Source organism: Amblyomma americanum, chromosome 3 (assembly GCF_052857255.1).
Source record: "Amblyomma americanum isolate KBUSLIRL-KWMA chromosome 3, ASM5285725v1, whole genome shotgun sequence".
Lineage (NCBI taxonomy): Eukaryota > Metazoa > Arthropoda > Arachnida > Ixodida > Ixodidae > Amblyomma > Amblyomma americanum.
Window position 1 is genome coordinate 189,984,708 of NC_135499.1, and position 134,525 is coordinate 190,119,232.

A 134,525-nucleotide genomic window follows, 5' to 3' on the forward strand; every position below is an offset into this window, starting at 1 on the left:
CGAAGAAAGTTTGCTGGGTCCGTTGACTGTTTTACTGCTTAAAACCCTTTCCACTGCGCTTCTTTATATGGGGACAAATGCAAATGTTTCGTCACCGCAGAGGCGCAGGCCATGCAAGGACACTGAAGTTTCTCTGCAAAGTCAGACTGCATTTGCAGCGCCCCCGCTTAACGATGTGCGGACAGAATTAATCACGAGAAAAAGCACGGTTTCCCGTTCCGCGGCAACCTTGCCTTCCAGCCGCTCCACTCGCGGGGAAATGTGGCCGAGCTAACGTAATGTACGATCCGTCACGCTAAATTACACGTAAGCAATGCCCAATTAATCTTATTCTGCTGAGGCCCCTGATGACCAGAGGCTTCCCTGGCATGCATCGCGGTGTCTCGCGTTTAATGTACCGCTGCTAGACATTCTCCCTGCTGTGAAATTCGAGCACTTGCACGCCCCTGCTTCCGTCGGCGAAATGCAAATGGCCGCTCACATCCGCCCGAAACGAACGCGTTTAGCAACACTGGTGCAGAATTCCTGGGCTTTGTAAGTTGAGAAATGTTAAGTAGCTGAACACCGCGAAGAGCGAGTTGCCGGGCTAGTTGGTGCTTTTGCATGGTGGTGAAACAGCGCAAGGGACGAAACACAGGAAGAAACAAAGAAATGCACACACGGGAGCTGACTATCAGCTGAATTTTTATTTCGAAGTACAGAGAATATAAAGCGATGGAATGAGGGCGGTACATCGATAAGAGGGCCACCGGAAACCAGAGGACAGTCACGTCACTGGATAAAACATGTATTACTCAATGAGGGGGTGGGGGGGGTGGGGGGGGGGGGGGGGTGAAAGGCCATAATAAAGGGGGTGTAGAGGGCCATCGCACGAAACAACAGAAGAACGTTTATGAAAGGTGAAGTTGAAGTTGCCCGAAAAGAGGCTAAAAACAATAAACAATAAAAACAATAAAGATATTAGCAATAAAACAATAAAAACGGAAATCTGCGAGAGATAAAGGGTCTCCAAGCATAGAACATTCAAATCTAATGGAGGGTGAAGTCAAAGAGGCCCAAAAGAGGCTAAAAACTTCAAAACCGAAAAAGCTGTGAGGTGAGGAGGGCCTACAGGGGATAAAGAATAAAACCAGTCTGACAAATAAAAGACTAAATAGCCAGGATTTAAACAATAAACACAATAAGAGAGCAATGGAATATTCGAGCCGAGTGAACAGTCACAACACATGCCCGGCTGTGCTTAGGAACTTCAATTCTTTCTCGGATGAACAGCTCGACGGTGTATTAACACAGTCGTCCTCAGCACGACGGATATTGGCAGCTTCAATTAGTTCTCTATACGTACGGTCTCGTCCTTTGCCGATAATCACACATTCATCGAATACTGGGGTGCAAGTTTCGATTTCACTTTTTTTTTTTTGCAGTGTTTGGCCAGATTCCCGGTTATTGCCATCTTACCCACATTGTTGTCATGTTCTTGCAGCCTGGCATTTATAAATGCCCTTTATAAATAAGTCATTTATAAAGGAAGGCCCTTTACCGCTCGCAGCTATCCGTTTTTTATTGTTTTATTGTTAATATTTTTATTGTATTATTGTTTATCGTTTTTAGCCTCTTTTTGGGCAACTTCAATTTCACCTTTCATAAAAGTTCTTCTGTTGTTTCGCGCGATGGCCCTCTACCCCCACCTCATTCACTAATACATGTTTTATCCACTAATGTGACTATCCTCTGGTTTCCGGTGAACGAGCAGCCCTCTTATCGATGTACCGCCCTCATTCCATCGCTTTATATTCTCTGTACTTCGAAAAGATAGTCAGCGCCCGTGTGCGTCTTTCTTTGTTTCTTCCTGTGTTTCGTCCCTTGCGCTGTTCCACGTCCATGAACACTGGAAAGCTGCCTCCAGCCTGTTGTCATGAAGAGACAAAAGGGCCCGGGCCAAATTGTGGTCAAGCACGTCTTTTTTATTCAGATTATCGATGCATTTTTGGCACGTACCGCGGTATTGCCAGTCATACATATCCTTTTAAGGAAGTTAAACAATTGCAGAAAAGAAGCAAGGAGGTACAACTCCGAAACTAAGAGAGCACGATGCCAAAAGGAATATAACTCCTATCTATTCATTTACCACTTATATCATGGGCCGAGGTTTGGGAGGGGTATGTGTGAGTGGGGTGGACGCATTTTCTGCAGAAAAATTCAGTATCCAATGTGCAAACACAATACTTCATTATAGTTCCAAATAGACTAAAAGGACCCAGCGTTTAAGGCAGGACACATGCACGTATATCACGGACAGGACATGTAGTACAAGTAATGACACCTTCTAGAGACAGCTAACGAAGCCGTTCTGCTTTCGCGTGAAGAGGTCGTGTGGCTGTGGTCGTCACTAAAATGAGGTTTGGAACCGCCGCGGTGGCTCAGTGGTTAGGGCGCTCGACTACTGATCCGGAGTTCCTGGGTTCGAACCCGACCGCGGCGGCTGAGTTTTTGTGGAGGAAAAACGCTAAGGCGCCCGTGTGCTGTGCGATGTCAGTGCACGTTAAAGATCCCCAGGTGGTCGAAATTATTCCGGAGCCCTCCACTACGGCACCTATTTCTTCCTTTCTGCTTTCACTCTCTCCTTTATCCCTTACCTTACGGCGTGGTTCAGGTGTCCAACGACATATGAGACAGATACTGCGCCATTTCCTTTCCCCCAAAACCTATTATTATTATTATTATTATTATTATTATTATTATTATTATTATTATTATTATTATTATTATTATTATTATTATTATTATTATTATTATTATTATTATTATTATTATTATTATTAAATGTGAGGACAAACTGACTGAATCTCTTAGGTTTTCAGTTCGTACAGCCAGGTACTGAGCAGCACAAGGAAGAAACCTGTGCTTTTCAATACCTTTTCTCGAAACCTCCTAGCATGAACAAGGACTACAGAAACGCAGTGACATCGCGAACCAAGGATAGCAATGCCTTTAACTGCATAGGACGAACGAAATTCTTTGACACTTAAGTCTGCATCCCATTAGCGCTCGTAAAGTCTTCGAGCCAGTTTTTAACTCCTTAGTGCTCATTCCATAGCCGAAGCGAGCAGCCTTCTCATCTTCTGACCCCGCATTTGCGTTTTTGTATCCGGTATTGACGTAAATGAGCAATTTGAACTAACTACAGCATCAAGCATAAGACTCCTTTGCAATGGTATGAAAGTCAGTTAAAGCATCAAATAACTGGGAAAAATTGATTGTCCTTACTGTCAGCCTTCAGGTCGTATCAGCTGCACAATGCTCGTGATGAAATCACTTCGCTTAATGCACTGATGCACTGGTTGCAGAAGCCGTTTTTGGTTCTAGAGGAAACCCATCCACTCTGTGAGCACTGTATCTGGAGAAAGTACAAAACATGTGCAGGGTGCGATTTGAGGAAACGATACGACCCTACATTCATTGCACTTGGGACAGAAAAGAAGGCATGCGAGCTGCAGCATATTCCATCAGTGAATCCGAAAGGCAGAAGATAACAGAGTTCCGTTGGTGCAGATAGGCGCCACGGTTAAGCCTAAGCATTCTGCCTGGGCTCAAAGAGCAATCTGGGGTCGAACTAAGATCCGATCTGGAAGAAGCAAAGAAAGAATCCAATAGGGCTCCAGGGGCACAGCCCTGAGAAGCCAGCCTCACTGCGGGTCACTTAGAAGTGGGAGACGTTGACGTATCGTTGGTCTTATAAGGGTCACTCCGCAGACTCCTCTGTTCTCTGCGGAGGCCGGCGTCACCGATCCGTCACGTTGGCAGCTCAGCGTGAAGCGCCACTAAATGTGGGGGTTTGGGGAAAGAGACTGTTTTTGTTAAGCTGGCCCTAAATATCCTTTTGCAGTTGCTGCAGTTCTAGCGGGTCCATCTGTCCGTGCACTCTATTACTACGAATAGTAAACGGTCTACTTCAGTGGCCTTAAAGGGTCTTACGCTGGTGACAGTCGAAAAATCTTCCGCATACCCAAATAGAGGCTTTCCAATGCTTGATGGAAGACTCCTGTGCTCATTCTCGATCCAGCAAATAAGCATTCGCGCTCTTCGCAAAAAAAAAAAAAAAGATACAAGCGAGAAATAAGTGCCGTGGGACCCATTTGCTTGCTAGGTGCAGTTGCAGGAAACTGCTGAAGCGCAAGAATACGTCACGTCACGTCCTTGAGTAACATCGATGGTCCGTTGGTGGCATATTTTTTCCCGCTCGTCGTCTGTAAAATGCAAACTGTTTATTTTTCACTGCAGCGACGAAAAGTGAGTCTTCAAGAGGTCTGTCAGATAACTTGCAAGTTCTTTGCCGAAATTTCCAAACGTCATAAAGAAAAGTCCGCCCAGGCGGAAGCCTGTTATTCGAGCGGGCTGTTTGCGTTGCAGTGTACTACAGATTCGCTGGAATCAAGATTGGATCCCAAGGTGGTAAACTTACCAAGCCATACCGTACGCTACGTCTTACCTTACCTTACCGTATTATATCCTTGTTTCTGGGCGGTCACGTAGCAAGCAGTGGATGGCTCTGATTCTATAGGCTCTAATGGCCCCCTAATAACCCTCAGGCAATAGGACGGCAGATGCACTGAGACGCACTCCACGTCCTCGCTGGTCCCATAGAAGTATGAAGAGGGTACATCATCTGAGGCTGGAGCCGCCGCGGTGGCTCAGTGGTTATGGTGCTCGGCTGCTTACCCGAACGACGCGGGTTCGATCCCGGCCGCGGCGGTTGCATTTCGGTGGAGGCGAAATGCCAGATGCCTGTTTACTGTGCGATGTCAGTGCACGTTAAGGGACCCCAGGTGGTCGAAATTATCCTGAGATTTCCAATACGTCGCCCGTCATAGCCTGAGTCGCTTTGGGACGTTAAACCTTCACAAACCGATCATCTGAGACTGTCAGCAATATTTAAAAATAGGCTGTAGAGTTTAAACAGCGCTTTTTTTTTCGGCCTAGCGTTGTCAGCGCTGTAGTGCATCATAACTAGGGGTTGAACTTTTCGGTAACACACTGTGAGTAATACCTCTATCAGCTTTTGGATTTTCGAAAATGCCGTTCTCGTCGCCGCTGCAGCGGAAGCAATGTTTGGGAGCCGCACATGACCGAAACGGCAACCCCGCGACCAGAAAGCAAAGCGCGCCAGCCACGCGCCTACGTGCCAGCGTCACGCAGCGGTGCGGGTGTGGTCTGTGCTCCTTTCGCAGCGCCCTGCTGGGAGCGGCGAGCGGGCAGAGAGCACGTGACAGGTGCGCCGATGTGCGACGAGCAATATGCGACAAGCCCCACAATAAATGAGGAGCCTAACAGAGACAGCTCATAAGTGAACTGTTCAGTATTAGTTAACCAGCCTGCTAGTTAGCAAGTCTTAGCTTTACTCTGAGGCACTTCAGCGCTGACAATGCTATGCCGGAAAAGCGTTCTTCGAACCCAAAAAGCCTATTTTATAAACCTGCGGACAGGGTTAGGTGAAACACACTGTAGTGGTAACGAGGGAACGCCTACAGCCAGTAATGACGCATCACTGATAACACCAATGAAATGCAATGTGCCTTTTGGCAGCCTTTCTTCACCATGTCTCTCTCAAGCTTCTAATCTGCTGGAAAATCTTCTAGGACACAGTGGCGGGAGAGCATTTTTACGTGTCAAATGGTTCATTGCAGTGCAGCTGAACGGACCCTTTAGTGTAAAGAAGAGAGAGAGAGTTAGAGGACTTAGAGGAGAGTAAATCGTATTGCTGAAACATATTCGAGTTTAGCGCAAATGTATGTTTCGTATGCTAGTTGTCTGATTGGTGGACTGTAGGGTACATAGCAAGTGATCTCCTGATAAAACCAAGTGTTCTGAAAGTGCTAACACAAAGTTTGGTGACGTGTTCCACTCAGTTTAATTTGTTCGTTATCTCGACACCGAGGTGTCTGTATAACTTTCTTTGTAACAGAGCCATGGAGATCAGGCAGTACAGGAAATGAAAACTGGAACGTTTGCGTGAGATGTGCATGTATTTACGGATCTAAATATTAAGCTGCATGAACCAGTCGGAACACCATTTCTAGATTTGGTTTAGGCCCTCTTTTAATGTTTTCTGGTCGGTATTATTGGAGATGCGGCGATAAATGACGCAATTGCCTGCAAAAAGACGGACAGATTAGACTTTTCGTTGATAAAAATAAAAAGTTTACCGGAGCTACATAATGGGTCCCTGAAGTACTCCAGATATTACTCTAGTGGTTTCAGGTGCATAACTGGCGATTACGGTGAACTGTGAGCGCTTAGTTAAATAAAGCATTGGATCTAGGATAAGATCAGAATGTCAAGTGACAGGCGTGTAAGTGTAGACATGAGACGTCGGTGAGGGACGCAATCCAAAGCCTTTCAAAAATTCAAGTATATGACTGAAATAAAATAGTATGGATTGAAGTGAAGACCGGTTGTAAACACAACGTTGTGTTTCGCACGAGAAACCTTCCCTGACGCCATGCTTATTGGGAAAGAAGAAAAAGTTACGACCGAGGTGTGTCGCAATATGGGGGTAGTAGAGAATACGGTGTAGCGCATCAAAACAAGGAGGGTACAGAAGGTCGAAGGCATACAGTGATATTTCCAGATTTCGACTAAAAACACTGTTGCACAAGAGCATTGTTTAGCATAGTATCGTGACGGAGGGGACATATAGAAGAAGTCATTGTACCCTTTAACGCCAGAGCTTAAGTACCGCCATGTCGGAAAAAATTGTACTGCCTCGGCGTCGGCGACCGTTTGAACCCGGCAACGTGGGGGAAGGGGGGGGGGGGGGGGGGGGGGGTACTTTAGGTCCCGTCACCTTGTAGTGTCATCACAACCTCCCCACCGGATTGTGAGCAAACTAAACACAGCGGCAGGAGAGGTAGGAGGACTCCCAGGGATATATGAATGTAAAGTGGAGAATTACTAACTCCGCATGTATGGGCATTAATCCATTAACGCTGTCACGTCATACCCTTGAGGCTGAGCTGAGGTGTCCGCTCTAGTTTTTTCGGTGTATGTCAAAAGAAAATCTATAAGGTGACTACAGTTAATACTACCTTGTAACCATCGAGACAGCGGTCCTAGGAAGTTTTGAGAACATTCGAATAAAGGTGGAAAAGTCCTACTTTCATGAGCCCCATTATTTGCGGTTATTACTTTTTTAAACAGCGCTCGACTACCTATATTCGAGAATGCGGTCCTAGGAAGTTTGGAAAACATTCGAATAAAGGTGGAAAAGTCCTACGTTCATGAGCCCCATTATTTGCGGTTATTACTTTTTTACACGGCGCTCGACTACCTAAGGCAACAGCACAACGCGCATTTTCAAACAAGCAGTCACCGATCAATCATTCAGTCATTGTGACCACATGATCAGGCAAGTTTTGCAGACGCTCCCTAATATTACTGTTCATTCCGCGCAGACTGCACAACTGTCGAGCAAAGAGAGAAGATTCGGGCTCATCGTGTGACCGAGGTCACGATGAACGTCCACGAAGTGTGGTCGAAACAAGGATTCCATTACGGCCAGAGGAGCCCCAAAGCAGAGTAGTGTCGGATATAAATATCAGTGCCACGACGAGGCAGGCGAGGGGAGCGAAGCACTTTCACGGTCGGGTTCTGCGGCGGTGAAAGAGGATACGGTATCGACAAGGAAGGCGATAAATAACAGACGCCGCTTCTATAGCTTTCACTCGCGACCTCTCAGTCGGAAGTGCAGCACGAAATATGTCATCTGATAGCATGAGAGTCCGGCAAGGGCATGTATTAATGGGCTCGCTCTCAGAACTAAAGAAATGGTTTCAGGTGGCTCTATGTGACATATAATATTTCGGGTGGCTTACAGTGTAGAACAATGAAGGATGTGGCGTGTACGCGATAGTCACGCAACAGAACGCAACGTAAAAAATGGTTCGTACGGGGCGATCACAATGGTGCTCCAGCACGGCTTGGTCAAGCACTGTGTTATCATTTCATGTTTGCGCGCAATTCTTAAAGATTATTATTTTCAAGCACGGGAGATAAACCAAAGTCTCCAAATTGAACTTTGTCTAGTAAATTGTCCTGTAAACTATGTCCTGACAGGTATTTAAGAAAAACTCTTGAAATATTTGGCCATTGCAATGTCACACGTTATCCGGTATAGGTTATCACACTTCAACGGGCGATGCAGCGGAGAGAAAAGATGTCAGTCAATGAATGCTCAATCCTATGCGTACGCATATTTTAATTGTACCCAAAGCCGTCGCACCAATAATATTGCGTTGATCTATCATCAGTGTCCAGCTGCGGGCTGACCTCAACTGACACGATTGGCCTTTCATCCACTTGGCCCTGAACTTGCCATCTCCTTCCGTACTCTGCAGATAGCCCCATGGTTCAAAGCTGAAAATCAGTAGCTAGTTAAGAAGCGTCAGATTAAAGCAACAATGCCGGCAGGAGGTGCGCCCAAGCCTATATTTTTACTTGAAATAATCAGTCTACAAGATTTCTTACATATGTCCCTCGTGAAGCATCATTTGGAAAATTTATATTGGTCGCAAGTATGCTTCAAATATTTATCGGGGTAATTTCAAATAGAGATTTTCACAAGAGTTGCGTTCTTTAGTAAAAAGGCGTGCAAGTCTCTGCCGGCACATAAAGGGTCATGAGAAGAAGCCAGGCGTCGCTACCGTGGTATTACATTACTTTCCATTAGTTCACACCGGTTTGCTTTCTTTATCAGCATTCATTTCAGAATTAATCGAAAGAATAACCAAGGCGGCGTCTGAAAAACGATTTAAAACGGCGCTGTTTGTAAGGACTGTGTCATATGACCAAACTAAATTCTTGTGGAGACAATGGTCGCGTTTCTGGCTGCTGGTGAAGTTCAGTCGCTGTGAGCAACGCTCACATTCCCGCTAGCCAGCCGTTGGAAAAAAAACTTCCACGATGGAGCAGCTGTTTTGAGCACCGCCGTTTAGCCTGAGCTCAAACGATAGTAGCTGACGCGGGGTGACCTTTGCCACCGCCTATTCGAGAAGCCTTCATTTCCCATGCGGCACTAGGAATAAAAAATGACAACTCATTAAAGGTTTAGGAGGAGCTCGCATTTAACGCGAACATGTTGTCTCGGAGCAACTCTAAAAACTGAAGGAAGCTTCACGCACAGACACAGCATCGCGCAGAAAATCGAACTGCAGTTCTGAAGGTGCCGCCGACCATTTCTGAGCTTAAAAGATTAATTGCCTTTAAGCGGATTAGTTCTTGCGTAGCTCGAGGATTACAAGCTTCGAAGCAGATGCTGCTAAGTCAGGTTACGACAGGCAGGTGCGCTTAGGTGACCGTATTCGTTTCGCATCACGGTTTGCAGCACACTCTCCGTCCAGGAGCGTGCTACCACAGAAGGAAACAAAATAGCGAGAATGAAATTAAACCGCTCGATGTCCTGCGTGTCTGCAGCACGCGCTTGCAAAGCATGTGTAACGACGCTCCATGCATCGGCATTCCGCTGGGCGCTGGCCCCGCATGAGTGTTACGCTTAAAGACTAACTGGGCTTCAAAGAGTAACGCCGAGCGCTGTTTGAACCGTTATAGAAAAACTGCTATCAAGAGAACAAGTGGATAAGATCTAAAACGGCAGTCTTTAAACAGTTAATATATTCTATGAAATCGACGAATGTGGTCCTCCTGTAACAAGGTAACCATGTGGGCTAGTTGTTGTATTTCAGACATAACTGCACCAGCGAAAGCACGAGACACCAAGAGAAAAACACAGGACAACGCTCCAGCCTTGTCCTGTGTTTTTTTCGTGGTGTCTCGTACTTTTGCTGGTGATGTTATGTGTGGTTCTCCTATGGAGAAAGGGGAAAAAATGGCTGGCGGTTTAGCACTGCTAAGCACGAAATATTGTGCGAAAGCGCGTTTTTTTTTTTTTTTTGCAGGTGGACACCACCTCCACGTATCTGAAAGCGCAGTTGAGGTATCCACTGACCCAGGGAGCCAGTTATGCGCGTCTTGAAGTTTTTGATCGTCAATGACAATTTACCCAAAGTACACCTGCGGCCTATGCTCCAGTGACGCGTTTCTACAGCAACGTTGTCAGTGCCAACGCGTATTGCTCTAGTGCCGTGTTTCTGCCATTGTTCACGCCAACGCACGTAGCGCACATTTATTTATTTATTTATTTATTTATTTATTTATTTATTTATTTATTTATTTATTACAGATACCTCAAGGGCCCTTGTGTGTGGTCTTTATATTAGGGTGACATCTCTCTGTCACTACAGCCACATAGCCCAAAGCGCGAATATTAGTTTGATAGTAGTAGTAGTAGTTCATGAAGAATACGATGTGCAATGCACAGCACTAGAGTGTGTTGCAGTTTAATACGAGGTATGTCCGGCTGCGGTGATACCCTAGTGCTCTTGCGCAGTGGACAGCGCAGCGAAGCTGACCTTTTCGCGCCGCCGCGGGCTCGAATCCTAGTCGGGGAAATATTTATCTTATTTATTTTTATTTATTTAACTTGGCACAAACCCACAAACACCACAAGCATACAAACATCGAAACATCTTGTATGCTTGAGACGTTAAAACCAGGCTATCTTTGGGCGTGGTTGGACACCAAGGCTGCAGAAATGAGCTTCGATTTCCAACCAGCTTTTTTATATTTCAGAACACTTAATTTACAGATGTACCGCTTCATGTAAAAAAAAAACAGAATCGTGCCAGGCAAATTGGTACTTGGCCGGAATTTTGGCGCAACAGTCGAGGAGGAGGAGGAGGAAAAAATTTATTAAAGTGAAGGGGAGTTCGTTGAGCTTATGGATGGGACCCTCATTCCAGGGCTCCACTGGCTTGAGCTGCCCTGCGGACCCGTTGTATGAGGGCCTGTTGGTCCTCCAGGCTATGACTGGTCAGCAGCGCCTCCCACCGCTGAAAAGACGTCTTTTCCGTCTGTAGAGTGTTTGGTTTGGCCCACATCCCCACGAAATGTGGAAGTGTAGGGCGGGCCTGGAACCAGGGACAGGTGTAATGTTGGGTGTCTGAGATATTGTCTATGGAGGTTTGGAAATGTGTTCGTCTCTATCTGCCGCCAAGAGACGTCATCTGGGGCGTCTGATTTCCTATGAGGTGGAGGTGTCTCCTTTGAAGACGCCGAAACTCGAGGCATTCGTTATGTCTCGAAGGTAGAGGGGCAAAAGCGGGCACGGTTTGTGGCCCCGCTTGGTTGATGATGCCTCGAGCTAGAGCATGTGCCCTCTCATTTCCCTCCAGTCCCTCGTGGCCTGGGGTCCAGGTTATTTGGTGGTGCTTGGTGAGGGGTGTAGTGCCCATGAGCCGAGTGACGTGCTTGGGAACTCGGCCTCTCAGGAATATACACGGCCATTTCCACGTACCCTGCTAAGCTTTCGTTGGCAGCTCGTTTACTTCTTTCAAGCGTTCGCCAACCTTCGATGCACATATAGGCGTCAACACGACCAGTGTGAATTGTTGAATATAGAATGCAACCGTTAACTGGCTCCGTCTTAATGAAACATAGGAAAGCGTGCTCTCTCCCGTACATTACTGATAACTTTGAGAACTTTCCTCGTAGCAAGAATATTTATTTTTACTTTTTCGAATATCATGTTCTGTGCAAGTACATTTTCTGTGACCTCAAGTGAAGAGGAACTCAAGAGCCTCTTGATGAGAGTGTTAGGGGAAAGGCCGAAAGCTGCGTTGAAACTCAGCATTAAAAAGATGAAGTTCATGACATCTGGCCCCATCACATCATGGCAAATAGAAGGGGAAGAAATGGAAGCTGTAATATGCTTTTTTGGGGGCTTCAAGATTATCGCATACGGTGACTGCAGCATGAGGTTGAAAGACGCTTGCTACTTGGTAGGAAAGCGACGGGAAACTTCAACAGCGTATTAAAAAGCAGAGACATCACCTCTCCAACACAGATTCGTTTAATTCAAGATTCAATCTATGGTTTTTTTTTTCAGTGGTTACGTATAGCTGCGAGAGTTGGACCATAAAGAAGGCTGAGTGGCGAAGGATTAGTGCTTTTGAAATGCAGTGCTGGAGAACACTCTTTAGAGTGCCTTGGACTGCAAGAAGGTCATATAAGTTAGTACTAGCGCTAATCAACCATGACTGCTGGTTAGAAGGCCAAATCCTGAAGTCAAAGCTCAAATACTTTGACCTCCTAATGCGAAGAGAGGAATCGCTGGAAGAGACCCTGATGCTGGGACAGATTGAGGGCACGAGGAGAAGGCGATGGCAGAGGATGGGATGGCATCATCGATGCAGTGATGATGAAATTGTGTGAACTCCGGGAGACAGTGGAGGGCCGGAAGCCCTGGCATGCTGTGATGCGTATGGTCACGAAGCGTCGAACGCGACTTTGAACGGTGACGATTATGAATGCGTGGCTCCATATAGCTTTTGTGTTGTAAAGTAGTATACATGCTTTTTTATTTACTATTACAGCGTATTGTGTGTCGAGTTGTCACCTGTATGCTGCTGCTTCTTTATAAGAAAAGTGGGCTACTAGGCTGCTGCAGCTTCTGGCTTCACCGCCGCCAGAGTTAAAGAAAAATGAATGAAAGAAATTGGAGGAGACACTTAAGTTCTACCTTATGGGTATGACGCGCTAGCATAATGAGTTAATTCCAATATATGCAGAAGGTCATTCTCAAGTTTGCATGCATAGATTCCTGGGAGTCCTCAGACCCCTCCTGGTGCACTGGTGCAGCGGTAAGCGATGCGCCTCTGCCCTGCAATGGCAGGTGCTCCCAGCGGCAAGCCTTGTGCGACCCAGGTTGCCCTTCCAGAGCGCCCAATCATTACTTTAACTGCCACCTGCCACGGTGGGCAGTTTGCTCACTATCCGGTGGGCAGGTTGTGATGACGCCATAAGGTCACTTCACCTAGTAGCCCACCTGCCTCCTAGGTTGCTCTCTGGGGACCACCTGCCAGAGTCATGTCCATGATTTTTCGGTCACAACGCCGACGCCGAACACGACAACACCAGATTTTCTAGTGAACGGGGCCTTAAACGCTGTCGTGTTAATAAAGGGCAAATGAGCGGCATCGGTACGCGGTAGGTAGGATGCTTTTGATGAAAGAAAAGGCGCAGCAAATGTCTCTTTTTTTTTCGCTCGAAGATGAAATGGCATGGGCCAAACGAAAACTCTGGTTCTTGCGAAAGGCAAGTAAGTGTAGTCAGGGCAGCCAGGTCACGATGCTATCGAGCGACCCTAGGAAAAATGGTGGAGCCACTCTGTGCCGACAACCGCAAGCCTCGAGAGGCAAAGAACGAGCGCCACAGCTTCACTGTAAGCGAGGCAACAGAAGCCTGTTCTCTCGCAGGCGTGAAAGAAGAGAAAATGCAGAGCGCTTCTTCCAAAAGGAAAAGGGAAAGCCACCCAAGTTGGCGCAGCTACTTAGGACACACCGCGCCGAGAAATATGTCTCACGGCTTCTGTTCACGTAGGCCAGCTGCATTGCAGGAGCGCAGAGGCCATATTTTGTGCTTCTGTCAACCTCGTGTAGCCCTGTTGATCTTACCATCGGACATGCGGCGAGGCAAGCCCTGACGTTTGGTACCTGCAGCACGTTCAGCGCGACATCAGCCTTCTCCGGAGGGATGTTGAGATGCGGTGGGCATATACATATCCGACGACCAACCATCGCCAACACGACACTGTCATAAAGACACGCGCTGTATGCACGCGGAGCTGTCTTTTGGCTTCGCTGAGAATATTCGTCGTATAAAAAGAACATGCTTTGTTGGCAGACGTAGGAGTGAAATACGTTTATTTTCAAAGTTAATTCACGACGGAGACATAGAGTTGATGCTCGCACCGTGACCGCAATTTTCTCAACGAAGGCAAAATAAAGGAAATCGTGATAACATTGGAGACATCGTCGATTTATATCACTCGTCGCGAAAAGTACAACAACGAGAAGAAGACTGAGAGTATGGCTTAGTTTGGTTTAGTTCGATTTGGTGGGCTTAACGAACAAAAGCTTTACATGGACGATGAGAGGCGCCAAAGTGTAGGGCTCCGGATTGATTTCGACCACTTGGAGTTATTTCACATGCACTGACATCGCACAGCCCACGAGGGCTTTTGCACTTGGTCACCGACGAAAAGCGGCTACGACGGCCGGGGGCACGATTCCGCAACCTTGGTATCAGCAACCGAATGCCAAATCCATCGACAGGTGGTCTGATGGCGTCAGAGGCTTCATTTCACTACTGAACGTACACTGGGGTCTTTTGGAAAGTAACTTGTTCGTGGCCAACACCCGCTTGACGAAAATCAGCGGAGTAATCCATTTACCTATCAGACGTTACGAAGGACAATGCGAATGGGGTTTAATCTCACATTGCATTCATAACTGCAGCGCGTAATAATTTTAGTGGTTAAATGTCCAACTTCCAGCGTTAAAACATAAAAAGCGCCCAGGTGGGTTGTCTCTCAGTTTAACTCAATGTTGTTTTTTCTTGTTTTTTTCGGAGCTGGAACCCGTCACAGAAGTAGCCTCTCAGGAGCATTCAGTGACCTCAGAAATCAGCTTCATTCCAGGAGCTAATTTCGCTTTTATTTACTCGAGCAACGTTTTCATTTTCTCTTTTACGCTTTCATCCAGCTGCTTATATGCGCTGAAAAAAAACTATTCATAAATAATGCCACAACTAAAACTCTATTCTCCAGACATTACTTCGTTTGATACAACGGGCGAAAATCTCGCAGGCTATTTTCTTAAATCTGTGTGGAAGTGAGTAGGTGCAAACCACTGAGCCCATTCACTGACCTACTGATAATGTAAATATATGGTAATAAGTCTGCAGCGCAACACATGAAATGAAGAAAAACGCAATAAAATCTCGAGTACTTTGAAAGTTTAGTCAGTGCGTGCTTATTTTGTATTTCTAAATGAAGCGCATGCCTTCTAGCTATGTCCTTCAAAAGCTTGCTTTCGTTATCTGTCACACTTTATGGAATGCCGATTAGTTGAATACCTCGCATGGCCTCCTCAAGCACAGTTGTCAGAACGTGCGAGCTAGCATTATTTTTAATTTTTCCTTCAGGGAGTGTGATGAATACTCTCAGTTTCCTCCTTGGTGGCGGGAAAAAGAATGGAATTTCTAAAACTCCTGCGGGGTTCGCAAGGCTCGGTGATTGACCTGGCGCATTGGACATTGCTTTTGCAAGGCACGAAATGCATGACAAAACGCAAATTAGCTGCCGTGGAGTGATTTTACGCTACCCTAGAGGCACGGAGCGGACTTTAATAAAGCATTAAAGGCTGTAACCTTTCTTTTGGGTTTCAAAATATCCTGAAGCAAATGATGCTGCCAGTTGACTCAGGAATTTAACGTTACGTTTCGTGGCTTGAAGGCAGCTGTCATTGCCGAAGGCCGTAGAGAGAAAGAACACGAAAGGAAAGGCAGGGAAATGGAAGAAAGAGAGGGACAGAGAGAAGGAAACGAGGAGAGGCGCAAGATGAGTCTGGCGCTGTCTCATGCTGTCGCGCAAAAGAGCGACGCACTCAACGAGAGAATCATTAAATGGCACGTCTTCAAGACTGGCCTCCCGGCGTTTCCCCACTCGACATCAGTGAAAGTGGAATGCTGGAAGGCTGATGACATACTTACGTTAGGGTTGACGAATTAGAGGGAGGGACGGATGGGGAAGTTGAGCAGAAAAATTGCGCTCTTTTTTTTTTCACTTTTCAAACACGCTCACTGTACTAAAGCGTTTCAATCAGTGATTGTCGACATGAATTTAAGTCTCAGGGCATATTTTGTTCTGTTCTATTTCATCTTTGTTTTCTCCCTCTCGGCCTCTTTCCTCCCACATCCCCTACGGGATCACATAGTCTTGGAAGGAAACCTACAGGACTCGAAATATATTAAAGCTTTATGCTTTGCAAAGCTACGCTTAAACTCTGTAATAACTGCTATACGGGCAGAAACCAAGCTGAGATTCACACTGTAAGTGTACTTAATAACATCTTAAACGAAGCTAAAAGTATGTGCTGCGCACTTAAAGCAGGTTTAAAGCAGGCGTCCTGAATCTGCTTAAAGCGTGTTAGCGTATCAGTACGCGGACGTCTTTCACTGGCATTAAAACGCGGCCGCCGACGCCATTAGACGCTTAGCCACCGCCGTCGTCATCATCATCATTACTGCCACAGCCAAGTTCAGCCTAGTGCAGGGTAAAAGCGTCCACTGCGCTTGTGTGCGGCAAGGCGAAGCAAGTATGCAGAAACCTGGGTGGCGACATCGGAAGGTATTTGTAAAACAGCTGTATTCCAAGACACCAGAATTCTCGTCGAAGGTTTGTCCAAATTTTGCCACAGCATCTTTGAGCCTTTCTGTGGGGTGCGGCATGCTTGCCGCACTGCAAAAGCAGGTGCGTAATTTCTTCCCCGGACTCTCGACAGAAAAATGAATTGCTATCAGCTCGACCTATTACGTACAAAAAGCTTTTGCGAAATCTAGGCGGAGATGTCCTACAGTGATAGGAGTGCGACATAGTGTATAGGCATTTTGCACAGTGCGTAAGCGTGTCAGCCTGAGCAAGTCGAATGAAAAAACCTGACTAGCGCTTTCGACGCGTCTTATAAGGAAAGACAACAAGCCCCTAGCTACTGAAAAAAAAAAAAGCGCACACGTGTCCACAAGCAGCGCATACATCGAAACTTTTCTCGATGCCCAGTAGCGCATGGAATTAGCTTGGTCCGGTAAATGGAAGTGCCTGGAAGCTACTAAAACATACGCTCTTCTTCTCTCTCAGCCCCCCGCACCCTCTCTCTACCTAAGACGTCCCCAGGGTGTCTGGCAATACCGTGGGACTCCAGAGAAGTGTCCGTCGCTAGAAAACAGCTGCTCCCGGAAAAACGGGAGACTCTAGAGAACTGTCTCTAGCTGGAAGCCGGGGACTACTGCGAGACGAATGTAGCCCCTGGAGAAAATCCCCTGAGAGACCAGTTCCGGGTCGGTCTCCCTCGCCGAGTTCCCAGCTGCCATTAGTGCACCTTTGACAAAGTAACAGAAGCTAGCGCATCAGAGGACGCGCGGGCAACTCCTTCCCGCGCATCTGCGCGAAGCAACGGTTTACAGATAAAGAATTCGTTCTCTCGCCACCTACCCTCGATCCTTTGCGGTTGCGTAAGGATTCTTCGCGCACATACCATGTACTTGGAATAGTTGTTAAAAAAGAAAATCTAAGCTTGCTGTCGCTGTGGCAGGGAACGATTAATGACCGCAGTTCGCCTCAATCCCCGCGCCAGCTGTGAGAACCACATTTCAGGGCGCAATTAAGTGCCCTCTCTTTTCGTTGAAGTTCGCTCTTTCAGCATTCGCAGCTAGTGCGAAAGTCTATCTTTGAGTGCTGCGGCAGAGAAAACTATTGGACGCGGATTACGTCAGGAATGTTTCCCTTCAGCCGCTTGTGCACTTTGCAATGCGAGTTCGTGGGTGCCGCACATACAACTCACGGGAACTGCTGCCATCTCAAAACTGGTCGCCGTCTTTAACGATGTGCGCCCGCAACAGCAGCAGGTGGAAAGCGCCTTGCTGCATTCAAGGGCATGCAGGATGATTGCTTTGAGTATGCGTATTGAAAATGTATAGCCCGAGCAGCCAACTTGTGAACGACGGAGTAGCGAACGAAAGTTTCGCTTTCTGATTTGACGATTTTGTCCCTCTTTAAACCGATGCTGTTTTATTCGCATCTGTAATAAGTGCAATAACAGTTGTTTAAAACAAAAACCGAATTAGTTGCGAACATTACGCGAATTACGCCATCCGTCCTTCTCAGTGAAATCTCCAGTTAAATCATGCCTTTTCAAAGATTACCTCGCAGGAAATACATTGCTTATTATGGAGTACAACAGGCACGGAAATTCGAGAGAGGTGGCAAAAGGCAAGAGAAAGTACAACGCGCTTCTTCTTGCAGCACCCTTCTTAGGCGAGGCGTTGCGACTTCAAGCATGTGGCCACACATAACTTCAGTAGTTAGGAAGCTGTGACAGTTAATAACCTAATGCAGTGAGACCACAGTAATAAAAGCTGATTTCCAACATATACGTAATCTGACAGATAAGCAAATAAAAATAGCGATAGACAATTTCAAAAAAATGCAAAGGTGAATAATATCTTGACAGACAGATATGGAAAAGGGAAAGAGCACTTCGTCCGGTCCTTGCGTATGACATTCCAAGTATATAGCATTAGACACGTGAAGGGGAGGGAGATCTCGAGGCTCCTTACTAACAACGAGGTGGGGCCACTGGGACCGTGCCAGTTGGCCACATCTTGCCAGCAGCAAGCGTGCCGGTGCAGACTTTGTTCATTTCGGATCCTATCAGCTCGACTGAAAAGGAGAGTCGCGTATTTTCCTCGTCGCAAGTTTGACGCAGGGATTATAGACCTCGAAGAGGGGGCTCTGTTACAGAACTTCCATTAGCGAAGTACAGAATCCGGAAATAATGGTCTGATAATCCATAGTCCCGCACCGCATGATGACGCGTGAATTTAAAGTATGTGAACAATACAACGAACATAGCTCTTCGGCTCGTTTGAGAGAGATAATAATAATTGGCTTTTTTGGGGAAAGGAAATGGCGCAGTATCTGCCTCATATATCGTTCGACACCTGAGCCGCGCCGTACGGGAGGGATAAAAGAGGGAGTGAAAGAAGAAAGAGGTGCCGTAGTGGAGGGCTCCGGAATAATTTCGACCACCTGGGGATCTTTAACATGCACTGACATCGCACAGCACACGGGCGCCTTAGCGTTTTGCCTCCATAAAAACGCAGCCGCCGCGGTCGGGTTCGAACCCGGGTGCTCCGGATCAGTATAATTTGAAAGAGAAGAGTACATTTTCAGAGTCAGCACAGTTGCGAGGTATCGTGAAAGAGATGAGTTGTGCAATGTATCCAATTGTGAAATTAATTCAGCGGGGTTAACAGCACGAACTGAAAATGGTAATTTCTATAGCTAGGTGTTGTATAATAAATGATAAGACTTTTTAAATGGCTCGAAGGTACCTTGAAAGCAACAGGTTGTTCTTACAACGCACTGGATGTGCTAGGGAAGCTATAGGTACAATTCTATTCAGAAGCATAAGCAATGCTGAAAAGCAATTCTATAAATTCCTATTTCTTTTGCATCGACATATGTCATTTGAACACCACAAGCCTTTTACGGTACACGACGGGGTTACTGGTCGCCGTGTCCACATCTGCTTAAAGGAGTACAGACACCTAATTTTTGGGCGCGCATTTTCTTCTTTGTAATGGGTAAGGCATTAGTCTGCATCACATTCGGAGGACCAGCTTTCGTTGATGAACCGGACAAAAGCGGCGGCAAAAGCCAATGGGCTCCTGGAATGAGGGCACACCCAAACTTTCTATGCATTAAACGTTCTCTCTCTCTCTCTCTCTCTCTCTCTCTCTCTCTCTCTCTCTCTCTCTCTCTCTGCATGAATTAGCACGCGGTGCTCGAATACGACAGCTAAATAATTTATAATCGAATTTCTTTCTCATCCTGTTACAGATTCGATTTCAACAGCCCAGCGGTGGCTGTGACGTCATAGTTGCGTATAGGTCGCGGGAGGCTTAAAAAAAACTGCGATATAATCGCCGCTTCCTTTCTTTAATTCACTATAACGCTAAATCCAGCCTGCCTCAATTCCGGGAATGAGAACGAATGAAGAAACAGGTATTATGTTGAAGTATTTGCATGCCGCACGTGACCTAAACGCAACTTTGACGTCAAAGAGCTGTTGAAATCGAAACAGTAAGAGAGAAAAATTGGACAACATAAATTACTAAACAGTCGTAGGCAAATAATGCGTGGCGACCCTTGTATAATAATATCTTACGCATTACTGCAAATAAAAAAACATGCAACCAAAACAAGGTGCCTATACTAGTTTAAGTTCGTCTGTAGCAACATGGGGAGGTATAGGTGCATTCTGTGCTCGACACAGTTGTCAAGTGAGGACAAAAGGTAACCAACCTGGACCGCTAGATCTAAATTTGCGAGCATTACTTTCATGGCGAGAAACTGCACACGTCACACCCCTTTTTCAGCTCTTAGGTTTAACTAAGATTATGCACGCTCGTGTTGAGAACGTACGCTTTCAACATTTTGTGATTTGTTTCTGAACGTGGTTCACAACCACTGCAGATTAATGTCGTCATCACTTGAAAGCCGGCGTCCCTCCATCGGGATCATACAAGACGTTTGGTGCCGTCCACTCTGACAAGCCGGAGAGGAGAAGGGGAGGATGAGATCAACTTCACTGTCGAGAGATATCTCGATCGCGATGGGGTGCTCGGACGCGGCTGCGAGTAAGAGCTCCTAAATTTCGCCTACCCCCTGTAAACTGTTTTGCTGCGAAGTTTGCAGCGAAGGGGGGCCAACGAGGCGGAGAGAATCTACAACAGCAAAAAGTGCGAGCCCGGTGGCATGCATGACCATGGAGTAAGAAGCAACAGCATTGAAGCTCGTCGTTCGCTTTACAATCCGCGGCTAGAATTGGGACGACGACGAACTGCTGACGTCGGAGACTCTCGGGAACAGCTGTGGACCGCGTTCTTAACGAGTTGTGCTGTGGACTCAGCGTTCTCTTTTCGGCTAAAAATCGTTAAGGGCGCCCTAAGTAAAATACAGCGCACTTTCCGTTTCCGCCTCGCGTTCGCTGCAGTGCACTAAGCGTTAGAAGAGAACTGTAGAACAATGTCCTGGGCTGGACTTGCCGAGTCTTTCTTAAATCAAACTGCTCGCAGTAGGTGTTACGAGAGGCGTGTTGGACGTGGTGCTGCCGACATCGGCCTTCACTGTGTTACTGCGTCATACTGGAAGAGTTTGCTTAAATAATAACTGATGAAAAGAACGGGGCTATCACTAAATTATTTTCTCTTAATAAAGAACTAATACGCAGACCGAAATGAGTAAGCAGTCTGGTGCATTATTTTCTGGCTGCAAAAACACTTAAATATGATGCGCAACATATTTTTTGCCTTCTGACGGAACAAGAAGGTTCACACCTTCGCTTATTGCCGCTTATTGCCGGTCTTGATACGAATGCTAATGGAGCAAGGGCAACCTCCGTATGCGAAATAAAAGAACAATATCAGCTAATAGGCAAAACGAAGAACGGAACTATAGCGCTCGTGAGACGAGTCCGCAAATATGGACGGAAAGCAGTCTTTTTTATTCAACAGCTGCATGTCTCGTTTACTGCCATGGAGAGAGCAAAAACCAACATGAAGCAAGGGCACCCACATGGCCTGATGAAAAAGATAGGAAAGTAAAAAGAAAATAAATAAATCGGGAATATGAGGAACATGAATAATAATTATTTATCAGGACGTCACTCCTAGAGACAAGTATTCACATATATTCCTTTCTTTTTTACGCTTCTCTCTACCGCGAAGACTCATGAGCGTGGAAGTTCAGGACTCGCAAGCGCTTCTCTTTAGCGGACCATATTTGACTAAACAGCTGGAACAGTATGCGCCCATGGAAATGAGCATCCAAGTTTTTTTACTTATGAAGCGCAGCTTAGTTCTTTACGGGCTGTTTTGCCGAACTCGACACAGGCTCTTGATCGGCCTTGAAGTAGTCGCATGCGGTGGGCATGCCATTGGCCCCCGCTTTCAAAGGGCCAGCGAGAGATAGTCCACAGCCATTATTCGAGGCTACATTGACAAGCGATAGCAGTAAGCAGAAAAGATCGTCTAGTTCTGGCCGTTCTTTCAAATTGAGAGTAGGCGCCATTGTTCCGCATCCGCTAGGCTGCGCCTTCACCTCAGCGTTTATGTGGCAGCGTCGTATCGTAGCCCGGCGTTCCGCTTGGTCTTTGAGCGCGTAATGGCACTTTCGCGAATGGGGAGGTGGGCGATGCGCTACGTCGAGTACGCTTCGTCGTCTCGACTTGGCCGACTTCGTGAGCTATAGTTACAGGCCACGTTGTCTCGTAAACGCATACATGCATATTATGAGCCCCTCCTCCAGCTCCTTAACGAAGCCTCGTGGTGTTCTTGTGTCGAAAGAAGTGCACGTTGTCTCCCAGCCCTCTGGAAAGTGTGAGCGTCGTAGTCCGATTTGGTAGTCCGTAGGAGTGGTTAGCTTTTAGGCATAGCTGGGCAACTCGCGCAGTGGGTCACCTGAAGGGTGGTTTGCCTCTGGAAACAGCCCTGTATTGAGTTTCCGATAATGTATCATTCCATTTACTTCTCTCAGCCTGGCTTCCACCACAGATCGATGACAGACTGAAGCGAACAGCGGCAGAGCACTTTGTTGTCACGCCTTACGGCGGATATGTCGGGATACAGCCAGCTCGTGACAAACTACCAGTTTTCGGAGTCTAGCTTCAAAGAACTCCTGCCGAGTGCTTCATAGGTCCACACCGACTCGCACAAATTTCCACCCTTTTATTTCATAGTTCTTCAATCACAGCTGAGCCAGCGCAGCCTTTATATACGTATACCGCCACATGCCATCGAGTGCTGCGCTCAAGTCATGAATACCGAAGGATACTTTGGCGCCTGGGACTACAGCATCTTCTTCGCCATGTTGATAGCCTCGTCGGCGATAGGGATTTACTATGCGTTCGCTGCTGCCAAGAAGCCGCTGGTGCCCAGGTCAATGGGAGTGGTTCCGGTCGCCATGTCGCTGATAAGCACGTCCATATCGCCCGTGGCCATGCTGGGCATTCCGGCTGAGATGTACTTCTACGGAGCGCAGTTTGTAATGATTCAGTTGGGTCTGCTTTTCACTGTGCTTCTCACAAACTACATCTACATGCCAATGTTTCATACCCTTGACGTCGCCAGCGCATTCCAGGTAAGTCGTCCTTTCATTGTCAGGAATCACGTTTTTTTACAAATTGGTGGTGTACTGGTAATGTACTGCTTAATAGGGTTCCAATTGTCGTTGTTTAACAGATGAAGCAAAGGGTATGTTGTGAGTGTTTTGGTGTAAATGTCTACGCTATAGAGAGGGGGCAATAAAATGGGATTCTTGACAACACAAAACAATCTGAACAAGGGTTGAGGGGAGGACCTGTCAGCTAGTGAACGTTTCAACAAGAGGACTTGGCTTTGTCTGCGCACCAACATATATGGTTATTTTGCATCAAGATGAGATAAACAGTACGCTGTTAATAAAAAAATAGGGGACATTTCTCAACAAAGCATTTCTGTTTTATTTCTTCTCTTTCGTGTTCCAGTACCTCGAGCTTAGATTCAATCGGACGCTTCGGACCATTTGCTCGGTGTCATCGGCTTTGCAGATGGTAAGGCGCTTTGTACATTTTGCGTGTGATGCGCAATAAAACTTCACTGTAATGTAGAGCTAGGGTTCTGCGATTCCAAACATCCCAGTTATATTTCAACCGCAGTCACCGGATAAAACATTAAATTGAAGTATTTCCGAAAATTTTTAAATTCTGTTATTACAATTCGCAAACAGCACCTGGCCGGTGTTTAGTTTTTTACCCGAAAGCATCGGACCATGAATACCGAAACGGAAAAAAAAATTATTTGCTTTCCTGAGTACAGAAGGCAAAAAAAGGTTTTATGGTTAAGAGGAGACGTATGAAAAATAAGCTCTAAAAACGCAAAATCCTGGATATAACAAGATAGATGTGCTCACAACACTTTAATTTTATGATAAAACGGCATGTCTACAAATCCGCCGGGTTTAGTGCACAATACTTATGAGCATTGTTTGCTCATTCACGCGCTTAGTTTTAGCACCCCAGCGTTTCTAGGCATTTTGTTCACATTTTATTGAGTAGTGGAGACAGCATATGTCGAGAAACCACATCAAATGTAATCTTGCTGGTTCAGCATATTTGCGAAGTTTTGCATAGCGCAAGAGTCTTCTCATAACTGTACTTGGGATCTCAGTAATAAGCAAAGTTAATTTTTTTGTGAAATACATGTTTATCTAGCCATGTAGATACACTAATACAGAGGTTGATGAACCTGACCATATAGTTTCGTTCTGTAACACTGAGGGAACGTTAACATGCTAAATACTAGGAAACATAAAAAATTAAAATTGGTTGTTGAGGAAAGGACATGCCGCACTAATTGTCTCGCATATATATCGGTGACCAACGGAACCGCGCCATAAGGAAAGGTTCTCCGGAATAATTTCGACCACATCGGGATCTTTAACGCGCACTGACATCGCACTGCACACGGCCGCCTTTTGTGTTTTGCCTCCATCGAAACGCGGCCGCCGCGGTCGGGTTCGAACCAGGGTACTCCGGCTCAGTAAAAAAAAAAAAAACATAGCCGCGAAACTGTTGTTGTTGTTTTGTTTTTTTTGTCATAAGCAGTCAACTATTCGCTTAAGCTTTACAGCTTCTGAAGCTTCTTTGAAACTTGGAAATAATACACCTTGGCGCAAGTAAAACCACACAAACAAAGGAAAGACAAGGAGACAACGGACAGGCGCCAACTTCCAACTGTTTATTCCTCAAGAAAACCACACAGATAAATAGCAGGATACGCCCACTTTTTTTCCACTCCATGTGCCTATCACAGCCATAATCTATCACCCTGCATTATCAGTTTTTGCACAGAAAATTGTACTCCGCCGCATACAAATTCACTGACTGTCACTCACACACAAAGCCGCCTTTTTCTTTATGTGAAACGCTTCCAATAAAAGCCTCGCCTCTTTTAATCTTGCTCCTGCCAAGAATCCTCGCCTTTTCCAGTCGAGGTTCGCACTTGCACATATTAACATGGTTGACCAAGTTGGCATATTTATCTTTCTTACTTTCTACCTTTTTGCAATGTTCCCCAAGGCGTTTGTTGATGCACCTCCCGTTTGCCCTATATAGGACATTCCACAGGTCAGGGGTATTTCGTACACCACTCCTTCCATACAGCGGGTGAAGACACGCTGATGTTTTATGCTGCATCCAGGGCGCTCAGTGCCACAAATCCGGGGTATAAGTTTGTTCAGCTTGTTTGGTGCTGAAAATACTAGCGGTACTTCGTGTCTGTTAGCCATCTTCTTCAGATTATGTGACACTTTGTGCACATAAGGCATAACTTCAGGTTTTACCGCAGGGCTCCTTTCTTCCGGATTCTTTGGCCTGGTACAGCGTTTTGTTTTTGTTTTTTTGCGCCAAGGTGGATTCTTTCCAAGTTTCAAAGATGCTTAACCAATTTGCCCAGCAACATGCCTTACTGAGCTTCTGAAGCTGTAAAGCTTAAGCGAATAGTGGACTGCTTGTGACGAAAGAATCTGCTTGAATGAGGTACTTATGTCGGATTTTTTTTCAACAAAAACACGTTTTAGCGATCATAATTTACGTCGACGTAATGGCAAAATTAGTTGCTGAAGAAAACTTTTCTTTTTCAGATTGTGTACATGTCTATAGTGCTTTATGGCCCTGCACTTGCCTTGCAACAAGGTATAAGTCGTTCCGGAAGGATTCTTTTCTGACAACTTTGTGTTAGTCATGGCTGATATCATCGCTTTACAATTACAGTGACTGGTGTGAACCTTTGGCTTTCGGTGATATCCATTGGCGTCGTCTGCACCTTCTACACAACAATAGTAAGATACTGGTCCTTGTTCAGTTAAAAAAAAATACTTGCGGCCTTTGATGATTTTCTTGTCCTGCGTATGTGAAAAAAACCATGGTATTTGTTACTTTTATGAAGGCACCCGGTAGCGAGCGAAGTTCTAGTGCGAATTATTCTCCACATCTAACATTCAGATAATTTCCACTACTTGTGCTTAGATGCAAGCGAATACTTTTACATGGGTAACCAGCGCACATAACAACCAACTATATATTCTTGATACAAGTATAGCTTGCGATTGCTGATTACATTGTATTTGGACATCCTCCGTGCATATGTGTGCCTCTATGTTTTTATAAAACTAAAGTAAATCAAGATGAATTACGTTAATGAATACTGTAAGTTATGAGAAATCCATGTTGACCGTAACGAAAGAAAGTCGCGTAATATTCTGCGCAGAATTAAGTATAGAAAGTAGTACCGAATCTCGTAGTTGTGCTAAACTTATAAAATGTCATAAGGTCATATTTACGCTTAGTCAGTTGACGAGGGTGGCACTATAGAAAAGCTTTAGAGTGCTGTTCAGATTACTCCCGCCTGAAGTGCCCGTTAAACTTACGAGGTATTTTGAATTTGCCAGACCTCGTACTGGACCGTGCAAACTATTTTTCCATCGTGAAACAACGCATAAAAAAAAACACCAAGACACTAAGAAAGAACGACACGCCCAAGAGCGCTGTCAAAAAAGCGTTCTTGTCCTGGTGTTTTCTGAGCGCTGTTTGAAGATGGAAAAAATGAAGTACCAACTGGCCTAACGTTCTACTTTCTAACGTGCATATTAGTGCCGTTTCTTGATATAAAATTACGGACCAGTTTTGCGAGTGCCACCAATCGCTCTCCAACGACCAACTTCCGCAGGGTGGAATCAAGGCGATCGTCATGGCCGACGTGTTTATGAGCTTCATAAAGTACGCGTCCATCATACTGCTCGCAGTGAAGGGAACCGTAGACGTGGGCGGTTGGCACAACGTCTTCGAAAAGAACCTCGACACTGAACGGCTGCAGGTGTTCGAGTAAGTCCACGCTTGCAAGTTGGGTGATGGCTGCACGCCTCGATTTCGAACATACATGTTCCATACGACTTCTAAACAAATGGTTCGCGTTATACAGCCGTTGTATGTTAATGAGCTCTGTGGTTGAAGCTATCACCATGCGTGGCCGCGCTTAGCGTAAAAAATTGCGGAGCTTGGCAACGCGACGGGTTTTAGAAAAAAAAGCTATTGACTGGAGTGAAAAAGTGATAATTCACTAAGTTCTTCTACAAAACTTTCCCGACACCGGCGTCTTTCTTTTAGACCCATAAAGTTATTACAAGAACACAAGTTTCATGATTCAGACGGTAGTATCAGCGGAAAACATATTTTGTAGTGAAAAAATTCACCGGGCGTTTACAGTTGTGGCAACGCGAATTGCAGCGACACCTAGGGTGGTGCGAAACACTGACGTCAGTAAGAGTGTTTAGTAGCCGTTGTAAGGGTGTTGTATGTCTACTGTGTACCCGCTGCCTCACTCAAATTGGCGCCACGAATAAGCTATGTCCCTTTTGCGGAAAGTGTTAGAGAAGCCGGGTGCAGTTTGGTGTGGGCGGACGCAGAAATGCTGCTTACGACGACGCCGTGATTTCGCCGAATATGCCTATACAGCTCTCGCTGTAAAACAGTGCCCTGGAAAAAAAAGAGACTGTCAGCCAGAAAATTAAAAGCAAATTTACAAACCAGAACCAAGGACGTGTATTAGTGCACGCTTGTCTTTGTGCTTGACTGTTATTTCATGATGGACTCATGTCCTGCGCAGCTTTCGTCCTGACCCGGCGATCCGTCACTCAGTGTGGTCCCTGGTGGTCGGGGGCACGTTCCTGTGGCTCACCATGTACGCCGTGAACCAAGGCTGGGTCCAGCGCTACCTAAGCATGCCCAGCGTGGCCGCTGTGCGGAAGTGAGCCGTGGATCGCACATTCGCGTACACGCGACGGAGAGCGAAGCCACATGTGACGTCCGAGCCCCGCGCGTTGCGGGCGAGCGCCAGAGAACGAACAGCCAACACAGAGTCCGGTGAACGACTGGCTTTATTCATGTTCGCGCGCTCCGCGAACTGTGCAGTTAAGCACAGCAATGGGGCGGTGCCGCCAAGACAATGCCAAGCCAAGGTTTTTCAAGCCTCGATCTGTACCGTTCGCGATGATCGATCGTGTTAACGAGGAGCTGCTCCGTATGGAACGCGCTGGAGTGCTGCAACCGGTAAGATCATCAGAATGGGCTGCACCCATTGTGCCTATTCTCAAGCGCAACGGACAGATTCGAATCTGTGGTGACTTCAAGGTCACGGTGAATCCTGTGACTGTGCCGGAGAACTATCCGATACCGCGTGTTGAGGATCTATTCGCCAGACTGAGTGGGGGTGAGAAGTTCTCCAAGCTCGACCTCAAGGATGCCAGAGGGATTTTCCAGAGGGAGATGGACAACTTGATGCGCGGTCTACCACACGTGGTCGTGTACTTCGATGACATCCTGGTGACTGGGCACAATGATAAGGATCACCTTCAGAACTTGTGCCGAATACTGCATCGCTTGAAGGAAGCCGGTCTGAAGCTGAAGCTTGACAAGTGCACCTTCATGGGTCCAAAAGTGGAATACCTGGGCCACGTTGTCACGTCGGCTGGTTTCCATCCTAACCCTGAAAAGACTGAGGCTGTGCTGAAGGCCCCCAAGCCTAGCGATGTGAAGTCACTGCAAAGTTATTTGGGACTGGTAAATTTCTACCGGCGATTCCTGCCAAATCTGTCTGCTGTTCTTCATCCACTGAATCAATTACTTGGAGCCAAGACACCGTGGATGTGGGGTGCTGACCAGGAACGCGCGTTTAGGGAAAGCAAGGAGTTGCTGGTGTCTGCTGCGGTTTTGGCACACTACGACCCTAGGAAAACATTGGTGCTGATTTGCGATGCATCACCGTATGGAGTGGGGGCTGTGCTGGCTCACCGTGAGGACACGGGCGCTGAGCGTCCGATCGCTTTTGCATCAAGAAGTCTCACATCAGCTGAGCGCAACTATAGTCACTTGGATAAAGAGGCACTTGCCCTGGTGTTTGGAGTGACCAAGTTTCGGCAATATGTCTGGGGCAGAGAGTTTGAGGCGGTCACCGACCACAAGCCTTTGCTAGGCCTGCTCTCCGCTGACAAACCCGTGCCAGAGATGTGCTCTCCTCGAGTGCTGCGCTGGTCACTGATGCTGGCCGCTTATAACTACAAGCTTAAGTACAGACCCGGAGCCAGCATCGCCAGCGCTGACTGCGTGAGTCGGCTGCCGCTGCCTACTTTGGAACACACTGTTGAGCGGCCAGCTGAAGTATTCATGCTTGAGGCTGTTTACCCCAGGGTTTTGGTGGCGTCTGTTGTGGCGGAAGCCACTTCCAAAGACCCTGTGTTAGCAAAGGTTCGCGAGGCACTGTGGGCTGGAACAGAGCTGCGGGATCCTGTGCTAAAGCCATATGCCAATCGCACAACGCAAATGAGCGTCCAAGAAAATTGCATCCTGCTGGGTTCGCGAGTGGTTATTCCTAGTACACTGCAACCTCAAGTGCTGCGTCTACTCCATGAAGGCCACCCTGGAATTTCAAAAATGAAGGCAGTTGCTCGAAGCCATGTGTGGTGGTCGACCCTGGATGAAGACATTACGAATACGGTGCGTGGATGCCGTGTGTGTCAGGAGAACCAGAGAACTGCGCGGCCAGTAGCTATGACGCCATGGCCGTATCCCGAGAAGCCGTGGTCACGAATTCACATCGACTTTGCTGGACCTCTCAAGAATCGCTACTTGCTGATCGTGACGGATGCTTTTTCAAAATGGATAGAAGTTGTTCCTGTGACCACACCATCAGCAGATGCCACGATTCCATGCCTACGGACTATGTTTGCTGCCCATGGTTTGCCAGACGTGATTGTGTCGGATAATGGGCCAGCATTCGTGAGTGCCTCGTTCAGGGAATTCCTTCAGCGCAATGGCATAAAGCATGTGCTGACGCCACCGTATCACCCGGCATCAAATGGTGCTGCGGAGCGTGCAGTGCAAACTATCAAGGCAAAGCTGAAGAAAGCAGTGGGTGGAAGCTTCGACTGTCAGCTAGCCCGCGTCCTGCTGAACTACAGGTCAACGCCGCACGAGACTACTGGGTGCTCCCCGGCTGAGTTGATGATGGGGCGCAAGCTGAAGACAGCTTTGACCCTACTGCGGCCTGACATGAGGTCCACAGTTCTTACAAGGCAGCTAAAGCAGAAAGTTGCGCACGAGCAGCATGCCCATCGGACGCCGCTTGTGCAGCCAGGGGATTCTGTATATGCACGAAACTTTCGAGATGGTCCACCCTGGTTTCCTGCAATGGTGACTGCTACATCGGGCGACCACATCGCCGATGTCACGTTGCCTGATGGTCGGTCCTGGAGGCGACATCAAGAACATCTGCGACACGATTTCTCCGCAACCGAAGTGTCTCCGCCGGCTGCAGCAAAACATCAAGTCGGTACTCGTGATGTGAGTGCAGATGACCAACAGACCTCTGCCATGCAATCACACCTGAATGCCGGCAGCGAGGACGGATCTGTACAGCACGAGGCTCCACCAAGGGATAATTCAGCACTGGGTGTGCCGGTTGATCCAGAGCTTCCCAAGTGTGAGCCGCAAACACCACCGTTGCGAAGAAGCTCAAGAGCAAGACGGCCCAATGTACGCTATTCGCCGTGAGGCCTGTTCACGTTACCTTCTTTGTGTGGGTGGGGAGGGGTGTCGTATTTGGCCAAGAGTCCAACAGATGGCGGCACCGCCCCATTGCTGTGCTTAACTGCACAGTTCGCGGAGCGCGCGAACATGAATAAAGCCAGTCGTTCACCGGACTCTGTGTTGGCTGTTCGTTCTCTGGCGCTCGCCCGCAACGCGCGGGGCTCGGACATCACACCACATTCTCTGTGTCTTCCTGTTGCAGTTTTGTTGACCCCCTCAGAACAAGAACTTGATTCGAGGAACATTCTATTGAAAGTAGTTGACGAATGATTGCAAATTGGCCATTCATAACCTAGCTAGGTTCTCAAAGTCTTGATTTTGTTGAGTCTGTCAACAGTGGCGCTAACAGAAAAATGAAATTTTTGCACGCTTTCACGCAGAGTAATTGCACTTATTAGCCATTGTTTTTACGCAAATTGTTTGCCTCATCTTGCTTTGCACACCTCAGGGCCATGTGGGTGAACCTAGCGGGCGTGGTTGTGCTCCAGACGGTGCTGTGCTACGTGGGGTTGGTGATATTCGCTCGGTACAGCGACTGCGATCCCATCAGCGTCAAAGAGATCACAGCGGCAGACCAGGTAACGCATCTGTACGCGTGAACTTTGCAAATGAGTCGCACGTGTGGGGCTAAACATTCAGTACACTCATACACACGCACGTTGGGGACTCAAACACCGTTCATTTCAATATCCATGAATGATATCCAAAGGATTCAAAGAAGTGTTGAATCACTGTAAATGAAGAATGAAGGGACGGCGTCGACATCCACTTGCTGTGTGAAGCACGTCTGGCTGCCGGAAAAAAAGAAAAAAAAGCTTCTGTCTTCATTCAATCTCGAGGTAAACACAGGAGACAAAAAGATTATTAAGAAATTTAATTTTGCCATTTTTTATCGCGATTTTAACGCATTTCACCTCTCGTCATTGACAATTGCGATGGTAACGAGTGTGTTTTTTAACTATGCTAACCGTATCAGTAAAACTCGATATGCCTGAGTGATGACAGTTGCCTGAAAATATGGACAAGAGACAAAATATGGACAAAATATGGTTTCTGTAAATCTAACATGCAGCGTCGCATTTCTAAGAATTCGTGATTGCCACGTGGGCCCTTTGCTTATACGTTATTAACGTACGCAGATGAATCCATTTTTCGTCATGGACATACTGGGTGGTTACCCTGGCGTACCTGGACTTATCGTGTCGGGGATCTTCAGCGGCGGTCTGAGGTCTGCACTAGTTTTCTCTGAATGCCTACTTTTTACGTGCGAAGCATTTGTCCAGGGTTGGTGACAGGGCTTTCTGGCTGCCTTTTCGCCTTCGAAATGATGAACTGTGCCACCACTCTTTTAGCGCCGAATTTCAGCTTTCCTTTTTTTTTGTCGACGATGGCAAATGCTTTTGACCCCCGCACTGAGGTAACGCTGAAAGCGTGTATCAGTATCTCGCACTAATTAAAGCTGGATGTTACCGCGGGTGACCCTTGATCATTTCCGGAAAAGTCTACAACCCAGATATCACTTACAAGGTGGCCTGAGTTCGAGAAATAACGCTGTAGGATGTGTTTAGGTTGTTTTTTTTTTCTGTTTCACTTAATCTCCACGTTTTCGTGCACACTAGGATGTCAACGCGCCCATTTTTTTTATTTCCTTGAGTGCTGTCGAATGAGAAAGCTGCAACCAAACGGCCGTGCCGGACTCCGTGTTAAAGATCAAAAAAGCCCTGAAAAGTGCAGCTCGATGATCTAGCTGGCGATGTTATAAGCGGCAGCGTTACAATTAACATTTTATTTCGTAACAAGACTACATTATTATAGCTCTGTCTAGCGTTAAACAGCTGGATACAGTGTAGTCTCGATTATATGAACTCGCTTGATCCGAGCTTCTGGTTCATTCGAACTGATGCTTCCGTCCTGCTGTTACCATGTGATAAAAGTTCCGATCGGGCACCCCATAATTCGAACTTTGCATCCTTCAAGCAAGTTTTCGGTCGCCTTCGAAATCGAATTATCGAGGTTCGATTGCGTAAACATACCACTGTTTTTCTCTAGCGCAGCTTAGAGACGCACCACTGTACAAACTAATGCGGTTTTTGCGTTTCGTTCTTTTTCTTCCAGCGGCGTATCTGCAAGTCTGAGCTCCCTTGCAACCACAACGCTTCAAGACATCATAAAAACGTACATCAAGCCTGACCTGGGGGACAGGGCTGCAGGAATCATTCTCAAAGTCCTCAGTAAGTTTGCGGAACGTGTACGTCTTTCAAGCGGGGAGCTTCGAGAACGAGAGCTGCTGCGTCAACCGCCACCTGATTACACTTTATATAACTCGAATAATGTTGGGAAAACAAGTCATTCTAACGCTTAATGGAAACTAGTAATAATCTAACTTACGTGTAACAGCCTTTTCTCTCTCTCTCCGTCCGTCCGTGTGTGCGTGTGCGTGTGTGCGTGTGTGCGTGTGCGTGTGCGTGTGTGTGTGTGTGTGTGTGTGTGTGTGTGTGTGTGTGTGTGTGTGTGTGTGTGTGTGTGTGTGTGTGTGTGTGTGTGTGTGTCAGGGGGACGGTGGCGTTGCGTGGTTACTTCCGTGCTTCAAATAACGCTGGCCATGCCGTGAGCTCTACTAGAGGCGAAACCTGGCAAGCAGTCACCAAACCTGCTCTTTTCACCACCTGAAAAAAATCACTTTATAACCCCCGAGCTTGACTCGAATACCTAAACGGGCTGGCCCGTCTTTGTAGCATGAGTTGCTTTTCTTTCGAAGTGCATGAAATGCTAGCTGGTGTGTGAGATATCTCGAGACTTTATCTCGCCAAAAAATGTGTCTGCACTGAGGCAATTTTTGCCGGTGATGATTGTTATAAAATTTACGTTTACTTTGTGGCACAAGTTTTTTTTCTTCGCCAGATGGTGGAAGCCAGGGAGGGTGGAGGCCAGAGCTGTCCATTTTTTTGTATTATGCTGGGGCCACGCGTACGGGACGGCAACGCCGACTATAACGTGGAACCGGGGACCTGGCCAATACAGATAGCGCCGGGAAATATGGAAGAGTGCCTAATGGTATCGCGACCGGTCACGTACACAGCATGAGCATGGATGCTATCGCGGAGAGGCCAGTTTTTGGAGCGTTAACTCTTATAAGTTCGTTCCTCAGTTTCGCGCCACCGTAGTCGGCGTCCGCAGTGCCACCTGTCACCTTCCACTTGCCTCAATTGGCAGATGGTAGAGTGGAGAGAGGGAATTCCCCCTCTCCACTTTTAGAACAAATTAAGGAAAGGAAAAGTAGCAACGGGGGAAAATGGGGAGAAGGTGGGAGGCGACGGGTGGCCTTGTGGCTTGGGCTTCCGCCTCAACTGCGAGAGTTCGTTGGTTCGAAACCCACCGCCGGACAAGGATATAGGTGCAAGCGTCCCTCGAATCGAATCGGCACCCGGCTTTCCTAGGGGCGTGCGCCAAGGGTAGAAAACTTCCTATACATACACCATTACACAACCAACTCAGACGTCAGCGCCAATTCACCCCATAGCGGCTGGAGGAAAGACAACTCGAGAGTCGTATCGTTGTCCAGCATCTGTGTGTACTGTAGTAGTAGTAGTAGTAGTAAGTGTTTAATCAAAAATATAATAAAAAGGAAGTTAAAAGATTTTTGCTCACCCCGGCATCTGCCAACACTGTATCCTGAGCTGGGGCAGCGGAAATAAAGGATAGAAGGCAGTATGAAGAAGGGAAATGAAAGAGGTGAGGGGACAGCAAGAAAGGACATAGGGAGATGTCATATATACACTATTTACAAAGAGTAAAAATAAAGTTGTCCAGATGTGTACCGCAGGAATTATTCATTTTTTAAACATCAGTTCTCCTTCAGCCAGCAGGTGCATTGAAGTAGTTGCAACCGAAACTAACCGGAGTTTCCTACCCCTGTGCGCACTTGGAAGGGGCTCCGAAAACCATGCTGCGCTCTTTCGGGGGCAAACCCAGTTTCGAACTCTGCAGTCCGCACAGGTGTTTGTGTTACCGTGTACACACTGGGGTTCAAGTTCCTGCACTCTAATCAACGTGCCTAAACTGATGTACAGGTTAAAGCGATCTTTCGATAGAAGTGCACTACAGAGTATAACTGCAGTCCTGGGCAAGTCACCCTAGGCTGTCTGACTTCGGGGAAAAATAAAACGAAATGCGGTGTGAAATTTGCTGCCACACCAAAAGCAATCCTCAAGCATTCGCGTTACACACCCGTAACCGTCCTGTGTGTAAGTTTTTTTAACGACCTCTGTGTGTTACTGGTAAATTGTACTTCGCTCCTTTGTATCCTTGCTTATTTGTCTTCTACGCAGCGGTCCTGTTCGGCGTCATCGTCGTGGCGATGGTGTACGTGGCACAGCAAATGGGTGACGTGCTACAGGTACATGCTCAAGCCATGTTTTGCACGTAGCTCGGTAAGGATGATAATTTGGCAACGTAGCAAAGTGCATTCAGCATTCCCTTTGCCGCATAAAGATGGCCTCACGCTGGAAGTTGCGCCAACGATCGAAATAAATACTTGGCATGATAGCAGCCGAAGAAAAGTAACCGCAGTGCAAAGTTGGCTTTAAAGGGGCTCTGAAAGGGGCTATTATAAAGTTGCGGTCTGGCTGGAATGTTAAATCACGCTTCTTCACGAATACTGTCCAGCAAGAAATTTTCTAATGCGCTTTGTAGAAGCTGAGTAATCTGCAGTCAAAATTTGAAATTCAGCGTCTTCGCGCTTTTCCCTCTCCTCTCGTCACTTTTTGCACGCTGGAAGGTCGGCGCTCCTCCGCCTGCCCCACCTCCGGGGGAAAGCTTCCTGGCCCGCCGGAGCTACGCGGCTTATTGGCTGCGGCCTTGGTAGCTGCTTGACGTCTGAAAGAATCTAACCAGTGGCCACTTCTCACCTTGTATACGTAGATGCGAGCGACGGAGGAGGGTGCGAGCATAAAAAAATCGCCGGGAAGGGCTCGTCAACTTTCGCACGTGATTGTGGATCCTCTGCTTCGTGTAGAAGTGTATTATTTGGCTCAGGTTTTCATGACAACACAATGCAGTGATTAAGCGAGTTGATGCGCTTTCCTCGGAAGGGAGGAGGTCGAGGCGACCGTCCCACCCTAAACAAGAAATTTTCTGCTGAATATTTATGCTCGTTAACCGCTCCCCCTTTTCTTTAGAACAAGCCCCAACATATACGTGCTGCATGTGGACCTTATAACGCTAATGATGATGACACTACAGTCAACTCGAGTGAAGAGGAAAGGGGGTGCTAAAAGAAAGAACTTTGATAAGCCTTAAAAAGTATTGTGCCATACGTAACCCCCGAAACCACATAAAACCGGACAACTAAAAAAAAGGTTCATCCGCACCTATCTTGGGCTCACTGTGTACACAATTGTGCTTTCTCCCGTCGCTTCGTGTGTCCTCACAAAAAAAAAACTGCATCGAGAACCTTTTATTTCAGACAAAGGGCCGCATGTGGGTAACTTGTTTTGTTTAGCAAACATGCCTGACGAGACCCCACTGCTTTTTGTTACATAAGATCAGAAAGTACAGCCTTTGTAAAACGTATAAATTTGCGCCCATGAATTTGCTTCTGGGCTGTGCGGTTCTTTATGTATCGCCAGCATTCCAAATCCATTGAAGGTAGGAGGGACTCTCTTCCTCATTCCTCCGAATGTTAGGACTTCCACGGACGTTACAAAAGCCCCACTACGAAGCTTAGAAAGAATTCCTTCAAGTCCCGCACTTTCGACAAAGGTTGTGCCTCATAAACTACGCCATTTCAGTGACTGTGTGCGCACGTCAGGCGCAAGTCATGCCTTAAGTGTTTCAATAAAAATACCCTTTTTCTAATACTACATTCACACGACCACTTGCAAAGAGCTTGCCTGTATCAGGCAGCCTCATCGTTTTTTCTGTCGCGTCTCGCCTGAACGTTTCGCAGTCTGCACTCTCCATACTCGGCATCGTGGGAGGCCCCCTTGTCGGCGTCTACAGCCTGGGCATGTTCATCGCCTTCGCCAACTCCATTGTGAGCACCAGCTCTAGCAACAGAGGTAGAACATTTGTCGTGCATTTAGGTACAGGGAAAACCGTGGCAACGTGAGCAGCTCATGCTAACATGATGAAGGTAACCTCACCGCCTGAACTGTCTTAACCCTTGCCCACCTTGCTGATCATAAAGAAACCGAGCAGTGTGTTCGGTCAATAATCGCTAAAATGTAACACAACAGGAAGCCCCTGAAGCAATTAAGACACGCACTTAATTAAGATGTCTCACAACCGTTATCTGAGCTTCTTTGACTTGTGCTTCCGCTTGTACCAGAAGCTGCAGTATTCTCGTGCAGAGTTAAGAGAACGGTTCTCTTTCAATCTAATTCATCGGTTTGGATGATGCACTTGGATGATTTGAGCTTTTAAAAGACAGGAGAGCCCTTATATACTTCGAGGGCTCCATTGAATTAGGCTTTAGGTGACCCAGCTCCTGTAAATTATCAGTCATCCAAACCTTACATGCATGGCAGTATACTGTCCTGGCCGCTACAATATTAAAAAATGTAGCGACTAATGCCCATTCACTTACGCTAGCATGGCGGCCTCTTTCGTCTCGACAGGGGGCCATCGTGGGCCTGGTGGCCGGCGTAGTGACCCTGTCCTGGATCACCGTAGGCGCCTATATTCGGAGACCACTACACTGGAGGCCGCAAGTCTCGGTGGACGGATGCATCGAGTTGTACCTGAACGCAACGGGGCTTGAGCAGCCAGCGCTGCCCTCTGTCGACACTGACGCACACAAGTAAGCAGCAACTCTGAATGTTGCGAAGCTGAGTCAACTTTTCTGGCTTCATCCAAACTGATTTGGCTCACTCATGGGCCGTTTGTGCTAATATTCAAGTACGAAATAGGTAGCGACTAGTGTGCTTGTGGGTGTAGGACTGAACGCGCAAGATTTACTTAGGTGCATTGCGTAGAGGTGCATATCAGGACGAATCTTTAACTGACTCGAGTGTTGCATTGCTAAATGCACTTTGTAAAAGGTTTCTCTCGGCTAACCGTTGGCAGATTCATGCTGTAAATTGACGCGTGAGGTGGCATTTGTGGGCCCCGGTTTTCAAATAATGTTTGAGGGGATTACTTGTCTGATTGAGGCAAAATTATTATAAATCCGCATCATCTGCAGCAACCAAGAGCCACAACAAGCTTCATACGCAGCAATGTTTCTGGCCAATCTCGCTTCGTCCTCTAGGTAAGGTATCTTTCCTTCCAAGGTAGACAAGTCGTTTAGCCACAGTAAGCGCGATTATGCCACCAGAACCACTGCTGCCTATCCCGCTTGTTGTGGCTCTTCTTAGCTGCAAACGACGATTTCTAATAATTTTGATCAAACCAGGCAAGTACTCCACTCAGGCGTTATCTACACAAAAAAGAACGGCTGGTTGCCACCTTTCGCATCAAATTGCACATGAGTATGCCAGTGGTTCGACCGAGAGAAACCCTTTTTACAAAGGGTAGGAAACTGGTTTCATCTACCGTTAACCTCCCCGCCTTTCCTGTTCCTCTTCTTCTTCGTCCTAGTGGTAGGAAAGGGGAACCGCGTTCTCCCAAGTATCATGTGAAGTTGTCTATGGGAAAGCCGCTCTGGTCCCCATGTTTTCGACGAATAAAACTGAATATAAATGCATTGTCCAAATAGACACCCTCTCAAGTGTTGCTGATAGATACGCCACTGTATAAGCATATATGCAAGTATAGGGTGCTGTATAGGGTGCTGACAGAGCACCGAGACCAGTGGTTCACAGCACGCCTTGCTTTGTTTCTCGCTTGCAGTTCCCAGATCGAATACATCTACAGGCTGTCCTATCTGTGGTACAGCTTCCTCGGAACACTCATCGTCCTTGTCCTGGGGTCTTTGGTGAGCCTTCTTACAGGTGCGCAAGGAAACTCTTCTTTAGCCTAGCTGACGCCTGACAGCAGCTATCGTGATTACTCGAATCTATGGCGGCTGCGTTTTTATGGAGGCAAAACACTAAGGCGCCCGTGTGCTGTGGGATGTCAGTGCATGTTAAAGATTCCCAGGTGGTCGAAATTATTCCGGAGCCCTCCACTACGGCACCTCTTTCTTTTCTTCTTTCACTCCCTCCTTTATCATGAGACAGATACTGCGTCACACCCTTGTCGTTATTTGAGCACGTAACTTTGCAGAAAGCACGAAGCAAGCACTTTGAATGTTTTGTGTACAAATGTCTAGCTTTCTAGGTCTTATACACTCAGTTGAAATCAAAGAAGCTCTTGTTTGCTGTGCACCATTTAAAAAGGAGGCGGGTTATTTTGCCGTAGCAGTTAGCTAACGAGAAAAACAAATCCCCAGAAGTGTCCATCGCATCTGCATTTTCAAATGTTCCGTTGTTTGCCGAGCACTAAATTTGCGATCACTGTTCTTGCGTGTTACTAAATATCCAGCTCGATGGTCCAAGCCGGTTGATGAACGCCTTCTAATTAGGGTCGGCTGCACTTGGTTGTCGCGAAGGAATGCCAGCCGGAATGCCAAGCCGCCATCAGTGAAGATCGACGTAAGTTCCCCACCCCCTTTTTCTTTTCCTTATCCCCCAACTTTTGTTTCTGTGGCTCCACTCAAACGCAACCGAAAGCCAGTTCAGCCTATGCAACAGGTTTCAAACTAGGCAACAGGTTTCAAAAATGGCATGTACTAACAATGCGTAGGTTAACCTGTACCGAAAAAAGATATTAGTTGTTATTACAACAAAAGCAAGATTGATCAGTTAACCTTCCAGTTAATCTATTATTTATTCAATCGCAATTATTGCTCTCTCACCTATTAAATCAAGTCACGAAGCCCAAATGAGCCGAGTCTTCTAGGCGAAAATTATGTGTACACATGCCTGGGGACATTATCCCTGCACGATATCAAGACATTGTCCACTGGCGGCCCATGATATAAGATGTAACGATGAAATGTGCAAACCTGGCAGTGCTAACGAGGAAAGGCAAGATGGTAGCTGCATTGTATGTGACGACACAGTTGGTTTGCACACTCGTTGTTATTCACTCTGCGTTTGCGAAAGGACAAAATTTTGAGCATGTTTTGTGGTCATATCCAACATATAATGATCCAAGCTGTGACTTACAGCCACCACTTTAGGCAGCCAACCCATACACAACAGGTTTTGTGACGCCTTGACATCAATTTTGTCTGTCATGAGATCATAGTTATGTCTAAACCAGGTTTTTATTTCGCTTTTCTGGTTTTGCAGTTTGAAGATACCTGTACTCGGTATTTTGCTGTTCCCTTGCTAGTTGTTGAACATTACTTTGGTTTTCTGCATGTTCATTTTTGGACCCACCGTTCTGCTCTGCCTCATTGATCATGCTTTGCAATTCATCTCCTAAGTGACTCAGCAAGGAAATGTCATCAGCGAATAGCAGATTATTTAGGTATTCTCCATTAACTCTTATCCATAACTGTTCCCAATTCAGACCTTGGAATACCTCCTGTGAACAGGCGGTGAATAGCATTGGCGAAATCGTGTCTCCTCACCTGATGCCCTTCCCTATTGGAATTTTATTGCTGTCTTTGTGGGACGTACTCGGTAGTCCTTAAATCGACTCCCCCAGTGAAGACGTGGTCGATGACACTGCGCCATCTCGTATTATTGACACCAAGTCTGTTGCGTTTATTGTCACAATATAGGCCTTCTAGGACTTACTGCTGGGCGCTTGGCCGCAACGTTGGCAAGCAGTCCTAGCAGTGCGGGCGTTCTCGCGTTTTTTGAGTGACACTGGGCCTCGACTTGCGGTTGTAGCGAGCGCACGCCGGCACTCCCACTGTCGCCCGCTCGGGGTGCGCGCGCACTGGAAACGGATACATTGCGAAATCTTGTTGAGATAGCTAAACAATGCTTCGCATTCAAGATTATCTGCCATCGCCGAAATCATTGATGACTGAAAGAAAAAAGTATCAAATCCCGACACTGTCTCTATTCATGACTTGATCCGCCTATCAAATGCTTTCGCGCTTCTTCAGGTTCCTCACGATGGCAGTCCATTCTTCCTGGAGCCCACTATCCCAGAGATACCTCATGAAAGCGCGGTAAGAACTACACTGTGTGCACACATTAGCATCGCTGTTATCCTGTAGTACATGCTAGAATGCACCACTGAACGCGATTTACCCGGTCGCGAGGAAGCATCGATATGCCGTGCTCTAGAGAGAGAGAGAGAGAGAGAAAACACTTTATTTGCACCCGTCAAAGAGTATGGGTGATCGGGTGAGACGCAGCTCCCCCTTTCACCGTCTGCTTCCCCCCTAGACGTCAGCCGGAATCGGTTGACTTCCGGCGGCGGCCTGGGCTTGACCGATGACTTGTTCTTGGACTTGTTCTTCCTGGCTATTAAGGAAGGATTCCCATGACTCTGTTTCCATGTAGACCATTTAGTGCTGAGCAAGCCCACAGCATGTGATTTAGGGTCGCTATGCCTTCACAGTTTTTGCATTTGGGAGAGTGCACCTCAGGATGCCATTTGTGTACGATATACGGGTTTGGGAAGGAACCCGTCTGCAGTTTTTGCCAGATTACTTCTTCCTTCTTTGTGAGAGATGTATGGGGGGGGAGGCAGGGGTGCTGTGCTCTATATATATTCAGCGCGACAGTATTGCCGGCATGAAAGTGTGGCGACTATTCCCTCGCAACTCTTGCGCATTACGGAAATTGCGCCGATTACAGAAACTTGCAGCATCCGAAGGCATTATTGCAGGGGGGGAAACACAATAACTTCTGCTCGTTTGGCTGAAAGTACCACAAGATAACAAAAATACAATGACACAAGTAATAATGGATGAGGAAAAGCATGCACTGAAGGAGGACAACCGTGCTCTGTAAATACAGTGACACTAATGAAATAAAAGACACACTCAAGAAAACTGCGCGGCACGTCACATATCAGATAAGAATGCGCGGAATTGATCTTCCGTGCAGCAGTCAGTGAGCCGGCTGGCAGCCTGTTCCACTCATTGATCGTACGTGGAAAGAACGAGGTTTCGTAAATATCTGTCCTACATTTAGTCTCTCGGATCTTCCACTGATGATCAAGTTGTCTAGAAAAAAAGTGAGGTTGAAGCAGGTACCGGTCTTTGTCAATGCTCAGTGTTTCAACATAGATGCGATACATGATTTGCAACCTCAAATGTTTCCTACGGTTAGCTAAAGATCCCCAACCAAGGTGGTTTTTAATAGATGTGACACTAGTTGAGAAGCTGTAATTATTGGACACAAATCTCGCAGCATTATTCTGTATGCGCTCTAGCATGTCAGATAAGTAAGCTAACTGGGGGTCCCATACACAGCAGGCATATTAAAAAATCGGTCATATGTAAGTGAAATACAAAAGTTGTTTGACATTAGACTGTGCTTTATTGAAATTTCGTTTTAAGAAATTAAGCATTCTGCAGGCTCTGGATGTAGTATACTCAACTTCCCTCATCCACGGTAGGTTACATGTAAAATAAATCCGAATATACTTATACATATTCAAGTACTTTTTGCAGAGGAACAATAATGTAGTGAGTAACTTGTTTGTAATGGAGAACGCTTTCAATTGAGAGATAAGTTGGCATTTTGTAGCGTTCAAAGACATTTGCCATTTTGAGCACCAGCACTGGATGGAATCCTAGTTTCACTGAAGTTTTAACGCATCAGAGGAACTTTCCACAACATGGTAAATGACACAGTCGTCAGCATATAGCCGAACTTTGCAGGTAATATCCAAAACAATATCATTGATATAAACCAGAAAAAGAATGGGTCCCAAAAACAGACCCCTGCGGTACACCTGAGCTAACGTTTACATTTACATAATCTGAGTGCGAACCATTACTCAAAAAGCGCTGCATGCTGCCCTGAAGATACGAATAATGCCAGTCGAGGACAGTGGTATGCAGATCAAGACAACTTAACTTATGTCATAATATTAAATGAGGTACAGAGTCAAAGGATTTCTTAAAATCTAGAGATACGCAATCTATTTGAGAGCCACAGTCAAAGGAAGAAAACAGATCATTACTAAACTCAAGCAACTGAGTAGTACAGAAAAAACCTGACCTAAAGCCATGCTGAACTTCTGTAAAATACTCATGAGAGTCAAGGTGTTTTATGACTGCGCTATATATTATGTGCTCCAATGTTTTACAGCACACACAAGTTAAAGAAATCGGTCGATAATTAACAACAGAGCTTTATGAACCACTTTTATGCACTGGTAAAACATTAGCATTTTTCCAGAGACGCTGAGTTGAGAGATGCTCGGAACAAGATGACTAAGTAATGAGATTTCATTCGCATATGACTAAGATAAAGTTAGGAACACCATCAGGACCACCAGCACAAGATGAATTGATATTACTAAGCAATTTTAACACACCTTGGTGAGTAAAAACCAATTCAGACATGGTTTCAGCGGCAGATGCACGAGTTAACGGAAGTTCTACGATGTACCTTGGCGCAAAAGCAGACTGAAAAAAAGCATGAAAGCAGCATGCCTTACCGCCATCATTAGTAATAACTTCACCATCAAGGTCTAAATTCGGGATTCCGACTGGTTCACATCACATCTAGCCTCACTTAAAAAAATTTTGCGCCACTGCTGACCCCACCTCACTTTGTGAAGCTGAGGTCAGCCTCGCGAGGTTGAAAACTTGTGAGGTTGCCCATGTCTACGTGAGAAGTTTCCGTATCATAGGGAAGCGGAAGGGCGCTAAAGTTCATTCTGCGTTTCCCTGCGACGCACAAACACAAAGCACAAGCTGCAGAACGCTGCATGCATTCTCAACAAGCCTTAGCACATTTAACCCCAACGTCTCGATTTCGCCAATACTGTAATAGGTCCCGCACAGAGTCCATTACTCCCCATCACATTACAGTTGGACTCATATGCGCAAATTTCATAGCGCATACATAGACAAGGAAGCGAAATGCCATTACTAGGACTCGTGGCTCCCAACGAGCTCTTGCTTATAACTTTTTGTACGAAGCGATGCAGACTGATTGCCAATACCAGTTCCAATTTCGGTGCTGTTTGTTTGTTTGTTTCAGGATGGCGGCATGTACCGCAGCTCACAAGTGGCGGATGGTGCGGCATTTTCAGAGGATGCCTACAGCAAGACCAACAGCCATGGGCCTACATTCATTCCACCGCTTGCATAGAGATTTGTGAACCTCCAATGAACTCTAGGTTCACGGTATTCACGCAAGCGCCAAATTTTCTCAGACATTCAGACAGTCCGTACATACAAATGATGATACTGATGTGAGCAACTAACACGTTCACTGCGTTGTGGGCACAGTGTAAGAATATTTATTGTAGAATATATAAAGATATTCTGTTATATTCGGTGTAGAATATATAAATATATTCTTACACCATGGCCGTGGGTCACCGGGAGGTCACGTCATGCAGTACTACTGTGGGGCACGATTACTCAGTGCCGCTATGCCGTGGAACAGCTTACGGTTTTCAAAGAGCCTGCAAAAACACACATGCCAGGTTGCTTTCCCATCTATTGTCGGTTCCAATAAGTTGACTTCGCCAGAGGCTCACTGGTAGGTCACGCTGCACCCAAGAAAATCTAATGGTAGCCCACCAGTGGGCCATGAGGCAGAGGGATTAGGGCCCTGAAAATCACTGCCACAGTGAACGTGTTAACCATGCTCCCCTTGTATCCGCAGAGTGCAAGGATCCTGAAGGGGCAGCAATCGAACAAACTTTACTTTATGCTCACAGTTGCAAGAGAGAATCTGCGTGAGTGAGAACTGAACATACAAGCGAGAGTGGGTTGTGTGCAACACTAGACAACTGGTTACAGTCATGAAGCCTCCAAGAAGTCACTTTCAATATCGATCACAATCATACTGCGACGACTAAAGGATCACCATTTTTGAAAAAAACATGGTTGCAAGAGCAGGAGAGGTGTACGGAATTCTTGCTACTGTCGTGCTGTCCAAGAACATAATGATAAGAACATTTTCTCTAAGGTTTAAAAGATACAAAGTAGCTGGTGGCGATCTGGACCCTTCCCTGAAATAGCGATTCAATTCCCAAAGCCAATGGGTTATTCTTTTTAAAGCACGTCGGATGGCATCATTTTGTCGTCCTATTGCCTTTTGAGCCGTACATAAAACGTCATGTGCCTTTGATCAATGTAAAGTGTGAAAAGTTCCCATTAAAGCATTCTCAGTCTTGCAGCCATAATCACCCAGCACAGCACATCAGCCCACATAGTCATGTGCACACTGCTGGAACAAAGTGGGCTGCATAACAAGTGATGTCACTTCAGCACACTACACAAATGCACGCACAACAGCCAAGGGTGGATTACATGCTAGGGTCTTTGTCTGCACGTGAAGTAGAAGAAGCTAGGAATGATAATGACAACTTTTTTGCAGGACAATGAAAGGGGGTTGGAAGTAGCAAATTATATTGACGGTCTGGTAAAGTAAACTCTCATTAACTTGCATATCTCAAAATATTCGTTAAGACGACAGTTTTCCATGTCATGCAAGAGCTCCGATAGGTGTTGTGTGCTTGTCGAAATTCATAGCGCCCTTTTACTTTAATGCCCCCTAGATGGGCCTTAGAAATTTGGATATCTCAAAATCTGGCCAGTAAAAACTAAACTAAAACATGAAAAAAGAACCACCAGCCAGCTGTTCACCCAATGCACAGGTCACGACACGAACCAATGAACAAGTTTGTGCTGAAATACGCCACCCTCATAACACTTCGTACGTCGCGCGATTGTACTGCTGGAAACTACGCATGCCACCTACGTCCCCAGCCTGTTTTGAGAACAGGGCGAAAACGCAAGGCAAGGACAGAGCCAGTTTACCAAGGGCAATGACAGCTGAGAAGACAGAGAGGCAATAGGAGGGAAAGTGCAGTAGGCTGCCTCTAGTATCACACCCGCTCCCTCCTTCGCCCCTTTCTTTTCTGGCCGCTGCCACCGTGAGTGCTCTTTGTAGGTCACACTTCCTCTGGTGTTGTGCTAGGACAAGGGACTCTGTTTCTCTCTGGTCTTCTGGTCCTTCCTGGTTCCGTGACAATATACAGATAAGTGCTCACTTTGCGTATTCCAGTTGTCATTTTAAAAAAAACCTCGACAGACGTTTTAGTAATTTTTTTCAACACAATATCAGTGCAGCAAAAAATATAAGTACTTCGTTTATATCACGTTTCTGTTTTACTACATAGAGTGAACCTTTATTGCAACTCTCTAGAGCTGCCACTGAGAATAAGTGGTGTACACTGCATCAACCATGAAAGTGAAGCCATGCTGTCAAAAACTGGAAATTAATGTAATAAGCAAATAGTAGTGTATGAAAAGTCTAACGTTAACCTCAATGAGGATAGAGTTGTGCATTGTACCAGAGTTCACTACTAGAACAAATGGTAGAGGTTGTTAAAACACTGCATCCATATAATATTACCATCCATTATGAACTACCATCCAACAAGAATGCTATGGATAACTCTTCCAGAAAAAAACTCTACTGGCATGCCCATCACCAGCTTTTCACATTCATGTCGTGAATTGTAAAATAGCGCAGAGGCGTAAGGCAGAAACTTTTCTAAAACAAAATTGATAATTTATTACAAACACTTTTTAGGAGCAAAGCTTGCCTGCTCTTTCAAACAAGGCACACATCATCGATAGTCTGAAAAATGTCGTCAGCATCATCTGAAAAATACAGAAAGAGAAAGCAACAGACATTTTAACTGTCAGCATTTCTATGAGAACTGCATGCCAGAATGCTCAAATGCTTATATGTACAATAAAATCTCAATTATACGAACACAGCTGATACGAATTTTGGGATGATACGAATTCGTAAAATTCCACACGCAGAGTGCACTGCATACAATATGAAGAATTTCAGATATTTCGAACTCTCTCCCATGCCACTACAGACAATAGGAATGCACGAGCCGCGACCTCCTCCTGGAGCACTAAGCGTTGCCCGTAAATTACGTTGCCCGTAAATTACCACCACCATGGTCACTAGTTGTGTGGTATGCACCACGAACATTGAGCATGGGCACGAGGACTGCACATCGCCGACATCGCGATCACCAGTCGCACTCAATGTACGCACCAGAAGTTGTGAGCTGTGGCTTCGCAGCTGTAAATAAATCCCATCAATTGTAAACATACCTGCGTAACTGCATTTCCCGTACTTCTGCATGTGGATTTCGTTCGTTTTGAATGATAAGAAATTGCAGATATAAATTTTTTCGACCCCATGAGATTTATATCATCGAGCATCTACTGTAATGACAAGTAGTATTCATTGTTAGACTGCAACAATTGTAACTTATGCATGCTGAACCCATAGGTGGCTCAATGACCAATAAGTTTTTTTTTTTGTACAGGCCTATTTAAAAGCAATTCCGATTACCTAGTTGAGTGCATGCAAGTACTAGGTGTTGGCAAGAAAGCCAAAAAGTAACAGTGTGACAACAATATCTAGCTCTTGAAATTGTCCAAGATGCTGTATATCTAAAGAGGTAAAACAATCACATCATGCATAGTAATATGCTATTGTGCTGAATTTAGATTAAGGCCTTGCAGACCTGCTACTGCTGTAATTTCTGTTATAGATGCACTACATTTGCAAAAAAAAAAAATGTCAATGACACTGTTATATGTACCTTCCAGCCACTGAAGTTCTTCTGCACTTGCACTAGAGTCATTTGGCAGCACAGAAGACGATAAGGATGTGGTGGCTACTGCTGAATCCACAGTGGAAGAACTGGTATTTTTCACACACCTACTGCCGATTCTGTTGTCCCCAGCCAAACAATGAGAAGCAATCTGTGGCCTATTTGCAGCAGAAGACTTGAGGAGGTCGATTGCAGATGACACTTCACATGCTGGCTTAACACCAGAGTCTTTAGCAGAGGGAAGTGCTGGTGGCTTGTATGCTGGCACTTTTGACATGCTTGGAGAGGCCCTGTGACCTTCAGGGTTGATGGTATTCTCTTTGAATCCTTCACTGGGCCTCTTCACTCCAGCCCCTTGGGGCCTTGAAGGTCTTGCACCCATGTTGGAACTGTGCGTGTGTCTCGAGACAGGTACGGCACCTCGTGATGCCATCCATGGTTGTCTTGGGCTTGCACCACCTGTCCTGGGTTGCAACGCAGTGCTGCCAGTTCCCGTGTTAGAAAAGAGACCGGGACTCACATTGCCTCTGCCTTGTACCAACTGTGCGTTTCCATTTCTTGAGTTATTAAGTACTGGTGAAAAGTGTCCTGCACGAGGTTTTATAACGGGAGGTGCACAAGTGTTCAGCACCGAGCTCTGACATTCCAAACCTCGGGTGTCACGCTTGGCTGCATCTTCGAGAGCTTCACGCTGCAGCAGAGCACAAACGCCTTCCAACTCTTGCAACGTCATGGGATTGACGTCGGCTCTGACAACATCATGACTGCCATCCTCAGTACAGCTGTAGATTTGCACAATGTTCTGCTTTGTGAGGACGAGGCAATGCTGGCCTTGGTCGTTTACGTAGACACTTGCCTTGCAAAAAGAGCAAACAACGTGCGCTGGCATCTTTCATTTCCTAAGAGTGAAAGCATCACACAGACATACTGGCTGGTGCAGGTGTTAAAAACAGACACAAAGTCCTCTATAGTAGCAGTGCAACATTGTTTGAGAAGTGCTAGATGCCACTACGTGTGCTGATTGCATCCTCTAACAATCTGCATAGGAGGGTGCCAGACCTTGGTGCCACATTTAATGTGCACCCAACTATAGTTAACATTCGTAGTTGCACAGCAGATTTCAACAGCTTCACTATCAATCACACAGAACATTAAAGGGACACTGAGGAGGAGAAATTGAAGTTGGCTTGTATCAATAGAATACCAGCTCCTGATCACAAAAATGCCACTCTTACTGAAAACAAACCTCTTGTAAGGTAGAAAATAGCAAGAACCAAAATACAGGTATCGCCGCCACAGGCCAATCTCGCAAATACAAGCGTAATGATATCATAGGACAAGAGACGCCACCTCGGAGGAATTTTCCTTCCTCCATGGCCGCCACGAATTTCTGAGGCTGACAAAGGAAGGTTGCGCGGTTCGATATTGAAGTAAGTTTTGTTTTGAAACCGATAGTGCAGTTTTATCACACAAGGAAGACAGGCAAAAGACAACCTGAATGTTGGAAGCAAAGAAAATCGCTGCTTGGCGGCACCACAGGTGGCCAGGAGAGTTTCTGTTTGTTATGGCGCTTCACGTCTATGAGCTATGCGTGCCCCGTGGTTTTGTTTTACAAGCCTCGATTTACAAGCGCCGAACAGCAGAGGAACTCCAAATGCCACTTCAAGTGCTAGTTAACCTTTGAAGGACCTGTTAAGGCTGGTCAGATGATCGCCACGGTCGATGAGAAACTATGATGGCACGATGGTCAGTGATCGTACAAGGCAGTTAGCAGTATAAAGAGCACTTGTGTCTTTGTATGCAAGCCCAGCGAAACGTTTTCGGCTGTGCCAGTCAACATCAAACTACTTAACTGAAATCGTTTATTAGGGACGGGAGACAAGATACAAGGCAGTTAAGAAAAAGAGATTTGGGACCTGCAGAGACCGTGACTCCGCTCTCCTCCAACTCGTTTGTTTGCAGCTCCATTCAATAGGTTCGGCAGTTGGGCGGGGCTGTTCTATTCTAGCTCTCGGCTAATTTAATCCATTCACAGTACACATCTGAAGGTACATGCAAGTGGGAGAGAGAGCCCAATCCACTGGACCCCATACCTCCAGAAACGCGCGGAACCCATTGAAGCATCGTGCGTCGGCTTTACTTTCAAGCCGCCAACTTTAAACGCGAGCACCCTTGAGCACCTATCCGTTTTTTGTGGCAAAAAAATAAATAACCTGGCCCTTGCAACCGTGGGAAACCTCCTTGACGCCGCCTGCTGCACCGTGCAAGAGCGCCATTCAAGGAATCGCAATTTATTGGCCCCAAAGCCCCAGCCAGCCTCCGATGGGCGCGACGCGCCGACCTTGTCCTCGCCCCTCGTGACTCCCCGCACTGTGTTTACGATATTTATTTAGCAACGGCTGCTCACGGCGGAAGAGGGAAACGACCCGCCGGCGCCTAACCTAACCGTGCTCCCTCAAAAGCATCGCACGCTCTGTGGGGCTGAGGTCGCTGAAATGCAGGCCGGAGTTTTTGCAAGAACTTCGTCGTCGGGCTCGGGAACGGGATCCATCGTAACGCTGGAAAGACGCCGCTGCAAACGTAAACTAAGAGACCGTAGCGACCCCCGATAAATGCGTTCAACATGTGGCGGCGGTAACTTTCATTTCAGCTGCTGCTAGACCACACCACTAGCTGCCAGATATCACGGAGTCTGCGTTTACGTCACGTTTCACGTCACTTCGTCCTATAACATTATAAGAGGGCGCCTTGGCGTCATAAGAGTGCCCCGAGTTTGAATCGGAGCGGCGGGAAAAACTTTTTCAACTTCGAATCCAAATTTCTTTGAAATAAATGCATCTTTCGCTCCCAGATAAGTGGCAACAAAGCCATGAAATGCCGAACTATCAGATTTTGATAACAAAAAAAATTTGATAGAGTTCTCCTCACTGTCCCTTTAAAACCGAGACAAAAGAATGTGTAATGAAGTAATGCAAACAGCCTAAGAGGCATGCAAAGAGGCTTCCAAGCATACTGCAGTAATTTAGAGCACATAAAGTAATGAGAAATCGTCTTTTAGTGAGCATACTTCAACTTGCGCGAGTAGTGAAGATCTGCCCCTAACAAATTCAGTAGACGTAGTAAAAAAGAAAACAGACATGAAGCTCGCAACTAAAGGTCCATAGAGCACCACATCACCCATAATCAAGTACAGTACAACCTCGTTAATTCGACGTCACTGGGACCACGAAAAACATTCAAATTAACTGACCACAGCAAAACTGCGAAATTAACTGACCCAGACAAAAAATTCCATTGTGGGAATGCACTACCTTTACTTCAGCTCGTAGCCATTGCTGGCCAAAAAGAAAGTTGACTCTAAATATAAGTTGACGCATACCTCTATCCCCCACCCCGTGTTTTTCGTCCCATTGCCGCATTTTGTTTTGTAGTTTCCCGTGGGATGGCGATGCGGTGCATGTGAACTAAAAGCAACAAATGTGTAACGATGCAATCACAAAGACAGCAGTCCGAAGCCAGTGGAGACAAAAGCGAAAAGGCGCTGTTCCACCCTGCCTCCACATTTGCATGTGGCCCAACTGACTAGCAGCAAATTGAATTGCAAACTGTCCTGTAGTTTCAGATTCTGCCGCGAGATTATTGGTATCGGAAGTCTGTCCTCACGCTACCTACCGCTCATCCGAGGAAATGACTGCCAGCACAAACGAGCCGGGTAAAAGGCAAAAAATTCAAATTTTCTTCAGCAGAACCGATTTGCATATGAATTAACAACTTTTTTTGATGCAAGGAGCCCCATGCCTCCTGCTGGGAACACACATCACCACAGGACACGCATTATCTGGCACTCATCCAAAACTACCCAAGACCCCGCAATAGGTCGGCTCTGCATACAGGTCAACCCCAAACTTTAGGATTGCCGTTTTCTGAAGAAAGGTTGACCTAGCCCCCTAACCAGGGCACACTACTCTAAGAAATGGCACAGTCCGGCATTGTGCACAGTCAAGCCATCGCGGGCATGTAGCAATGGTCGCATCGCGGGACATGCACTGACGCTCTTAGGGGTGGGAGGTGCTTCAATGCCAATGCCTCTGCCAGGCGCTGACTTAACCATGGCCATGCTGGAGAGAAGTGACGAGTGCACGCATCACTGCCTGCAGTCCGGCCGTGCCTTGACTAAGCACTGAGAGCATGTTACTTTGAAAATGGTGTCCCTGCCTGCATTGCAGTGAAGCACGTCTCCTCTGCAGGCACGTGCTTCAGGAGTCCGCAAGCCGTGCCAGATTGGTTTTTGCGGCGAGAGTACTGAGGGCTGGGCCGCTTCGCATATCGAGCATAGGCATTACTAATCAGCATCGCTCTGCACCTAAGCCTTGCGGCTCCGAGGGGCCGTTGCTTTGTCAGTCTGCGGCAAATTCTGGATCGGACATCTTCGCATAACACCTCAGATCTTCAAATTAACCAGCCTGATACATGCCAACATTACGAATTATCCGGTCAAATTTACATTAGAAATTACGGGACCACAGAAATTCTTCTAATTTTCCGGAATTTCGAATTACCCGAGTTCGAATTATTGAGGTTTCACCGTATTATTTCAAGGATACATGCTGACTTCACAACTCTTCAAAAACACGCAAAAAAAAAAACAAGAATTGAAAAGTGTCCTCACCTTCATTAGAACAATCGCTGAACCGGCCTTCAGGCAGGGTTTGTAGTCTTGACAGTCCTTGTCAACAGTCGCCAGAATCTCACCTATAACCATAAAATAATGTCAAAGATGGCTAGGTGATGTCTTGCACCATGTAACATTATTTTATTAAACACCAATTTCTTTCTTTGGAGGTTTTATATTTCAGATTATACAAATCAAAATATGAAATGTAAAACCCAAGGATTTTAACTACCATATTAAAACCAGCATCTAAAACATCTGAAAAGAAAAGCTGCCCCTGAAATGATGTCTGAATTTCTTCTCCCTTCCAAAATTTTCAGCCAGCCCAGTTGGCCTGTACTCTACCTGGAGCCAAGTTTTAACTGGGCCCACTTTTGTTCGCCAATCCTCCATACCACCAAAGCAGTTAATGTAAAATGGCCTTGTGGCATCCTCAGAATTACAGCTGAGTATTGCACAGCACTGAAGTACCAGTTGAAGAAAAAAAAAGGGGGCCAAATTGGTCAGAATTTTCCATTCACTTTATTTTCGTCGTAATTCTCAGGTCCTTGTCTGCCTTGTGATGACAAATTATAGCAAAATATGAAGTAGAAATTTAGGAAATTACATTTTTTTATGTGTGCTCATCGAAAATTTTGAGTGCATCACACTTCTGATGGTCCCGGTGCATCACAAATACCCCAGGTTTGCAACGACGGAGGCATCAACATCTTAGTATCACCATGAAGAGGAGAGATCAGAAGGTCAGATCTTTCATTAGTTGCAAAGCCACATTTCTCTGATTAAAGCCAAAAGCATATCAGGCGATAAACGAGGCAACACAGGGAATAAACTTTAAGGTTGAATTTCCCAGCATAAGCTTTTTCTTCAAACACTGAGCCATTCGGCATTTCGCAACGGATGACAGTAGGATGATTCTGTATTTTGCGCATGAATCCTGACATGTTAGTGAGTGCAATAAAGCTCTTGATTTTTCTGTATACATGTGCTATAGTTTTTTAGAGTTATTTTTGTAATAAACATTTTCAGGCTAATATGCAAGCTGAAGTTTTAACTTCAGCTTGCATATTTGCATGACTGTTGGTGATCTAAAAGTGAGTTAATAGCTTCATTGCACAGAACCAAAATTTGTGAACATGCTGACATAAAAGCCTGTGCATTTTTGCCTTAATTATTTAATGACCCAGGGATGACTTTATGAAGGTGTTCGCTGTCGTTGCTCAACTATACCATAAAGCTGAAAGTAAAATGCAGTTCTGAAATCACCATAAAAGGTTACATATCTGTACCAAATCTGATTACATTTCATGCATAAAAGAAAAAAAAGAGGAAGCACTCCACTCTCTCACGGTCTCTAAAGCAAGAAGTGTTGGCTTCAGGCTCACAGATTTGGAATTGATACAGCTGCAAACATCTAGTATACTCTCTTTCACACTTGGTGTGCAACACAGTGGAAGTTATGCAAGTAGTGTGCACGCAAAACCGAATCCCCCCAATGTGTATCACTTGCACTTCTCGACTGCTCGGCGGGCGATTTGACAAATGCATAGAGCAGTATAAAACGGCATGCTTGGCATTGCAAATCATGGGCAAGCCAGTCAGGTGTTCAGTTACTGAACAATCTGATTCCAGTTTTCGCTGATGTGAACTACTTGGCCACAGACATAGCCAGAACAAAAAGGTGCAATAGCTTTGGCACTGTTGCCTGCTGTGTATGAAATGAGGTGTAGCTTGTCGTCTGACCTGTTCCATCACGAAGCGTGAGGATATCCTTGGAGACGTTCTTGACAGCAACACAGAGAACAGGCACTTTCCCACGAGGGAGTTGTTGCAGCCGTTTCTGAAGAAAATGAACGTATAAAAGGATGGGTTTATGGTTTTATAACCACTGAGCCACCGCGGCGATGTTTTGCGCTGTTTCAATTATGAGACTCTTCACATTGTCGGCTATGCTCACCAAGCTGCTTTCCTTGTACTTCGACTGTAATTGCCCATCAAGATAGTGAAATAGCGTCCCCTTATGACTACGTACCTAGCCACTACTGCACGAAACTGCAACTGGCGGCGCCATGCACACCTCGCTTTTATGCAATTTTCTGGCTTACAAAAGCATTGTTTTCAGTAAGAATTACACATCTGCTATTAGGTGATGCTAACCTACCAATCTAGCCTGCCTGAGTATTCCCCTTTAGTGTCCTTTTAAGCAAGTAAATTTGACAGGTTTTCAACTCGTGGTCTTTTTTAGAGCGCTAGCACTAAAACCCTCACTCTCAGATTTCGCCGTTACTTGTCTGTCCAAAGCCTTTCTCTGTGACCTTGAGGTTGGTTGGGTTGGTTGGGGTAAAGTAAAGCAACAAGTGAGCAACACTGAACGCTGGAAAAAGTACACCTGCTTGCTTCGAATGCAGTGTAACTGATGAAACATTAACCAGGTCTCATTCCTAATAACATCATCGTTGCTTTCCTGCACCTTCGAGGTACTGTATATCCACTTCGAATGCAAGTTAATCCCCAAACTTGCACCCCTCGTAGGCAAAAAAAATTACTCCGAATATAAGTCGATGCACCTATTCAACTAGTAGCTAGCCAAACACTAAATATGTATGTCTAAGAACACTGTTTCATAGTTTCCCGTGGTATAGCATCATGGCACGCGCATAGCTCAAAGCAACAGACATGCAACGACAAAATCACACTGCCAGCAAGGATCAAAGGCAATTAACGGTGCATCTTTCGCCTCCCATACTCACGTGCACCCCATCTAACTAGTATGTGGCAAGCCGAACTGTCATCAACCATATAGTTTCGGATTACAGCGGAACACGCTATCGAAGATTACTGTGACTGCTCTATGCTATTTACTGCTTGGTCAGGAACAGGATAATCAGCGCGAGCGAACGAAGTAAACGATATGCAGTTCAAATTTTCGTCAGCTGAACTGATTTGCACAAAATTTTTTTCTTTCCTTTTCACATGTGGACGTCCATGCATCCTGCAAGGAACGGACACCAGCACAGGGTACAAACTATATGCGCCCACCACAACTCGGCTGAAGCTACTCAGGCTCCGTTAATAGGTCGGCTCCACAACTGCCCACTTTCGGATGGTCACCTTTGCAAACAAAAAGTCGACTTACATGCAGCAATATACAGTAAACTGCATTGATTAAGGTAACTAAATGGTGCCTATTTCTCGCCATTTTGTCATGATTCCTGGCATGTCTTTTTGAGCCGCAACAGCTGTCGCCGGTCATGGAAATTCCTCCATGGCGCCTGTCGCATGATACTACGCATCCATTGGTATTGCGCAGCTATGGTAAAACATAGAAACAGCTTCAGTCAAGCCGTAGCCAGCAAAAGCCAAAACCAAAAAGCAGGCCAAAGCTTTCAGTGCTATGTTTGCTGCGGGGTGCGGTGTGGCGCCAGTCATTATTTAAGGCGCAATTTTCCACCTACAGCGTGTGGTGGTGCCAGGAAATTTTACGCCGCAAATAGCGCAGCAGTTCCACCACTGCTTGTCAAATGAATCAATGGGGGCTCCAAATCATCTAGACTCAGTATTTTTGCACTGTGGGAGCGAAATGAGAGAACAGAGTCATAAAATGGTCTTGCATCTGCCTACCATCTTCAGGACCCAGGTGATTGTGTAGCCGTTGAGGCCACCACTCTTGATATTCTCCATTCCTAAGTCCCGTCTTAAGTACTGCCAAGGAGAAAGCGGGTCATCTGCTTCAGCACTCCATGGTGTGCAAAGCAAATCCTGAAAAAGTACAAAACCAAACTTCTAAATAACAGGTGACCTGTTAAAAAGGCAAACACCTTGTATAAATTCTGCAATAGTGGTTTTTCTCATTCCAATTCCTTCTGTATGGATAAAAAAGCAGCATTATGATTATCCAGCAGCTACTAGTGTGAACTGCAAGGATGACAGCAATGAGCTTGAAGAAAAAAAAATAGGGGTGATCAATTGGACTGATGCGGAGGAAAAGCAATAGCATTTTTCTTTTACTCACCAATCTATTCCTATTCTATTCTTATTACATTTCTTTTTGTAATCACTTTTTATTCATTTCTACTCAGTCATTCTTACTCCGGCGTCTCTCTCCTCTCCCCCTTGTACACTTGTAGGGGAGGCGACAGTTTTCAGCTTCATTGCCCTCCTAATGCTATCACAATAAAAAAAATCCATGAATCAAGTAAGAATCCTTAAGGCTGTGATGCTACCAGCAAAATAAAAACTAGGAGCACTTTCAAACACTGAAATATCAATTTAGGACCACTCTGAGCATGTACAGTACTCACGGATTGAAATAGGACATTCGGAGCGCGTGGCCGTCGCTTCATGGAGCGCCGCCCGTAGACGCTCATGGAACCAAGGTGGTGCATTGTGGTATGGCGCGAGAGGGAGAACATCTACAAAGCAGAATTGTTCCTTCCAGTAGCCAATGAGCCGGCCTGTGGCTTACCACATGCCTGCGTGGCACTGCAAGGCTAGCGCTCCGAATGTCCTATTTCAATCCGTGAGTACTGTACCTATTGGTTGCCTGAGCTCCCCGCATCTCAACAATAAATACAGAATGTTCAGTTTAGCTTTCAACTTCAAGTTGGCAAATGATACTTGATACGTTTGAGCATAATATCAAGACATGTGCCACCATTATTTTTGTCCCCAATGGCAGAAAGAATTGAAGATATATCAGGAGGTGTATATATCTTGTGCTGCGTCAGTTAAGCTGAGACACCTGCAAGAAATATTTTACACATTTTTTGTCTTAACAGCCTACAATTTGCAACTATGTCCACAAGCACAGCAGTTGAAACATACTATGCTGTGATTGTGCACCTCTCTTCACAAAGTAGCAAGTATTTCCTTAAACCTTGCGCAATTTTCAGTTTATGCCTGAAAGCTTCATCAAATCGAATAACAGACTTGTCTGCTTCAGTTCACTAACCAGGCTCTACCAGTTTCATATCCTTGTGAGGCATGTTGCTCTTAAAGGTGGCTGTAGCATCATCTTAATAATCCTTCCCCAGGTGAGCACAATGCCTGCTTGAAGCATGTGCAATATGCATCAAAACGTTTTTTTTTTTTTTTGCAGCATGTTTCAGCCACGAAATATTCAAAAGCCATAGTGAAGTGCACTTGACTTACGAGACTGTCCTTGTTGAATAGAACACAAACTCGTAGTTCCCACATTAACCAGAAAGCTTCCTAGTATGCTGTCATGCTCCACAGCATGGAGTAAAGGCTATGTGCGCTCACTCATTTATAGCATGCAAATGTGACCACAATCTTACTTAACTTTTAGAAATGTTCCAGTTAAGCGCATATTGAAAGCTCTGCACTAATAAAAAAAAATAAGGCTTTTTTCATTGTAAGGTTTCAAAAACTTACATCAGGTGGTTCCATTTTCCTGGACGCAGCTTTATCAGCGGCTTCGCCAACACCAGAGAATGAGAGCGATGATCGCTGAAAGCAAAGCGATGTCTGATTATTTTTAGTAACTCCAAGTTGACGCTTCAGTGGTTTAGCTTAAAAGTATTCGATTGCCTAACAAATGTCTGCCTATGATGCCAAAGGCAATTCATTACAACTGCAGGCTGAGTAGAGTACTGGGCTGAGTACTGTAGCGACCATCATTGGAGAGTTAACAGTACGACCAAATAAAATAATAAATAAATAAATAAAACACGCATGCAGCGTACTCACAGACTTGGGAAGAATTCCAGCGGGGCCTGGAAACTTTCGCTTTCTTGGAACAAGCTCAGGTTCGTCCGCTAGCCAACCCATTGAATCGTCGTTAAACATATCCGGTAGAATCTCGGGTATGTTGGCGCTAGAATCTGAACACGAGTGTTGCTTTTGCGCACCCTTCTTCGACTCACTGTCGTTTGCATGTTCATCAAAGTCATCTTCAAAACAGTTTTCAAGGTCTTCAGCGCACAGGCCAGTGGCTACAAACAAGCTGTCGTCGCTGTTGTTTTCGGTTTTATCTACGGATTTTTCACCATGACCGGTAGCTACTGTCATATGACGCGCCTCCGTCCTTGCGGGCGTCGCGGTTCCCTTGGCTTCGACATCGTTTGAGATGCTATTTGCCTCACTCGTGTCAAGAAGAGCCGAGTCATCGTCGAATTCGTCCCAAAAATTCTGCAATAGACAAGTTGCAACCATCACAGTACGAAGACCACGAAGATGTGACGAAACACGGGGCGCTAAAAAGTTGCGCCGCTGGCAATGAAAAATGAACATGTTGTTGAATGCAGTACTTACATCATCGAATGTATTCAATTCATTGGTATCTGCAGGAAGGGACATGGTAAAAGGTTCAGTTGACAGCGACAAAGTAGCGAAAGATGACAGGCTGGGTTACTACAAAACGTTGGTTACTACGATGTTTTCATTAGCGCCACTTGCGCGCTCAAACACTGCGCCATACTTCGCGCGGCGACGCGCGCTCATAGTGATCCAAAACAATCCAACATAGTACCAAACTTGTCGACTTGTCTTCACGTGCCGTCAGCTTGCGCTCGCGGCTCGCTTCATATAATAACTCACTACATTAAACATAAAATCAAAATAATAAATAATGAATTGAGAATTTATTAAAGATGTTTTATGTTTTATTAGACTTGTAGGTTAGTTCACGGTTTAGTCAATGTTCAGTTCGGCCGTAACATGGAGTAACATTCGTATCTGTCATGGCGGGAATGTGATATTTCAAAGTTTAATTTTGTCTGCTCGCTTTCCGCTGTAGTTCATCGAAATGTGTTCGCTCTCGTCGTTCCCTCCACCGCCAGGAAAAAGACAAACTACTCTATACGAAAAAGACGGCAAATTGCTCGCCGGAACAGAGACTGACTGGAAAGACTTCGCAGAACGAGTGAGTTCCGAGCTGGGACGTCTTGAGCACATTCGCGTGTTGTCCTCGTCCCTGTCCTTTGAAACCGCGAAGTGTCGACGCGCTTTGTCTTTCCTTCTTTTCTCTTTATATATATGCGCTTGATTTTTGAATTCTTGCGACCGTGTCAGAATGGGTAATATTTTCTTTTTTCATGAGCAGTGTGCTCATATTTCTCTCATTTCGCTGTACTCGCTCTACTCATGACAGCGTAGTCGCTTTCTGCTTCGCTTACCGTACTGCCTTCGCGCAGAGCTAGCGCAGGAGCTGAATTGGTACAAATTATAGGTGCTAAAAGAGCTTTTTTAAAATAACATGATCACAGAGCAGATTAATTATTCTCTGTGTACCACAACCCTGCCACTCATGTTCGTTCTTCTTTCTTGTTGCCTTCCCATGCCAACTGCGTAAATGTACTACAGGCGAATAGCAGTCTGTGCCTCCCGAATCTTGGCCGATCCCCCAGTGTGGGCATGCGCCATCTTTTGTAAAGCCAACAACTGCCTCCCATCATAGGCAACAGTCATGAATACTTAGCCACACTGGCTACAAAAGCAGCTGCAATTCATTTCTGCACGTCAGCAAAGTAACAGTCCACATGCTGAAATGAATTTTTTCTCTGCTCAGTATTTTTGTGTTGTTAGAGCGATTAAAACAAGAAGGTGTTTTCGACCAGTACCGCATTCTGCTTCTCTTTTGGTTTCTAGGACTGGCCCTTAGAACCGAAAGGCTCATCTTTTGCTAATGTCGAATTGGTTTGCTTAGTTTTCAGCATACCCTCGTGTGTCCGTGGTCCGTGAATCTGCAAGACACCCAGGTTTTGCCGAGGGTGCTGCCAATGCTTTTCTTCAACAGCCTGAGTCTATTTGGAACCAAGCATTTGTGTCATGGCAAGGCTCTCTACTACCGCTTGGCATGGCAGTGCACTTCTGGCAGTGTGCTAATGGCAAATGTTTGTATTCCAGGCAGGAGAGAGGATTTATTGGCTTCTTAGAGCAACTATCAGAGTACAGTGATTCATCCATTGGTAAGCACTTTGCAGTGTTTTTCAGTGAGATTAGCTAGGTCGTGCTTTGAAGTCACTATACATGTCCTTGCACAGGACCCAAACCTTATGTAGGATGATTGTGCTTTAATGAGTTTTAGCACACTTGCCTAGTTAAAATATTGGCTCCCTTCCTTTTTTTTCAGTCTGGTCTGTTGCAAGATTTGCAGCAAAAAGTCTTCTTCTCGGCACAAGGTGGTTCTACAAGCAAGGCCTTTTCTTCCCACACTTATTGGTAAGCAGCATTTTTAAAGTAGCCATCCTCTTCTTGATGTTTCTATAACTACCTTGTACTACTACTGCGCTTACCGATAACGCGTGCTACAAAAAGGAAAATAACAGCGGTAAACGTGAGAGACAAAAAGATAGCAGAGTGGATAAGTGAACAAATTCAGGTCAGTGATATCGCAGTGGAAGCCAGGAGTGGAAAATGGGCCTGTGTGGGTCTGGTAATACAGCAGACATATAACCAATTGTCTGTTAGGGTAACAGAGTAAATACCGAGGGAAGGAAAATGTAGCCGAGGGTAACTGAAGGATAGGTAAGGAGGTGAGGTTAGGTAGTTTGCTGGGATGGGCAGTTGCAGCTGGTATGAGACAACGATAATTGAAGAGCATTCTTCTCACAGTGGATGTAGTCTGGCTGATGATGCTGATGAATATTGCTTATTTCGGCAGTCATGAGGGTCGCAGGAAAATCAGCTTCACACTTATTTAATGGTAGGTTCCACTGTGACACTGCCAATTGTTTCGTGTTGCTGAGTGATTATGGACCAAAACAGTGTTTGAAAATATTTTTTGCGTGATATTTAAAAAGCGATTCCTGAGCATTTGGAACATTTTAAATTGATGATTGCTTTATATTCTTGAACCTCCCTCTATTAGTTACAGTGAATGTTTTTCAAAATAGTGAGGAAATGAATTACAAAACCCGAAAACAAAGAAACCGAAACTCAGTTTCAACCAAAGTATGACGTCACATATACTGTCACAAAGCCTCTCGTGTACATGTTGAATGGCTAAACTGGCAGCTGTTCATGATAGCTTTAATTATTATTTGTCTCAAATGACCTAAAACAAGCTCTAATTTTTTCTTCCAGCAAACACAGCGCTAATATCGACAGGCGTAGGGCTTGTGACGTTGCACACACAAGGTTACCTATAGAAATCGCTCCGCCTGAGGCCGCAAAATGCGAAAATTTTAAATTAATTTGTGCTGAAACAAAACACTGGCTAGTAGTGGGACTTTGCACAACGGATAAGAGGCTCTGGACAACCTGCCTTAAAGGTTTGAATAAAATGGGTGGAGGTAAAAAGATGCCGAAGTTTCCCTTTAAAGGGACACTGAGGACACCTGCATCTAATTTTTTTTCTTAGCGGTAAATGATTCTGTGGCTATTTCTCAGTACGTTGATGATTGTCTGGCATCAAAAGGTGTGTTTATTGTGACAAAATTGCATTTTAAAATTTTCCCGCTTTTCTTGTCTAACTCATGATGTCTTCACTGAAAAGGACTCTGTCACCACCGTTTTGAAGTGAATGGACTCTGTCACCACCGTTTTGAAGTGAACGGTAGTGCAACCAGGCCTCTGGGATCTGCGCTGAAAAGAAAACAGTCAACACATGCAGTTTAGTTGCGAAACCGGCCAATGATGTGGACACCTATCTCTCATTTGTTAGCTTTTTTTTTCATATAAAAATCCCATTTTCAGTGAAAGTAGCATCTTTGTCTTTAGAATGCGGTAATCTATCAACACAGGCAAACCTCACTTTCTCTTCAATGTCGCTTTAAACATATGTTTCTGATCCTGTAAAGTCCATTCCAGTGTTATTTCAGCTGTATTTAAAATGTACCTAGGTGGGAGTTTCATTTTTAATGCCATGCTGTGCCTACTACCATTGGTCATATTACTAGTATGTTATACCACTGCCTAGCACGTTACATAGATTTCTTTCTAATCTTCCTGGCCAGAATGAGAGTTTGGGTTGTGGCCACTATGCCTCTTTCGTGTATAAAACAGTGACAGGACATTTATGCACGTGTAGTTACTTGCATTATTCACTTGTGTGCTTGTGTTATGTTCTTCTTTCTTGTGCAGCCAACTCACGATAATGCCGACTTGAAGGAGAACAAATATTGTTCAAATTATGCGAAGTTTGAATTAACGAGAGCCTTTCTGATACACTTGGTGTTGAAAGGACCAAAGTGCCAGAGTTCATATTAATCAGAAGTTCAAATTAATGAATGGCTATTGTACATAGTTTGTAGCCTTTACTTTTCTCTTCTATCTTCTCTCCTTCCACTTGCCACATTTTTTTTCACCTGCCTATCCCTCTACTCCATTCGTTTTACTTTTCGCTGGCTGTCATTCAGGTTTCGGAGAGGTATGCAGCAGTTTCTGTGTCCAAGACCTACCTTTTTCTTCCTTTTGTTAAAATCAAGAAACCATTATCACCACCCCTGGGTTAGTTTTTAGTTGCTTTTTTTAATCTTTGACAGCCATACTATTGGTACATACTTCTTTGTTTATGTATGGCATGACAACGGCCCAATGTTGTAAAGCTGGCAGGTTTCACATCCTGACTTTAACTTGTTTCAGCTGTCCAGTGAAGATATGTGCAAGGAGTTTTCATTGGCTTTGGACTGGTGGGTGTCTATATTACTTTATGTACATATTTTTTTTTATATAAAAAATGACAAAAATGGTTTTCCTTGCCTTGTACCATCTTTGCTTGCTAAAGCATTAGTGAATGCTCGCACTGACTTTGACTATGTTGAAGGTTATCAGCAAAGACCCACTGTGGGTTTGGTCCTAGCTGCGGCAGCTGTATTTCAAAATACAAAAAATGCCCGTGTGATGTCAGCATATGTTAAAGAACCTAAAGTGGTCTAAATTAATCTGGAGCCATTCACTACAGCATCTCTTATAGCCCATGTGTCGCTTCGGGATGGTAAACCCAACAATTTATATTTATCAGCATTTACCAGCTAATTATAGATTTTGCATGAATTGGGACAATGTGATATAGGATTTGTCATTTTATAAAAGCTTCTTTTTACTACTTAAGTTAGGTGCATAGCAGTCCACTGGGATCTTTTCAATGAGTAGTGTTAGTGTGAGCTTCCTGGCTGTGGAGCCTTGCATCCTGCATCCATCCTTTTTTTTTTTTGTAAGAGCGCAGCTCTTAGCCACTCGTTCTCAGGTTGAGCAGCGTCCCTTGGCATTGACATAACCGGCAAAAGTACGGGGATAGAGGAGAGAAAAAAGTGGGGGGGAGGATGAAAGCACAGTGATAGCGAGAGAGTGCAAGGAGGAAAGTGGAGGAGGAGGGTACAGTGACTGCGTGGGGAGGAAAGCGGAGGAGAAGAGATGTGTGGGTGAGAGTGATGTAGCACTACTCTGTCTGAGGTCACGTCTGCAAAAAAGCTTCCTGAGCACAGGCTCAGTGATGGCAGCGACAAGCTGTAGATTCCTCTCTCTGTACTCTTGTCCTCAGCTGAAGCCAAGATATGCTGCCATATCACAACGCGATCCAATGATTTTGTGATAGATGACAGCAGGGGCCAATCGTAGTGAGATAAGGTGAATATTCTGAAAGTCGGGTGTGTGCTTTTTGCGTGAGGTTAAAAAAAAATTTTAAATCCCGACAACAGTAGTGGACAGTCGGTTCATTATGTGAGTGGAATTATTATGCAAGTAAGTACGGTAAAACAGCAGGCAAATTCGCAACTTTTTCTTTTATTAATATTGTTCCCGCAATTAATCGGAGACCATTCTTAACTCATGGTTTAACAATTTGACAGTATTAAAGTGAATTTCATGCTTGAAGTCAGTGCAGAGTTCTCAGAATTGTTAGTTTTGGTAAATTTGCTCAAGGAGAGAGATGGAGGCTTCCTTTACTGAGAGAGGCAGAGAAGTGGCTCTGAGCTATAAAATTTCTGTCCTGCTGGTCTGCACTGGGGCTCTCTTTTACAAAGAGGACAGAGGGTGGCTCGAAACCTGCGATTTTTTTATTGAGCCCATAGAATTGCAAAAGTACAGTCATTTCACAGATTGAGGGATGTTTTGGCCTCATAATTCAACGAGTGCTATAGTTGTGTGCCTGCAGAAACTCATACAGGCAGACAGCTTGTTCTATGATGTGAAAGGGACCTCAGTCAAGTGCTGTATGTGGGAGAGCTACCCCGATGTTGACAGATAGTGACAGTCATGCAACAGTAAGGAAATAGCAGGATGCTGTAGGTGGCATGTGTCTTTGATGTGGCATCAAACATCTTCCTTATGAAGTTTTAGAAAAGTGGACAACCTGGAAGTTACGTGGATCTGCACTGTGCACTGCACTCTGGGTATGGACCGCACTTCACCTGCTATTAAGTCCTGACCAGGTGTTCCTTTTCGAATGCAATAGTGTGGCCACGCAGTGGCCAGTGGTGAAGCGCATTCACTTTTGTACAGTGATATGGAAAATTGGGTATCGTTGCGGCTAGAGTGTTTGACTCAGGGTAGGGAGACATGTCATTTGCGAAGGTGTGACTTACTAGTACCCTGCATTCTAATTTGTCACAAGATACTGATGCAGTAACTGAGTGACCACGCAAGTCCTATTATAAATGCCCACCTGGATATTTGTGGTGCCAGAAAACCAGCTCCCAACAGTTGCCGTTGTCTGTAACAAGCAGAAGAGGTGCTTACAAGGGTGGACGGCTTTTATTGGGACTTTACAGTATGCTTGTAAGGTGGCGTGTGTCTTTTCCCATTGATGGACACTGCCTGTGCTCATGCAGTGTTGCTGAGCTCTTCACTAAGCCTTGTTTTGTAGTATCTTCATTTGTATCCATGCATTTGACCAGTCCATCTCAACACTGTTTTCTTTTTTTGAAAGGAGGGGTGGGGGGAGTAATTCGATTTACTTTTATAATCAAGTAAAGGGCATATCTACTGTGGACTGTGAGAAGAATTTGGTGTCGCTTTCTTGTTGCTGCGTTTATGGTGACTGGCACAAAAAAAATTAAGGGGGCACTTTGTTGACTTAAAGTGCGGTGAGGCAAAAGCCTTTAGCGTGGTGTTGCTGCTTGTGTCACTGATGTGTGGTTAAGATGTTAATTAAGTACTTGCATTTGCCCGCATTTTGAGACTCCATTGAAGCGAGCGCTAGGAGGGAAGTTGTGCAGCAAGCAACTCGGTTGACAGCTGCAAGGCATCTGACGCGGGCGCTGCAAGATCACCTTATCGCTAGCGCTCGCGGATGATCTCGGAGGCCATGGGCTCAAGAGCGTAACGGACGGACGGAGCATGAGCCATTAAAGGCTTTTGCCTTAATATGCGCTTCAAACTGCACACGATTGGTGCCTGGCCTTATTCAAGAAATATAAAATCATCATGCTGTCATGGTATTATTGTATTTGGCATTATTTGCTAATGGAGGCTCGCAAGCAAGAAGTTGTAGTTTGCAAACAGTTTCCAAAAGGATATAGATTTAATTAAAAAAGTGACGATTAAATCAGGCACTATGCTCGATTGAGTACACTCCACTATGATGCAGCAGGCATGCACCACTGTAGCAGACAACACAGTTGAGAGTCTGCACTTCAAGTGTCTGCTCCTGTGCAAAGTTCCTCCAGTGTACAACTTTGTGCTCACTACTTTGCGAGGCCATGCACTCCCATGTTCCCTCTAAGTGTGAAACAACTTGTGCTTCTTAGCATTGGGCTGAGAGTTGGACACACTAGCTGGGCATTGCTGCAAAGCAGTGCTTCTGGCTGGTTGCCTCTCCATTCTTAAACAACAATTAGGAGAGCAGAAAGTAGGACAAGGATCACTCTTACGTGTCTCTTTGAATTATTGGGTTTTTGGAAACTGTAGTTGGTGCAGCCAATGTGTTCTGTCTCAGGTCAAAGGGCCATGTACGGGCGTTCGCTTGGCATCCCAACTGCATGAAGTTTGCAGTTGCTTCACATGGCGACATGATTCGTGTGTACTCTCCGGATGCCAGCATTACTCCCATGCTGAAGCACAGGTCCCAGAGGAACATCACTGACATGGCCTGGAAGTATGTCGTGTTCCTCCTGTTTCCTCCTACTTTGTTGCATGTGGGTGTACAGTGTGAAACAGTGGGGGGCCTCATGATTTCATTGCTTATTGGACAAGACCTGTGTATGTCAAGACCCTTTACAAGACCTGTGTGTGTCAGTAGCAGCACTCATCACTGGGTAGATCAAAAGAAAAGGAAGCGGAGAGGGGTAGCAAGTCTTCTCATTTAAGGGGCTGTGAAATTCCCCAAAATGGCCATAAAATTTATTTATTTATTTATTTATTTATTTATTTATTTATTTATTTATTTATTTATTTATTTCCTCAAGGGTCCAAAAAGGACATTACATGAGGGGTGGGCAAACAAAAGGGTTTTAAATGGATGAATACAGATGGTCTTCGATGGCGGATTTGAAGCGAACGGGATTGATGATGGTTGCCACTTCGGATGGAAGGTCATTCCAGTCTTTGGCTGTTCTAAGGAAAAAAGATTGATGATATGTTTCGGTGCGTGCTTGTTCAGGGTAGACGGCATTAGGATGACTGTGACGAGAAATCCGATGGGCGCGTGCGACAGGGGGAGGTTCATGGTGAAAAGTGTGATAAAATTTGTTGTACCCGCTTGTATGCCTCATTTGTCATGTTGTCCCGAAGTTTTATTAAACAAGTCAGGACATTTAATCCGATTTAATAGAGAAATCGGCTGCACAGGGCAGTAATTCGAATTTTCTAAGAATGCTTGGAGTGTGCAGATAGAGTTCCCACGGTAAAAAGGCAAACCGAAAATCCTCTTCAGTGCACCTTTAAGACTGCTCACATGCTTTGAAAACACATTAGTGTGTCGTCATGAGCGTTCATCCTTGACGCAGGTTGCACACTAAGAAATGAAATGAAGATGCTCCTGAACGCTGATTCCACAAATGCTGAATCCACAAAGGTCCGAGTGAAGCACTCGGACACTCCGTTCGAATACCTGTTGTGAGCTAGCCTTGAACGTTACTAAGAGTTACTAAGAGACGTATGCTACATGCAATGAGAAATCTTATGACACCGCCCGCAGTGGTGTACAATGAATGGTTGCATCACAATTTTGACATGGAAATTGGTTTTTGAGGAAAGGAAATGGTGCAGTAACTCTCTCACAACTCAGTGGAGACCTCAACCATGCCTTAAGGGAAGAGGTAAAGAGTCTGGGAAGGCCTGGGTTAGGTGCATATGTCGTCGGTTCGAATCCCTGTCGCAAGGTATCCTCCAACTTGAGTAGCACATGTAAACTACATGCAACAAGAAATCGTATGACGCCACCCGGAACGCTGTATGACAAACGGTCGCTCAAAATTCGGTAGGAATGTAGTTAGGAAAACTGGCACCACATTGAGGTCAGCCAGTGGGAAGTATATATAGACAAACAGCATGTATATAATTGTCTAAAATGGTGGTGCTTGGCTTGTTGTGTGCATCCTAAAGCCGCTTGAGGATGTCACCCTATTTTTCTTGCCATCACTGGGATTTTCTTTACCATCTGTGAGTGCACACGCTAACACACGCTGCAGGCTTTTCCTGTAATGGGACTAGTAATGCTTTCTGATTAAAAAGTTAGAAGGTACTTGGTGGAACTACCACTATTGTGATACTTTCCGTGAATGTAATGCAGTTATGGTGCAAACTGTTGTCTATGCAAGGGTCAGCATAGGTCAGCTGAGGCATATGACGAGCATGGTTAGTGAATGATCCTCACATGGAAGCCCGTCATGCATAATGCAAGGAAATTGACTTTTCATGCTCAAGTTTCCTTCCATTGCACATGCTCCTGTTTGTAGAAGTTGGCATTGCCTGAAATTTTGGGTAACCTTAGTATGTTATAAAGTTAGGGACATTTAATTTTGTGTTTACAGTGCTGCAAATTATTTTTATTGTTGCTCAATGAAAGCAACACCTTCACAGAAACCCGAGTTGCAGCTTAAGTCTTTTCATTGCGACTAGAATTGTGGGAAGAATTTTTATGTTATCAAGTCGGCAAACTGTTTTGCATCACTGGCAATCCTGGCTGGCATATGCTTAGCTAGTGGTATTGTTGCTTGAAGATTTACTTTTTGTTTTTGAGCACAAGAGAGAGAAGAGAGAAACAACTTTATTGAGCCAAGCTAATTACGATGTCTTCTTAGACGCCGTCAGTGGAAGTGGTTCCCTCTTCACGGGACCCATATGCTTTCCTAGCTGCCTGGCCCCTGGAGATCAGGACGAGCTGGTCTTCCTGGGCGGGGCTGGTTAGCAAGGTCTCCCATCGCTCTGTAAGGGAGGATGAGGGATGGGGTGTGGTAGTGGGGCAGGTAAGAGGTAGGGGGATTGCCTTGACGAAATCGCATACTCAAATGACGTGTTGGAGCGTGCCTAACTGAGTCTTGCAGGAATTACATTCCTTCTCTTACCTTTCCGGGTACATCCTGTTTTGAAGGTAAAGGTGCAGGAAGGATCCTGCCTGTATCTGGCTGTAAATCGCTTGCTGTTCTCTGCTAAGTGATTTGTGAGGATCGGGGTAACGTCGCCTCTCTGTCTCGTAATGGTTCTTAATGTCCCTATAAATAATTATACAAACCATTTCCACTATTTTGATGTAGTACTCGTGCTTGCTTCCTTTAGTGTTGAAAGATGACCATGTACATGCTTGTTTTTCTGCATGAAAACCTTTTTTTTTTTCATATTATTTGGTTATACCATGGTTCCGAGTGTTTGCTTGAGTTGTACACTGGCCTCATTACTAGGGGTGTGCGAATATCCAAAATTTCTGAATCTCAAATCGAAAATCCTTCATTTCAAATGATTTGCTGAATGAATCAAATAGTGCACATGCAAAATTATTGGAAACAAATTGATACGATTCCAAGTTTTCAAATAGTTTTTGAATAGTAGGTATGAAGTTGGAATAGGGCACGCCATAGTTTTCTTTGATGGCTGCTTCACTGTGACCCATTCCGACGCAGCACAACATTCCTCCTCAATTGGCCTTCGCGTTCAGCACTCTGACATGGTCCACTTGGGCAGTGGCATTCATGGTGCTCATGCATATGACCTCCAAGACTGGGCAGTGTAGCATGGCTCAGCAAAGTTCAACAAATTCTGCCCAATATCAGAGGCCATGGCTTATAACTCTTGTTCCTCTCGTCAACTGAAATGTGACGCAGTTTGGTAGCCATTCTCGTTAGTAGGAAAAAGGTCATTTTCCAATGCACGTGACATGATGGTCACAGAGTTGGTATGCTAACTTTGTGTTGAGTGCCCCCTGAATTGTTGCTTCTTTCATCAGGTAAAGCTTTAAGTCTGTGAGTTGTAGCACCACTGCTAGCGGTTCACTGTATCGCATGACTATACGTTTTGCGCGAATATTCACGCAAATAGCAAATAATCATATGAACTTTCTCTAATTTAAGGTCGTTAATTTAATTAAACACCCGTTAATTCAAGAAGCCATATAATTCGAACTGCCGGCTCGGTCCCTGCCAACGCCCGTGTATGTCTATGGCATCGGACACTTGCTGATATGGACGCTACGGGTCTTTCACCGGTTAATTCTAACGGGTTCCCGGAGGGAGGCCACGTCGAGGTATGACTGGCACGGCAAGAAATCGTCGAAATAGCCCCCATTCAAAACACTAGTTCCAAGTTGCAGTCTTTCTCGCGCACCTCTGACATCCGAGTGACGTCAGGCATGATGAAAAACGGACGACCCCGTCTCCGAGGAATGTTTCTGACGGCTTGGTTTTGGTTTCGCTTTTCTAAGCTTCGTGCCCGCCTGCATTGACAGTGGCTCTACCAGCCAGCATCAGCCAGCCAACCTAACCCAGCTGATCACCGTTTCGGATGCCGATAGGCACGTCGCTGGTGTTTTCTTTCCTATTTTCTTTTCTCTCGCCGCTTCAGCGCCATCTCTTTTGCTTGCATCATCGTTATCCTGTTCTTCCAGTGCGCCAAAACTGTGCGTTCATTGCACCATTTATTGTAAGTGCAGTGAAGCCTCCTGACACGCGACTGTGCTGCTATATTGGTGGAGATACACCTGGTTCCACCGTGTCGCACCGTGAAGGATGCAGGAGGCCCTTACAGTTCTGGAGCAGTTCTGCTTCGATGCTCCCGACAGTATGCACGCGATAAAGTATTGATGGAAACGTGAAACATGGTCACTGTAGTGCTTTTTCATCTTAAAATCAGGCAACCATTGTTCAGTCTTTCACCAAATAAATTTGCCATGTTGCAAGCAGTTCTTGACACTTTTTCGGGGGTCATTCGATAATTTGAGTTTTTGGATAACTCGAACATTTTTTTTCGTCCCTTGATGTTCAAGTAACAAGCTTTTACAGTATTTGTATTTGACTTCATTTTTATCTATGCTATTCATATCGATTCAATACGGAAGCTAGACTATTCGTATTTCATTCCTTTTCAACAAAGTACTATTCGCACACCCCTACTTATTACATGAGAGCAGTAATTTACTTGACCTTTATTTTTCGGCAGTATCTGATAACCATGGCTTCCTAGAAAAGCTGCATACTTTTGTCTATCTTCATACTGCATACATATGAGAGATAAGCCTGACCTTTAATATTTTTTCTTCTAAACTAAAAGACCCATTAAGCTAGAAGGGAAATTATTAAAGATCAGACTTTATTACTTAATTTTTATTTTTGCTTGTTCTAAGTAGCAAATTTTTCTTTCTTCAAAATAAATGTTTTTTGTAGCAGCATTTTGCTACATATTTACATGGATGATGGTCCTCAGGTGGTTACGAGTTTCCTTATTTTGCACTGTATTAAACAGAGCTAAACTGCACTTACCCCTTATAGACCTCACTGCACCTCTGTTCTTGCTGTTGCCTGCCGAGAAGGAATCCTACTGTGGCAGGTGGAGCCTACATCCCTCATTGCTAGGTAAGTCACGTCAGTGCTACATCATATCTGTGTCAGTGGGCTTACCCCACGGAATTCTTTTTACTCATTGCAAAATACTTTCTCATTTCTCCTTTTACAATGTGAAAGTGTCTTGGCAGCCTTGTCACATACTACTGCAGTATCATGCCTTGATTTTCTAGAAGAAAACTGTTTTCTTGGAATGCACATGATTACAAAGCAAATATTGCAGTTCTGGAAAGCTAACAAGGTACCTTTGGTGGGTTGAGGGTGGTGTGAAGGTTATTGACCAGATCTTACTAATAGTCTACCATATTATGCTTTTGCAGGCCATCGTCAGCATGTGCGTCGCTTCTTTCCCGTCCAGAACACAATCCTGTCACCAGCATTTCGTGGCATCCAAAGGGAACACTGCTGGCATCCGCGTCTGCAGCTGACTGCTCTCTTCTTGTGAGTGCTTGTTCCTTTTTCTTTGCTCCTCTGTTTATCTTTGTGCATGTTTACAGCTGCAGTGTTAACACAAGTTTCAACAGCTCTTTTTCTCAGAATTGCAGACTTTGGAGATTAGAATTGAAATTTGTTTGGATTCAATACTTAGCTTTTTTTTTTTTTTTTTTGAAATACAGATTTCAACAAATGAAGCTTCCATTGAAGCTGTGTGCTTACATTTGTGTTAATGTAATATATTTTTTGCTAGTATCGTGTCCTTTCCTTTAAGATTCTCTGAGAAAAGATGTAATAAATATGCCACAGTCAAGTAGAAAATATTGAATTGGCCTTGAAAACTGCCGGAAAATAAGTTGATTTCATCATCATCATCACCCTCAGCCTCACAATGTCCACTGCAGAACACCGCTCCCATATCCATCCAGTCAATCCTGTCCTGTGTGAGCTACAGCCTCTTTATCCTGACAGAATTCCTTATCTCATGCGGTCACCTGATTCTTGACGGTCAAGAGGACTGGGTGAACCAGTACAATGCTACCTCCTGTACTCCGGCGTGTCTGCAAGATGGAAGAAAAGAATGCACAGTTTAGCGGCCAATTTTGGGGTCACCCTGCCATATTTATGCGCCTGGGGAGAACAAGCGTGAGCTGTGGTCAACTGAGAAAGCGAGTGTCAGCAGCTGAGACGCAGCACTAGAGGTCACCTGCGACAGGGAAGCCGGCCCTCGGCACGTATTGCTCCGGGCAGACTGGGATCAAGCAGGCACACATTTACAACTTCGTAGGAAGCTCGCCACTTTTCTAGGCCCGCGCAGGGGTGCTACAAACAAAGCCGTGGTGGGCGAACTGCTGTGGCGAAATGCAGATGAAATGGATGTGACGTGAACTGTCTGCCAGCAAGAAGAAGAGACTGTAGAACATGTTGTTTTGTCCAGTGCTCCAGCCATGACATACGGCTGGGATTTCCTTTGAACTGGCCCTTGATTTCCTGCTGAGGGGGTCACTAGGTGGTGATTCGGCTGCCAGTGTTATGGTGAATAGCGGAGGGACAGTTGGCTAGGTTGGTGTGGTGGGGACAATGAAGCATCGACTGATAGTGTGGAGAGAAATCTCTGTGACAACTAGGAAGATTGTAGGGTCTCCTATACCATATGCTAGGACACTTACAGAGGGCTTTTCGTAAGCACCACCCTTTCCAAAAGGAAAGCCACATATCCAAATCAAAAGACCCCTGCTGCGCTTGCCCTCTATTAGAATCCACTGCTTTACCCTTAATGACCATCAGTTATTGTGCCTTTGTATCACATGCCCTTGCTCGTGCCCATTTCGTCATCTTAATTTTGACTAGGATGTCATTAACTCATGTTTCTTCCATAACCCTCTTTGCTCTCTTCCTGCCTCTTGGGGGGGACATGGCTTTCAAATTAGGAAAGATGACCAAAAATTCTGCTTTTAAAAAGTTGAAGTATTTATTCGTACGACTCACAGAGTTTTTTCATGAAAATGTAGTAGGAAGTACTCCGAAAAATTGTTGATCAGCCATGGTGATACTTGTCTTACCTATATCTTAGAAGGATAGAAAAATGGGTGCTCTTTGAACCTTGGTATCTGTGGCGCCGCAACCTATTGGCGCTGTCTTCAAATCTGGTGCCCCAGGTCAGCTCTATTTCTAGAAGCAATGATACAAAGAGCAAAAGTTTCAAGGTCTCGCTTTGTGACTGCCACATGTCAGCATTGGTCTCTTCTGCTGTTGCCACTAGCAACCAGCAGATTCTACGAGGGAGCCTATGATATGGCATCTCCTCTTGCGATCGATCCGCTACACTTGTTCAATCATCTTGAATTACCAGATTTTATTGTTTTGGCAGTGCTGTAAAATGGAGGAAGTGCTGGTTTTGGGTTCGGAATTGTGTGCTCATAGAACGACGCTCCTTTAAAAAGAAATGCCAAATGGCACATTGTTACGGCAGCCGGAAGCGAAAGTCATCAATGACCAAGAATGGAAAGAAGACTTCTCTGTGGGCTGCTATGAGTGATATTGCAAAGCGTGTCATGGACACATATCCGAGCTCTTCTTTGCTGGCAACTTGTCACTGGAAAGTGGCTTGACCGGTGAACACCACGGATGTGCAGCCGAGCTCTTTGCGCACTGTTGCTGCGCTGTTGCTACCAGGCAACAGCCGACTACAGCCAGCTGGAAAGCACACCATGGGCTGAAAGAGGCAGCCAAGAAACACTGCATTGAAAAGTATTCCAAGGACTACAACCGCGGTGCCTTCAGGAGAAGTAAATGTTTTGGTCAACTTTGAATACTTTATTCTCAATATTGCTTCTTTTGCTTTTTGCTCATTTTGTGCATTCAGTTTCTTTGCGACTGTTTCGTTTGTTTTGACCGTGTTTGTTTTTTTTCACTCCTAGAACTATACTGCAGGTCATCACATTCTTGGTTTTCCAGAGTTTTGATTTATAACTTCCTTGTATAAAATTTTCTTCCCTGTCTAGACACATCTACAAAAGTACAGCGCAGAAATTTAAAGCTGAAAATTTCTGTGTAGTGGGAAAAAAAATCTAAGCATGCTTTGACCTGTAGCATGCCAATTGAAATGCAACTAATGTTGGACCATCCCTTTGCAGTCTTTTGTTAACTCTGCAGACTTTTCACAGAATACAAAGTAGAAGTACTTGTAAAAAAAAATGTTGATATAACAGTTAAATTATATTAGAGTAGTCATATTATTTATATACTAAGGTCAAAAGTTTTCATACAAATCCTATCAAGAAATAAACATTCTTTTGTTGAAAGCCACATCTCCCTTTACATCACACCTATTGTTTTCCTTTCCATAGCTCGCCGCACTGTCCTGGATTTATTTTCAGCCTTTTCATCAGCCTTCATGTTTGTACCCCATGGGTTAGTACAGATGAGATGCAGCTATTTATATACTTTCCTCTTTAGGGCTACTGGTAAACTGCTATTCGTGACCTGTGAGTATCTGCCAAATGCACTCTACCCCGTTCTTATTTTCCTAGTTATTTCATTCTTGGGGGCCGGGTCTAACATAATGGTTAATTCAGTGTTGCCATTTTTGTTCTAAATCATGCGACATGCCTTGTGGGGGCTTCAAACGTAAAACATTCCTGTGAACTCTTCCTACACATCTTAACGTAGAGCAAAACCTTGAGCTTCCTCTTTGATAGGGATTCTTCTTTTGGCTTGTGACATGTGCTGTGAGAAAATTGCTCTCCCTCAGTTTTTTTTGTCATGCAATAGGAGACATTTTTATGCACATAGTACATACCTCTGGCTGCACATGCTGCCCAACCTTGCACCCCTGCCTATTGTGATGTGTTTACTCCAGTCTTGTGAAGACTTCTTGAAGTAATTTGTTGATGCTATGCTTATCAAAGGAGCTCATTCTGTTTGCCCTCATGGGTGCTGTGCTGCTCTTGTTCATCAGATCTGGAATGTCACAATGGAAGAGTGTGTCCCGCTGACCCGTATTGCTGGTGGAGGAGTAAGCCTAGTTCGCTGGTCACCTGACGCCTCACACCTCCTGGCAGCAGCACCACAGAGCCTCCTCAGGTAGGAGCTGTGCCTTTTTCATGGCCATAAAAAGACTTGTTCTCTTCTGTGTGTTTCTAGTGTTGCATGTGAAAAGCAGTTTCAACAAAGTTTGCCTTAAGTGTGTATTACTAATGAGCTTAAGTGTTGTTTAAAGTGCATGTTTTTTTGTACTTATTATGTAAAAGCTTTGTTGCTTATCTGTACTAATAGCAGGTATATTAGTACAGTAAAACCTTGTTAAGGCATACCAACTTAAGCATTCGACTCAGTGGAAACCTCAGCAGTCATACAGGCATTGCGTAATCAGGGGGTAGAAGAGCCTTATGTCAAAATACTGGAAGATATATATAGCAACTGCACTGCTACTATAGTCCTTCATAAAGTCAACAATAAAATTCCAATAAGGAAGGGCGTCAGGCAAGGAGACACGATCTCGCCAATGCTGTTCACCGCATGTTTGCAGGAGGTATTTCGAGGCCTGAATTGGGAACAGTTGGGAATAAGAATAAATGGAGAATACCTAAATAATCTGCGATTTGCTGATGACATTGCCTTGCTGAGTCACTCAGGAGGTGAACTGCAAATCATGATCAACGAGTTAGTAAGCAGCTATCATCACATACGAGGCTAAAGGCTGCTCTCGTAAAGCAACCGTGAACAATGCTGTGCATTACAAGGAAGCATAACCAGTGCTCCTAACTTGTAGATTGTGGTGAAACAGTGCAGCATGTGACTAGCCTGCTTGCAGCCGCTGACATGCTCAGGGAGATAGCACTCTCCTTCTCCCGTCATTGGGGGTACCAACTTATCCCCACTGCTCCATCACCTCCCCACTCGCAGGCACTAGTGTCCAAGAAGTCACAGTCCGGCCTGTGCAGATTTACTCATCGCCATAGCTATCGTTATTGTTGTCGCATGGCTCGGCCCCTCGGCAACACGGTGGCTCCACAATTAAAGGGGTACATACACAAAATTTCTAATGATACGATTTGTTTCATGGGTGTAAGAAGGTGCCTTGTAGCAAGTTTCAGTCGCAGACTTTGAGTGGAACATATTTTAATATGGTTTTGAATGCTGTCCAAGGAGCTGCTCAGCATTGCCACTCACATCGGGTGACATCAAGGTGCACTTGCCCAATTACTGTGACACCGCCAAACCCAGTGGTTGTTCACAGGAATAACCACTGCTCTCCGGCAACACCAACATCATCAGAAATGTGGTAGTTCAGGCTGGCCAGTCGACCATGACGTCAAGGTGCACTTCAGTGCTGGCGCCAATTGAGTTTGAAACTATCAGTACAGTGTCGTTTATAATTAATTAATAATGCTGTGCACTGTTGTTTATAGCTCATTTTCATGATTATCAGGCTCATAAGCCTCTTTGAAGGCAAAAAAAATGGACATCCAAAAAGTTTATGCCTGTACCTCTTTAGGACAGTTTTACTGGTCACAGCAAACTTTCATTTTCCTCCGTGTGCCACAGCCATCATTGCCATGTTGCTGACAGATTGGCATCACTGCACAGCTGATTCGACTTCATCTCGTTGCATTCTCGCTTTATTGCTAATGTCATAGATCACGCGCTTCCCACATCAGGTGCTTGCCAAGTGCTGTCACTCCCCAGTGGGTCTCGCATCAAGGTGAAGGTCCGATTGTTTACGACTGTCTGTGATGGCGGCTATTAATGGCTCCTCACAGAAGTTTTGCAGCAAGAAGATGATGTGGAAACTGACCTTTTGCATGTTTAGAGACATAAGAGAGTGCAGATAAGACTTCGCCAGTTAAGCCCGATAGTGACATCATTGCCTCTGTCGCTGATGAGAGACACCGTAGTGGAGGACTCTGGATAATTTTGACCATTTGGGGCTCTTTACCGCGTGATGTCAGTGCATGACACGGGGTGATCGAAATTATCCGCAGCCCTCTACTACGGCACTTAGTCGCTTAAAACCAAACCACTGGTGAAATGTCATCCATTGCAAGTAACACCGACGAGAAAGCTGAATGCAGTTCAGGCATCATCGTCATAGAAACGGCGCGCACTAGACATGCTTTGCCTGTTCACCCAAAAACGGGGCCTCACAAGGAAGCTGGGAACCTGCTTAAGGGGGGACTTGGACATGAAATCCCAAAAAATGGTCAAAAAAAATTGACTTTTGATAACTGCTGTATATATCCTTGTTCTTTATGCTGTCCCGAAGCTGCATTGCTGAAATCAACCAGGAAATGCTTTTAAAAAATTGTTTCATGAACCACGACGGCTGTACATTGTGGGGGAAAACTCAAACAATGGGCGTTTTTCTCCGTTACAGTTTTCTGCCTAGGTGCTCACCTTGCAGTGAAGTTTTATTCACAACTTTTTATCCATTATAACTCTGTTTGTGTTGTTGCACTTCTAGGACCATAGTGCGGGTGAAGACATTTTTTGTTTCTCAAATTTATGAATTTTATATTTCTTGTATAAAATTTCCTTCTCAGTATAGATATGTCAACGGACACTGCATTGCTTAAATTCAAAACCAAAATCTTGCGAGAAAAAATTCTAAAAATGTCCTGACCTGTAGCAAGACCCGGCAACTTGCCTGTTTAAGGCCCCTAACATTCTGCAGCAGAAAATTTTAAAATTCCACAAATTGAGGTAAGATATCGGTGAAATTCTGCAGGAGACATAAATTAATGGTACAGAGTGCACCTCACATTAGAGTATGAATATGATGCATATTCTTTTTCTTTTTTCAGAGCTTGTCAAGGTAGTTAAAATGGCCGTCAGCACCTAGCTTCAGAGCCACTATGAGAAGCCAGCTTTTTTAACACCTTCGGTCAGAGCACGAGGTGTGCAAGTGCACAGAAGGTGTTTATGGATATAAAAAAAAGCTGGTGCAGTTTGTTGAGAAAGATAAGGCAAGGAAAGGGTTGAGTGGAGTATGGAAAAAAAAGAAGAGCAAACGGGCCCAGGACTCTGCAGCTTGAAACACCGTGTAGAGGGGGCATAGTGGTGACAGCAGCTGGTGCTATGGGGGAGGCTGCGTGCATTATAATATCAGAGGCTTGTCTTCACTCGATTGTGCCACGTGCATCTGAAGCGATGTTCCTTAAATAACATCGACGTATCTGCTTCTGTACTAAAGCGTTCCGTCCGCATTTTTTGGGGGTGCTCTCAACTGTGATTGGGATGAACAGTTTGAGAATGCATTGTAAACATAATAATATTTCTTTTAAAATTCTCCCAAGTTCTGCAACTCCCCATCTTGTTATATTTGTGCGAATAAGGTAAAATAGCGTTTTTTCTGTCGTACGGTTGTTCCTACTGACATTTGTAACAACAATAGCGTCGAGATGATGATGGTGGTGGATTTTTATGGCACAAGGGCATCTGGAAGGTATTTTTCTTCTACTCAAGGTGGGGTCAACGACCCATTTCCCAAGTATTTCACCCTAAATAGGCCGAGCACCAGACCAGGGGAAAGCTTGTAGTATTCGTTGTATCGCCGATGGGTACCCGGCGGCACTGGAGATCGAAACCCGCACCTCCCGCATGTGAGGCAGATGCTCAGACCACTAGGCCACCGCTGTGGATAGCATCAAGAAAGAGTGTTTGACTGCTAACACACAGTTATGTGAAAAATACTTGAATCCGCGATTTTTTGTGGAATCTCAGGAAACTAGGCCTTAAGTCATGTTGTTTGGGCAGAAAACACTAGAAATCTTGCCAGTCAGAGCCGCTTGAGTTTTAATTTATAAAGCTGCACTCTTGTGCTTTTTCATTCTCATAAATTCTATTTACTAGGGGAACTTTAGATATGAATGCAGTATATATTTCTCCCTCGTAGCCTGAGTCGCTTGGGGACGTTAAACCTGATAAAACTACTATATATTTTGTTATCGTGCGTACAGGTCGAGAGCAGTACAATGAGGTCTCCTTTCCCGCATTGTTTTTTTTTTTTTTTCGGAGCAATCAACCGCATCTCATGCCCTCAGTTAATTTGTAAGCAATGGATGGAAGGCATGTAATGTATGGCTGCTATGATACAATTCCTTTAGTTCCATTCTATTCAGTTCCTATCATTCTCCCATCTGACTGATTCCAGTGACAGTGAAGGTATGGTGTAATAACAAAATGCAAAAAGAATCAGGATGAAATGGAATTTGAATGAAATCATCACATCATCCCACCTCCCTTGTCCATGGATAACAGTACACTATATCACTGTATACACACATGCCATAATAAGGCCTTTTATTAGAGACATTCAAGCTGAAAACTTTTTGCACTTGAAATGTGCTTGTTGGTCATGTGTGCTCTGCTAGGTTTATTAACAGATAATGCCCCATATTTAAATAGGCCTTTCTACTTTAGACAAATCACCTTTTGAAAATATAGGCTCAGTGCCTGATAAGAATTGCGCTTTCATGGTCCTGCAAGTGTTCCACTCTGAGATCTTTCTTGTTTCCATGCTCTCATTCTATTGCTGGCACTAGAAAACTCTCGCAATGACACTAGCTGCTCTTCTATCTCATTATGCCAACATCCATGTAATGGCATGCCTGCCTAACACGAGGAAAACTCTGACTTCGACATCTGAATGCACCGGCGAAGCACTTGCTAAGGCAACACTAAGGCAACAGAGCAAACGACATGGTTCGGCACGTGCCTATCCTTCTTGAAATAGTCTGCGGCGCTGCCACAGCGTGACATCGATTTTGCAAAAGTCATTGATTGGGTCCATGTCCCTGTGACTGGGCCAAAATTTAAAAGTCAGCAGATTGTCTTGCTACTTTGTGGCATATGAATGAACTGTCCAAAGCTGTTCAAATGTAGATATGGGGAAGAGAGAATTTGTAGGGCTGTTTAAGTTTGTGGGTGATGCCACGGTCTGCTACCCCCCTCCCCTCTCTTAGAAACAGCCGGCAGGGTCTCGTGAAATTTTTATTCAGTTGTGCAACTGGTAGGGTAAATGAACTCTGGTCGGGCTGGCATGGTTGCCGTGAATGCACCTTAGCTATTAATTTCTTTTAAGACACACATAAATGTGACTGGAACAGTGGGACAAAACCCTGTTTACTTCTGCAGATGCATTTATATTTGATTTAGTTTAAATTTAATTGTGAGCTGTTGAGGTGGTAACAGTGCCTTCCCTGCTTGCTTTCAGAGTGTGGGGCACTGGGCACTGGCAATTTGACCGGTGGTCAACACAGCAGGGCCGCTGTCAGGCTGCATGCTGGAGCCCCGATGGCCGATGGCTGCTCTGCAGCTTTGCTAACAGGCCTGCGGTGTATGCTCTGAGCTTTCCCGACCCAAGCAAGCAGGGCAGCGAAGAGTCCACAGCTGCCACCTGGTCACCGCACCCAGACGTAGCCTTTGGAGCCGGTCTGCCTGTGGCTGACCTCAGTGTGGTGGAGTTTTCGCTGCCCTTAGAGACTCCGAATGGTGGCAGTCCTTCTGGGGGCAGTTCTTCTGGTGAAACTGTCAGGTAGGTGTGCAGTCAGCACTGTGACTGTAGTTCTTTGCTGATGGGATGAAGCTTTAAGGGGGACACTGCAAGCAAATTGAAATTTGCCTATAGAAGTTCATTAGTACATCCTGTTGATAAAGGGCCTACTGTCACTGAAAACAGGGCTTTTACAAGCTAGGAAACCCTGAAAAAATGAAATTACGGTGTTGTCACCACCAGCCATTTCCACAAGCAACGTCAAGGCAGATTTTTTTATGCAGATCTCAGGCTGCACCACACTGCCATTTACTTCCAAATGGTTATTGCTGAGTTCTCTTCGTGTGCTCGGAGTTCGGAGTTCTGTTTGTGCACATGTGACATTGGTCACAGATTATAGCAAACAATAAATTAAGGATGCAAGGATTTGTGGCATAAGCTGTTCCTTGTCAGGACTGCAGGTTTCCACAGAGGCCTAAAAATTTCTATAGGAACTGACCTGAAGTAAAGCGGTTAAGCTGGAGTTAGAGATGAGCGAATGATGAAAAGCATGTCAGTTTGGGTTCTGCAGTGCCACCCGCACCAGGATACTGAGTAGTGATACACTGGTTACTTTGGATTTTGAGTTAGAGATGAGCGAATGATGAAGAGCATGTCAGTTTGGGTTCTGCAGTGCCACCCGCACCAGGATACTGAGTAGTGATACACTGGTTACTTTGGATTAGCTGCCTTTTAGTTTTTTGCTGGAAGCAAAAAAAAAGTAGCCAATTTATCGTGTAGAAATTTTGGTGTATGGCTTCTTCCTCACTTTATCAAATGATTTCCTTGTTATGATAGTGACTGTAGTGTGTTCGGGCTTTCATATCACTGTAAGAGGAGAAGTTGTAATCTGCCAAAGGAGCTTGCCTCATAACAGCTGCATTGCTAGCTGAGGGCATTCTGCTGCTCATTTCATAGAGCAAGATGCAGGATGAGATTGTTGGTTTTAAAGAAAAGTTCTTGAGACTGACGTTGTGGGAAGAGAAGTGCAAATAGTGGCATTTGTTTTTGTTTTTGTTTTGTTTTTGTTTTTGTTTTTCAAGTCTTCCTTCTTCCAGTCTCAAGTCCAGTTCAAGTCTTCCAACAAAGCCTTTACAATGCTTTGTAAATTAGAATCTCGATACAAATTTCACATTGCTGTGAGAAATATTCATGTCATCCAAAAACAAACAAATCCAAATGCAGAAAGCACAGGAAATGCATTCATGCAGATTTCTTTACGGCATAAGGGACTTATTTATGGCTGCACGCTACCGTGCTCACTGCTCGCAGTGTGTATCGTGCTACGGGTGATCACGGCATCGGTATTGTGCGGGCTGCATGATGCCTTCCAGTGCTCATGGTGCATACTGTTAGCCTGGCGATGACAACATCTACAATTCTAGAGTCATGAACGAATGTTTTCAGGAAGTGGATTCTCTTAAAAACAGTTATTTCTGGGTTGCCTTGCTTATTCGTTGGCTGGTATTTGTTCTTGCGGATAGAACACGCTTGTCTCCTGGTGATTTGATATGTTTCATTGATCTACTTTGTCTGATTGCACAGAAATAAGTTTTTTTCCTCGAATCCCCTTCCTGCAAACTTTTGTCCTTGACTGTACAGGCATTTGCGATGAGAGGGCAGCGCTTAGTGCTCGCGGGTGCAGTCTCACCTGCCACGTTTGTATCATCTGTCATGACGCAGGAGGGTGTTCAGGACATCCGAAATTCAGCCTGTTACACAATATGCTCGAGCCAGGAAAATTTACAAATTGTTATCAGCCGCGATGTATCATTGAGATTCTACTGTATATTGTATCTCATCAGTGTTTTAGTTTCGCTATGTACTGTGGATTGAAGTTCTTTGTCTTCATCAAGCCTGTATGCGACTGGCATATCTTGTGTTATGGGCGGACACAACTTAAATCTGTAGTGAAGCTCTGCCCACATTTATGACCGTCACACAGAGTTAGTCCCAGGCAAGGTAATAATCCTTTTTAATGCTTTTCTTTGCTACCTGAACAAAAAGTTAATTGCAAGACGAAATTATAAGTGCATGAATTTCTATGCCTCTGGCTTGTTTGATAGAGAACAGAAATGTATGGTGAGGCTTTAAAAAGAACAAAATGAAAGTTTTTTCAGCCTGTACCATGTGTAGCAGGCTACTTAGTTAATACAGTCACACATTAACATTCCATTTTTGTTTTCTGCGGCTATTTGTTAGTAGAGTAAGAAACACCCTCCGAACCATGTGATGTTCTGATTGTTGTTTTAAGTTGTGCCCTATATAGTCACCCTGTGTATATGTGTCATGTGACCAACCGCCTGGTAAACCCCTTCTCTGAAATGGAAGTTTTTCATTTTCTGATTTCCACTTAGTCTTGTTCCTTTTTTCTGGCTTGTTTTGGCAGGTCGTTACAATACTACCCTATATTGCTGATTATAAGTGCGTTTTATTTATTATTATTTTTTTTGAAAAATGATGTTTGAAAGGTGGGAATTCGACCTATACGCGTACTCGTAAATTAGACATATGTGGGTGTCAGAAGTAGTTTCGACCGAGCCTCGGAAAATATCATGTCCCATGCACGCATATATTACGTAATAGTTGTAAGACAGTGTGTGAAAGCGAGTCTGCTTAAAAAAAAAGGAATTTGGGCTGGAGTTCGCATCTCAATGCAATAACCGTGCAAAGCCAACAGTCGGAGATAGAGATAAGAGGCGATAAAATAGCATCGTCGTGTGTGGGCCGGCTGACTAGTGGCAAACAGAACAGCTAATGGTTTCTTTGCATGACTCGGTCTTCTGAAAAACTTATTGGCAAGCTAGGGCCGCAGGTTGAGGCAGTGTCAACCTATATTCGGTGTCACAAGTTGGTGGTCGCCATGGAGGAGTCAACTTATAATCAGCAATACTACAGTAAAACCTCGTTGATACATTTTTTTAATTGCGGGAAAAAACATATTATCCGGAATAATGTATGATCCAAACCGCCTGGTTTTGAGAAATGTAGCTGTTGAATGAGGTAAAAAGGCATTTATTGGCAATTTCACTTTACAAAAATGTCGACTGGCATTTCTCGACACAAGAGCTGAACAGATCCTATTCCAGTGCTCGCTGAATTGAGTCCGCATTTGTGATGTCTTTAGTGCGGAAGGAAATTCGTAACGCATCTGTTCTGTCGACGGCAGTGACGAAAGTAACCAAGAACTACGGGGACACTTTGTGGGCCTATAGTGCGCATGGCGAAAGCCTTCCTGTTTACTGTGTCACCTCGACTGCCTGTTTCTATACTGCTGCTATACAAAACTGTGCGTGCCACTGGGGCGAGCGGCGCGACTGACGTCATTGCTGGGTGTGCGAGGAGGATGCACACCGGTGAGGGAGAGGGTAGCAGCTGGCACTGTGCCAGGGTGAGTCGGACGGACACCGTCACCGCGAGTATGAGCGCTTAAAGCGGCTGTGAAACGCCGCTTGAACGGATGCCGGTTACACTTCATTCAGATGGATTCTTTATGTCACACATATGCTGACTCAAAAAGAATTACGAGAATCGATGCATAGGAACGGAAGTTATTCAATGAAGAAATTTCAAAATACAAGCAAACAAAATGCTGCCCTCAACTCGATTTTTGTGCAGCTTCCCATTCCCATTTCACTCTGCCCAATGACGACACTTAGAGCGACCAATCAAGACAGCCTATCTGAGCACGTGGCGGAAGTTCGCACTCCATGGTTGCCTGCGCTCTGTAACTCGTTCATGCCAAGGCTGGCAGCACCGTTTGCATGGTTACAACAACCATGTGAATGCCCAGCTGACCCAGCGAGGCTTCATCATCATGCCGATGGTGCAGAAAAGAGCACTGATCAGTGACGTTCCCTTACTTATGAATCCGAACTCGAGCGCGAGATACTGCGACGGTGTGACAGCCTGTGCAAGATGTCAGACACATTTAGCATAGTGCGTACTGCTACTCCTTACCGCCAACCATCGCCCGTCGCTCCTAGCGCGCTGGTTGGCCGCGGCGAGCAAGGAGCGCGTTCTGTTGACGGGAACGTGGCGCCATCTGGCGCCGCCGCCCGGTGATCCTCCACAAGCTGACGATGCGCACTCCCTGCTAAACGTGAAACGCGTGCATCCTTCCTTGGGACCGAAACGAACACTTATAGAGTTCAATGGCTCGATCAGATCGATTCCGCAAAGCCGCTCTCAGATACATAGAGAGTAGCCATAAGTGTTGAGTGCTAGGTCGTAGGATGTTTACAGAGAGGCGCAAAGTCCTTCGATGCAAAAAGTAGCCAGAGCCTCTGGTGGTGCATTTTTGTTTTACTTGCTTTACAGTGCTTTTATGTAGGGCAAACAAGTTGGTTTTGTTAATGTAATATAAAACACAAAAACTTGACAAAACATATCTCTAGTTGTAAACACAATTTGCAGTATATTTACTCTTTGTCCAATCATCAAGCTCTCACTAAGTGATGTCATATCCGCTGCTGAAAACCGCCACTGTATGGTGACACCCTCAGCGCCACGAATTTGTTTTTGCGAGCTAATTAAAATATTAAAAACCGCAGTATACGCGGTACTATTGATGCTAATAGCATCACTATAACTCATTCTATGCAACCAACAGGCAAAACAGTGCACTGAAAATGTGTTTCGGGGCCCCTTTAAAGGCTTTCGCCTTAAAATCTATTCCTTGTCATTTTCGGATGCTTCGCCCCTTTGCACCCAAGTACTGTGGGAAAGCCACCGCGGCGGCTGTTTCCCAGATTCGGCTCGTTTGTACATAAGCGCATCGTTGTAGTTCGTAGAATCTTCGCCTCCTTTTCTTTGTGCACCGCGAAGAAACCTCAGCGTTTCTCCTCTTCATATCGCGTCCCCGCGAAACGGCCGTCGCGAATGCTAACGCGCAGTTTTAATTTTTGTTCTTGGTAGTGTAGGTGGTGCTTCGCCTCGTTGCTTATAGGCCCTGCAGAGAAGCCACCACAGCGGGTGACTGCCGCAAAAAACATGTTGCGTGCCCTCTCGTTCGGCCCACTTGTATGCTTGCACATGTGCGGTTGGTCAATAAAGTATTATACGACCACGATTAGTTGAAATTTTAAACGTAGTAGCCGTTTTCACGTTTTCTGGGAACGTATAAACCGGATCTTTTGTCTCAGCAGATCAAGGTTTGGCGAGCTCGCCGTTCGAACCAAGTTGGCCGAAGAAGTACCACCTTTAGCAGTTTGCCAGGTCGTTCGAAACTGGGGCTTGGCCCGCGAGGGGCGCAGCGGGGTTTACGGAGCTTCTCCCAAGCAAACACCCCTAAAGAAAGCCGGGCGCCAGGCCGGGGGCCGCTTGTACCCATTTTTACCGGTGGGTGTCCGGCAGTGGGGTTTCAAACCAACCACCTCCAACAGCCGAGACGGGCGCCCAACCGACTGGGCCACGGCTGCGGTAAAACAGTATGGGACATTTTTAATGTCCGCGATTTTGAGCGTACGAACCGGGAAATCGTATGAACTGGGAACGTATCACTGTATATGGTGAATGATCAGCATAGTGATGCACTTGTATACTTGCATAAGGGCTCCTTTTCTGTCGATAATGCATTTCTGGTAGTGTGGAATTCATTTGTACGCTTGTTTTCTTCCATAGGGTAGGAGGCCTGGTTCAGAACATGGCCTGGGATCAGCATGGGGAGCGCTTGGCTGTTTCGTTCAGAGGTGAGCTTGTTGTCCACTGAACATTACGTACAGCTCGGGGCGTCTACACCTGCAGTGTACTGTGGAGGACGAAATAACGTCACTTCATCTGTGTGTTTGTGTGTCAGCCTCTGAAATATATACTTGAATGGAACATGCTGCAAGTCATTATGATTTGAAGACATTTGACGCTTAAATCAATTATGCTCTAAGTTGTGTGCCTGCTTACGAGATAGCATGTACATGTCAAGTGTGTAGCATATTTACTCGCATAATAAATCCACCCCCCATTTTTGTCGTTGAGAGTTTACTTTTCTTTTTTAACCTCGCATATAAAAGAAATGAGCACCTGACCTTCAAGGCCAGTGTTCAGCATGTTCACTTTATCTCGCCACAATTGGTCGGTGCCCTCGACTGTCACAAAATCGCACTTCATGCCGTGATGCAGCAAATGCCTTTCGAAGCGAGCAATGCTAAACTCTGGCGATAATGGATGTACAGAAGGACAAACAAAAGGACAGGCAGGCAGGCAAGTGGGTGGACGGACGGATGGACAAAAAGGCGGGCAGGTGGAGATGGACAGAAGTAGGCATGATATGAAATTTCAGCTCTTACAAAAAAAGTCTGTCCCAGCTTCTTTTCCCTACTTAACGAACCCTCCCCCAAAATTGATGTCAACTTTTCTGGAAAAGGATGGGTCCATTGCATGAGTAAATACGATATTTTAACTATTTTTTCCCTGTTATTTTAGGCGAATTCGGTGCAAACAGATAAGACCACCCAGTAAGGATCACTACAGGACAAGCACTGTCCTGTCCGTCCTCTCTCTTCTCACCTTTTTGCACAGAATTAATTTCAAATGCCAAAATATTTACTAAGCCCAACTTTCCGTATTTTTTTTGGTTTACATTTAATACAAGCGAGGGGAGTGCTACAGACAGCAGCTAATTCTGCCTCCAGTTAATCAGAGTATTTGCTGTTGTAATATTTGCTAATATTTGCAAGGGTACTGGCAGTATTTGTTGCTTGGTGAATTATTGAGTGTGTATTTTTATAATGTTGGCTGCACTGTGTAAGCTGCCCCTAGCATAGCCCATGTTGTGGGTAACTGTTTTGTCAGTTTCCTGTTGTTAGCCTTAGGGATCTGTGCAAACATTGCGATCTTGCTGCATATTTACTCAGCTTCTTGTTGCCTCTTGTTTTGCAGATCATGGCCAGTATATTGCTTTGTTTAGGACCAGGACTGCGCCCACCTTCGAGATGTTTCCTATGTGAGTCATCACAAAAGTTCTTGCTTGAATATTGACTGAAAAGGGTAGCAGCTGAGCTTTCGTCAAATGGTAGTTTTTCTTCAAAAGTTTTCCTTCGATGTCATCATCTTTGCTGCTGCCCTTTGATCTACTTCATACGCTACCCAAATTGATCCGAGCGAGTATGGCTTCTTGATCTGGGAACACTCTGTAAGCAATAAAGTAAAAAAAAAAAGGTTATTCAACAATTTTTAAAACTGCACTAAAAACATCAAACTTGTCTTGGCCACTACTGGAACTTGTTTCATCACATCCTTAGGGGATCCGGCTTGGTAAATTCTGCCTCTGCTTAGCGGTTCATTGTGAACTCATGAAGGTATGTTCTTCATGCAGAGAACTGTAGAGAGTTAAACTGTTGTGAGTTCTGAGCCAAGGGCATGGGAACATGTTGCAGGGATTCAGCATGAATAAGAAAGTTACCATGGAAAATTTTAGAGGAATTCCTTGCATATATCACAACAGATTGTTTGTAATGCTGTGGACAGAGCAGATGGCTTCCTTTCTACAGATCGCAAAAGAAGTGTGGCTGCTGTTTTGGAAACTTGAAAGAAGCAGGAGGTTGAAAGTACGAACACAGATGTTTAAACAGCATTGTCTAGGTGAAGGAGTTAATTTTATGGCACGAAAAAAATGTTGGAAGGAGCTTTTTGAGTTCAATAATTTAGCGGCTTCTGTAACAAAACAAAAGCTACTAATGACCTGGCATGTGTGATAAAGAAAAACAGTTTGACAAACAAGATAAAGCATAAGACATTCTCAGCATCAATATTGAGCTGGAAAAAATATCAAGCTGAGCTTTCATGAAAGCCTCAATTTAAGAGCATCTTAGCTTGCATGGTTTCGTTGGTAGATGTGCCTTGTGTAATAAAAGTTACATTTGTGATATGTAGAAAATATATGTGATAAGCTGCTGTGTTTGTTCATCCTTGGAAAAAATATTGGTAAGTCCTTGAAAGCCCTTGAAAGGACCTCTGAACCAGCATGAGCCCTGTCTTGTTAGTGTAGATCACATTACTTTAATTATATTGGTAACCATGTCTCGAGGCAACTTCAACAAAAATGGCTGTTTTTCTAAACTAGGCAATTCTTTTCATGCTGAGTGGTGATTTGTATGCTTGATGTGTCAGTCCAGAAAAAAGAAAAGATGCAGCATATTAAAAAACTTCAGACTCTCGTATACTGATCAAGACTTATGTTATGCTTTCCTTTTTACCTAGGGGCTTTGTATCTGGCCCATCTGGTGAATCTGCTCAGCTGATAAGCTTCTATAATGGCTTCGACAGTGGCTCACTGCTTACTGTGGTAAGTGTTTGTTTTTGCACATGCAGGCAAACTTGCTAACTGGAATAACAGAAGGCAGAACTAGCTGCTACCTTTAATTACTCCCCTCACTTCTATTAAACGTAAACCAAAAATAATAATTCGTAAAGTTGGGCTACTAGTAAATATTGTGGCATGTACAACCTTGCATAGCACCGTTACAAGTGAATTTTTTATTTTCGTGTTGTACGAACTGCATAAGGTGCGCTGACTTGTTTGTTTCTTGCTGGCACTTATGTGTATCTATTTCGTTAATGTATACTTTTCAACATACATTGAGTATTTTGGGTATTGAATAGCAAGGCAAGATTTTGGTACAAGTACCTATAAGACAGCATAAAAAGCTTCTGGGCATGAACACCTTGCACACCTACAAAGCTTGGCCCTTGAACGCCGTGAGTATTGATGTGTCAAAAGTAGGCATGCGCGAATATTTAATAATTTCGAATATTTGGACGAATAGTAAAGCATTCGATATTTGATTCGATCTGAATGTTCGATATTCGAAATCTCAAAATATTCGTCTCGAGTGATTAATGTTTCGGAACTCATGCTGCGTGTGGTTCCGGATCAGCGTACCTCCTCCGGGATGGCACCGCGGCATGTGCGCAACCAAAGCCATGACTCTACACAGCATGCCTGCGCTCCCACATGTACTCCAGAGCTGGTCTGTATGTGCTCAAGGCACCAGACGTAAGCGGCAGAAGTGCAGCACTCGGATCTGTACCTTCCAGGTGTCTGCGGCCACGCTACCCGCGGTGCGCACACACCATCACTGGTACAGCACGATCTGCTTCCGCATGCTGCCAGTGTGCACGTGCTGATTGGTACAACAGGGCAGGTGTCATCTGGGCAATCTGCACATGTGCAGAGGCTCCCCGTGGAAGCGGATCGCGCTATGCTAAATCTCTCTAATCGGAGGACACACGGCTGGTTCCATTGACTTCCAGAGAACAAGTCTGAGCTGACTGCAGCTGCGGCAGCCACTCTTATTCATGTGAATTTTGCTAAACAAGTGTGGCGACACGAGCGCAAGACACATGAAGATGGGTGCCCCTTTCCGATGCCTGATGCAGGGTGGCACTGGGTGCGCGGCGTGTACTCCTAGCAGGTGTCATGGAGGGACTGCTTATAAGCAATAGCTGTGCAACGGCGCAATCACAATTAGAAGCAGCAGTTGGTGCTCCCGCGGTGGCTCAGTGGTTGTGGCACTCGGCTGCTGACCCGAAAGATGCGGGTTTGATCATGGCTGCAGTGGTCGTATTTCGTTGGAGGCGAAATTCTAGAGGCCCGTGTACTGTGTAATGTCAGTGCACGTTAAAGAAATTTCGAAATTAAAGTGGTCGTTAAAGTGGTCGAAATTTCCGCAGCCCTTCACTACGGTGTCCCTCATAGCCTGAGTCACTTTTGGACGTTAAACCCCCATGAATGATAAACCAAACCTAAAAGCAGCAGTTTGAGGCCCCACATATACGTCTCGCCCCCCACAGATACGTCGGCACCACGTTTAGGTCAGCTCCCCCAATTTCCGATGGCCATTTTTGCAGCAAGTCGACACAGTTTGAATGAGTGTGACAAAGCTTCAATGCATTTTATTTTTCTTTCATGTAATGGCCTTGTGTGTTAAAGAAATACATGATTTTGAAAATGCCTTCTGTACCGGTCAACTGCTTTTGCATGCCAAAAGTATGAAATATTCGCTTGAAATATTCGCTTCGAAATTATTCAAAGAAAATTACTATTCGCTTCAAATTTAAAAAAAAACGCTATTTGCACATGTCTAGCCAACAGTATCGACAGAGGCCACCACGGTGGCCCAGTGGTTATGGTGCTCAGCTGCTGACCCAAAGGACATGGGTTCAGCCCCGGCCGTAGTGTTCGCATTTCGATGGCGGTGAAATGCTAGAGGTCCATATACTATACGATGTCAGTGCACAAAGAACCCCAGGTGGTCAGAATTATACGGAGCCCTCCACTACAGCATCCCTCATAGCCTGTGTTGCTTTCAGACCCCATAAGACCAAACCAGTATCAACAGAGATATAAAATACTGGCAGCACCAATGTCACTTCTTTTCTTATAGGGCACAAAAGGATATCAGATTCTTACAGTTAGCCAAATCACATTTCCCAGAGTGTTTTTCAAAAAAGGCCAAAATCCTACCTTCTACAGGTGCAGAAGTTATGCTGCAAGATGTATTGGTGCAAAAGCTAACTGTCATTGCAAGAGTACTTGAAGTTTTCACTGGTGTACTCCTCATTTAATAACCGACTGGATTGAATGTAGTATTTGGTGCTGATTTCCTGCATATGCAAGGCACTCCCTAGTTTCTTGAGACGTCTAAACTTGACCTTATTTTATTGGTTTTAGCCCCACCATAAAGCTTTTCAATAAGTATAACTGTTTCTCACTTATCGGCAATTTAGAATCCACATGCTACCAAATGCTCAAGGTTCAAGACTTTCATGCAGTATTTTTATGCTGTGGGTGCTGTGTAGTTCACTTTGTTTGCTGTTGCTTTTGAAGTAGTTGTGCATAAACACTACCTTCCTTGAGCAATTCTGCATCATGAGGCCAGCCTGAAAGCTGTATTTTTTTCTCTTATGAACTGTTGAAAATCGTTTTTTGTTAGGATAAATTTTATTATTTCAAACCAGCAACCGTTCTGTTTAAGATCATTCATTTAGAAGTGAATTAGGCAGATTGCAGAAAGCTGGAAAAAGAAGGGAAAGATTGTCGTTGTCGATAAAAAGATGACGCGCTTCCAAGGCTGTGCGGTCGTACAGAGTGTTGTTACAGAGAAATCCCTGATGTAAAACTTCAGGCCCCACATACTAGATTTATGTACCTCCAAAGGCTTGTCACTTTGCACATAACCTGATCGTTGATAGCTTCACCTTTGGAGACGAACTTGTGGTGTAGTGTTCCGTAAAGGTTACACAAGGAAATGACATCATGTTGGCCATGCTGCTGGTTTGCATTGCTTTCTTTAGTCCTGGGCATACGAAGCTCCTTCACTGCAGTGAGCCTTGGGTGACCTCCTAATCATGATCTTAAATCTAAGTTGTTTTACCTTTCATGGTAGCTTTGTTGTTACGGCATTCAGCTGCTGTGAAAAAAGAATGCAAGGTCTGATCCCAGCTGCAGTGGCTGTATTTTGGTGCAGGCAGAATAGAAAAATGTTTATATGCCATGTGTTGTCACCGCACGTAAAGAACGCCAGGTGGTGGAAATTAATTCGAAGCCCTCCACCATGGCCACTTGTGCCTCTTTTTCATAACTCCTCCTGTATGGTGGCCCTCTAGGCAAACACTGATTTAGTTTGAACATCCTGAAAAAGAGAGAAATACGGGCATAGTTTCTCACTTTGTCCCTGCTATTTGGGGAGAGATGCCCTGGAGCAGTATTCCTGAAATATTTCCGCGCCTTTACCCTGAACGTTGGACCATTCACTTTTCATTTGTGGCTCAGTAGCTATAGCATTAAGCCGTGAAGTCCAAGGCCACAGGGTCGAACCCCAGCTGCAGAAACCATATTTGATGGAAGTGATATGCGAAAACGCCCGGCATGCTATGCCACGTTAAAGTGGTCGAATTTAATCTGGAGCCCTCCACTATGGCATCTCTCACAGCACAAGTGCAACGTCAGGAAGTTACTAAACCCCACATACCGTACCATATCGTACTGCCCCATAATTTGTGGGATCAGGAGATCTCAATTGTCAGTTGCGTTTTCTAAATTTCTGTTTAGCATTGCGTTTTTTGAGTCAAGAAACCAAATGCCCCAACCTTCAGAAATAACCGCGCTACTGTTTGTTCCTGTACACTGCACATTATGCATTGGCAAAGAAGGGAGTTTTACAAAGAGCAGTTGCATACTTGACGTGCCACCATGCATTTCCTGCTTGCAGTGCTGGAGCAATGGATGGGTGAGCCATGTACCCCTCTATTATTGCCCCATCTTGCCCATTGACTCGGTGTGTACAGAAGCCAGATTTCCCTTGGCACAGTTCGGATCACCACGTCTGTACAGCACGGAGGAGGTGAGCTACATTCTTTCGTTTTGTGGGAAACAGAGGAATAGCTGGGTAACTTCCACTAGAGAGAGGGCACAAGGTTTTGTGAGTATTGGGCAAAACAATCTTCTCAGAGCAACTTGATGCAGCCCCAAGACAATGACTGCAGCAGTGTGGAAAGTGAGCTATGTACTGTGTGAAAGCAGTGCGGTGTGAATGATAAAAAAAGAAAAAGCAGCGAAAGTGCCACAAGCTTAAGGATGGAAACTGTATACAACACTACAGTGAAGGAAAAAAAGAAATCAAGTTGAGCTAACTTATCAGTGGGGAAAAAAAGCATCCACTGACTGTCCTTAGTGATGTGCCAACTTTTCATTCCACTTCAGAAATCTTCAAAAACCTCAAGATCATTCCTGTAACCAATGTGTGCTAATATAAACTCCTGCACGATTACTTGCTCAGTGTTAAGAAAGACAACATGCTTGAAATTTCCCACTTAGAATCACTAGGCGACATGGCCAGAAGAACTGAACATTGGAAAGTGCCAAAATACCATACCAATAACCATACCATACCAAATACCATACCATGCAAACCTTCACCCCGACTTTTTGACCAACCTTTTTGCACTATGCTTTTCGCACTTTGGAACCTCATCCATTTTCTGAATTGTACTGCACCAACAAGCAAGCGATCGCTAGAGAAATGTTCAACAACAACTGTGGCAATGCACTCCTTTTCAAAGCGCGTGCTGGAGCAGTTCACACCCAGCTCCCGAAGTGCAAGCTGCTGTGTGCCGAATCTGCAGGGAACAACTGGAAACACAGAACACTTGGTGCTTCATTGCAATGATTGTCCCCACAACGCACAGAGGGCACCACCTTCCTGTGAACGCTTGGCTTTGAGGGAATAGGCGCCGCGTACAACGCCGAAGCCATATCCATAACGAAGGCTTGGCTCCAGCAATGAAAGGCAACAGCAATGCAACAGGAGCCTGCCCTGTGCCGAGATGGTTGAGACGCACCTTATTTCCTGTTTGAAGTAATGCAACATTCAGGCTAGGACACATCAAATGTGACCGCCCGTTCCAAAGGGAAGAGCCTTATCATCATCACCATTGTATAGAGCTTATTCACATGACATCACTTGCACGGCGCCTATGCAGGCAACTATGCATCGCACTGCGGCCACACAAGCCAGACAGTCATGTTGCTCAGCAAATCCGATAATGACCCTCACCCCAAGGCACGGCACTGGGGGCTTTAGCCAGCATCCTTTGACACGCCAATTAAAGAGGTGGGGTGCGCTCCCTCTCTGCACCTTCCTTTTAAGAGCGTTAGCTCTTATTCATCACGTTTCGAGATTTTGTGGGGTCTGATACAACCCTTGATCACAGCGCCATCTGTGGCAGCAACTACTCATCATGTTTTGAGATTTCGTGAGGTCTCCTACCACCCTGAGATCAAAGCGCCATCTGTGGCTGCAGCTAGAAAACAGTGCATCTCGCATTGAGACTTTTAGCGCCATCTACAATAGAATTGTAGAAACAACCACGTGCCATGTGCCAATGATGACGTCACGGTCCAATATGGTGGGTAGAGGTGGAACTATGTGAGTATGACGTCAAGGGACGAAATGGCGGCATAGTTTCGGTTTCTCGAATCCAAGATGGTGGCCATTAAAATTAGTTGTGCCTTCTCATCCCTTTCCCACCCCCTCACCAAAAAATATCCTAAAACGGGTAGGAAAACTGTTCTGTTACGGGACTGCTGTACATGTATACATTCGTTTTGCTGTATATGCTCCGACAAAAACCGGCACCCAGCCGAGGACAGTTGTATACCGAATTTGGTAGACATATAAAACCCATTGTGGTATAGAAATAAAACCATAATTAAATAATAGGTAAACATTGTATGCATGCAATTACTAATTGAAGCGTTACCATATCGCACTGCAAGCCGAATTCTAGGCCCACCTTGACCCCCAAAACGAAGCAAATTCCGTTTGGGACGTATCTTGAGGGGGTGCAACTCGACAATGGGTAGACGTGCTTCGTAATTTCTCTGATAGATGGCGCTAAGCGGTGGTCGTTCCTCGAGGCGGCATGCGTGCACGCGTAGCCGAGCATGGTGGCAATCCACCCCGTTTGAAAGGGTATTACATTCCGTTTCTCGAGACGAGCGGTGCGTTCTTCTTCACATTCTTCATCTAGTAAACCAAATAGCTAACGCTCGTTGCTTCAATGTCTTCCAGACGGTGGCAGCCTTTCTTTTTTGCAGCACCCCTCACTTGGAGCTTTTAGCTTCGAGCCTCGCAACATTGTGATCGCACGACTGTTTAAGACGCACAAAAAGTTTAAAAAAAGCGATTTATATTCTGGAAAGTATTTTAGTTAGAGGACTGTTGCATATCTGCTGCGGGTGTGTTTGCTTGTGAGGTTCAGCTAAAAAATGGCTGGCGGTTTAGCATTGCTGAGCACCAAATATTGTGCGAAAGTGTAGTTTTTTTGCAGGTGGACACCATCACTACGTACCTGAAAGCGCGATTGAGGTGTCCACTGACCCAGGGAGCCGGTTATGCGCGTCTTCAACTTTTTCTTCATCAGGGTCAATTTACCTAATATATGCCGGGGGCCTATGCTCCAGTGTCGCGTTTCTGCAGCAATGTTGTCATCGCCAACACGTATTGCTCTAGTGACGTGTTTCTGCCACAACGTTGTCCACGCCAATGCGTGCAATGCACATTTCTCGGTCACTGCCACCACATAGCTCAAAGCACAAATATTAGTTTTATAGTAGCAGTAGTTGATTAAGAAGATTATATGCAATGCACTGCATGAGAAAGTTGCAGTCTAACACGAGGCGTGTTGGGCTGTTGTGACGCCCTAGTGCTGTGGCGCAGTGGCCAGCGAAGCTGATTTGTTCGCGCCGCCACAGGTTTGAATCCCAGACAAGCTTCGCAAGATCTTGCTCGGGGTTTACCCGTCAGAATAGTGCTTTCGCACTAAAAGTGGAGCAGCCACGTGTTTGCAATGAAACACATTTAGTGTGTGGCATCACTAAAACCTTGCTTGGCATAGGTTCTGCATACTTCAATGCCTTTCTCAAATAACATTGCTTTTCTACATGCACGTGTGAAGTACGTAATGTAGGTGAACAAAAATGCATAATGGTTGCTTTATCATTTGATGAAGAACGTGAAGAGTTCCATTTCGTTCAAGACATAGTGATGTTGCCTTGGGGAAACTTCTAGCCTTAGTTCATTCTTGCTTCTTGTATATGAAATTGATGAGCAAATTTTCTGGATAAGTGACCACAGTTTAACCCTCCTATCATATCAATGAGCCACACAAGGTAAGTGAAGGTATGTTTTAGTACATTCTCGTTTTATGTGCTCATAGTTTAATGTACCGCATTTCTGATGACATCTTCTTTTTTTTTTTTTGCAGGTGCAGCATACAGGTTGACTACGCAGTCTCAAAACTCTTTGCTTATAGTCTTCATATAAGCTACAGTCTCATCTAAGGCCTGTTAAATAATGACTGTTGTACTTTGAAATTTTGCTCATTTATTTTAACTAATGTTTTATGGAAATAAAAATTATATATGCACAAAAATAATGAGGTATCTAATGACATCATCTCTAGACATGTGCAGCAGCTGCTGCCTGAAGGACTGAAAAAAAAAGAAAAAAATATTCACTACTAAACTTGAGCACACGTATTGTAGTAGTACTGACATTTGAGCTAGTTAATACAGCATCTTGTAAAAAACTGCATTTGTGGTGTCTGTTCTTTCTACTTCAGTCATCTTTTTGCGGCCGTTTTTTCCAAGTTGTGCACATGGCATGCTTAATGTTGCCTAGTACCATGACGTACGGAAAACAGGACAGCCTAAGTAGTGAGAGTGTTGAAAGAACCGATGCCTACCACCATTTTAATCATTACATTCAGAATGCGAGAGATGTATTCTAATAGTGATGTTTTTTTATTATTGTGCTGTTTCAGTTTGTTTCTTGACCTTCTTCATGAACATTCTTGCACAGTTTTAGCACTTTGAACATTTACGTAGCCGATGAATTCCCTGAAAAAATGCAAACTAAAACCATTTTCTTTTTGCTGACAACACCACCAAAAACATAGTGTCCGATCTGTGTACTACAGAATTTTTCATTCTATCCAAGCTTGAGAGCACTATGTTCATGAAGTGATATCCATTTAAGCAGCAGAGATTTGTTTGGAAGGGAACTATAGCCAGCCACTGCGTAAAGTCTGTACGAAATGACCATAGTTATGACAGTCAGGCCCAGTAGTAGGAATCCACAGCTGATTGTGGTGTGGCAGCTTTGAGTGGCATGGGGTTTGAAGAGCTATACTAGTTATGCGTGCACATTTTCATCTGGTGGCACTTGTGAATGCTCAGAAGGTAAACCTCCTTTTTATCAAGTTCTTATAACATGAATAAAATGCACTCACCATCTTCCACGTTTCTCAGTCCAGTGGATTTGGCTGGCCATTTATGAGCATAGTTTTCATCCTAGTGCTTTATTTTATTTACCACAGTGTGGCAATGGTTTTCGGAGCCCTAGTCCCTGTGCATCATGGCCCACCAGTAGACCACCCTTAGATATTCAATGGGGCGGCATGACACACCAGTGTGCCACTGGCGATACCAGCTTCTTTGACTGCCAGAAGGTGGCAATAGCAACTTTGCATGCATGCTTTTTGCGTGCCTATCCCACAGCTTCAACGCATTGCTCACCGTTTGTGGCCACACTGCTTGCATATGGGACATGACCCACTGGTGACACATGACACACTGAACTGTAGGGACTGTTTTGCTATGCAAAAAGTATTGACAAGCATTATTACATTGTTCAATGCTTTTTTTTTTTAATTCATTCATTCATCTGAAGAAGGCACGTAGGGTACAATAGAATTTCTCTTAATAAACATAGTAGAGAGAGGATACGTAGATGGGTTGCTTGCAGACGATAGGTGAAAGAACGAGGGGAAAGCCTTGGGGAGCTTGCCAACGTTTTGACAAGGCGACGTGTCTTCGTCTAGGCAGACCGTTCATCATTTATGGAGTTTAAATATGGCCTTCATTCCGAGGAGGAAGGCCCCATGATTGGAGGAGGGCATGAAAAGGAATCTTGTCTAGTCAAGATGGCTACTGAAGAGGATTAACCAGTTGACCTGCAAAACTGTGAACAGAGATATGACAGCTCAGCAGAAAGGAATCCGGGGAATGAGGAGGGCGGACAGATAGTGAACATAGGCCTAAAGGCTGTGTGCACACACATGGGGAGTTGCAACAGGCGCATGGTATGACTGGTTGAGCTGGCCTAGAAAAACTAGGGGGACACAACTGAGAATTAAGGCTGAACAAAATACCGGGAAATGAAGAAAAAAAAGAAGAGGAATGCAGTAAATGATCAAAAGGGAGGGGGTGGGAGTGCACCGGGTTCCTGAGAAATGGTAGCAGATGGCACAGAGCTTAAGGTAAAAATGGGCAAGAATAAACAATAATCAAGGAAAAGAAGAGGACGAGTAAGGGCGTGGGCAGGTTAAAAGAAACGATAGGGACGACATGTATCACTGAAAGAAAAAACGTAATGATTTTAACGCGATAGCGCCAAAGCTCCCATTAGGCAGAAAATCCAGCAGTAGCGACACTATTGTGAGCGAAAAATACCCTGAGAAACAAGCTAGGTGGGCCACTTAGGTCACATGACTTGTGGCGTTATCACAGCCTACCCATCGGATTATGAGCAAATTGACCTCTGTGACATGTGGCAGTTAAACTAATGATTGGTCGCGGGAAAAGCAACTTGTGTTGGACAAGCCCCACCATTGGCAGCGCCTACCATCGCAGGGCAGTGGCACATCGCTTAACTGCTGCATCACTGTGCCAAAAATGGTGTGAGGACTCCCAGGGGTCTATAAATGTAAAGTCGAGTGATCAGTTTTGCATGTATGAAGATTAGTAGTAGTAGTAATAGTAGAAAATACAGAGGGGCATTCCTAATCCACAAATTTAAGACCTTCAACCATTAGGGATCAACGTCTCCAAGAGAACATTACTATCTACAAGGGAAACTTAGAATCTCCACAGTACACTCAAGCACTGACATAACTCTTTGAAAAGGTCTTGCCATCCCAACCATTCATACCATGCCACCTGCTGCAGCTCCTCACGTGATAGCTCCTCACGCAGCCTTTCAAGCCTATCTTCGCTATCTCTCTGCCATCCCCTCTCCCCTGATTCCTTTCCACAGAGCAGACTTAATTCTATTCATGGTTTTGCTGGTCAGCCGGTTAATCTTTTTAGCAGCCATTATGCCTGGACACAATTCACGCTACCCATTCTAATGCCCTTCCCACTTCACGCCTTCCTGCTCGGAGGGATGACCCTATTTAAATTCCGTCAGTGACGCACGCTTCGCCTAGACAAAGACAAGTCCTCTTGTCGAAACGTTGGCAAACTCCCCAAGGCTTCCCTCTCCCTTGTTCAGTTTGTGTTCTTAATAAACACAGTAGGTCAAAGATCTGGAAGAAGTGTATAAAGCCTACTTGTCTTGGATGTTATTGCATAATGCATCATATGAGCAGTGCCATCTTTTCTTCAATGCAGCATGTAAAGAAATATGACTTCCTCTATGTTGTCATGAAGTCTAGCTTTGGTTCAAAACGAAATTGCACTGATCATTCCGGTACTGTCAGAAAAATCTGCAAAGATATATTTGCATCTGTGCCGCATTTGACGTGACATCTGTGTACCAATTGTCTCGGTAACCAGTGGCTATAAATGTGGACCAAAGACTAGGAATTTTGTTCACGTGCTCTGTCATCAGACACAGGCACACTGTCCAACTTGGCAGCTGTGCATATAATGCACCGTCTGATTTTTTTTTTTTTGTGCACAAAACTGTACTGGTAGGCAAGCCGTGCAAAAAAATCACTAATGGCAGCCCTGGGGTTTCAGAATTTTTTTTCACTGTGTGAACTGATCAGCAAGTTGTGCATTATTATGGTCCTAGAATTATCACAAATGCCCATGTGTGTACAGATATTCATGAGACTAACACCTCAAATTCAAGCATCTGCTAGTGTGGATATCCAGGTTGGATGTACACACTGTGTCCACATATCCTGAATATTATTCCTGGATGTAAAATGGATATCTATTTAAATATTTTCGTTTACCGATGTGGAGGAGAGATTAACTTTTTGATCTCTGCATGGCACTAAATGTAACACAGAAATGTGTGCAACAACATGAGATCTCGACATGTAACTACAGAACTGGATAACAAATATAGCTGCGATGCATGTCCATCAAATTCGCTGTGCAGTAGTTTGCTCGCATTTGAAAAACTGGCTCTGGTAGATGATATGCTATAACTAGCAGGCAAAGCATGTTGCTTTGAAGGATTTGTCCGAATGTGAATTCATCTACTGGAGGCCAGTAGTGCCAAGTTGCATTAGTATGCCTCAGCCGAAATGTATAATATTTATATGTCCATGGGACTTGATGTTGACTGCAAGCTCTGAATAACTCTTTGCATGTCTACGGGGGTAGCATAGATATAGCTTTGAATGACCTGGAAACATCTAAGAGATGTCTGGTGCACATTCAAGAACAGGTGAATTATCCTGACCACGTATCATTCGGACATATAATGGGTATCTGTGGTTACTTGGATGGTTGACTTTGTTGTTCCACTGCCAAGATTACAGAGGAGTAATGCATTGGTTTGTATGGGGTATAAATATATAACCTCTCATACCTGAGTGTTCTTGCATGTTCGCTATCAACCGTGGTTTGTATGTTTTCGGTGACCCCAAATGTAATGTATATGTATACTAGGCAGTGTGACTAACATTCTGGCAACACAAAAGTATGTCCTGCTAGCTACATGTTGATGAGTCTAGGCGTATTTCTCCTTGATGGCGTATTCCAACCGGACATCTAGCCAGCGCCCAATGAAACCGCCCATGAGTGCCCCTGCCCAGTAGACGGCGAAATGCTCGGTCGTTGTGCTCCCAGCGCAGCCGAGCATAAGTGCCGATGCCATGATGGGATTGAAGTAGCCGCCAGTGGTTGTGAGAGCTGCAAAAAACAAGTAACCAGTGCCGGGAGAGTTAAACTGATACAGCCATTTAGCAGCGCTGTCATTCAGTTGCGTGTTTGGGATACAACGTCTGTTTTTGGTCACTTTTTTGGCTCTACATTCGTTAAAGGCAATGGAAAAGTGCAGCGAGAAAATTTTTTCCGACTAGAATATTTGTGGTGATGCATTTCTATTCCTTTCAGAGGGAGAATGCCAGATGCTGTACGGTTTATCTTTTAAATATAATTACTATATTCATAGCTTAAAGGAATAACAAAGCTTAGGCAGCATAGGGATGGCCGATAATAGGGTCACATAGCAGTGACAGTACTCAGACAAAGAGACACTGACGCACTGAAAACAAAAACCTTGAACCTTAGTCAGGTGAACTTGTGCTTTGCAACAGTAGTAGTGGCGCATCAACAGCAGCTGTCCAGACCGGAGTGGCTGTGCGCTCATCTTGGCTGCACTTAGTTTAAATGTTACAAACTTTCAATATACAAAATGCCTAAAACATTTGCAATGATCTCTCACATCATAGAAAGTGCCACACATGGTCATTGCACCGTTCTAGAGCGCTCTGGTCATGCCCTGCTTAGCAAATCACAGGGAATGGCCCTCATACGAAAAGCTATTGGAGTAGCTTGAAAGACCACCGAGGCCCACTAAAGTAATAAAACAATGAATTACAAAAGGCAGAGCAACATAGCATGAAGGAGTATAGACTCAAAAATTTTGGTTGCGTGTTTTCTTTGTAATGAATCATGCGTAAGGCATTAGTCTACATGGATCACCATGTGGATCACCATGTGGTATTTGCTTATGACGGTTAAAAAATTTATAATATAATTTCCTCTTGCATGTGTTTTGGTTTCAAAAGCCAAGCGATGGCTCTGATGTCAAAGGTCAGTATAGCTCACGTGAGGCACGAAAAAAAAAATTGCTGTGTAATAATCGCTGTTAGATCGTTTTAATTTACTGCAATGCCAAAGCAAGCCTGTCTCAAGAGTCGAAATGACGATTGAAGAAGCAGCGATTATATTGGTTCTAAGTTTTCGGCTAGGTGGAAAAGTTATTGGGAAAAGATTCTAAAATATTTTGAAGGAATATAGACACCAAAGTTTTGTTTCCGTGTTTTCTTCTTTTAATGATGCATTAAACGTTAGTATACTTAACCACCGTATGGTACTTGCCTATGACCGGTAAATAATTGACGATTGAATTTCTTGGTACAGCTTCGACTTCATCAACCGAACCATGGTTGTGATATGTAGTTGGCGTTTAGGTTACATAAGGCATGAAAAAGATGGTATGGTTTTCACACAGTTAAACCGAGTCGACGTGTAAAAGCATGTTTTAGCCTGATTGGCTCATAGTTTTGCGTTGCTGGGTTGTTGGCACATCTGGCGACGATATTAGACTCGGGTTAAGCTCTGATCAAGGTTGAGCTGATCGATCGCGCCGCAGATGGAAGTTGATGAAGAAGACAATGTGCAATGCACAGCACGGGAGTCTGTTGCAGTTTAACATGAGGCGTGATAGACTGCGGCGATAGCGTAGTGCTTTCGTGCAGCGAAGCTGATCTGTTCGCTCCGCTGCTCGTTCGAATCACAGTCCCGGACATTTATTTGATCTATTTTTTATTTATTTATTTAACTTGGCACAAACACCGTTAGATCTTTCTCAGAGTTTACCTTTTGCACTAAAAATTTGCGGCGGGCTTCGCTAAAACACTCTGTACAATTATGTAGCTGCCGTACTGTAGTCCAGCAGAAGCAGCAGACGGAGACGTCATGCATGGGACTACAGTGCCTAGGATATACTGCCAACCGAGAGCACCAAGGTGGCTCCAACTGTGCTAAAGGCAGGGAGCGCTGCATTTTTAGCGTGGACCATATCGCCCTACATGTTAACTCTCTCTATATATGCATTAAACTGCGATCCCCGCTGTCACGGCACATTGATACAAAGCATGTCCGTTCTTTGCAAGGCCGTTTTGCCGTGGACATTCTTGTTATGTGACTAATCGGATGAGGAATAACTGTCACGATATGCATACACCGAACATGTGGCACCAGAGAAATGACACAACATCAAAGAAACGCACTCGTACATACCGTACCGCAACAGCTGCTGGCTACGCACACTTCCTGTGAGCAGTGTCCTCATTCGGCTACTGTTGACAGCCGTTGTAACCCCCTACCAGGCTATATATGTTTCTTGTAGTCTAAAAAAAATCCTAACAAGTCATTACATTTGGGGCACAAATGTCGCAGGATTTGACCAGCGTCATCGACTATGACAGAGTTTTTGGACGCATTCGCCCTTGCCTATCGCCACTGCCTTCGGGTGGCCATCTCATTACAGTCCCAGCGAGTTGATCTCTGGCATGCACCCACTGTCTCAACTGGCTCGACGCTCCCAAACGCCTTGGCTTTTCTTTGACCCGGGATTAGCGGGCTGTCGGGAACTGTGGCCAGGGTGGCGATTCCTGTGTTGATATTCAGGAAGGTGGCCTGCCATGACTGGCGTAACTATGCAGTACTGCCAGAAAGTGGTCTTCGCTAAGTTGTGATGAGATGAATGAAGCGCCTCAAGTGCATTTACACATCGCCTCGCTACTTGTTCGGTGTGATTTCAACGCTAGGAGCACGAGGTAATGGTGACCGTTTCTCGCGCTCAAGATCCAACCACGCAGCTCTAGAAGACATCTCTTCGCCCACATATTAACTCCGCTGCTCTGAATGCATAAGACAGATCGAGACATGTCACGTGACGACTTTCCGCCCAGAAGCCGCCAAATTAAGAGAATCAAGCATGTGAAAGTGCACCCTGGCATACATGTACAATTGCGACGCGTACTCAAGAAGCGCTTAGATTAGACGTTTTTAGCATACCGGAGACCTGTACCGGTTTACCCTCACCCCAACAACGCCATTGCGCATGCGCAAGAGGGGTCCGATAAACCTGTATACGTCTCCGGTACGCTAAAAGCGTCTAATATGCCTGCTGGCTTGCTAGCTTTCTACAACCGTCAGGCGGCTTTTAAAAACCATAAAACGAGCATCAAACTTATGTAGACATTCCGTAAACTCTAAGCATATTTCGCTATATAACTGGAAGAGGTGAGTCCTCGTTTCTCCTGGCGTGCTTCCTTCTAAAACCTGCCGTTGGGCGGAGGCATATACTCACCGGCCAGCACCAAGATGACAGTGGTGATGGAGTTGATGGCGGTGGAAACGTTGTCCGTCCAGTAGATGGAGCGCATAGCCACGAACCGGCTCACGCACGTGATGAGGCCCTCGATTAACGCGCCTTTGCCCGGGCTTACCTGCGGCAGAGGACAGTATGGGTTCTTGTGCAAGTTTTACTCGAGAATCGTCGATTCAACCGGCGAAATCTATTGTTTTGCTTTTTTTTTAAAGCGTCAACTTGTCTTAGGTCTTTCCTCAATTTTGCGCGGTTTTCGGCCGTTTGCACTTTTCGGCGTCTGCAAGCCCACTGCTGGGCACCAACTGAAAAATACACCTCCCACCTATAGTACCTCCAGTATACGAGGCGGGTGCTTAAACACAAGGCCATTGGCCACGGTAGCCTTGTGGTTACAGTGTTAGCTGTTGTTAGCTCTTCCCTCAGTTTTGCGCCGTTTTCGGCGTCTGCAAGCCCACTGCTGGGCACCCACTGAAAAATACACCTCCCACCTGTAGTACACCCCGCACCTCCCAGTACTCACAGCATACGAGGCGGGTGCTTAAACTCAAGGCCACTGGCCGATGTAGCCTTATGGTTACAGCGTTAGCTGTATTAGCTCTTTGTTCAGTTTGCACTGTTTTCGACGTCCGCTAGCCCACCGCTTGGCGCTCCCACTGGTAAAAGTCCACTTCTCCTTGCTGAACTCCATTTTTTGACGAAAAATGCTGAATAAATACATGGTTCAAATGGGACTGCCCGCTCTAGGATTGGCCTGTAAATCCGCCCCCTATGTGGGCTTCTGGGAGGAGAAAAGCACAGGAAAGTAGTGGTAATAGTGCCCTCGGTGGGAATGCATTTATGTGGAAGGTGTACCCATGCGTTTCGCCGGTGTGTACGGGTATATATGTGGAATGTGCCGCGTGGACATAGCAAAGCTGAATTAAGTCTCTATAACGATGAAGCTTTATTCCAAAACTAAGCTGCGGAGCGAGCAATGCTTGCTTTGTCCCTGTGGGCCCTCTGTAGGACGTCGCTTCCGAGAACATTTCTATGCAGGTAGGTATATCACATTAGTGACCAGAGCAGACATTCTGTTCTGTGTATCAATTTCTTAGCAGCATTTAGAGAACATTTGTTGTTACGTTCAGCGCCGACGCTGTATAGCACAACATTGTTTTACCAAGTTCGCCATCGTTGCATTTACTTTCCTACCCACTTTTCTTACATAAACCCATTTTCTCGCTTGCAACTGCGAAGTAGCTGCCGTCCGTGTCGACTTCGCATTGAGCGAGAGTGTTATACGTACTTGGCGGATATTACAATTTCCTAACATAGTACCTAATTTGCACGGCTAATTTATGATTACCGTAATGACATAATTTCAACAAGTTTTGCTTTGTATGCTGCTTTAAAGAAACGGCGATTTGAAATGCACTTATACTGGCCCTGTTGTAGCTGACTGCAACCGTGTAGATTTTTATTTTTTTTTAGTTGGCAAAAGCGAGTATTCTCGGAAAGTAGAGATAAATTGGAGCTGAAGTAACTAAACTGCGACGAATTGACGGGCAGGGGTGCGGTATTGCAGGGTTCAGCATGTTGGCCGTTTTATTAGCAGCGATAAAATTTCAAGATTTTTTTTAATATGAACGCTTCAGCAGCAAAAACTCAGCGTGAAAGATCTTTCAATTACATAAAAGCCTGAATCAGAAGAGTTACTGTGTTTAAAGGGCCTGCTATAGACTAGGAACCAGTGTGACAAATTCGGTTAGATGATAATTCTGCTGGAACATTTTCAAAAGAGCAGAAGCAAAGACACGTTCATCGCTAGCCGCGGTCTTCCAGTTATAAAATCTCCGCATTCTATTCCGTGCCACGTCACGCAGTTCTATATAAAAACCTCAACTTGTAAAGCAATGTAACAGCGGCGCATTTTCGCTAAATTTGAGTAATGTACAGAGGGAGGCTGCAGCCCTGATTGAATTCTGACGCCTTGCTTTCTTACATGCATGCTATCTTTTGACTGTTTGTATTCCAGCGTTCCTTATGAACAAAGGCATGTTTCTCGGCGCTTTAAAAATACTTCGAAAATAGTGGACGTCTCCGAATACTACTATTTGTTTCAAAGCCGAAGTAGAATACTGCATTATTCGAATCTGTTTGAAAGGTTGAAATATTCCTCAAACGGTGGCTGCAGGCAACCGCAATACTTTATTCGGCGACATCTCGCCAACAGCGCCGCAACAAGCTTAAAGTTTTCTTCAATGTACAGGGGAGCCACAGGTTGTTTGCCCTCTTGTCTGGCATCACTTTGCGTGTCGCTGCTGTGATGGGATCGTCGCGTGCCCGAAGTACGGATCGAAGTTCGCAAGCCTTGACTTTCTGCTACCATTCCTCTAGCGTAACGGCACGCAATCTCCTCGTGGCATATGAGAAAGCAGTTTAGCTTTCAGAGTGCTGAAAAGTTGGCTTCGCTTCAAGGAAGATGGAGGCTGTCTCACTTTTAAACTGACATGTTCATTCTGCAATGCCACTCGGTGATGTTGTTTAGCAGCCTAATGTTGGCTCTATTAAGATTGAATTGTTGCAGTTCTATCGTGAAATGTTGTTACCACGAGCCAGTTTTCTTTTTAGAATCACGAACGGTCAGTCAAACCATATGGCAATGTGCTGGAAGAAGCATTCGATTAGTGAGTGCTAATTTTTTCGAAATTGAGAGCAACGTTCGTTGGCACTAGACAGCGGTTCTAGGAGCAGCAGTGATCAATTTCAACCTTTGACTGACTTCACTTTTGCCGCTTATATGGCCGAGCATTTGTGAAGATCTGTAATGTGTGCATGGAACTCGTCTACATACCATAAGCGAGGTCTGGCACTCTGTTGTGGCCATAGTCTTGTGCTCAGGGATCAGGTGCCAGGACCAGATGAACTTTATGTACCTGCCCAGAAACAACCGGGGAGAGCGTTCGTTAATCATCTACTTGTTTCACACGAAACGCGTATTCTCTTACTGTTTATATGCCCTGAAGCCAGACACTTTCTGCAATGTTTCAAGCGCAAATTAAAATCGACAAACTATCTGTGCGCGTTTCAGTACGCGCACACGAAATTCAGGTCCTATTGCACTTATGACACGTTACGATATTGCACTTTATTCCATGCCTAACTGCAAAGGCTTACAAGAACGTTGCCGCCCCGTTCAATTTGAACAAACTTCGGGAACCTTATGCACGGCACAAATTTTCTGAAGTTGGTGCTGTTCAAAAATTTCTTTTCGTCAGTTCCAGCACTGAGCACGGATAACAGAATGACTGCTGCAGTCCAGGAGGACTTTGATGCGCACTGTTTGGCTCATGCGTACGGAAGACCAGTCCGAACAACACGAGGAAGCCAACTAGACACATTTTGGAGCGGTCTTCGCGCCTTTAATCAGCTGGTCGCAAGGAGCGACACTTTGAAAAAAAAACTGAAAATTAGTTTTTTGGGGAACGCGAATGGCGCAGTATCTGTCTCACATCTCGGCGGACACCTGAACCGCGCCGTATGGGAAGGCATAAAGGAGGTACTAAGAGAAGAAAGGAAGTTTCCCTGGCGTGAGTCGCGTGACCGCATCTGGATTCGAATGACAGGTCTTTCCATACTGCTAGGCATTTTTTGAGCGACTCACATGGCGGTGAGCACTCCGCCCAGTAGCTCTCCCAGCAGTCGGGCACGGTAGTCCCCTGGTCCGATGGCGAACAGCATATCCTCGATGGGTCCGCAGGGACAGGCCTCGGCGTCGCCGAACGCCCTGCACCACCACACGCAGCAGACGAGCAGCGCCAGCGCATGCGCCCACACGCCGTGCCTCTCGTACACGATGCCTGCGCACAACCCCCACGGACCAAGCAGGGTGCAACCGTACACCTGTGTATCGCGCCAAATGCATCGAAGTGATTGTACTGTACCTTCACCTGTGATGCCGAGACTGGCTGCAGCTTTAAACTGGGGGCTTGAATCATGACTACGAGCGATGAAGAACACTGCAGGTGCGATGTTAAGATGGAAAGACTAATAATAGTTTTTTTTTTTTTGGTGGGGTGGGGGGGAGGAAATGGCGCAGTATCTGTCTCGTATATCGTTGGACACCTGAACCGCGCCGTAAGGGAAGGGATAGAGGGAGTGAAAGAAGAAAGTGGTGCCGTAATGGAGGGCTCTGGAATAATCTCGACCACCTTGTGATCTTTAACGTGCACTGACATCGCACAGCACACGGGCGCCTTAGCGTTTTGCCTCCATAAAAACGCAGCCGCCGTGGTCGGGTTCGAAGCCGGGAACTCCGGATCAGTAGCCGAGCGCTCTAACCACTGAGCCACCGCGGCGGGTGCAGGGATGCCTTCGAAAGCGAATTCAATGCAAGCGCAAATTTGAACAAGGAGACGGAGGGAACCAACCATCGGTCCTTTGGTCAGCGTTTCGTCAAGAGGATCGTTTTCGCACCCAAACGAAGTCTTCTTGTCGAAACATTTGACAGCGGAGTGAGGCTTCCATTTCTTCCCTTAATAACTCGAATGCATTAGATGGCTCATCGAGACGAAACCCCGGAAGCGCCCAATAAGTGGCGGCGTTACAAAACTCGCGATTGATTGAAATTATGTGTCGTCATCAAAGGCGAGAAAATGCGGAATGTTGACCAGTGATAGTAAGTACTGCAGTCAGATGCAACTCAAGAACGCAGCGGCTTCTCCCCGTCAAAGGACCCCCTTCCAGCCGATGGCGTCGGCCGATTCTCATGACCCTGCTAGCGTCACAATGCAGGGAGCGCCCCAACAATGCAGGGAGGGGGCTATCCTCTTTCATCTGCCACTTCCTGCATTGTCGAGCTAACATGGCCATGAGAATCGGCCGACGCCATTGGCTGGAAGTTGGCCCTTTGACGGGGAGAAGTCGCTGCGTTTTTAAAGTGTATCGGACTATAGTACTCAACAACTGCATCAACTACAATTGAAATAAAGTTGAAATAAAATTGGAATAGAAAAAAATAGAAATAGAAGTGTAACGCTATCGCATTACTCGCAACAAGTTCCTCAAGCACCCCAGTAGTAATTTTCGAGTTTGCGCTCATCTGTCACCCGCCGCGGTGGCTCAGTGGTTTAGGCGTTCGGCTACTGATCCGGAGTTCCCGGGTTCGAACCCGACCGCGGCGGCCGCGTTTCGATGGAGGCGAAACGCAAAGGCGCCCGTGTGCTGTGCGCGATGTCAGTGTACGTTAAAGATCCCCGGGTGGTCGAAATTATTCCGGAGCCCTCCACTACGGTAGCTCTTTCTTCCTTTCTTCTTTCACTCCCTCCTTTATCCCTTCCCTTACGGCGCGGTTCAGGTGTACGCCGACATGTGAGACAGATACTGCGCCATTTCCTTTCCCCCTCTGCCACGCCCCAAAAAAAATCCAACCAACCGATCTGTCAACTGTGTCATAGGCGTGCTAAAACTCGTTCGTGCTTCACACCACGTGGTTTACACTTCAGGGTGCATGTCTTGCAAGTAATTAGGTGTGTGTACAGAGTCGACCAAACTTGTCTAGAGCGCTCGAGCGGTGCCACCCAATGGAAATAAACCGAAATTCTGAGGTATGTATTGACTTTCACTGATAATAATTGCGTTGGAGAGCAGCCTAACAGACATGTGAACCGCGCAGGCACCAGTGCCTTATCCCCAGCAAAGCAGATGCGATAAGATTTAATTTAATTTGCTCCACAGCACACCACTCAAACGCTCTAGACAAGTGTGATCGACTCTGTACTTGCACGTAAGCCAGCAGTTAGGACATCAGCGTCGCGACTTTTGCGGCGGCCCAACCATTGTAGTGTTCTGCTGCTCCGCACAAGCATGCAGGTCCGATAATTGGCGGCATTTGAATGAAAATTCCACATGGTAGAAATCGCTTCCACTGATACATCATGGCGTCTCCTTGAAGCGTACTACAATTCTTTTTTTTTTTAACTCACGGCATGTATTAAGACAACGGCAGGAAAATTTCTCGTCGTTTCTTTTATTGCTTGCTTGTGTCAGTTTAATAAGTTGCTGCCACATCTTGCTCATAGAATTTAGGTCGCATTTTGTCAAGGGATGAGAACAGACCCGGCGGGATTTAGCTGGCGGTGCAAACTCGCATCTGCACAACGTCAACGCCTGCAAGTGTTGCGCCATCATGGCCTCATAGTGCCACTTGCGCTGTCATTGATCCCGGCTGTCCGATCGACAGGCGAACTTAACAGTTCAGCAATTAGTTACAATTTCTTATTATAACCTGCAGTGACACGATACAACCAGCACTAATAGCACAGGCGAGGGTCTCAGAGTCGCAGAATAAAATGGGATGTACATTCTGTTTCCTGCGCCATTTATATAAATCGCCGGGATCGGACCAACGTTCCTTGAGACGAACGACGCTTGTCGAGACGAACCGCTCCGACAACTATATGTCTCATCTTTTACATGCATAAACAGGCGATGTCCTTGCAATGCAAATGGAATAAGTGACAGCGGCTGCAGCGCTTCGCTCTTTACGTGGAACACGTGGCGAGGACGCACCTAGCTCGGCGACGTCGCTGCACAGCTCCCAGGTGCCGATGGCTTCGGAGACGGCCAGCCGCCACTTGAGCGGCGACACCCGGAACGCCAGCCGTCGGACCAGCGCGAAGAGAAGCGTGTTGCCCAGCAGCACCAGGTAAGGGACCAGCTCATCCAGGTACGAAGACGCCACTACGACCGCGGCTGCCACCTCCACAGCTTCCACGACCTCGACCGCCGCCGCCTCCGGCTCCGGCTCTTCCATGCCTTTCCGCTGTCCTGCGCACCGGTCTGCCCGCGTGCGGCAAGACGCGTTTCCGCTTCGCAAGGGCACCGTTCTCAGCCAGTCGGCATGCAAAGGGCACTCCATGCATAAGAGTGCAGGGGGCTGCTGAGAGACACCCAAGCCAATACTGATATTTCTTATGGCTGTGCCTATTACGGTTTGTTAGGTCATCCTGCCTCTGTCTATAGTCAGTATTGTAGCAGGGCACACATCAACTTATAAGCTGTTCACGCGATGAGGTCTCCACCATGCGGAAATTTTTGCGTTCATTTCGAAACATAAGTAGCTGTTTATCGGTGTATGCAAAACTAATTTACTGCTCTGCAAGAAGAGCAGAGGAAGGTGAGTGCAGCGGGGGACTTGGCATTGCCGCAGAGCATTGCTGGGACCACCGTGTCCACGCGCAGCGAAACCCCGGGCCAGAGGAAAGAAAAGCCCAAGAAACTTGGCCTGCAATCGCGGGGACAAGTTGGGTGTCGCGATCATTTTCGGAAGCGTTGGCCAGGCTGCAGAAAATGCATACCCAAGTGCACTCCGCTAGTGCGAAAGCACTCACGGCCTTGTTCGAAAGCATTTAGATGCGGCTAAAACGTTCCTCACCGGTGCGCTTAACTGACCGCTGTGCGGATGTAGACGCAATGTGGGCAATGATCCTCTCCATCTTCACCAAGAACATCAGACATGCTGAGTGGACAAACACCGAGGAAACCCTCGGCAGCGACCACTGCTTCATCCAAATCACCGTTAGGACTAAACCGTTGGCAAGACCCCACGCGCAAGCCCGACTCCCCGACTGGAATGAGTTCCGGCAATCCTACACAAACCCGACCCCCATTCGCGAACGAGGATACCACGCGTGGACTCAGGAAGTGGTTACACACCTTCGTTCGACACAGAAAGAAATTAAACTCTCGGAGGCCACGCCGGAGGTGGATAACCACCTCCTGCACCTCTGGGAGGCGCGGCATAGCCTGGTCCGCAGATGGCGCCGACAGAAACACAACAGGAAACTTAAAGCCCGGATCACCGAGCTCACCCAGCGAGCGGCAGAGTACGCGGCCCAACTCGCCGACTCGAACTGGGTAGATCGCTGTAACACGGCAGCTAGGCAAATGTCAAACCGAAGTACGTGGCGTCTTTTTCGCGGCCTAATCGACCCAACACAGACTCGTGCAGAGACGCAAAAGCATCTCCAACGGGCTATCCACAGCTTCGATGGAGATACTTCTCAATTGGCAGAACAACTACGAGACCAATACCTTTGCACTCAACAGGACCCCCGAGGGCCCGCGTACTCTTATGCAGGTTCCGAGAACGCGGAGTTGGATCGACCGTTCCAACTGTACGACCTGAAGGCGGCACTGGGTAAAATGAAGCGAGGAACGGCGCCGGGAAGGGACAAAATTACCGTGAAACTTCTTGCCAACCTCCCGGACCCCGCCTACGAAGACCTCCTCGCGTACATCAATTCTATGTGGCTAGGCGAGGAACCCCTCCCAATCGAATGGAAGACCGCTCTGGTCTCCTTCATTCCCAAACCCGGAAAAGCCATAAACACGGACAACCTTCGCCCCATCTCCCTTACGTCTTGTGCGGGAAAGCTTATGGAAACGATGCTGCGAGATAGACTGTCCGAGTTTTTGGAAGACCACAACGCATTCGCTGACACCATGTACGGTTTTCGCCCGCACCGATCCGCGCAGGACATTCTGCTACAACTCGATCGAGAAATTCTCAACCCCGTCGAATACCCCCTAAGCGACAAGGTAGTACTCGCCTTAGACTTAAAGGGCGCCTTCGACAATGTCAAACACGAAAGCATCCTACAACATCTTTCCCAGACCAACTGCGGTCGCAGAACCTTTCAGTACGTCAAACAATTCCTATCTGAACGACAATCCATCGTGAGGATACAAGACGAAGAACACGGCCCTTACCAACTAGGAACGCGAGGAACCCCGCAGGGCGCGGTTCTTTCTCTGCTCCTTTTCAATCTCGCCATGATGAATCTCCCGGCCCAGCTGGCGAAAGTCGAAGGCATTCAGCATGCGCTGTATGCTGACGACATAACCATCTGGGCCAAAAACGGCACAGTCGGTGACATAGAAACCCACCTGCAGCAAGCGGCAGCGATCGTAGATGCCTATACGCTCGCCATTGCGGCCTTCAGTGCTCCCCGGCTAAGTCTGAATTTGTGCACATTCGCCCATCACCAAAGTGCGATACCAAACTGGAACTATCCCTGCCTAACGGCCCCATACCCGAACACGACGAGATCAGAGTACTTGGTCTTTTCATCCACAAACATAGACGAGTTGAAACAACACTAGCCAGACTGCGCAAGGTAGGAACTCAGGTATAGGCCGAATGGTCCGCCGGGTCTCTAACAAACGCGGGGGGCTACGATGTCAGGTGTCACCCGGCTCGTGGAGCAACAAGTTGCAGCCACGAAGGATTTGTCGCATATCACATCGTATGATCGCCTGGGGATTTTGCGGTGAGGGCCGTTATAGGGAGCCCACCCTGGGCCTTCGTGTAAACGTGCTCCGTAGAGTTTGGCAGCTGCCCGGAGGTGCAGCCACCGAGGGAGCTCCGGAGGGTGGATGCTCTGGACCCGGAAGGTGCCTCCTCCGGACCTGGAGCACCCTCCGCTGGGTGCACCTCCAAATAACTTCCGGGACCGGAGCGGGGAAAGTTGCCTCGATCCCCTGCAATCCCCTAGGGGCGCTGGATGCGCTGCCCACCCACCCACTGCTGTTTTCCAGAAACGCCACCACCCACCACTGCACCTTCACCAGCTTGGCCGCTTGGTGCCAAAGTCCACACACACGCAGACCATGGCTTCTTCGCCGAATGGGGTCGACCTTAGACTGTCATCTCGAACGAGGTTCGTGCTAGACGTCCGCGCAGCAGGGACAGTGTAGGAATCGTCAGTGCTAAGCCGCCGCCGCCGCCTGCGCGTCAGATGTGTGGCCAGTGACGACTCTCGCCGAAACTTTTAACCCGTGGTGTAGGCCTAGTTTCTCCAATAATTATTTTATTTACTGCCTTGTCCTTTTTGTGAATAGGGTTATACCTGCAGGAGGAGATCAGGTTGCTTAAGAAGAGAGACGTCTTGTTAGCATCTTCATTTTTTTTAACTGGTGCATCCAAACAGCACGATTTCCTTCTGCGAAATTTATGTTGTTTCTTTTTCGATCCTAATTTGTCAGAGTAGGCATTTTCTGGCAGTTTAGTAATCTGCGCTGCTCTTTCTGCTGTTAACTTTCAAGAGACTGTCGTGATTGAGTAATTCTATATATGTGAGCTAGTCGTAGTTCTTTTTGCCGCCTTTCTTTTTTGATGAAATAATTGTAAGTATAGCGTCGAAATGAGATTAAGTCATTCAGACATCGTTACCGGTTATTTGCCATGGGCGAAATTGAGGGGCGCTACACGCTGAGATCAAAACTGCTGTAACTGTAATCCCAAACTAGAACGGAACAGCTCAGGTACAAAACTTGAAGGAATAAAAGACAAAAACGGAGCGGAAGTCTCGTCCCTACGCTGTTTCCTTATTTTTACCATGCGCCGACCAGACCAAATTTCGACGTTACTTAACTTTGTAATCCAAAGTTTCTGATTGCGGCACGTCTCACTGACAAGTCTATAGCTTCGGCACAATAAAATTCGCCCTGTTTGCTTTTGCTTTAACAAGACAGGCACAACATCCATGTCGCTGCAGAATCTTATTTCTGCCGTTCTGGCTTTGTAACAAACATTCGCGAAGATGGGGGGGAAGGGGGTAGGGGGCGCACTGTGCCGACACGTCAGTTTGTCTTTTTTGGTGACTCGAAGTGCAGTTTGGCAAAGTCCATTTGCCTTTCTTTCGTTGCAATCTGTAATCTTTTATCGGTAACTGCATCGCACATGGTAACTTAACCTCATGTTTTCCTCGCATGTGTTCGACACAAGCGCCTCGCTGACTTCTTGATCTTGTTCGACCGAAACAGCTGCAGCTGTGCAAACTCAGTCCGGTGTTGAAGGCTGGCGTGACAGCTGGCACGTTTGCAAGATTTTTTTTTTATTTAGGGCGGGGTGGGGTGGGGGGGGGGGGGGAGCAGTTCTTACGTAACCGTCGGGGTCGCCGCTATGTTTAGCCGGGCCTTTATCCACGTTTTTCGTCTGATCACAGCTGCTCTTCTTCAACTCGTTATATGTGACACCCGCCAATTCAAAGACGCGAACAATAAACAGTAAGCACGTGAACATTTCGTGACTGGCACCGCATCATAGTGGGTAGAAAATGAATGTTTAAAAAGGGAATTTTTCGCTTCAAGAAATACGCCTGTGAAAACACACATTGTACTGTTTTGTTATTGACCAGCCACTCCGTGCGAGGACAAATGCCTTCAGGTGGTGAGCCCGACGCGTTTACTCCGCAGAAGCATTGATATAAATTGTATATACCTGGGCTGAGCGGGTATACTTTGTTAAATGTCCAATAGATTATCACGGAGCGTGCTGGTGTTGCGAACAGGTTAAACATCTTTGGGTGAATTTGACTCCAACTGGTATGCAGCTAAATGAAATTAATGCTGTTCCGAGTCTGTCTATAGAGTCGTCTGGGTTTGTTTTGTTTTGTTTACAAAAATAAAGTTTTTGAGCGACTGCGTCCTATTCTATGAGAACATTCGGTATGGTGAGGCTACGGCAAAAAAAAAAGTCGAATAAAGAAGTATCTTCCCGCACCACGAAATAAAACAGGCTTTCTTACAAGCACAGAACTACCAACGTAGGATTTATTAATTCATTTTTTCAGGCGCTTTTCTGCAAAACTGGTTTCTCCCCATAAGGATCTAAGGTGCACTACCGCTGGCAAGGCTGGCTTTATACAGGGTGCTCCGTGTAACATGCACCACTGAGTGAAGAAAAAAAGAAGGCCCTGTTCATGTAGTGAGAATGAAGTTAAGGCGGGATTGTTGTCACTAAATAGCGCCTCGCTCAGGAGTGTTCTTAGTTTCTTAATTAGTTTGTTCATTTCCGGGTTGATTACAATAAATTAGCTTCTAAGCGGCCAGAGATCCGTGAAACGTTTTGATTTGAAACCCTTTATAAAACATGTGATAGGATATTTTTGCGTCGTGTACTAAAGTGCTTGCTACTTCTTTTTCATTTCGCGTGCATCTGGAACGTCTGCCAAGACATCAAAATTTTTGTGAAGTACGCATAGCGCACGTACAGGTACACCGTGAACAAGAATAATACTAAAAGGCTCTTTACTAGGTCCTCCATTTTTCTCAAACAGGTAAACAATAAGAAAACTTCGGAACTTTCGCGTTCCCTGAGTATGAAAAAGGGCTCACAAAGTTATTCGAGCACGAAATTTCCAGGGGCAGCTGGAAACTTGGAAATTTGTGTGTGTGTGCGCGGGGCGGGGGGTGAGGTAGTCTTATTACCGAATGTAATTTCTAAACGCGCAATGAACTTGAAGCTGAGAACGAGGTCGACATTACCTTTTCTACTGTTATGTCTTAGCACAAGGGAGGAGTTCCTTTCAGCGACATTCATAAATGCAAACGTTCCGCGGGCTTGTTTTACGACTTTCATCTCGTGCAAGTTGGTCAGTGTCCACAGTGTGAAGCATAGTCTTCTTGAATATGGGTAGCATTTTTTTTTTTGCTGCTCTAATGTCGCGTCATCTGACTGTAGAACTTGTAATATTTCATTTCGATGTATGTCCTCCCTGAAATAATGCCTTCGTGGTGCTGCAGGTATCTCTGAATAAATAAAATACACGCAGATTGCACCGCCATTACATGGAACCGCTCATTTACCCCACACCTTCACCTCATTATTCGAAGAAAAGGTAGAGACGCCGGGAATGCGTGCGGTTGTGTGGGAGCTTTCAAGTGGAATCACTCGCGATTCGTTGTATCCGTTATTTCGTTCATGCGCTTTATTGTAACAGAAGATACGGCGTAAACAAGATATGCAGAAACATTCCTAAGATACTGAAACTTCTGTGTACTTCTTTTCAAGCAGCTGTTGCTATCTGGCCGAGTTCTGGGCTTGCCTGTCTGTGCTAGTTTTCCGGTTGGCACGACATTAATCTTCGGACGGGCTTCGCGTCCGTATACGCTTTAATTGAGGTCATTTTGTAGCAGTAAAGTATCAATTGAAAGAGTACAGACTCTATGAAATAAATTTGAAACATCTCAACTGACTTCTGCCGAGTTCAGCTCTATGACTATAGCTTTGTTTTTCTCCACAGTACACCAACGGGCACCTGACGGGATAACTCACTGCATGTATAAGGCGGCGCTAAACACCGCTGTTTAACGAAGTTGGCATGGCCTGAGTTCGGTCTGTTTTACCCCCTGGAAAAGTCTGAGCGCAGGACAGCTGCAGACCTGTTTTGACCTCTGACTCGTTTTGTTGGCCTCTCGTACAACCGAGAATGCAATCTCAAAAAATACCAAGTTCGTGGCCGACCTTCTCTCCACCACTGCGTTACAGTGTTCAGAGCAGAATTCGTATATGAAATCAACAGCCGCCGACAGCACAACCGCATAATCGCCACGCTTTTATAACTTGTTACAGGTCACACCTGATCGGACTGGAACGGCGTGCAATCGCCTCTGATGTGGCCAATGTCTGGCCATGACAGAAACAAGCGCAGAAAGCGAACTGTTCGGCAGACACAAGCGCACACACACTCACCTCTTAGCGGGCGGCCTCTACGTCGACCCTGGGGCCGGGAGTGCAAGGGGGGGAGGCAACGCCGGGACCGCAGCCGCGAGCCGAGCCGCGGCCAAGGCTGCCGCCTGTGACGCTATTCTCAGCATCCCTGCTTGTCAGGTGTCCAAGGGTGCCAGGACGCGGGAGCACACACGAGAGCGAGAGAGCGCGCAATACGGCAGAGGCAACCCTTGCTGCATGCCACTTGGGAAGCCCAGGATCAGCATCTGATCTGGACGCCTTTGATTGTAAACGTCTTCAGGCCAGGCTAAATGCCGTTTTGTGACTCGGCTGCTTTTTTTATTTTTGCGATCGTTCAAAGTTCAGTAGCCCAAGAACAAGGTCTTGCTCGGCGTAGTCGGGTCGAACGCAGACCGAACGTCGTCGCCTCCGAGAGAGACAAAGGAGTCGTCCGCGTACAACGCGATGAAAACGTCTGTGCCGCTTCGTTAGTGACGTTTGCGTGCGCGTCATCACGCTGCGTCTTTCTGCGCACGTTTGCTCGCCCGCCGCGTCTGCTACAGTTCGGGTGCGCGTGAGCGCAGTGGCGCATCTCACGGGCGCAGTCAGGTGCGAAGGCCCATGCACTGGTCGCCTCAGGTGGCGTGATATATCGGATGGCTTTACAAGGTCTTCCCTACCAAGTTCGCTAGTACAAACTGAGCGTGGTAAGAGGAAAATAGGAAATGGTGAAACTGAACGAAATGATAGGTGATGATTATGGATTTTTATGGCGCAAGGGCATATATGGCCAAAGAGCGCCATGGCAGAAGGTATTTTAGACTTCACAAGGTGAGGTCAAAGACCCATTTCCCAAACCCTAAATAGGCCGAGCACCAGACCAGGGGAAAGCTTGTACCCATTGTATCACCGGTGGGTACCCTGCGGCACTGGGGATCGAACCCCGCACCTCCCGCATGCGAGGACGAAATGAGGACATCTAATGTGGCGAAGTAATTTGAATTCATCATGGAGCATGTTTTGCTGTTATCCGACTCGCACTTTCGTCAGTCAATCAATCAAACAATAAGTGATTTGTTTGGTCGAGTAAACCAGAGAAAATGAGCACAAGCAATTTTTTTTCTTTTATTGCTTTTCTACTGCTGAAAATTGCTAATAGAAAGGCGTTTGAATACTCTGAATGTTTAAACCGCGATTACCGCACTCCGCTAGTCTTTACGCTGGTAAAACACCACTTTGACGAACTTCAGGGGGCCTCATATGAAGTGTTCGCTTAAATAAAAGTTTCCTGAATGGAAATGAACACGCAGCCACTCATTCTGATTAACCAGAGTATGCATCAAACAATCACATGGTTCTTGAAGTAAGTATATATTTCACAGTACTGAAAGCTTCAAGCGTGTATTGTGAATTTGGTGTTTGTGACAAGTGCTGCAATTTTGTGCTGAACTTCATATTTTTTTTTGAACTATATATTTCATCATTGCCGACCTCTTAGAGTGGGCGAGTTTGTTCGTGTTTTTATGCACCTGTAGTGGTGGTACAAATGCAGGCCGGTGTGAGGGGAAAGACTGCAGGCTAAATTTACCACGCGTTAAAAGGTAAAAGAGGTAAACGAGGCGGCATGTAAAGCAAAAAAAAACTGTAATTTAAGTCTTGGGAGGAAATGAACCAACAAAAAACACGAAAGGAAAAACAAAAACAAAAAACACTCGCGACAGGTAAAGGAGAGAGCTTAAAAAAAAACAAAGGTGCACTCAAGTATTTCGTGTCCCAGTGATGAGCCTGGTGGATAGTTGGCGCGTCGAGCGAGCAGGTGTGGCGTGGCGTCGGCGCAGTCTGTGGACTCCGGTCGGTGCCCTGGTGGGGAAGTAGTGTGGACGGCAGTCTCCACGGCAGGCGTCAGCGTCACAGCGTTGGAGTACGGTTGACGGCGCTATCCACGGCGGGCCTCAACGCTGACACAGGAAGCCGTCACACTTGCGGGATCTGGGCGCGGCCCCCAGGTCAGGTAGCTCGGGTAAGCAGTGGTGGCGACGGAGGCGGCCCGCGTGCAGGGGCGGCCGGACAGGAAAGGAACAGCGGCGCCTGGGTCTGGTGGCTCAGGCTCTCGACGACGGGCTGTCCAGGTCTGGTAGCCCGGACGTCTGCGGCTGAGGCCCAAGCCTGGGAACCAGCAGTTATCGTACACGTCCGTCGCCGACTGCGTTCTTCCTGTTCTCTGAGTGTAAGCTCGAGCGGCCTCATCGACCCTGTGGTTGCCACTCAGGCCGGAGGGGGACTCAGAAAACGTAATGCCCACCTTCTCAGAAATCACCAATTACTACAGGGGGGTGAGGAAAATATATCTGGAACCGCACTCTAGCCTCACTCAGGAAGAGGCGGTCATATGGAGGAGGCTCCAAACAGAAACCCTAGCTAATCTTTTCAGATTAAATATGATTTATCCAACGCAGTACAGGGACTCGTGCCCCAAATGCGGAGGCAGACCCACGGTGTATCACGCAACGTGGGAGTGCAAGGACAATTATAGTTTCCATAATCAGAAAGAACCGTGTCGGGAGCAGTGGGAGGAAGCGCTTTCCAGCCACAATCCAGCCTTCCAAGGAAGGCTGGTACAACATGCTGTGAAAACTGCCAGATCGAATGGGGCCCTGGAATAGGGGCTCCACCCGCTGAAGAGGGCGAAGACATCGCAAGATGAAGACGACCTCTGCACTCTGAAGTGTATAGAAACTAGAGCAGTAAAGTTCATCCTATCCTATCCTGTTCTCTCTCTGGCACACTCTCTACGCCACGTTCCACTTCCGCTTTTTTTCTTCGTCGTGCACGACCTCTCGCGGCTTCTTTTGCCGCAGTGTGTCGCAGGCTCCTTACTGCCAGGCAGCATGGGCTTTCAAATTATATTCAATGCATCGCTGAAATTCTCGTTGCATTTTATTCAGAGACAAATCTCTTCCCGAGATGGGAGTGAAGCAAGCACGCTAGCCAATTGGTCCGGCTCTTGCTTCTAGAGTCAAACCAGCCGTGTAGCCACGCCAACCGAAACCAGCTATGCAATCCTGCAGCTTTGCAAGTGAACGCAGAGCGCTGCGAAATTTCACGAGCTCCGCAGCTTCGGGATTGCAGTTTCCCGAAGTTTTCCGGATAAAAATTACTCCACGTCTCGCGAAGTGACGCATTCCGACCCAGAAGCAGCAAGGTAATGCTTGCCAAATGTTCGCTTGAACTGAAAAATGAAAATTAGTTTTCAGGAAAGAAAACGGCACAGTATCTGTCTGGCATCTCTGCGGACACCTGAACCGCGCCGTAAGGGACGGGATAAAGGAGGGACTGCAAGAAGAAAGGAAGAAAGAGGTACCGTAGTGGGGGTCTTCGGAATAATTTCGACCACCTGGTGATATTTAATGCGCACTGACATCGCACAGCACACGGGCGCCTTTCTGTGTTTCGCCTCCATGGAAACGCGGCCGCCGCGGTCGGGTTAGAACCCGGGTAATCCGGATCAGTAGCCGAGTGGTCTAACTACTGAGACACCACGGCGGTGCAGCGGAGTTTCGGCGGGGAGTTTCGCTAAAATTCGTTCGAGTGGTGTTTCCCTGTATCCCGAAAATCTTCGTTCCAATTTCTCGTACCCTCTCGAGCTTGTATGTGGGCTATGTGTTGTTGTTTTTTAACATGAAATGCTTTTAGCTGCCATTATAAGCAAATTCAGGCGACCATAGCCCGGAAACTGCGGTGAACCTGAGGCCAAACATGTAGCCGAACTTATTCAAAAACTTATAAATTTTAATACGAAAGCCCTACTTTACGAGGTCAAACCGGCTCTTCGAGTTTGTGCGAAGCTTGAACTTGAGGTTGACCTTGGCCAAACCATATATAAATTAATAAATAAAATAAATATTGCCGCAACTGGGATTCGAGCCCGCGGCGGCGCGAACAGATCTACTTCGCTGGCCACTGCACGAGACCAGAGTGTAACGTGAGTCTAATACCGTCGCCAGACGTGCCGACGACCTAGCAAAGCAAAACCATGAGCCAACCATGCAGGCTAAACGCATGTTTCCACACGTCTGCTTGGTTTAACTGAGTTAAAATCCACCACTTTTTTTCTCAACAGGCAAACACCTAAAGCTGCTGCAGTTGTGATCTGCCAATGACGCTGACAAGCGCGGGTTCAGGCCAAGACGAGCTGAAGACACAGCCAGCGTTCACCCAGCGCCTCGCTCAGAAGGAAGGAAGGCAGATTTAATAAAATCACATGTCTTTATTGCACAGTAAGCTGCATTACAGAACATTGCACTAATCCGCAGTACAGCCTCAGTCGCAACTCCCGAAGCGGGCCCGCGGAGTGACGCGCGCCTAAGTTCATTTACACACGATTTGATGATACCTCAGCCCTCCACTGCGGTACCTCTGTCTTCCATCTTGTAGTCCTTCCTTCATTTCACTCACAGTCCGCTCACTCACTCTCACTCACTCACTCACTACTCATTCACGCTCACTCCCACTCACAGTCCGCTCACTCACACTCACTCACGCTCACTCCCACTCACAGTCCGCTCACTCACACTCACTCACTACTCACTCACACTCATTCACGCTCACTCCCACTCACAGTCCGCTCACTCACTCACTCACTACTCACTCACTCACACTCACGCTCACTCCCACTCACAGTCCGCTCACTCACACTCACTCACTACTCACTCACTCACTACTCACACTCACTCACTCACTCACTCACTCACCCACTCACTTACTCACTCACTCACTCACTACTCACTCACTCGCTCACTACTCACTCCCACTCACTCATCAACACCGGAGATAGGACAGTGGTCTTCGGTATCTGCGACGGACGAAAGGCGCTTTGTGGTGTATTTTCTCTCAGTCTAAATCTCTTACTTGCGCGCCGGGAATTATTCGGTATGTGTGACCAACTAGCCCACCAGTTCACCCTGAGCAGTGACGAAAGGAATTTCTGTGGCGGAATAGTCGTCCTCTACGTACAAGGATTTCACCCTCTGGATTGGTATAACACGAGTTTACGGGGCGCAGATGTAAAAAACCATGACCCCAATTGCTTCGCGAGGTGAAAGGAACTGCACACACTCTTAGCCCGAGTTGGCTCCAGCTGCGCCGGCGTAGCATAAATATTTTTGCATAGCTCAGCTTTTGGTTTTCTGCATTTGTGATATCGAGCTTTACTTATCACTGGGATCACAGGTAGTACATATTTGCTTGAAGTCAGCGCTCTAGGTCGCCTTTTGTTCGCCTCGTCTCCCCTGTGGGGGTGGTTGCTGCTGCTGATGATGATGACAGCCATAGCTATAATGTGTTTCGTCTGCATGAGATGGCTTCAGTGAACCGTTTTTTTCCCCTTAATTTCATCCCAGAGAAGCCGGGAAGCAGGCCAAGTTAACGCTTGTACGGACTGAAAAACCGGTGACTCTCTGGAGGCACTGCATGGGATCGCAGCCTGCACTTGCCGCGTTCGAAATTGATGTCACGGCTGCAGTGTCTCCTGCGCTTTGTCTCCCTGCTCAAGCATGCATGGGCTTCCAACTAGGTCATCAGACCCTTACAAAAATATCTTTAGACGGTCCATAGACTGTCCATAGACTTCTGTCTATAAAGTCTATAGACCTTCTATAGACAAACCCTAGAAACAGTCTGTAGGCCCTGGGGGTATTTTTTTAATCGACGACGACTATACAAGTGTACGTAAACCTGCGCTCATTTATCTTTGGCGCGGACATATTTGTCATGGTCGTGTGCACGTAATCGCAAAAATGTGTGTGTGCGTGTGCGTGCCACTTCTGGTATGGCTGCCCGACGGGCTCGTTTTTGTGCGACATCATGCATTCATTTACTCATTAGGTTGATCTTCTGTGTTCTTATTATCGCTGCGCATCGGGAACCACGTCGGAAAAAGAAAAGCTTTGTCAGCGTGGCAAGGAGAGCTTGCGCGGCAGTAGCCATGCAGCTGTGTGCTATCGGGCAGTTGTTCTTGCGGTTGTGTTCGGGTGTGTTGGCTTCAGTTTCCCACTAGAGCGCAGTCTTCATTTCAGGTGCTTGTCTTCGAGGTGCGCGTGTGTCAAGGCCATTGCAGTGCCGGTGTTTCAAATAGCTTGAATGTGTGGAAGTGCCGCCTAGGATTAAAACGTCACGCCGCAGTGTGCGAATTGTGGGAATGGCTGCGCCAGCGCAACTCCAATACTCCATTGCCCAGAAGGTGGACATTGTGATCGCTTGTGTGAGCGCGCAAATGGACGCGGAGCCGGCATCCAGACTCTATGCTGCCCAACATCCTGGTCGTCGTGTGCCGACTCGTCCCACGTTCGTATCGATATTTAATCGATTTAAATCTACTGTATCAGTTCACGTTCAGAAAAGGAAGAGACCAGGGAGCGCAACCGATGTTTATAACATTGATGTCATCGCGTACGTTTCTGTCAGGCCAGAAGCAAGTGTCAGAGAAATCGCCAACGCGTACGGAGCCAGCCCGGCATCAATTTGGAAGTCACTATCAAGACACAGCTACCACCCCTGTGATGTGCGTCTTCACCAGGAACTGACGCCGAATGACTTTCAGAAACGGCTCGATTTTGCAACTGGTGCCTAATTAAATGTGATGAAGACCCGGAATTCCTGCACAAAGTGCTTTGGACAGACGAGGCTCAATTTTGCAGGGGCTCCAATGTCAACTTGCACAAGGCGCATTATTGGTGCGACAAGAACCCACATTGGCTACGCCAGCACAAGCACCAAGTAAGATGGTCAGCAAATGCTTGGCGTGGTATTTGTGACGGCCGTATTTTCCATCTTTTCTTCATTGACGGAAACCTCACTGGGGAAAAGTACACAGACTGCGTCCTAAAAGGCGCCGTCTCTGAATTTTTTCTCAGATCTATACCACCGGCCGGGTTGAAAAAAATGTGGTTTCAGCATGACGGAGTGCCGGCATATTTTTTTTCGTTCCGCGGTGCAATTCCCTGGAGGGCACCTTTCCTAACTAATGGATTGGGGGGGAGACAACAGCGTGCCCTCCAAGATTGCCTGATTTGTCACCACTGGATACCTTCCTCTGGGGATACGTTAACAACGAAGATTTCAATACGGAGCCAGCGAACCTCGAAGGCCTGAAGGGGCGTCTCAAGATGTCAATAGAAAAGATTCCCCGAGAGATGCTCATTTCTGCTGTGAATTCAGTCAAAGACCGCATTCTATTGTGCATCGCGATGGACGGCAAGCATATTGAACACGTTATGTGAAAACGGCTTCTTATGTACTAGTTCTTTCCTGGAGTGTCCAAGTGGGACTGCAACCAACTAAGTCCATAAAAGGTACAAATTTCGTTAATTCCTGTTTGTTACACAACTAGAAAGTGCTAAATATCTGCGGACAAGGTTTCCTAATTAAGTACTAGCACTTTTTACAGCACGGGACATCCAGCACACGGAAACCGTATTGAGCCAGCCGGTACGGATCGCCTTAGTGCTAAAATTGCAATGTTTTCAGTTAGAGTCTTTTATCTAGAAGCCATTCTCATTTATTGTAGCAGTTAATCCAATACCACATAAAAGAAGTAGACGCTTGACAGAAATAATACAATGCATGTCGATATACCGGCACTATTTAATGTTAAACTGTAATCTGCACACTGTCAGAGAAGAGTACCTTTATCCCTTTCGCGAAGCTCGTGACGAAAATAAAAAATATTTCAAAAACTGTTTCCGGAGATACCAAGACAGGCAGGCCACCAGGTGTGCTTATCAGTGTTCCCAAAAGCGACTGCCGCGTAACTGACGATGACTATGGTTTTCCTTACTCCGAGCGACGAAGCATTCGATAACGCCGGCCGCGGTCTAAGCTGAGCGCCGAGGTTCTCTGGCGAGGGAAGTTAGCGCACGCGTTTCGAACTGGGCCACGTCACCAGCGGACGCTTCGCTTACGCCGCACTTCCGGCGCTCCTCGTGCGCTCAGTTCCGGTCGGGTGCGGGAAAAAGCGTCGGATTTCTCCGCGCTGCAGGGCTGTAGAAATTGGGTGTTCCTTGGTTTCCAAAACTGATATGACATCGTCTTTTCCACGGCATCAAACTCCCGTCCGAGACTTACCACCCAGCTACGACAATTAAAAATTAATGAGTGGGTTTTTGTTATTCACCTGGATAACTAGAGCGGTTTTGCAGCATATTGTGTCCGCCGGGGCAGAGAGTGTGATCCTACTCCTATTTTTTTGCTATATTGAACCTAATATTTTCAGGAATTTTTGAAAGTGTTCGCTGAAACACCCGGTATATAAACGGAGTAGAGTTGACACACGGTGGAAAAACAACTGCCTTTATTCTAACGTTTCGACCTGAGTCTGGCCTTCGTCACACGTGTGTGTGTGTGTATATATATATATATATATACACTCTCAAGGTTCGCTTACATCCAATAAACATAAATACCCACGAGAGCAGCAGATTCGACAGCCGTCGCCGTAGCTCAGTTGGTAAGCACCGGACGCGATATTCGGAGGTCGTGGGTTCGGATCCCGCCGGTGGCATAGTTGTTTTTCCTGCTGCTTTATAAGTAATTTTTCTTCAAGCGACAGATTAATTGAAGGAATATGCTCCCACTAACCAACACTATACAAATTAAAAAAATAAACATTTCTTGTGCACCTTGGTTTCGGTGACTGTTGGCTTCCTTCATGTGTTTGTCAAAACGAGCCCCTTATTCCCGGTTGTGCTTGTGCCGTATTTACACTCTCGCGAAGGACTAAAGACCGATGGACAAGGAGGCTGTCGAGCCATCATTTCGTAATTTCGGCTGCCGCAGTCGTCTGCCTCTCTGTCTGTCTCACCGGTGCATAACTGGCACGTGGCATGCTGGGATCGATGCCTCACCCGTGTCCCCCTTTTCTTCATGGATGCCATATCCAGTCTCCAGCTGTTCCAGGCGGTGAACCGCTCGTAATGATTATTCTGAGCACTTAAGCACTGCACTGGCAAGCGGGTTCATTATGTATTAGCATTTTCTGACGTTATCACGTGTTTACAATCTTGCCCGCCATTTGCGTACGATTTGAATCTGAGGTATGCGCATAACTAAATACGCCGAATGACGAAGTTCGCGCTTCTCTGTCTCGTTTTTCTTTTTTGGCCTCGTTGCTGAACGAACTTGAAATTCCGGCTACGCGAGAAAAAAATGCCCAGACTATAAGCTTAAAACATTTAAACTGCATTTCAAACTTTTCCAGAAATTCAGATAAATTTAGCGTATGTCCCACTTCGTTCAAGTGAACACAATAAGGGCATGTTATGACATTTTGCATTGCTAAAAGAGCATTGCTCATGGAATTGGACGAGCCGTCAGACTACGGCTAAGCAGTGTGGAAAGGTTTTTATCATCGGCGTTTCGTTCTTGCTTGCAATGAAAAATGAAATTTCTCTCAAAACAAAAGTTTTCTCTTTGGGTGCGAGCAACTTCCCCAGAATTGTAATCAAATGCTCGAATTTTGGCTCGAAAAGTTGGTACGCTCTTTTTGGAATAAGCACTTGTTTCCCGAAAACATTCGTTTCAAGAAAGTATATGTCCAGGGAAAAAAGGAGCCAAATCCTACCGAAATCCCCGCCAGAAAAAAAAAAAGAAATTATCTTGCCTATGTGCTCATTTTACTGCTCGCGGCTTCTCTGCACCGCCGAATATCACTATGTGCCGACGCCGCCTTTCTACCGACTTTGTTATTATTTTATTGGATTTTCGGGCGGAAGACGAATTTCATTACAGCTTCACTCTCCAGCGGCGACTTGAAAATTTTCCCGAGGAACTTGCGCCCGTTGGACCGTGACGGCGCGCATATTCCTGAGCCCGCATCGGCGCTTGCCTCGAGAGTAGAGTGCGCCCTCTCTCGGGAAGAGTTTCTCCTTATCTCGTATGCGGCGACGGTCCGCGGCGCGATTCGATGATTCGACCCGCGGCTCGAAAAGGACGCGAAGCAGCAACGCCGGCAGTTCTTTTCGTATCCGCTGCAGAAGGACTGCGGGCCGAGAACCGTTTCAACATGTCGTAAAATCGAATCAAGCGACTGCATAATGCATGCGGAAAATGCTCCACTCTGCGGGCCCGCGTTCTCCCCTCGAACAGATGGGGGCTCGGGCACCGTGTGTATATGTGATATATTCGACATATCCTTCGGCTCGCGCGCGTGCCTCTAATGACTGCTGTTCTCGGTGATTGTCGTCTGCTTGCTTTTATCTGCGAATTGTACGCCCAGTTCCGGACTGCCGGACGAGTATTCGTGTATGTTTTGAGATCCGCCGTTCCCGTGTACGAGGGAGCAGTTATCCTTTTGCTTGCCTACACAGAAAAAAAAAAGGGGGGGGGGGGTGCATATGTATGTTCGTGTAAACAAACCTGTAAGAAGCGTTTACATAAGCGCTGCGGGATGTCAATAATTCACGCCGCACACGTCTCGACTGGGTCCGCATACGTCTCGGCTAGGTCGAATGTGATGCAGCCAAAGATAGACACAGGCAGTAGAGACGCCCCATCCCCTGTGATTCCAGTATTTCATGTCTGAGCGTGGATAGAACAAAGAACGCTCGCAGACCGCATTTCTCAGGTGTGACAGGTTCATTTTATTGGGTCCGATTATTCTGGGCGCTTATGTTGCTTTATGCGTAAACTTCACGCAGCACAATTTCTTTTATCGTTGGCACGAACGTCAAGTAAACAGTGCGAGCAACGCGTCATTTCAAAAGAGCGCAATACGCTGTCATTTCGAGCTCCGTTCTCATTCTCCAAGCAAACGCGCAAGCAGGTCCGGGCATTGGTCAACCCTTCTTTTCTCAGTACCCTGCAAGTTTGTATAGCCTAGAGTATTTTCATCGTCCTTTCAGAGTGTTGTTCGTGCGCTATATATTGAAACATTGTGTTATTGACTTCACCTTGGCTGCATATTTCAAACGCTGACGGTGTGTCACGATTATCATCAGCAGCAGCAGCCTGACTACGCCCACTGCAGGGCAAAGGTCTCTCCCAAGTCTCTCCAATTAACCCTCTCATGTGTCAGCTGTGTCCACCTTTTCCCCGCAGGCTTCTTAATCTCATCCGCGCACCTAACTTTCTGCCATCCCCTGCTACGCTTGCCTTAGCAGTTCATGCCCTACCCAAGCCCACTCCTTCCTCTTGATTTCGACTAGGATGTCATTAACCCGCGTTTGTTCCCTCACTCACTCTGCCCGCTTCCGGTCTCATAACGTGACGCCTATCATCTGCCTTTCCATAGGTCGCTGCGCTGTCCCCAATTTAAATTGAACCCTTTTCTTCGGGATAGATTCTTGGCCTTGTTGCTTCATGACTTGTTGCTTCATGCCTTGTTGCTTCATGGGGAAACACATAGCACAAAAAAGACAAGGACTAAGACAGACGGACACAAACAGCGCTATAGTCGTATACAACTCAAGAACGAAGCGGCAGATGCGCCTCAGACGAGACCCTCCAGCCAATGGCATCGCGCGATTCTCATGACGCTGTGTTTAATCCAATCCCCTTCGACCTGCTATAGCGTGAAATCGCTGGGGGCGGCTGATGAAAGGGGTTCAACTAGGGCTTAACCGGGTTAACCACGGTGTCATGAAAATCGGTTGGCTGCATTGGCTGGAGGGCCTCCTTTGAGGGGCATTTGCCGCTTCGTTCTTGAGTTGTATCCGACTATAACTTCCAACAATGATTTATTGCAAACACGAAAGGTGGTATTGTACCGTCGTATCACAGTTACATCATCAAAACATTGAGCTAGCAAAGCACATCATGCAGATACGCAAGCTCATTTAGCAATAGCACGAAAGAAGGGCTACTTACGCAGTCATTTTACAAGCGTGCAATCCATTCAGCCTCAACTATTTCACGCGTCAGCGTGTTTTGTTCACTTTTAAAAGAACACATTTTTTTGAGAGGGGATATGCATTGACAGTCGCGGCAGTGGCCCGACAGACCTCTCCCACATATTCGCGCCACTATGTTCCTGAAGCCTATCATTCAGGCATCTGCCCGTTTGTCCTACATATTGTTTGACATGGAAAAGAGGTATCCGATGCACGACGTTTTCAATGCAATTAACAAATTTTTCACCGTGTTTCTTTGCGCAGCAGGCCGCCTTTTTTTACTTCTCTCACATATTTGGCGAACCGCAGGTGCCTCAACTTATTTGGAGCCGAAAAAGCTCTCGCGCCCGCTCGACGCGCTATTTTTTTGAAATTATGGGACAGCTTATGAGAGTTTGGGATGACGGCAACTTTTTCTTCCCCGCTGCTTGTTTGGAACAAGAATCAGGAAAAATTAGATGTTCAGTTCAGCCGAAATAAGATCTTGTTACCGTTTTAAGTTCAATATCGCACTACGCTGGCATATGCTCTTACGACAATTCAATATAGCCAGATGTAGTTGTACCAGAATGGTGGTTTCATTTTACTGTCGTCTTGCAATCGTGTTTTTCAGATTGGCGCATGGCGATAAAAGCTCACATATAAAAAGATCGAAACCCTGCTCACTGTGTGACAGAGATCGAAATCAAATTTGTGCCGTTCTATTCGGCGACTTAAACCTTTAGTGGCTCATAGTGGCAGATGAAACAATTTTTCGCCGTTCTGATCTCTCGTTTACTCTTTGTCGCTATTTGCCATTTGTTCACTCCCCAAATCTCGAAACTTAGAAGGAAAAAAAAACGAGTTTGTTTTTGTTTTTCACAAGTCTAGGCATAACCATTCCTGATAACCTATTTTTCCGTGCTAGCGGGACGGAACAAGAGCAGAACGGCAAAGCACTTTCTCCGATTAAAATTTACATCGCGGACCGGAAGCTTTTAAAAGCCTTCTCTATATATTTTTCAGAGCGTATCATGTTACCGCTAAGCTTCAGGCGAAGTGCAGTTCGCTTGTTATGCCCATTATACCACGATCTGAGTTCCTGTGTAATGCTGCGCTTTATAGCACTATATCATGATATGTTCTGTGCCAGTCAAGAGTTCAGCGACGTTTCGTCTGGCCAGACAGCATAATGGAAACAGAGAAATGCAGTCCATATTTTATGATATAGCGCATCATTTTATGCTATACTATACTGTAATATACCATACCTTAGCATGCACTATATACATCGCGGAAGCCAACAATTACCGAAACCAAGGAGCATAGGGGATGATTTCTTTTTCTCTTTTTGTGGTGTTCATCACTGGGAGATCAGTGGAGTAATTATTTTAAAGATAATTGATTAGAAAGCAGACGATAGACAACCGCATGCCACCGGTGGGATCCGAATCTACGACCTCCGAATTTCGCGTTCGGCGCTCTACCAAATGAGGTATACGGCGACGGCAGTCCAGTTTTCTGCATTCGGGGGTATTTATGTGTAGTGTAACCGAATCTTGAGTGCGTTCACGAGGGTGGCGAATGTCGCGCTGGTGAAACTACTACACGTACTACGTCCTGCTATACTCAGTGGCACGTAAGGTATAAAACATACCTGCCCGCATGAGACCGATAAGCGATCATACGTCTAGGCTAAGCGTTCCAGCGAAAATGCGTATGCAAGGGAGAGATAACGAGCAATCAGCTCTGCCCGCGAAGGCCTCGTTGGCGCCGAGCGAGAAGCATCCGTGCGTTACAGCGAGAGGACGCCGGCTCGCTGCCCGAGCATCTCGCCTATTACGCCAGATCTCCTTCCTGAGGCCGGCGCACGCACACACCTCTCCCACCTCCTAACCTGCAGGCGTAACCAGCGCACGCATCGTTATATATACGACCGAACAAGGAGGCAGCGCGAAGACGCAGCAGCAGCCGAAAACCGGCGGCGTCTTTCTCTCTGCCTCACGTGACACAGGCCTAGCGCATACGTACTACGTGGCCGCTGCTTCCTGATTCGATGTGGGTTAATGCGCCAGTCACTTTCGAACCAGGTCCCAGGTCAATGACATCCGCAGAGCCGTTAGGCGCGGCATCCAGTCGAGACCGGTGGCGGAGGCAAACAAGCCGCCTCTCCGCCGCCGCAAAAGGGGCCGTATTTTTAGAGTTTCTTCGTGGCCAGATAGGTTTCAGTGCGCTGCGCCGGAGAGCGGCTGTCGTTGGCCGCTGCGTCACTGTTTGCCCACGTCTGCGCTCCTCTCGAGTCTCGCCACGAGTTGAGACGTTTGCGGTGCCTGGCGAGCGAAGCACAAGGGGTCGAACGTCGGCGACGAGGAATTAGTGGTTGGGCATGCACTACTCAGACATAGTTGGCTTCCTTCGGAGCACCAAGTGGCCTCGGTTCCTTTCGAAAGTTCTTGAAGAAACTGATCTTGAAAAGGATCTGTGCCAGCAGACGGAGGGTACTACTTTGGTTACAACGCCGACGCTTTAGGACCACCTTCAGCACGCCGCCACCACTTCACCACGATAGTGTGGTTGATGCGGTTATTGTTTGTTAATGCGTTTATTTAAGAAAACAATCCCTCCAAGTGCTTCCACCCGTCGGCGAGAGGGCAAAGGTTAAAGGGCGAAAAGTTAGCTGTCTCCAATTTCTTGTGAAGCAGCTAGAGGAGCGCCTCACAGACACGTGGCTCTTGACCGTTGGTGAGGCCAGTCGGTAAAGCTATCTGTCCGCAGGCTCCGAGTGGTGGCGCAAGCTGGAAGTCGCATTCTACTGCGCGTCCACGAGTGCCGACAGGGAGTCTAGCGCTTTTCTCTCGGTGGAATGATTCTGACGCCACATGCCGCGCTGTTTGCTATCCCTGTAATTTATGCGAGAGACACAACAGTCGAGAGAGATGTGACAGCTGCTGCCACGCCTGTTCGCAGCGGGCTGTGTGTCCCGTTCTCCGACCTTTATTGTTGCCCCGTCGCTGTTAGAGTACTTAACTCGATTGCAACTGAGTCAGCTGCCAAAGTGTCTTCCTGCGGATCTCGAGCGCCTAACTGTTTTGCGAATTCGGAGTAAAACACGTCCCCTTTCCCCGTGGCCTCACCCTTCTCCGCAAAGCGTCGTGCTCGTGACACGCACCTAATGCGTGCAAGACAGCGAAGGGCCGGTTACTATATTCTGGCACGCACTCTTAGAAACTGCCAGTAACCAACCGTTGTGACCATGAACTCATAAAGGCAGACCCCAACCACGTGCAACGTTGGTGTTTGCAGTGGCACTCAGGGCACTCACAGAGAGGGCACTCACAGAGAAGATGAGCGATGGTCTCCTCACAACCACAGCTCTCACAGGCAGGGCTGTCGGCCATCCCCATCCGGAAAGCATAGTAATTGGTAAATGCAACACCGATCCATAAACGGCATAACAGTGTTGCGTCGCGACGTTCTAAGTTACGTGGAAGACGAAGGCGCAGTTCAGGGTCCAGTGCCTTGAGGCGGAGGTTGCAAAACTCTCCCGTGTTCCACGCTGAAAGTGTGAGCTCCAGCGCCAAAGGGCGAAGCCCACACGCAGCGTCAGGTCTCGATATTGGGATCCTCACTGGAAGTCCGTCGTTGTGAGCAGAAGGCGCAGCCGCATCGGCCTGGTGATTACCGTTAATACCGCAGTGTCCTGGCAGCCATTGAAAAATGATGTCATGACCTTTGGAAACGGTGCCGTGGTACAGTAGACGGATCTCAGCAACAAGTTGCTCCTGCGATCCGCGGCGTAGCGCAGCATGCAGGGCTTGAAGGGCCAGTAATATAAATACTTAGATGTCACAATTTGTCATTACCTATCCTGGCGTCTGCATGCAACTAACCTAATATCCTCGTCTAACAAAACACTAGGCTTCTTAAAGCGTCATTCGCGGGATGCCCCGCGAGATGTTAAGCTTTAAACTACAAGCATACACCTCGCTTATCAGAACTAAACTGAAATACGCATCGGACATCTGGAACGCTCATCAAGCATAATGAACGCCCTCAAGGCTGCACAAAACAGGGCCACCAGATTCATTCACTCCACATACTTTGACAACATTAGCATATCGTCCCTAAAATATCTGTCCCGTTTGTCTAATCTTTCTACTCGCCGTCGCATCGCCAGCCTTGCCCTGTTTCATCTTTTACTCACCACTAAGACAGGAACCATACAGCTGCGCACTCCCACCGCGCAGATCACCTCGCATCGGTCATACGCTTCAAGTTTCACGCCCATGTGTCCATACCACTCTTTTTAATCATTCATATCATGTTTATTTGTTTTTTTTTTTTTTTACGAGAAGCAATGGACTGAAATGCTCTTCCCCATCATTTCGCCGCCATAACCTGCCCGTCAACATTTGCAACCACTGTGAATGCGTGTACTGCGTATACCCGCCTCTTATGTAACACCCCAAAGTGATGTGATGTGACGTCTCTTCACAGATGGCCACCATGGCACGGAAATTAATAACAAACTTTCTACTCGTGTGCTGATGTCGCCCGTGGGAAATTAGACGAAGGATTATTTCTACTCTTCATTTCATGAGTGCAGAAAAATCCTGTAAAAGAAAAGAAAAATGTATCTACAAAAAAGAAAAAAACAGATAACTGTGTACCGTATTGTATTACTTCTAAAAAGGCCTCCTGAATAAGCGTTAACAGGCCGCTGAAAACGTGTTTGTGCAGTTGTGCTGCTGCTGCTGCTGCTGCTACTACTACTACTCACTGAAAGCACGTAGGGAGCCGAACGTCATGTAGCCAAACATAATCGCATTTGCTGTACACGCCGCCTCTCGTCCATGCGGGTCCTTCATCGCTGTCTGCGTGACAGTTTTACAAATCACAGAAGCACTCGCACTGTTCAGCATATGCGGAGCCGGAGAGTGCGAGTCGTGTTCCGATCGGAACTGGTTTTCAGCCTTGCGCAACCAGTGAAACTGAGCTTCGGCCGTTCATTACGAAAGGCCATGAACTGCACCATCGCTCTCTAACCAGCCCCGTCCAGTTTTCTTTCGACTAACGCGAACACAAATTCAAATCGCGATTCTGCAAACACGCATAGCTGCTCACACGCGGGGCCAGGATGGCCAAATGGCCGGTCAAATGTAAAGAGAGAGTCGCGTACAGGCGACGCCATCATCGAGCTGGTTCCGTCTGGCAAGGATGACGAAGCGTGTTCCGGGGGCGTGTGTGTGTAGGGGAGGAGGGGGGGGGGGGCGCATGCCAATTGGCTTCGCTGATGAGACCCGTTCCGACTGCGACTTTTGTTCGCGGTCGGCGGCGTTTTCCTCGTGA

General features: G+C 46.0%; 4 protein-coding genes across 5 annotated transcripts; 2 read left to right on the forward strand and 2 right to left on the reverse strand.

Annotated features, from left to right (window-relative positions):
• Positions 1-22,546: 22,546 nt before the first annotated feature.
• On the forward strand, positions 22,547-43,630 carry LOC144124321 (sodium-coupled monocarboxylate transporter 1-like). Its single transcript, XM_077656956.1, has 16 exons — positions 22,547-22,870; positions 23,256-23,321; positions 25,412-25,463; positions 25,542-25,609; positions 26,497-26,651; positions 27,433-27,573; positions 30,859-30,988; positions 31,550-31,638; positions 32,526-32,641; positions 34,739-34,806; positions 36,358-36,444; positions 37,028-37,209; positions 38,241-38,341; positions 38,874-38,983; positions 40,456-40,521; positions 43,520-43,630. The coding sequence occupies exons 1-16, from the start codon at positions 22,547-22,549 to the stop codon at positions 43,628-43,630; spliced, it is 1,866 nt and encodes a 621-aa protein (XP_077513082.1).
• Positions 43,631-44,173: 543 nt separating this feature from the next.
• On the reverse strand, positions 44,174-58,284 carry LOC144125688 (uncharacterized). Its single transcript, XM_077659304.1, has 8 exons — positions 58,090-58,284; positions 57,526-57,966; positions 57,211-57,285; positions 55,438-55,575; positions 53,560-53,656; positions 51,814-51,896; positions 47,133-48,000; positions 44,174-46,161 (listed from the first exon to the last, which is right to left on the reverse strand). Exons 1-8 carry the CDS (start codon positions 58,132-58,134, stop codon positions 46,112-46,114), a joined length of 1,797 nt encoding a protein of 598 aa, XP_077515430.1. The 5' UTR covers positions 58,135-58,284; the 3' UTR covers positions 44,174-46,111.
• A 205-nt stretch (positions 58,285-58,489) lies between these two features.
• Aladin (aladin WD repeat nucleoporin) lies at positions 58,490-96,109 on the forward strand. Its single transcript, XM_077659305.1, has 15 exons — positions 58,490-58,699; positions 59,483-59,607; positions 59,683-59,744; positions 59,909-59,997; positions 62,362-62,408; positions 65,654-65,812; positions 70,635-70,718; positions 71,027-71,147; positions 74,602-74,726; positions 79,858-80,178; positions 85,798-85,865; positions 87,052-87,115; positions 88,372-88,456; positions 92,385-92,516; positions 95,941-96,109. Exons 1-15 carry the CDS (start codon positions 58,583-58,585, stop codon positions 95,956-95,958), a joined length of 1,617 nt encoding a protein of 538 aa, XP_077515431.1. The 5' UTR covers positions 58,490-58,582; the 3' UTR covers positions 95,959-96,109.
• Positions 96,110-97,385: 1,276 nt separating this feature from the next.
• AQP (aquaporin) lies at positions 97,386-117,459 on the reverse strand. Of its 2 annotated transcripts, XM_077659307.1 has the most exons (6): positions 117,337-117,459; positions 110,370-110,639; positions 107,464-107,659; positions 106,654-106,735; positions 103,800-103,938; positions 97,386-100,606 (listed from the first exon to the last, which is right to left on the reverse strand). In XM_077659307.1, exons 2-6 carry the CDS (start codon positions 110,611-110,613, stop codon positions 100,425-100,427), a joined length of 843 nt encoding a protein of 280 aa, XP_077515433.1. In that variant the 5' UTR covers positions 110,614-110,639; positions 117,337-117,459; the 3' UTR covers positions 97,386-100,424. The 2 variants fall into 2 exon arrangements, with proteins under 2 accessions (XP_077515433.1, XP_077515432.1); XM_077659306.1 differs by lacking the exon at positions 117,337-117,459 and having other exon boundaries at positions 100,296-100,606; positions 110,370-110,836.
• Between the last annotated feature and the right edge of the window lie 17,066 nt (positions 117,460-134,525).

Coding starts and splice junctions, on each gene's coding strand:
- LOC144124321 (XM_077656956.1), top strand. CDS start 22,547: ATGAATACCGAAGGATACTTTGGCGCCTGGGACTACAGCATCTTCTTC. Junction 23,322..25,411: donor TGTCATCGGCTTTGCAGATG/GTAAGGCGCTTT, acceptor TTTCTTTTTCAG/ATTGTGTACATGTCTATAGT. Junction 25,464..25,541: donor TGCACTTGCCTTGCAACAAG/GTATAAGTCGTT, acceptor TTACAATTACAG/TGACTGGTGTGAACCTTTGG.
- LOC144125688 (XM_077659304.1), bottom strand. CDS start 58,134: ATGTCCCTTCCTGCAGATACCAATGAATTGAATACATTCGATGAT. Junction 57,286..57,525: donor CTGGAATTCTTCCCAAGTCT/GTGAGTACGCTG, acceptor CTTTGCTTTCAG/CGATCATCGCTCTCATTCTC. Junction 46,162..47,132: donor AGAACTTCAGTGGCTGGAAG/GTACATATAACA, acceptor TGTATTTTTCAG/ATGATGCTGACGACATTTTT.
- Aladin (XM_077659305.1), top strand. CDS start 58,583: ATGTGTTCGCTCTCGTCGTTCCCTCCACCGCCAGGAAAAAGACAAACT. Junction 70,719..71,026: donor CCTACATCCCTCATTGCTAG/GTAAGTCACGTC, acceptor ATGCTTTTGCAG/GCCATCGTCAGCATGTGCGT. Junction 85,866..87,051: donor CTTGGCTGTTTCGTTCAGAG/GTGAGCTTGTTG, acceptor CTTGTTTTGCAG/ATCATGGCCAGTATATTGCT.
- AQP (XM_077659306.1), bottom strand. CDS start 110,718: ATGGAGTGCCCTTTGCATGCCGACTGGCTGAGAACGGTGCCCTTGCGA. Junction 103,939..106,653: donor AGTGCCAGACCTCGCTTATG/GTATGTAGACGA, acceptor CCTCTGCCGCAG/GTAAGCCCGGGCAAAGGCGC. Junction 100,607..103,799: donor TGTCATCTTGGTGCTGGCCG/GTGAGTATATGC, acceptor TGTTTTTTGCAG/CTCTCACAACCACTGGCGGC.